The following is a 144,179-nucleotide window of genomic DNA, read 5'->3' on the forward strand; positions in this document are numbered from 1 at the left end:
TTAACCATCTGAGCCACCCAGGCACCCTCACTGAAGTACTTCTATTCCTACTTTAATGTCACTTGGGGATAAGATCAGGGATGGAAATGTGACAAAGGAAAAAACAACAGTGGGAAACATACAGAGAAACATTTCATGAAAAACCTACCCACAAAGGCAAAATAAAGAATTCATCTCCAAATCCCCATAGAATTTTGGAACAGTCAGAACTGGCCATACCCTAGAGCCAGAGGCAGCTTAGCTTGCAAGTCCGAAACATCTAATGCCCCACTGACCCCTTTTTCTTTGCCTACCCAAGACAATCCAGTGAATCTTGTAAAGCAATATTTTCCCAACAGGGGGATGCTAGAAGAGTCCTAAGAGATGCAGACCCCAGTTACCTAGACTTCCTAGTTTCTTTGGCTTCAAATCCAACTCATAGAGTTTATTGACCAACTACTATGTGCCAGATTGTGACAGCATATCAGGTGAAGTTAGGAATTTAGACGTTTCTAATATTTCCTTTAAGTGAGGAATACCTGCCACCTTCTGCCCCCCAGATCTTCACTTGGCCGGTGGTCCCTTCTTTTCATTTAGTTGTCAGATCTTTTCTGAGAATGTCATCTTTTCTAAGGCCTCTGACCATCCAACCTAGAACTGCCCCCGGCCCCCTGCACCTGTCACTCTTCATTGCATTATTTCATTTTGTTTTTATTTTCTTTGAGCATTTATGACCACTTAAAATTATCTTGTATACTCGTGTGTTTTACTTTTTGGGTATATTGGCTATCTCCCCAACTAAAATACAAGCCACATAAGAGCTGGGCCTTTTCTGACCTGTCCACGTACTCACCAGGGGCCTGACACTAGTAGGAAAATGAGGGCAAAAGCAGAGTGCATACCTACTAAGGCAGTATCATTCAAGCGATGCCACTCGGACAAGGTGGTCCCCAGTGTCTTCCCTTTGCTCCTTCTGAGGCCGAAACTATGATTGAGGTTTGGGAAGTGCATGGACTAATTCTGGTGAGACACTGAGTTTCAGAGGATGAGCAGGAGTTAGCTGGGTGACGACAGGGGAAAGATATACCAAAGGAAGAGCTCACACAAGGGTGAGGACCCCTGAAAGAACTTTACAGATTCTCAGATTTACAAGTTTTTGGTGTTTTTTTTTTTTTAAGATTTTTATTTATTCATTTCAGACACAGAGACACAGAGAGAGAGAGAGAGAGAGCATGAGCAGGGGGAGAGGCAGAGAGAGAAGGAGAAGCGGGCTCCAGGCTGAGCCAGGAGCCTGATGTGGGGCTCTATCCCAGGACCCCGGGACCATGACCCAAGCCGAAGGCAGACGCTTAACCTACTGAGCCACCCAGGCGCCCCAGATTTACAAGTTTTTTGTGCAACCGTAACAGGCATTGAAGGGTGAAGACAAGTAAAAAATTAATGGGGGGAAAGTGAGGAAAATCAAGAAAGCAGAGGCCAGACATGGAGAGAGACAAGCGAGGGGATTTGGGATGTGATTGAAACATTTTTAAGCAAGGAAGCAAAAAATATAGTGGCAAAGACTAATCAGAGGCTCCTGAGTGAGTCAAACCTGGGTCCAAGCCCCAGTTGCACTGCTTACAGGCCATGTGACCTACTTACTGTCTGTGCCATCTCTAACTCGGAATAAGACTAGAACCCACCTCACACACCTGCTTTGAAGGTTAATGCATGCAAAGTTACTTTGCCTTGTGATAGGCATGTAAAAGTGTGCAATCACTTTATGCTTGGATGATGATTACTGGGGACAACAAAATTGTTTGTACATTTTAGAAAGAGCCCTCTGGAATCAGTGCAGACTAGATGTGATAAGCTTTCAGATCTCATGACCTGAAAAACAGTTCATTTGTTTGTTTCTTTAAAACTTTATTGAAGTATAGTTGGTGCACAACAAATTGCACATTTTAAGTATATTATTTGACAAAACATTTTAAGAGTATTTGGAGACCAAATAAGAAAGTTAATTTATAAAAAAAAATATGTAACGATGATGACCTACTTTTGACCATTTCAAAAGAAATTGTTTTAACGCCAAAGAAAAGTTAGTAGAACATTCTCTACAAACAAAGGGCAAATGTTTAAACTGGAATATATTACTTTATGGAAAAACTTACTGCATTATTTTCAACAGTTTCCCACAGATCAATGAAAACTTTATCCTGCATTGGTGTTTTCAACCTCTGACATTCAGACTTTATTAGAGGGTGTGAGCCTGGATGCAGGAAGGCAATCTGGGGGGCAATTGGTCCCAGGAAGAACTTGTGAAGAAATGGACCAAGGTTATGGGAATGGGCATGGAGACGGGGGTGACAGATTCGAGAAATACTTAGAGGACAGAATCAGTAGGAGTTGGATATTGGAGGTGAATGATAGAAAAAGTCAAGGATGGACTATGGGAAGGAGGTGCAACTCAGGAGGAGGAGGAGGTTTGGTGGAGAAGCATGTGATGCTTTTTGGTTTGTAACATGTTAACTTGTGAGTTTCTGTGGGCTATCCTAGTAGCCAGGTCTAGCAGGCAGTTGGGATGCATGGATCTGGAGCCCAGGAGAGCAGTCTATACTTGAGAAACAAAATTGGATGCCATCAGGTTCAGGGAGGTCTTTGAAACCACTGGAGTGAGGGTGTGCAGAAGGGGGAGGGAAGAGCAGGGTAAGAAGAACCAGTGGTATTTTCTTAAGCTCCCCTGACCCAGGGAATTTTAATAAGCAGTCAGGAGAGAAAAGCACCATAAAAAGAAGCAGGTGAGATATTAAACTTTGATAGGAACACCTCATATTTGTAGAGGGATTTAAAGTTTATAAAATTCTTCTGCATATATTGTCCTATTGAAATTTGCAATCATACTCTGAGGTGAGAAGTACACCACTCAGGTAAGGAAACAAAGACCAAAATCAATATTTAAGGATCAGATATGGCAGAGAAATTGGGCAAGAAGATGGAGAAGGAGCAAAGTAGTAGTCGGAAAACCCGGGAAGGGTGGTCTTGTTGCAAACTGCGTGTCAATTTTTAAAAGATAATGATAGTGAACGTTTCTAGAGTGACTTTTTATCTCTCAGACATTGTGCTAAGTGCTTCACAAATGATTTTGTTTGGCCCCGAGAACAACCCTCTGAAGAAGATACCATTATTAACCGTATTTTACAGTTGAAATGCTCACATTTGGCTCAGATTAAGTAAACTTGTTCACAATTCTATGAGGGGTAGAGTTGGAATCCAGTTCCGCCAGGTCTGGCGCCAGACCCATCCAAGAGCGAGGGAGCGGCCAGTTATGTTAAGGACTCAGAGAACTGGTCAAGGATGACCAGGCCTGAAATGTGTCCAAGGTATTTGGCAGTTCAATATCTTAGCTCCAGAGTCTGGGGGAAGTGGGAAGGAAAGCAAAAAGGACAAATGCCACACTGATGTGGATAGGGTTGCCATATGTGGTCTTGAAAAATGTGTGTCACCTCCATTACAAGAAGCGTCACTCCTCTGGGGTTGTGACAGCCCCTTGCAGCAGCCCTGAGTGAGGGTTAGACGGAGTACACGAGACATACTCCTGTATACTTTAGAGAAGCTGATGTTAAGGGAGAAACAAGAGAGGGTAGGAGTTAGAAAGAGTACTGAGCCTCTTTTTCGTTTTTTAAGATGGGAGAGATGTAAGCATATTACCATGGTAAAGAAGAGTTGCCTGGGATAGTCCCAGCCTCCCCGTAAAATTGTCAACCATGCCCCCTTTCCTCTAGCTTTTCCTGGTTAGGACAACATATTATATGGTCATCCTAGGTAGCAGAACCTTGAGAGGGAGAAGCAGAAGAGAGAAGGGTTGTTTGTTGGAACGAGGTTCTGGAGACAGAGGGAGTGGCTCTGGGCAAGTAGGAGGCCATAGGAAGGAGGGCCATAGGGGCCCCCCGCCCTCCCCCAGCAGCAGGAGAGCGATGAGGTAAGAGTAAGTGTGGATGCTAATGGGTCAGGGGCTGGATATAAATTTGTGAGATTTCTTGCTTGCCTTTTTTCTCTGTGAAGTGAGCGGCCAAGGGGTCACAGTTTAGTGTTCACATTCATGTTCAATTTGCTTTTCAGCCTGTTCGCTGTGAGGCCAATCTTTTCCCATAGGTATTTCCAATGGTCTCCATAACAAAAGGCAGACAGTGTGGATATATCCGAGCTGAGCATGAACCACTAGCTGAAAACACGTGCCCTAAGAGAAGGCGATTTAGTCGTGCTACTATGGCCCATGAAAATGTTAGCACAGCAGCATAATACCGTGAGACAAATCTACACCATGAATGCTTAAAAGCGTCTATCCTATTTCATTGTCATTACAACAGCAGCTTATTATTGAGAGCTTATTGTGTGCTAGGAAGAGTTCTATTTTAAATCTATATTTTCATGTAATATTATAAATGTATGCACTTTCCTATTTTTTATGATTCCCCCATTTTTTAATTGATGAGAAAATCCAGTAACTCACCCAAGTTCACTCACCTAGTCAATGGCAGAACCAATATTTAAATTCAGGGCTCACACTCATAATATGTTACCTTCCCCCTGCTCTCTCTCATTATAATCTGTTGATTTAAGTTCATTTCAGGTCTTCTCCTTTCTCTGTGGCATTAACCAAAGGTTGGCATTATGATACAAATGACCACTGACTCCCCCCAAAAGAGGTGAAACAGTAATCTGACATGAAGCCTGCTGGCACGCGGGACTAGATCCCCTGTTAAAGAGGGAATCCGTTCCTTGATGGTTGCTAGCCCTTTGAGACGGTCAGGCCCTGGCTACTCTGCCAAGTCTGATCGGCATGCTGGAAGAAGCGTACGCTAACTGGATTATTCAGTTTAGGAAACACGGTCGTGAAATCCAGCCATGTGGGCAGTTGCCCAATAAGGCCTGACTTAAAAACTGAATCAGCGATGTCAGAGGCCACACTCTGGCTCCAGTTGTTCTCCAACTGTGGTGAGCTCCCTGTCAATGTGACGTGCACTGGAAGCGTTCGAGAGCAAACATGAGGTTTTGGAGAAATGTCTTTGATTCGTTATTCTGCTCTCTTAAATATTAATATAATATGCAACATATTTGTTAATAGACAGTGTCACTGTCTCCCTTGGTGAATAGGAAAACAATTTGAACAGTGTGGGATAATTACGGATCAATCACTCAAAAAAACTAGTGTCAAAAATAACTAACGGTAGAGGTTACCGGGGTAAAAAAGAAATTGAATTTACAGTTCATGCCACAAGATTAGTGGTAAGGAGAGTTCTCTTGCCTACACTGATGGGAATATAATGTTGATTTAAGATTTTAGTTTTTTTTTCTTTTAACATTTTATTTATTTATTTGAGGGAGAGCACGAGAGGGAGAGAGAGAGGGAGAAGCCAACTCCTCACTGAACAGGGACTCCAATACTGGATTCCATCCCAGGACCCTGGGATCATGACCCTAGTCAAAGGCAGATGCTTAATGGACTGAGCCACCCAGGCACCCTAGGATTTTTTTTAACTGGATAGAGTTTTACTACTTTTGTCATTAAAAAAATTTTTTTCGTTGAATAACCCTATGATGGTGGGCTGATTTGTATGACAATGAAAACGAAGAATAATGTTGTGCTTTTTGATACCAATTCAGTAATACATCTTATACTTATTTGGTGTGTTTGTCATAACCTAACTCAAAATTATAAAATAATTCAACAATTACATAATGTCACTAGGAACCATTTCATCTCTTTGTTTCTTGGAACATCTTGGAGGAAACTCATTCTTATGCATATTTGAAAATTATAGAGAAAATGTGGCTGCTTCTCAAGAGGGTTCTATTTCTTCATTTGTTAAAAAAGATGGAGATGATATCATCTCTAGGTCCCTTTCAGCTTTAGCACTGGATGCCTCAATCATGTGAGCAAAAGTAGGGTCAGGTCAAGAAGGAAGGCACTGTGGGACATCAGCAGGAGGCAAAACACAAGCACTACTTTTCTGGTGGCTTATGAATTCTTAGACTGCCCAATTCATATTGTTGTATGTTAGCAAGCAAGCAAGCAAGCAAGAGCTAGAAACATGTTACTGTTAGAAAATACAACTTTTGTTTTTTGTCAGAAGTGAACTCCAGCCTTCACACAGAAATTGTCTTCTTTTCTGTTGGCATATACTCTTAGTCATGGACAGCAACTGAGCTAAGCCTTGAGTATCATTTCTGTGTGAATGAGACACACTTCCAGGTCTGAAGATAATATGATAAGGTCATCCCTCATTTAACAGAAATCACAGAGTAGGAAAAGAATTCTAAAAATTCACCTCTTCAGTGTAAGCACGGACAAGTTTTTTGGGGTGCTATAACTCACTGTTAGGCTCTGGGGGATACAAAGGTGAGTACAACCCAGCTCTGGCCCTTCAGAAGTTGGTAGCTGGAGTAGATAGAGACCCATGGCACACACAGATGGAAAGGTGGATGGAGCCTATGAGATAAATACCAAAGCTGCCGATCTGTAGCAAAACTTGGTGCCACCTCCTCCATCCCTGCTGCGGTGGCCCAGAGGCTGGGTTATGTCAGTACATTTTTGTAAATAAGAACATAACTTCAGAATTTTATCAATTGGTATTTGTTCTAAAATGACCCCTCAGGGTTGAGACAGTGAGTCTACAGTCCAGAAGCAAACTCCCAAATGAGTGGTCTTCTGGGGAACTAACAGGTGAACCGGAAGTCCTGCCGCTGTCCTTGTGCTGCATCCCGCATCTCTCTCCCAGGTCCTGCGGGATGGAGAGGGTACCCATCGCATCCCACACCGGGGGCGGGTGCGTGGACTGTGAGGCAGGCCTTCCGGGCTTAGTCCCACACCCACCGCAGACATCACTGCATTTGCTGCACTGTTTCTGCTTTCTTAAGGTCAGTCCCTCAAAAATGTTTATTTCTTAGGCACAAAAAAAAAGATCGAAATCCTCAAAATGCAAAATGAACAACCACAAAGCACAGGGTTTTTTGGGGTTTTTTTAATTGTTGTTTGTGTGTGTGTGTGTGTGTGTATGTGTGTGTGCGTGTGTATTTTAGCTTAATAAACTAGCATACATAGGCAGGGCCAGCTCCCCAATGTCTAAATATGATGGGTTTTCTATCTGGTTGGAGTGGGTGTGGGTGTGTGTGTGTGAAACTGTGTTTGCTATGCAATTTATAGTGTATTTTTGCTTTATTTGGAGCGTATCTTTTTTACTTGGAGTGTATCTTTCCTTGGAGTGGGGAGGAACTGATGAGATTATCCAAGAGGGGCTCACAACTCTCCCTGCTACCATTGTGCACTGCGGCTGTGTCAAGGGAATATGTATGTATCAGAAACACGTAGATACAGCTATAGATACACGTAAGGGCTGGAGGTGCTAACATGGTCAGTATTCTCATTCATAGGTAGCTTTCTAAGCAGGAAAAGAACTTGGCTCTGTAGTTCAAGAACCAGAGGAACGCTCACAGACTTTGACTCAGTGATAACAGTTTCTGGACTCTCGCCTGAACAAGTAATTCAAAATGTGGAAAGATTTATATGCACAGAAACCAAACAATTGGGAGCAAATCTTTAAGTCCTCCAAAAAGAAAATGATTTCCTAAACTGTAGCACACTGATGCAACAGAATACCATGGAGTATTTAAAAGTGAGGAATAGGAAGGTTAGGTAGCCATTTGTAAACATGCACATTTTTTTTATGTTTAAGAAATGAATTTTCATTTAATATTTACAAGAAAAATTTATGTTTACATAAATATATGAAGTCACATACACAAAAAAAACCTGGAAGGAAATACATAAAAAGTGAAAATAGTGGGGGGTCTGGGTGGCTCAGTCATTGAGCATCTGCCTTTGGTTCAGGTCATGGTCCCAGGGTCCTGGGATCAAGCCCCGCATTGGGCTCCTTGCTCGGCAGGAAGCCTGCTTCTCCCTCTCCCACTCCCCATGCTTGTGTTCTCTCTCTTGCTGTGTCTCTCTCTGTCAAATAAATAAAATCTTTTTAAAAAAATGTGAAAATAGTTTTTCTAATTTCCTGTATTTCTATAATATTGATATTACTTTTTATTTTAGAAATAGTAGACAACCTGATGGTTTATGTAGAAAGTCATAAGGAATTAAAACAAATAAACAAACATGACTAGAACTAAAACGTAAGTTTAGCAAGGTCTCAGAATACAAGGTCAACATATAAAACACTAATTGTATTTCTACATATGGGCAGCAAATAATTGGGAAAATTTTTAATTCATTTCCAATAGTGTCTATAATAAATAAAATTCTCAAGAATAACTTTCATAAAAGACATGTAGAGTGTCTATGTTGAGAACTATCAAACATGACTGAGAGGAATTAAAGAAGACCTAAACAAATGGAGAGGAATATCACATTCATGGAGCAGAAACTCAATAACGTTAAGATGTAACTTCTTCCCAAATTGACTTATAGAACCCATGGAACCTCAACACCAGCAGGCTGCTTTTTAAAAATAGAAATTGATAAGTCTACTCTGAAATTTATATGGAAATGCTAGGCATCTAAAATGCCAAAACAATCTTAGACGAGAAGAACAGATCTAGAGGACATACACTACCTGACTTCAAGACTTGGATAGACAAAGAGATCAATGGATAGACCAATGCAGCCGAGTCCAGGAATGGACCTATTCTCATAGTCTGCTGATTTTAAGAAAAGATGCCACATAAATTCAATGGAAAAAGAAAAGTCAATTCACCAAATGGTGCTGGAACAACTATAAAAATATATAATAATATAAATATAAGAGCCGAAACAAAGTAGAAAACAAGATAATTTCATGACCTAGAGGTAAGCAGGGAGACAGAATATCATTGAAGAAAAATACTGGTAACTAAGACTTCATCAAACTGAAACAATTATGCTTATCAAAAGATATTGTTAAGAAAATGAGAAGGCAACCTACAAACTGGGGAATATATTTGCAAAGCATTTAGTTCTAAAATACCTACAATGGAATAAAAGAAAGTGTCAAGAGGAAGACAAATACTGTATGATCTCACATATATGGAATCTTTAAAAAAAAAAAAAAAGGCAGAGAGAAAATACATCCTGGACTGAAAGAATTTGTTTTTGTGGAACTTTGTTGGCAGGACAGGGAGTAGTCGAATAAGCACTGTTTAAGGAGTTGGTTCTGGTCTCCCATGAAACTAGTGCCTTCCTGATCTGTGAAATGAAAAGCTGGGGGTTGGACAAGCTCCAAGAGCCCTTAAGAGTTTTTAAATTATGTGGATCCAAGTGGACACACAACAGGACAGTAACCCAAAACATACAGACAAAAGGCACCATTAGACTTTTTTCTCTATCTCTTACTGGACTCTGAGCAAAGGAGAGAAATGTCTTGGGAGAGAGTGACTTGGGCTATATCAGAGGTGAGGTCAATGCTCTGGTTGCTAAATGAGTACAATGGGGTGGGCGTGGGGGGTGGGAGAGAGAAGTGTGAAAGATTATTCCTTAAACCACTATGGCTGTGGCCAAAGGCCACCTGGACAAATCACCATATCTTCAGGTTATCAGTCCTATAAAGGAAACTTGATGGGGGAAAAGGAGGGAAGCTGGACTTGAAGGTATTTAGCTTACATAGTGTCTCTACCGTGGTTGTACATGAGAATTACGTGGGGGAGCTTTGAAAAATACCAGGTCCAGGTCCAGCCCTGGAAAGTCTGTCTTAGTTGTGCTGGGGTAGGGCTCAGGCATCTGTCTTTTTAAATGGCTCCTTGTGACTCTTAAGAGGACCATATTAAGAATCTCTGGTTAGGGAAGTGTAGTGTTAAAAGGGCAGGCCATATTTGCAGTGTGTGTGTGTTGGGAGGGGCGCTCCTGGGAGTAAAATTAAGTCAGCCAGAGTGTCCCATCTATTTCCTTGATTTACACAATTTAATTCTGTTCTTCAGATCCCAAACTCCTTCAGATCACAATTCTTAAACCAGAGGAACACATATATTCATTCTGCTCCGGAAAGAGTAAAGACTAAAGGGGGGAAAGCCCATTACTAAATCAGTAAGCAAATTATCTCTACTTTGGGAGAAAAGACCTTGACCAGTTGTGGCAGGGAATTAACATTTCTTGAGACCCCTTCTATGTTGGGGGTCTTTATTTGGGTATTAGGGGGCTTCCTGTAGATTTTCTCAAGAGAAAGAAATGTCTAATCTTACAAAATTAACCTTTGAAATGATTCTTCCACTGGAACTAAAGAGGACCAGGCCAGCCTTGGGCAAAGTTGGACAGAGGTCGCAAAGGTTGTCTTCAATGCTCTTGCTTCCACTTTCGGCAATGCTGTTGGATCTGTACACCCTTGCCCCCAACCCCTTTCCCCCAGGCATTGTTGCAGACCTTTCTCTGCCTCTTGTGGCATTTTCCTAGTCCCAGATCTTTAATAACTGAGACTGGATGGAATAATGAGATAATCAACCCAAGTAATACTTGATTAAAGGTTACTGGTCTCACAGAAAGTAATACTTCTGTCTAGTTAAAATTCATGAGTTTCCTTGAGAAGGCCCTTAAGGGATGATCCTTAGATAGAAATCATTTCAGACCCCTTACATGGCAGATGGGGGAGATATAGTTTTAACGGCTTCATTGAGATACAATTTACATATCATAAAATTCACCCATTTTGCAAATAGCGGAGAGGCGGAAGAGACTCACATGTCCATCAATGGATGGATGGAAAAACAAAATGTGGTAATACATACAATGGAATATTTATTCAGTTTTGAAAAGGAAGGAAATTCTGACACATGCTATAACATGGATGAACCTTGAAGACGTTATGTTAAACGAAATAAACCATTCGTGAAAGGACAATTACTGTATGATTCTGCTTATATGAGGTACCAAGAGGAGCCAAATTAATAGAGACAAGAAGTAGAGTGGCTGGAGGGAGGAGGAAGTGGGGAGTTGCTCAGTGGGGATGGAGCTTCAATTTTGCAAGATGAAGAGTTCTGTGCATGGATAGTGGTGATGGCCGTACCACAGAGGAAATGTATAGAGTGCCACTTAATTGTGTACCTAAAAAAGGTTAAGATGGTCAATATTATGTGTCTTTTACCATAATTATAAAATAAAAAAAATAAACTCACCAATTTAAAGTGTACAATTTAATGGTTTTCAGTATACACACAGAGTTGTGCAACCATCACAATAATCTAATTTTAAAACATTTTCATCACCTGCCCCTCCTCCCCCCAAAACCTTCCACATACCCATGAGCAATCACTTGGGGAAGATATTTTTAACACGCCATAGGTGTCACTCAACACTCATAGACTCTTAGAAGACTCTTAGAACCTGAGAGATTTAGTCCTACCTCCTCAGATGAAAAAGTTGAGGGTTAGATAGGCAAAGTGTCTTGGCAAAGGTCACATGACAATTCATGACAGAGCCAGGTCTTTTGGTTTCCTGGGAAGTTCTTTGTCCTGCTACAAAAATGCTGTCCCTCCCTTTCTTCAAATTGGTGCTTACGGTAGATGAATAGTATCAGGAGATATTACTGTTCCCCGCTGAGGACAACTGGGCTCTTTCCTCAGCCTCCCTTTGCATCTGCCCAAGTTAGAAAGCAGAGAGTAAAAACAGTATAGTGGAAAAACTCGAAACTGTGTTCAATAATGCTCCCTAAGGCTTTAATTCTGTTAGGGAAGAGTTATAACGAGTTTTATGAGAATCATGTCTCAGCCTCTCTTAGAAGAATGATTGGAAACACAGGTAGGTGCAGTGATTTTACTTTTGAAGGATGTGCCTTTTGTAGTGGTGGCAGGGGTAACTGGCAACAAATAGCAATGTCATGTGTCAGCAATGCCAAGGTCCTGGGCTGGCCGTGGCGGTCACGACGCCCCTTGCTGTCTGGCTGTTGGGAGAGTTGCAGAGGAAGTGGGAGCTGGAGTTTCTCTAAGTCCTGTCCTCTTCTGCTTCCAGTAGCATGTAGACCCAGCACAGGCTTGGCCAGGGCAGTCATTGGATAAAAGTTGGGGTTAGGGGAGTGGTAGATAACTAACTTTGTCAGTGAAAGCCTTCCAAATGTGTTCCAATATTCCTTCTGAACTCATTGGTCAATTCAAGCATTTTCAACTGCCCTTATTTCCAGGAGGGCTGGTGGGGAGGGCTCTATGGATGCTAACGATGGAGAATGAGCACCCAAGTACCAGAGGCCATGGAAAATCATGTTGTTGTAGATTTGGAAATTTCTAGACCAAGTCCTGAGCCTAATTGTGAGATATGGGCCTTTCTCTCTCTCTCTCTCTCTCTCTTTTCTTCTGTCCTCTTGTTTCTCTGTAAATTTGAGCTATCCTCCTCCTTCCTGGTTATCACCCTAACTCACTACAGGCTGATGTAGATCACTAGGAGTGCTTGGAATGTCTTCATCCAGGCTACTCAAGAGGCAAATACTCTAAACGTCCTGTGAGTTTCCATCCTAATGAGATAAACCTGACTGGAGAGACTGCTCCGGGGAATGACATAGGTTTCTAGACAATGAGTTCCCTGAGGACAGTGTCTGGATTATTCATTTTTAAGCTCCTGGTGCCTAGCAGAGTGCCTGGATCATGTGTCTGCTGAATGAATGAGTAGTAACATTTCCTATCAGGTGATGCATTATTATTTACAAAGTGATTTATTTCCCATGCATTAACTCATCCTTGCAACTGCTCCTACCTTACCCCTGGAAGGGAGGCAAGACTGTTTTACAGATGAGGTCACAAAGCTGTAGGTTGGTCTTCAGACTCTAAATCCGTTGGCATTCTCATACAGGTGTCTTATTGAGACTGCCCTAGCTAAAATATTCTGCCAAAGCCCTGAGAGATCTGAATATGGATTCAGATAGACATTGGTGGTTTCTGAATTTTGCTCCTAAATTTGGAATAGACATATTCTTCATCTAAGTCTAGTCTCACCCATAGTATGATTTTGTGCTATTTGCTAATCACTGTGGGTGTGTAGGTATTTTATTACATTTTGAGTTAAATAGAATTTAGGGGCTAGCCTGGTAAACTGGTGAATCCCAATGTAGTTTGTAGCAGCTATTTCCTGATATAGATTTGGCATGATATACTATTGTACCTAATACAGTTTTTGGTAATTTCAATTAACTAGATTGTAGCTTTATGGCCCTAGGTCTTCAAGAAACACATGTTCAAACATTCTCCCTGCTTAATGAGATCCTTGTTTCTGTTGAACTTCTACAACCTTATTGGAAATCAATGATTGCTTCTGATCTTCCAAATGTAATGTTGAAAAGACCTAGATGAAATCACTATATAAAGTGCTTTGAGATTGCAGGATGTGGAGAGCGTGCTGTCATTGAAATGAATGATTCTGCTTGGAGGTAAACCGTATTTTCAGTTTGTATGTGTATTGTGCATGAGGGAATTTCTCTGTCCAGAATTATTTTCTCCAAATAATTCGCACGCTCACAGCACTCCTGGTAGCGGGTATCACCTAACTCCTGGGCGGCAGCTTGGCTAAAGCGAGCAGTTCTTTCCTAGCAACTGTTGCTAAGAGGGGCGTGGCTAGGGAGTCCAGCGAGGACGCGTTAGGCCGCCCCCCCCCACGGCGTAGACTACACTTCCCATGATGCTCGAGGGTGGTCTCCGTAGTGACGCACCGGGTGTCCGCGGAGGGGGGAGGGGAGGCGGAGAGGCGGGGGCGGTGGCGGCGGCTGTGAGGAGGGGCAGTGTTCTCCCCGTGTCCCCGACTTGCGCTCAGGAAGCAGCCGCCGCCGCCGCCATGTTGGCTTGAGAGGCGATGACAGGAGTCGGCTGCGGCGTTTGGGACTGAAAAGTGGAGGAGGAGGAGAGACAAAGCTCCGAGAGGAAACCATTCCCTGGCTGAGGAGAGGGAGGACCCGGCCTCTTCCGGGGACCAGCCAGAGTCGGCGTCGAAGGGGAGGGGAAGGTGGCGACGCGGGGAGGCGGAGGCAGGAGAGGAGCGCCGAGAAGCCGGAGACGATGCGCCCCGAGACCCGCCGCTGCCCGGAGGCGCCCGCGGCCTGAGCCCCGAGGGGCCGTGGGGTCTCCCGCCCGGCCCGAGCGCCCCGCGCCCCCCGCCCCGGCCTTTCGCTTCGGCTCCCAACTAGTTAAATGCCCTTGAGCGCGGGTTTCCGCGGCCCGGCCGCCAGCCCCGGCAGCGCGAGTTGAGCCGTTTGCCCCGCGCCGTCCGCCGGCGCCGGCCCCGTCGCGGCCGCCACTCACTGCTCACGCGTCCATGTGTAGCCACATAGTTATCTATGTACATCCACGCCGGGGCATTTTCCTCCTGCTTAATGAGGACTTGACTCGAGAGCAAGTGTGAATCACTGCCGGGCTGGGAAAGGAGGAAGGCGATTTAACCCCCTCCCACCCCGCTCCATGTCCGTGTGTCACTCGGCTCGGTCTACCTGGCGCGGCCGGTCCTGAGGCTGCTGCTGCCGCCGCTGCCGCTGACGACGACGGGGGCTGCTGCTGCTGCCATCCCGGGAGTTCTCTCCGGCTCCGGCCACCCAGCTCCTGGGGATTGTTCTCTTCGCTCGGAACCTCGGCCAGCTCGGCACTTTGGCTCTGAAATAACTTATTTTTTGGAAAGCACATCACGAACCAGTCAAGATCGTTAAGGCTGATTGCTGTACCTTGAAAACTTCTGCTCTTTTTTGTTTGTTGTATTTTTTTTCCCCGGTAAATATCTGGGTGTGTATCAAACGGCAAGATGTCCAGTAATGTTCCGGCAGATATGGTAAGTGAAGGATAAGTTACGACATTCTTTGATTTAATTGTGGTTTCCAATCTTATTTAATCAGGTTGCAGGCGTGGGGTGACGGTTTGCAGGGGACTGTTGAAAAGCCACGGTGCTGGGAGATTTGGAGAAGTTGGAGGTTCTGGTTCCCCCTCTTAGGAAGTACCGCTTTTAATATGGCTTTTCTCATTTGGTTGTGTTTTCTAAATCATTAAAGACAGTGGAGAAGTAGGGGAAATGTGGCAGTGTAGCTCCAAGTGGAGAAAATATCTCCCTCTTTGCCAGAAACCTTTGAACATTTGTATCTTAAAGCTTCTGAAAACGTCAATGACAGTAGGCAGAGCTGAGGACGGGTGTCCCTACTACATACAGAGGTAGACGGGGAAACCGGAATCTTGTTCTTTGATACTGACGAGATCATTAATGCAGTAGATACAAACTTGGTATTTTCAAGAGAAGGGACGTGTATGTCTTCAAGAAAAAGTCTACTAGAATTTGCCGTGAGCTTTTTGAAATGTCTGGGTGAACAACTATGGCAACAGAAATATTAAGATGTTTTGGAATTTTCACAAATCTAGACTGACCGTATATTGGTACTACTTATGAATTTCCAGGACTTTTTGTATCAGATATTTAGTAGTACTACATCATTGGACTTTTAAAAGCTAATAAAACACAGTATTGAGCCTTGATCTTTGAATGTTGAGAACTTGAAACAAAAAGTACTCTTGTTTATTGATGCTTTTCTTTCTGTTTCTAAAGGTTAATGTTTGTTAATATGAGTCTGTTGACTAACAGGAATCCTGTAGGCTTACAGTGCCGGGAGGTGGTGGGTTTGTGTGAGTTGAAATTACACTTTGCAGTCCTAGGGACAAACATAATGCAATTAACAGGAAGATTAAAGATCTTGTTTATGAAAGAATTGAAGTTAACATAACATTAGGATTTGAGTGTTCGTGTATTCCAGTGAAAAAACAAAATTGAACTTTGCTGATTAAATTTTAAAATGTCAGATGTTTCTGTAGGAGCAAACCTCACTTACAGACTTAAAGACAAACCGAAATAGCTGCAAATGGCATATTTTGACCTTGGTTTAAAGCCATTTTGCTTATGTTTGATTTGCCATTTGATGTACTATTTTAATGTATAGGAACCACAATGTTCAGTCTGTTGTGTGGCCACACAGCAGCTTACACTCTCCTTCCTGAGTCTTAAAACTCTTGCATTGTCCCTTTAGTTTTCCTTTCCCTCCTGGTGTGCACACGGGAGAATGGTCTCCTGCCCGTTTAAGGATAAGCTGGACATGGTTTCCTCTACCCTGCTCTTGAAGTTGCCTGGAAGGGTGTCTGGACTGAGTTGGAAAATGCTATTTCCCCTGTCTGATGAGTATTTTTTTGGGCTCATCGCTTCCAGCAAAGATTTGTTCTCTAAAGTCTCCCTTTTTTATCGTCATGCACGGTGCAAGATATGTTCACTCTATTCTGTCATAGAAATTGTAATGAAATAGATTTGTGTCATTAAAACAGTGCCACTACTTTCTTTAGGCCCAGTGTTAAAGAAAAGCTGGAATGTGCGTAGCACCAGTTACAAATTGAAATGATTTGGGGAATACCATTTCCAAGTCAAAAGAAGGTTCGGCAGCTAATGTTCGGATCGGGGAAACGGGAAGTAGTGGCAAGGTTTTATTAAGAGGTGCAATTATAAAATATAACTATTTCTGTTTTAGACTGTATTTTAAGGCCTTGATTTGGTGGTGCTTTGAGATCCCTTGATTAAAGGTGATATGCAAGGGCAAAGCAGTATTATGTAATAAACATATAATGCCCTGATGATGCTGTTTCAGAGTATGTCTAATCTACAGCTCAGATTAGATTGTTCTCAGTATTTTTTATGTCTCATTTTCTAACTGCTCAACTTCTTGGTAGTCTTGAGGTTTTTTCCCCAATGTCACAACCTCTTAAACCTTCATTTGCTATTACTTATATTGCATTTTTGCTTAAAAAGTGCCTTTATTTGATAAGTGCCTACAATTCTTAACATGATAAATATGGTTAGAAGTTGATTAAATGCTTTGTATTTGTTAAACTCTTCATATCAATAATTGACAGTTTGCATTTACATTCATGACTTAAAGTGAGAACAGTTTCACCACTTTGAATCTTGAACAACCTTAGCTTCCCTACCCCCCATCTCCTTCCACAAGCTGACATTTCTTTTGCAACATAACTCCTAATTGATTAGGATATGTACTCTCCGAATATGAATACATACATTTTTGCAAGGTGTAGTAAAATGTTTAAGTTTCTTAGTGGTGTCAGCTAGTCTGTGCTATGTAGAAACAAATGTTACCCTCGTTTACATGTTAATGGTGCTTGTCCTTGTATAGGAAAATCATAGTTGGGAGATAAGGTGGGGCAGTGAAATTATAACCTCTGTCATTTTTTCATTAGAGATAATTCATTGTTGAGCTACAGTAATTGCTAGATCAGTTGATGTTTTTGGTAAAGTCTTCATATGGCAATGATTGTGACTGACTTTAAAACCGATTTTTTAGCATCTTTTTTTGTTTTGTAAATATAACTCACATTTCAAATTTATTTCTAAACATTCAGTGAATTTCTGTGTTTACCATAAGGAGTCTCTTTTTTATAATCTGAATTTAGCAAGTTGATCTGTTTGGAGGGGGAGTGGCACCCCTAGTGAATGGATTTGCTGTACTCTTTAAAAAAATTTACAGTTGGTACTTTAGCAATTAACATTCTGTAAATATGTCCTATATATAAGTGTATTTACATAAAATATTGGTTTTCTTTTGCTAAAAGTGATTGAGTTTGAACTAAGAGATATACTGACATTCCAGTGTAATAACTTACTTGTGAAAAAAAACCTAAAAATATCTGAACAGAATATCATTGTAGTACATTGTATTTAAATGATTCATTTCCTTTTTTTTTTTTCCCCAGCCCAAATCATAATTCATGATGGGGCAGTATTCATTGTTAATAATTGTAGGATGAATTATGTTAATGACTGTAGGTTTTCTGAAAGAAAATGTTTACTCTTTCTGTTAATCGTAAGGCCTAAGGCTGGATAGATAAGGTGGTAATTTTGTTTTCTGGACTGGGAAAATTATCAAGAAATAAATTATTTATATGAGTATTATAGAAAACATTTGAGCTACTATTTAGAGCTTTGGACTAAAATTATATTTTATGATATCTATAAAATTGAAAGCCCTACCTAGGAAAGAAATTGACAGTGTGAGAAAAATAGCAAAGCAATTTTGGTATTTGAAACATTTTATCTTTTTAAGCTATTAATGTAGAAATTGTAATAGATATAATAATTTTTAGTCTGGGGTTAAAGAAGATAATGATAATTTGAGTTTTTTCAGTGCTTAATGATTATTTTTATTGTAATGTTAGATCTCTTTTATTTGTGGAGAAATATGGGAGCCCTCTGGTGGACAGGAAATTACTAAAACGAATTTCCTTTCAAAGTGAACTTTTACCACTTTTCCAAGTTAAAGTAAAATGACGGATGTAACGTATACCAGGGGAAGATGTCATGCTAGAAAAAGGTACAGACAAAAGAAAATTTTTAGCTCTGAAGAAAGAGTTTATTAAGATCTAGTGCCCCAAATGCTCTGTTTACTTACAGCTTCTTTTAATTTTTCTTTATTTTTCTGGAGCTCTTATTTCAAGTATAAGTGGGGAAGTTTTATGAAGCTAAAGGGTAGATAAGTACGTTTACATATGTAAGTACGTGACAATGAACAGTTTAATAAATAATATATCTCAAATGGCATGTTCTTTTAAATTGTTTTTACTTGAATATGTCTTACATTTGGTATTCTGAATTAGACATTTTTCATTAAGAAGCAAAAGACGGGGGCGCCTGGGTGGCTCAGTCGTTCAGCGTCTGCCTTCGGCTCAGGTCATGATTCCAGGGTCCTGGGATCGAGCCCCACATCAGGCTCCCTGCTCAGAGGGAAGCCTGCTTCTCCCTCTCCCCCTGCTGCTCCCCTTGTTTGTGCTCTCTATGTCAAATAAATAAATAAAATCTTAAAAAAACATTTAAAATTAAAACAAACAAACAAACAAAAAAAACAAAAGACAATTTACCTCAGCTTTGAATGCCTTTTCCTATCTGGCTCTGAATCCTGCTCCAGCTCATGTCCCTCTCCTGTGAAAACCGCTTTTAGTTCATTTCTAGCCCTCAAGTGTGAACCATTTTCTGTCAGTGTGTTTGAGATTCTTCTTATACAGTGTCAAATTTATATGGATATGTGTCTTATATTACATCTCCCATGATTTTTAAAACACATTTAAAAGCCAATGAGTGATTTTCTTGACTCATAGAGCACTATTCTATTACTTATAGAAAAGTAAATATTGTTCCATACTACTACTACTGATTAGGGTGTTAAATATGAAGTATATGATGTCTGCTTCTGTTACTACTTTGAATATGAAAAATGTATTTTTAATATTAAGGCTTGAAATTCTTTTAAATTGGTGATTGGTTAATGATGGCTCTTAATTTTCTTAATATGGAACAGTAAATATATTGTAGGAAACTGAAGTATATGCTTCTTAACTCTGTTCTTTAAGAATTCCTCTCATTCTGGGTGAAAAACCTGAAAGTGACTGTAGAATTCATGGTAACTGGGATCCCTGAGGAATATCATTCTGAAACAGTAAATTTTCTGAATACATGAAGTTATTTTGGAAATACCCCAATCTAACAAGTTGGACTGCTGTCGTATTGAGTGTGATATACTGCACATAATTTAACTTCTTTTTGATGACCTAGAGCCATAATTTGAATAAGATTGATTCAGTTCAGTGTATGTTCTTCCTTGAGTACTTCTCTGCGTAAGCATGTCATTATTCTATAAGCTACAACTTCAAACCCTGAGCACCTAATATAGATTGTGAAGCTTTATGCCCCTTCACTAGGTCAGTAATTTACAAAGTGACATGAGGCAAGTCAGTTGAGATGTGAGAATGAAAATATTAGAATTTCTATTTATTTATTTTATGCTCCAAAAAGTGGGAGCTTTTGTATTAATATATGGATTGGCTCTGAGGCTTTTCTAGGTCCACATTCAGATGGTTACAATGAGTGTGGTTTGCTGAGGGAACTTGTGGGCGTTCTGTAATGTGGAGGCCAACAACAGCACCTTGACTTTCTCAAAGTTTTTGTAGTTTTTCTGTTACAGTATATTATATAGTTACTTAAAAAAATGCTTTTTAAAAGAATCTATGATACTTTGAATTGAGAAGGGGAGCAGAGGTTCACTGTCAGTATTTAAAAGAGTTGTTAAAAAAAAAAGGAGTTGTAGAACTCAAAGCTGAATAACACATTTTTATTTCTCAAAAGAGGAATATTATAGGTGCTGATATTTTCCATGATGACAAGAAGTTATCAATATTATGCTACCTAGCAGATATTTTTGAGAAAACAAACACTAAGTTGTCTCTACAAGGCAAAATTGACATTTTAATCAATAAGTGAGAAAGTATCTGCTTTTCAGAAGAAACTAATGTTATGGAGAGAACATTTTGAAAACATGTTTAGACATTTCCAGTCTGTTGAAAAATCTTACAGAGAATTTCAGTGGACTTTGGACCCATTTGTTAGAAACCTAAAAACAACACATTCTACTGAGCTTGCAAAAATATCTGACTGACATCAGGAAAAATAAAATTTTCATAACACTGACATCTGGTAACTGACTTTTAACTAGTGCAAAGTTGGTGATAGAATAGAAAAGTGATATGATTTAGTAAACCAGTAAGTGACATAGGCTTCTATAAAGATCTGTGCATCTTTGTGAACTAAGTTTTTCAGTTATGACTTAACAACAGTTCTTAAAATGTCAAAATACATTGAACTTCACAAATTAGGAAAGCAAGATTTTAAAAAATAGACATATTGAATAACAGTGCTGTCACTTAAAATGTTAATAGTAATAGCATTTTTAGTGATTGCAAGATTAAAACAAATTAATATTTAACATAGTTAATAGTTAAAATTAAAACAATATTGTAATCTTTTAATTTGTGTTTTAGTATTTGTTTTACAATACACGTAAAATATGATTTACAAATGAATATGCATATATTGGAGGTATATGCTCAAGTGTTTTATAGTTGGGATGTTCAGTCAAAAAAATTTAGGAGTGTTTGGGTGGCTCAATCAGTTAAGTGTCCCACTCTTGATTTCAGCTCAGGTCATGATCTCAGGGTCCTCAGATCAAAACCGTGTGGAGCTCTCCACTCAGCCAGGTGTCTGCTTGAGAGTCTCTCTTTCCCTCTCACTCTCCCTCTGCTCTCCCACCCCCGCATGTGTGCTTCTCTCTCTCTAAAATAAACAATTAAATCTTTAAAAAAATAATAAAAAAAATTTAAAAGTCACTGTATAAGACGACTTCAGATTTCTGAGCATTTTAAGTTCTTGTGCTTGATGCGTAGTTTTAATGTTTCCTGCTTTGTTGAGCAGTTATATTTTTCTGTGGTCAGTATGCCTACCTATCCCTCTCTAGCAATTTACAGTTGCTAATTCTAATTTGCTGTGGGTGTGGAAACCAGATTTTTAAAATTTATTGAAGTATGTTAAAAATATCAAATGGTGTCCAAATAGGATTTTCAGGAGTTGCCCTATAGTAAAGTGCATAATCTTTGTTTCATGGACTTCATCATGTCTGTTTTGGCTGCTTAGAGTTCTCTTTACTTGAAGGGCTTATTTTCTGGCTCTTAAGTGTGTTTTGCACAGATGGAGATTTTTGATAGTGAAGAACTAGGTAGATGATTTAAAAAATAAAATTACGTGTATAGCTTTATTTTGAGTGCATAGGAGAGAGAAGGTAATATTTGTTGTGCACTTGTTATACCAAGCAGCTGCTTGGCATTTTACATGGTAATACTTTATTTAATCCTCACAGTGACCCTGAATAAATATAGTTGGTATATAGGTAAAGAAGCTGCTACTACCTACCAGGAGGAGACCACCAGGAATGCATCTGTAGTGCAACAAATTAGGTCATTGACTTGCTCTAGCAAGGAAGAGCAAATGCCTGAGGAACCATGCTTAGCCTCAGAAACAGGAAATGCGAGAAGTTTGGGGTAGGGTTTGGGTTGTGCTGAATGATTCTAATGAGAAACCAGAAGTGAAGACTAGCTCTGGATTGTATACTACGGGCCATGAAGTGGAGGTGGGTTTAGTAATTGGATCTGTCAGTAGTCTTTGTTTAGGAGGCAGGAGAAATGAAGGGGACTGGGGCAGATGTTAATCATTTTGGAACTCTGGTGTGGCTGTGGGAGAAATTTTGTTGCCTGTTGGTCTTCTGTTGGCCTTGTCTGCGTCTTAGAGACATCACAGTGTGATTATCAGCACAGCTGAGTTTTACTTTCTCACAGTCTAGGTTCAGAGAGGATAAGGAGGTCGTAGAGCTAGTAAAAGGTAGAGCCAGGATAGGAATTTGGTAGTGATAAACATGCTAAGCCCTTTCCCCCTACCATACCTGAGCAAACATTGCTAAATCCCTGAGGCAGAATACCTTAGATTCCTTACCAACCCCTTGCTCCAGGCATTCACCACTGATTGGTCTGAGCTAGCATGGCAGAGATGACACCTGTTTTATATATCTTTGCAAAATACTATGTAACCTCTGGGTTGGAATGATTTTAATTAGCATGGATTATCTTATTAATTGCTAGAATTAAAGGGAGTTTTCTTTAAACTTGTTGGAACTTTGAGTCTTCTTATGTATATACAATATAATACAGTACAATAGAATTTTTCCTATAAACTTATCACTTGAATGTAGAAACTATTATTGCTTTATATATATAACACGGATTTTTAATGGATTCAGTGCTTTCAGAGTATTTTGTTTTTGTTTTTATACTCTAGCTACTTATGTATGGTGCAGATTTTCTATTGATTGATTCAAATCCAGTAGCATTTTTTTATGGTCTAAATAAAATATATATGTGGGCAACTTTCTATGACTAGATTTTGAGAAGAAAATGTTCTTTCTGCTGATGAAAATTTTCTAAGTTAGGCATTATATCTTTTGTTTATGAACTTAAATTAAGATGGCAATTCATTGTGTCTAGACAAAATGTTCTCATGATATATGAGAATTTTTTACTTTTTCTTTACTTTCATATAATTTTCGTTACTTTCAATTTTCTTTACTTTCATATAAAATTGGTGTCTTTGCCTTAGAAATATTCCTGCTTTTGTATGCTCCTTTTTTCATTTAGTTGTATATCATGAACAGCTATCCATACAAATAAGTATAGAACCATATTATAATTTTGAACTGATTCTGATAGATGTACATAAATTGTTTAGCTAATTCCATACCCATGGGCATTTAAAAGCTATTATAAGCAATGACATAATGAATATTTAAAAACATATTTCTTTTTTTTTTTTTTTTTTTAAAGATTTTATTTATTTATGTGACAGAGAAAGACACAGTGAGAGAGGAACACAAGCAGGGGGAGTGGAAGAGGGAGAAGCAGGCTTCCCGCCGAGCAGAGAGCCCGATGCGGGGCTCGATCCCAGGACGCTGGGATCATGACCTGAGCCGAAGGCAGGCGCTTAACGACTGAGCCACCCAGGCGCCCCTAAAAACATATTTCTATGCTTTGCCTGATTTTTTTTTTTTTTTTAAGATTTATTTATTTATTTGAGAGGAAGAGAGGGAGAGCGTTTGAGCTTGTGCCCAGCTGCGGGGGGAGGGGCAGAGGGAGAGGGAGAGAATCCCAAGCAGACTCCCCACTGAGCATGGAGCCGGAGGAGCGGGCAGTTCTGGCAGTTCCGCTGGATCTTGCAACCCTGAGATCATGACCTGAGCAAAAATCAAGAGTCCGACACTTAACCGACTGAGCCACCCAGGCACCCCTGTCTGATTATTTTCTTAGGATAAAATTCTTAGGAATGTAGTTGCTCGGTGTTGGATATGTGTTAAAATTTGGGGATGATGTCATATCAACTAAGTTTAAAGCATCCTTGAATTTCTGGATAACCTTAACTTGTTTTTTATGCGTTATCCTGTTAATATGCTATATTATATTTCATTTACAATGTTTGCATTTTTGTTCATGAAAAAGATTGACTAGTAAAGATTTAGTTATCAAGCTTATGATGTCTTCATAAAATGGGCTGGGAAATGTTTTTTATTCTTTGGAATAAAAGATTGTGAAGATTAATTTTATTTCATCCATAAATGTTTGGAAGAATTCACTGGTGAAGCCATTTGAAGTTTTCTTGTGGGGATTGCTGAAACTATTTCTTACATACATATATATAGGACTATTCACATTTTCTATTTTGTGTCAATTTTGACAGGTTTTGCTTTTCAAGAGATTTGTCCATTTTATCTAAATTTTCCAATTTGGTTTATAATTTTACACGCTATCTTTTTTATTCATTTATTTTGATGTTCATAGTATCTAGTGATACCTGCTTTTTAAATCTGCTTACTGGTAATTTGTGCTTCCTCTTTATCTTGATCAGTTTTCAGAGAGCCAATTTTCAGATTAAAAATATTCTTTATTTTCTAATTGGTTCTGCTTTTAGCTGTCTTTCTTTCCTTCTAGTTCTTTTTTTAAATTTAATTTGCTGTTCTTTTTCAAGTTTCTTGAGACGGATACTCAAATCATTAACTATCAGTCTTCTTTTTTTAATGTATGCATTTAAGTCTATGAAATTTCCCTGTAAATGCAACTTTAGCTGGATCTCACAAGTTTGGTATGTCATATTTTTATTTATCACTCAGTTCAAAATATTTTAGAATTTCCTTTGTGGTTTCTTCTTTGATCCATGGATTATCTAGAAATATATTACATAATATCTAAACATTTGGGGATTTTCTAGCTATATTTTTGTTGTTGATACCCAGTTTAATACAACTGTGGTCTAGGATTATTCTGTGATTTTATTTGTGGGCAATTCATTGACACTTGCTTTATGGTCAAGTTTTAGAAAATTTGAGTGTGCTGTGCTTAATGTCACTTAAGTCAAACTTATTAATAATGTTCAAATCCGCTATATTGCTACTGACTTTTTTCTTTCTTTCATTCAATTGAGAGAAGTGTATTAAAATCTCCAAATGTGTTCTTTTAGTTCTCTCGAATTTTGCCTTATATATTTTGAGGCTAAGTTATGGACTGCAAATAAATGTACAATTATATCTTCCTGTTGGATTGATCCTTTTATTGTCATTCTCTAGTAATCTTTGTTTTAAAGCTTATTTTTTTGGATGTAGTATACTTTTCTTTTGGCTTCTTTTTCCATCTTTTTTTCTTAAAACCTTTGTTTGTCCTTAGAGATGAAGATGAATCTCTTCAAGTATCATATAGTTGGGTTTTGTTTTTTACTAAAATTGATACTCTGTGTTGTTTTACATTTAATTGCTTTAGTACATTTTTGGGGTTTAGATTGACCATTTTACAATTTGTTTTCTACTTGTACTGTCATTCCTTTATAACATCCCCCCTCATTTCTTGCTTTCTTTTGGATTAATCAAACTTTTTTCCCCCTCATATTTCCCCTCTTAGCTTATTTGTTGTAAATTCTTTTATTATCTCCTTACGGGTAACCTTAAGATTACAATATACATCTTTGACTTAAGTCTGCCATAAGTTACTTCCTTTACCGCTTCCAGGAAAATGGAAAGGCCTTAAATACTTGAATCCCAATTCTCTCTTCCATGTTTTGTTTTATTTTAAACCTCCAAAGACATCATTATTGTTGCTCTTGAGATAATAATAACAGTAGTAGTAGTAATAATAATAATGTTGTTATTAAAATCGCCATTATTCATTTCGCTTTATCCTTACACTTACCCTTTCTGGAAGCCTTCATTTCTTACTCTTTCACTGCATTTACCTCTGGGTCATTTTCCTTTGATATAAGGAACTCCCTTTAGTATTACTTTTAGTGCAGGTCTTCTGGTCATAAATTCTGTCTTCATATGCCCTAAAAATGTATTTGTTTTACCTTCATATTTAAGGGGTCTCTTCTTTCCGCACCTTCAAGTTATTTTATGACTTCTGGCTCCCACTGTTTCTGTTAAGTCAGCTTTTGGTTTTACTGTTGCTTCTTTGAAGTTAATGTGTTTTCCTTTGATGGTGTTTAAGATTTTATCTTTGTCTTCGGTTTTCAGCAATTTTACTGCTGTGTGCTTATATATGACTTTTATTGTAATTATTCTTTGTAAAGTTTGTAGAGCATCTTGAGTCTATGGCTTGTTATCTTTTGTTTCTTTGGGAATTTTCTTAGCTGATATTCTTTAAGTACTGCTTCTATCCAGTTCTCTCCTTTCCTTCTGAGACTACAGTTATATGTATGTTCGGTCATTTCATAGTTTCTACTCCCACCCCACTGTGTATTAGTTTGGATATTTTTTTTACTGATTTCAAGTTCACTTATCATATCTTCTCTGTCCAGCGTCCAGTTATACCCAATTTTTGAGTTGTAAATTTCAGTTTTGTATTTTGTATTTCAAGCCCCAAATTTACAAAGGTTCAAGTTCTCACAACGTTTTCATCAATTTTCTTGAGTATCTTAATCATTGTAGTGTTCCTGTTTGATAACTCTGATACCTAGATTACCTGTGAGCCTATTTCTGTTGCCTGGTTTTCGATCATTTGATCCTTTTTTCTAGGACAACTGGTAGTGTTTTATTAAGATTGTGATGAAAAATTATAGAGGATCTGAATGTTGTTATCTTTCTCCAGGTAGGCTTTAATATTCTCTGGCAGGCAGTTAGAAAAACATTGGTCACTTTGATTCATCAGTGACTGATATGACATGAGGCTGAATTCTGGGCTATCAGGAAATTCAAATAGCCTCACTCCTAGTGCATAGCCCTTCTATGGTCTCATTTGAAAGTTTGGAGTAATTACCAAGATGCTTCTTTTTTGGCAAGCCTTGGCAGTTTTAAGTACAGTTGACCCTTGAACAATACAGGTTTGAGCTGCACAGGTCCACATACACATTTTTACAGTACAGTACTGTAAATACATTTTTTTCTTCCTTGTGATTTTCTTAATAACATTTTCTTTTTTCTAGCTCACTTTATTGTTAGAATACATATATAATACAAATAACTTACAAATTATTGGTAAGGCTTCTGGTCAACAGTAGGCTATTAGTAAAGTTTTTGGGGAGTCAAAAGTTATATACAGATTTTTGACTGTACAGGGATCAGCACCCCTAAACCCCATGTTGTTCAAGGGTCACCTGTATTGTGAGGCTGATGAAAGCCCTGTTGGCTTTTTAGTCTCTTTGCAACATCTTTTTGCTGAGTTTTCCTGCATTTCAGTCCATGTTGTTTATGATTCAGCACATTTCTGGAGGGCAAAAACTGAGCAGAATGTTGGGCTCATTCTTTGAAATTCCTTTTTATCTGAGATCCTCAATTCCTGGCTACTTGGTAGTACAGAATTTCAATTTTTGTCTTCCCAGTCCAGTGAGACTGATACAAACTCCAGGATGCTGCTTTCTGCTTGGCCTTTATGCCCTGTACTGGTAGTTGGCAAATAACTCAAGGGGAAAAAGTGGCGATATCAATGTGTTTTCCTTCTCTGTGGGCTCTTGGCTCCTAACGTCCTGGCTCTCTTGGTTGCTCTCTCTATGCCTTCAAATAGCTGGGTTTGTTTGTTTGTTTTGTATTTTACTCACTTTTATAGTTTTCAGTGGGAAATATGGTTGATACTGCTGTTCCCGCATAGCTTGAGTAATTGCTCTTTTTTTTTTTTTTTTGTAATTTTGGCTATACACTCACCACTTCTCTCTTTTATTCTAAAAGTAGCTAAGAATAGCTACAATTAATTAAATACTTAAGTATGTTACTTACCATGCCACCATCAGCCAAGCAATTGCTTAAGTCAGACATCTAGGAATCATCTTTGAATCCTCCCTTCCCCTCACCCCCAGATCTAGTCCGTTACAAAATATATCTGGAATCCATCAACTCCTCTTCATCTCCATACCGCCACTCTGGTGCTGCAAGCATCATCTCTCTCTCCTACTGCATTAGTCTTAAGAGTTCATTTTTCCACTTCCATTCACATTCCCCTAAATACTTTTCCAAAAATAGCTTGAGTGATGTTTATAAGACATAAATTGCATTATCTTTCCCTCTGCAAAACAGAAAACTTAAAGCAGCTTTCCATTGAAGAATAAATTCCCATAGAATAAAGTCACGAAACCTTGCCATGGTCGTTCAGAGTCATCATCTGGCTCCTGCCTGTCCCTGAGATCGTCTCTCATTTGACTTATGAGGCTTCAGTAATACTGGGTTCCTCTCAGAAGCCATAAGCTCTTTTCCACAGGTAGGCTGAGTCTTTGCACATTTAAGTCCCTGTGCTTAAAACAGTGCCCTCTGTATATGGCTAATGCCTTCTTATTTTTTCTGTCCCCAGAGATACTTCCTGACCATATCTAAAGTTGAATTCCCTTGCTCTCTTGGTTTATGCCTCTGGACTCATAGCTTCCTCCATAGAACTTTTCACACTTGTATTCATTTGTCTGTCTTTCCCAGTTTTCCCAGTAGACCATAGATAGAGTCTCTGAGTAGTAGATATATATCTTTCATTTGTCACTATAGCTAGTATCTAGTATGGTGCCTTTTGTATAGTCAGTTCTTTGTGAATAGTTGTGGATTAAAGGAATAAATGACTGTTACAGGCACTGTACCAAGCTTATCACTCGAGAGATTTAATCTTCCAAGAAAACTCTCAGAACAAGCCTGTCAGGTAGGTAGGTTCTAGTTTTAGCTGTATTTAATTCATAAGGAAAGTGAGATTTAAGATGTTTGGTAATTTTCCTGAAGTACCAGCTAGGTGGGCTTTTTTGTGTTCTTGGATCGTTTTTTACTTCTCTCACTTTTGGACCATTATTACCTTGCTTATAGCATATCCTCTTCACTATGTCTTAAAGCTAATTGCTGTGATTATACAAATATTCAGGTATTTTTAACTTAAGCTTTTTGCCTTTGCTTAACATTTAATAATCGCCAAAATTAGAAAAGAAATTAGTAATTTATAATGGAAGTTGAGAAAATGTTAATAGGACTTAAATACTTGAAGTGGTAGATTTTCAGTGTGGCTATCAAGTATGGTGAGTGATTTTTCAAGCTATAAAATCTCTCACTTTATGATTGTAAATAGAAAGACTGTTACAATTAATTACATATATTTGAATATATTATATATTAAATACAACTTTAAAGAAAATATTTTGTCTTTTATACTTAAAGGACTATTCAGTTATACAGATTTTTTTAATACTCAAAATAATAATAAAATTTCCCTGTTAGATATCATTCTATATCTATACTTATTAGTCTGATATAATAACCCTGCTCTTTTTATTTCCTTGCATTATTCATTCAGTTAATCAACAAGTATTTGTTGAGCATATGCTGTATGCCAGGCACTGTTTTAGGCTTTGGTGTACAGTGTGAATGAAACAAAGTTCCTCCCCTAATGGAACTTACATTTAGGTAGTAGGGAGACAGACATTAAACAAGTAAGTAATAAAAAGTAGAGTATAGAGTATAGTAGGTGTTGGTAAGTACTACAGAGAAAAATAAAGCAGGAAAGAGGGTTAGAGAACGCTAAGAGAGTATGCTTGTGTTGGTCGGCTTTAAATATTGTGTTCAGGGAGAGGTCACTAGAATAATGACATTTTTATATGGATCTGCAGGAGATGGGGAACAAGCCATCCAGATATCTTAAGGAATCACATTCCAGGCTGTGGGAATACTGCCTCATTTTATTTCTTTGTTATTTTTTTGTTTGTCTCACTATTTCTTCTGCCAGTCCTTACCTTAAATTTTTGTTTCTCATGATTTTTGTTTTCTTTCCTTCTGTGTGAACTAAGTGATTATTACCTTCCTCGCAATTTTTTTTGCAACAAACATTTATTGGACTCCATTGTGCCAGATAGATTCTGTCAGTAGTTAGAACCAATCAGTTTTCTCTAGTGTCTCTCAAGTCAATTTCCTCTTCTTTATCTTCCGTTACCTTCAACTAGGTCTTCATCCAGACATTGGTCTCCTTTATCCACTGCTATCCACCTTTCACCCAGGTTTGTCTTTTGAAAATACAGATCTCATCCTTTGACTATTCTTCTTAATAGTCTATCACTTAGATGGCTATCACTGACAGGCCAATCCAGGCCAAGCTCCCTAGATGGTGGCATTAAGGCTCTTAGCAGTTGGCTTCGATCCATCCTCATGAATTGTGATGAACCCCCTGCTTGCCACACATCTTTCTGTTAACTTTTATGCTTCTCTCTTTTAACCTTGCGTGGGCTTCTCTTTCTGTATAGAATGCACTGTTCCTCTCCCTTCTTGCTCCGTTTGTACCTGAGACTTGTTCTCAATTGCAGTGCTGATTCTTTGGTAATATCTTATAACTTTGTCAGGCACTCAGTCACCATAAGTATAGCACATGCTGGAGGCTCCAAACCAAGTGACAGTTGAGGCAAAGCTGCCTTCTAGGAGGGACTAGGGAAGATAGCCAGAGTGGCAGGATGGATTTTTTCCGTCAAGGGTTGGCAGCAGTGTAAAGTGCCAAGTCCAGAGAGATGGGGCTTAAATCCTTTTTAGGGCTTAGCATTTCTGGTTCTGAGTCCAGAGATTTCTAGGTCGTGGTGAGTCTCAGCATTTCTTGCTGTACCATCATTACACCAGATGAACAAGGCCAAGTCTATAGAAAAGCTAAGTAAAAGGATTGGAATCCTAGTTAATTGGGCTGGAATAAATCTTATTACCTCTACTCTAGTACTTATAAATATTTTTATCTGTTTCCTCCACTAGACAAGACAATCTGCTTTTTGAGGGCAGAGAGGAGCCTTATCTTACTCATCTTTCTATACTCCTCTACCTAGCACAGTGCCTATTATATAGAGAATACTCAGTGAATGTTGAATTAGCACTGCAGCTTTGTCCAATAGAACTTTCTGCATTGATCAAAATGTTCTTATCTGTGCTGTCCAGTAAGGTAGCCACTGGCTGCATGCATGTGGCTTTTGAGCACTTGCAAAGTGGCTAGTGTGACTGAAGAACTAAATTTTAAATTTTTATTTTAATTAACTTAAATGTAAATAGCTATGTGTGGCTAATGGGTACTGTATTGGGCAGTGCAGTTATATCCAGTTTACATAATTAATTCAGTGGGTTCAAAAGATCTCTGGGTTTTTTTTCCTTTTTGTTTTTTTTTCTTTTTTTTTGGCTTGTCTTCCAAATGGTCCCAAATTACTGAGCATTTGGTTTTACTATTTGTGATTTTTCTCTTCTCTCAGTGTCAGCATTCATTTTTTGCTATTACCATTATGCATACTGTCATCAGCCTTTCTTTTAGTTTTTTGGATTTTAGTCTAAGTGGCATAGAAAGACATGTAATCAAGCTTATAGCATTCTTTAAAAAGAGCAAATAGTGTAGGAACCTAGGAGTCATCTTTGACCTCTCTTTAACCCCAGTAAGAATGTGAAATTAGCCCCTAGGAAAGAAGAGAGGGCTAAAAATATAAATTAGTGTGCACATTCAATTGAAGGAAAAAATCCTATCAATATGACATACATGAATTCACCAAGGGGGAGGTGGGACAGCCCCAAAATACAATGCCTCTATTTAGAGATAGGAGAATTTAAAAAGTGAGAACAGGAACAGAGTTAAAGGAAATTTTGTTTAAGTTTGATTATTATGAAAGCCATGCAAGGAGAAACTCAGAGAGGAACAGTGGTGGGCAATAGCAGGTATTGCAGGGAGGTGAAGAATAAGGACTAATTAAAGTCCATTTGGGGAAATGTATTGAAGGTTAAATGGATCTTAACTCATTGTCAAGTATTTCAATGTGGTTAAAACAGTATTTTCCTTGTAAGTCTTCCATATTGAAGTGCTAGGGATGGAAGGATTCAAAATGGTCACTCTTTTTGAAGTCATTACTATTTTTTAGTTTCTGTGTCCACATCTACCTTTTCTCAACCCTTTCTATCTGTCAAAATGTTTTGCTTTGCTACTATATAATCTGGACAGGCATTAATAGTACTTTTTGCTCTAAAATTGATTCTTTCCTAATCCTGTACAGGTGAATTTCTCTATTACCTAATAGTAGGGCTGTTGTTTCAGTAGTGATCATTCAGTTCATGCTTTGACGCAGGGTTTACTAATAGATATTGTTTCTTGTTAAATTCTCCATACCCAGAGAAAGACAGTTTTGCTAAAAATTGGGGCATCTTGCCTCTTAGAGGTGCTGTCGGATTCCAGCTGGCGTAGGAAGCAAGCAAATGGCTCTTTCATTTCCCAGAGTTTTGTCTACCTTACTCTTTTGTGACTTAGGACAGGCAACCAAGGGAAAAACAATGGGGAAAATATTTTTCCTAAATATCTTTATTCTGAAGTAGAGATGGATTCATTCTTAGGTTGTGCATAGTGCAGATGTAAGCTTATTGTATTTTTATTTTCAAATTATGCCAACACATGAGTAATTTTTGAAATCTTTGTTTCTCAATTAGAACCACTACCTATACAGCTGAAGTCTTCCTAGAATAGTTCAAGTAGCCTTCCCTGTTGGACGCAAAGGAGAGCAGTCTGTCCTGAAATTGTAAAACCTTTTTGTTTCCCAAGTGACTTGAATAACTTATGTACGTTACAGTTACCTGAGAAATGCACCAGAGATAATTACAAGTACAAAAGGGAGATGTCTGAGAACAGGTACATCAGATAGTAAAATGGCAAGAAGAGTAGTGCCTACCACTTCCATTCTGTTTGAAAACAGCACATATATTAATTTTAGCTAAAGAATAACTTTCCTAATTTGACCACCCTTGTTTTGTTAGTTTTAGCATCTATTTTTTTAAATAAACTATTTAGAAGGAAAGGTAATCATAATTATGCATTATCAAGTAGGTTAATGAGCTTGTCCCTCAGCAATAAATGAATATAACATCTTACATAGTAAAATGAAATGGTATTTATCCTTTCTGTGATGTCTTTTTTTAGAAGATTTATTTATTTATTTTAGAGAGAGAAAGTGTGTGCATGCGCACATGGAGCAGAAGTAGAGGGACAGGTCTGGGGGGGGAGGGGGGAGAGAGAATCCCAAGCAGACTCCCTGCTGAGGGCACAGAGCACAACTCAGAGACCAGTGCGGAGCTCAATCCCAGGACCCTGAGAATGTGACCTGAGCCGAAATCAAGAGTCTGACACTTAACTGAGCCACTCAGGCGCCCCCTTTCTGTGATCTCTTGATTTACCTGACCAGTGGTTTCTAGGTGTTATTTGGTTTGTCTTATTTTGCCATTTTTTGGACATAATCTATTTATTTTATGTATTTGCATTTATAAATCTGAATTTCATTGTTTTATTCTAATTTTATACCTGATTAGAAAAGCAGTAAAATTATCGTAAAAACTTGTAAAATAGAAAACATTTTAAACATTAACAAACATGTTAATTCTTTAACAAACAAACAAAATGTTAAAGAAAATAATGCATTTATAAACCATTATTTAGTACAGATGCTTAATGTTTTTGCTTTCTACCCTCTAGACTTTTTGTGTGTGGGGTGTGTGTGTGTGCGTGTATACAGTTGATGATTCATTTTAGAATGTTCTGATTTGGGGAGGTCTTAAAGATCAAATTTAACTATGTGTAGGCAGTTTACATTGACTCGTAAGAAAACCTTTAAGTCTTTGAGTTTGTCCAAAGAATAAGGTAAGCTTTTTAACACATCATATCTGTACCATTACTTTTTTTTTAAGATGCAGTCTTTCTGGGCATTCTATAGAGTCTAGTATAAATGTGCCCAGAAACATTTTGCTAATTTTAATTCAGTAATTTCCCTGAAGTCAAATCAAAGCAAAAATTCACCTAAACCAAAGTACTTTATTTTAGTAGAATCAAAAGGAGGAGGAGTTCGAGTTTATTTATATTTGAGATTTGCAGAAATGCTTTTGTAAGGCTTTCTGATCTCACCAAGGGACAAAGGGACTCGCCTTTTTTTTTTTTAAAGCTTTTACCCCCTCCAGTTAGTACTTTGCTTTATCCTATTTTTTTTTTTTAAGATTTTATTTATTTATTTGACAGAGAGAGACACAGCGGGAGAGGGAACACAAACGGGGAGTGGGAGAAGGAGAAGCGGGCTTCCTGTGGAGCAGGGAGCCTGATGCGATGCGGGGCTCTATCCCAGGACCCTGGGATCATGACCTGAGCCGAAGGCAGACACTTAACGACTGAGCCACCCAGGCTCCCGCTTTATCCTATTTCTAGTTTGGAAATACATATACGGTATATGATGAGATCTATATACATCTTTATAGTACACAAGATTTTTTTTTTTTAAAACAATCTTATACTTTGAATTTTGTTATAGTTTATTTACTCCCCACTTGTCAAAAATAAAGTGAAAACAAATTTCTAAAGGTATGATTTACAAAATTTATACATTGTGTTTACTTTTTAGAAATCAATTTGCATAAAGGTCATTGACTTACCGAGTTTAGTTCCTGCCAGTATATGAACTACTTTGCTTGCCAGATATATTCATCCAAAGCAGTCTATTCCAGTGGTGGTATTGTTAATTATAGCAAAATCAATAACATCAGAACTGTTTCTCAATAGTCCTGAAGTGAGAGATTTCTACATCTTTTAATTGAAGTAACTTAACAAACGGCTTTAAAAAGACCAGTTGCAGTCACCTGGTGACTACTTATAAAATACTTTTGGTTACATCTAAATTCCTTAGCATGTTTGTTAATGATTCTGTTTTGGAAATTTATGTGCAATCAGATAATCCAGATTATGTATTTCTTTATCACGTCAGTACAATACCATTAACCAAAAGCAAGTTTAAAGAAAGTTCAAGTTTTTATATGGCCTTGTACTAAAGAAATATTAAGCAAGTAAAATTGGCATAGTAAACCTTGCTATCTGTGGAATATATATTCAGTAAATAAAGGATACATTCAATAATTAAAGAATGAACAAGGGGGCGCCTGGGTGGCTCAGTTGGTTAAGCGACTGCCTTCGGCTCAGGTCATGATCCTGGAGTCTGGGGATCGAGTCCCGCATCGGGCTCCCTGCTCGGCAGGGAGTCTGCTTCTCCCTCTGAACCTCCCCCTCTCATGCTCTCTCTCTCTCTCTCATTCTCTCTCTCAAATAAATAAAATCTTTAAAAAAAAAAAAAAAAAGAATGAACAAGGAAGATGGTAGAGGGGCGCCTGGGTGGCTCAGTCGTTAAGCGTCTGCCTTCGGCTCTGGTCATGATCCCAGGGTCATGGGATCGAGCCCCGCATCGGGCTCCCTGCTCAGCGGGAAGCCTGCTTCTCCCTCTCCCACTCCTCCTGCTTGTGTTCCCTCTCTCGCTGTCTCTCTATCTGTCAGATAAATAAATAAAATCTTTAAAAAAAAAACTTAAAAAAAAAAAAAAAAAGGAAGATGGTAGAAAATTCAGCCAAAGAAGTTAGCATGTTCTTTTGAAAAGGACAGGGTCTTCAAGTTCCAGGTGAAATTTAAGATCTGTAAAGTAGTAGTAGCACAATATTTATTTGAAAGGTTTTAAAGTTAGGCCTATCAATAAACTTTTGCAGAATGGCTTTCTAAGCAATTTGATTAGTTACCCAAAACCTGATTACTATGAAATGGCATAGTAGAGCTGTAAAGAGTAAACATAAACTCAGTCCTGAATATGTGTACAGCTTTGCTATGTCACAAGGAAAGTATTTTCTTTTTCTCTGTGATGAGTTTAGTGTAATAAATCAGACATGTAATCTACAAATAATAGGTTTAAAAAGCACACAAGCCTCAGATATATTGAAACATTGCTCAGATTTCAGTCTTTTGGAGGCTAAGTCAGTCAATAAGCCTTCTTGTCTGGTTTGTATTATTTTCAATATGTAAGTACAATTTATTTATTTATTTATTTTAAAGATTTTATTTATTTATTTGACAGAGAGATAGAGAGCACAAGTAGGCAGAGAAGCAGGCAGATGGAGAGGGAGAAGCAGGCTCCCCGCAGAGCAGGGAGCCCGATGCGGGACTCGATCCCAGGACCCTGGGATCATGACCTGAGCCGAAGGCAGCCGCTTAACCGACTGAGCCACCCAGGCGCCCATGTAAGTACAATTTAGATTAGCATGTATTGAGTGGCCAGGTGGGCACTGTTCTAAGTGCATCACATGTTAATTCAACAAAATTTCCCTAACAGTGCCATGAGCTAGGTATTGCTGTTATCCTCATTTTAAAGATAAGGAAACTGAAACATGGAGAAATTAAGCAGTTTGCTTGTATCTGGTGGAGTCAGGATTCAAACCCAGTCCTTCTTTTTCTAGAGCCTATTATGTGACAGTGTAACATCTCTGGATTTCTGGGAAGTTGTGCTGTATTATTAAATACTACATATATTAGAAATGAAGCAGTTCATTTTATGTATGCACGTGGTAATATTACAGAACAATATGGCAGCATTGATTCAACAAATAATAACAAAAAAGCTAAAGGGTTGACTTTAATATTTTTAGTATACAATTAAATTTACAAAGCTAAAGGGCTAACTTTATTATCTTTAGCATGCAGTTTACTGTTTAGATCATGGTTGTAACCTAACATGTTGATTTGAGCAATGTCCATAGTTGATTTTTTAGATTGGAAGAACAAAAGTAGGGTGGAAGATAACTCAAGGGGAAAAAAAAAAACCCTTTAATATAATGTTTTAAAATGTCTAATACCATTTCAAATATAGGAACCATGAATGTAAAATAAACTCCAGGATTGCAAGGAATCTGGGAGTAGCCTAAATCTAGAATTCATTTTATGTTACTCTAAAAGTCTGAGGACCTCTCAGTGAGATGCAACTCATCTCTGGTACCTCTTTTTTGCAGAGTCCCTATACTAACATTAGGGTCTTCATTAGGAAGCTTCTTTCCAGAAATAAATAAAATGCCATGTGTTAGAAGTATTATAAGTTAAGAGACATTGTTAGGCTTATCCAAACACCATAAATCATTCTATTAAGTTTAGTCGTCAAATCTTTTATATTTCCAAAGCGGTTGATATTTCATTCTTGCAGTTGTCTATAGAAAAATCTAGGGGGAGGGGGGAGGGGAAAGGGATCATTGTCCTTCCCTGTAATGGAAGTCTCTGGTCTTTTAATTAGCCTTTGACATTAATGAATGTTACTCATTCTTTTGAGGGGTTTGTATTCTTTCTAAATTGTTTCTCTCTAAATTGCTAATACAATTCTCTTTTAACTCTCTTTTTCCTTTTTTTTTTAAAATGGTGTCTGTTCTGGTGGGAAGAAGAGCACATTTTACTTTAGAAAACTGCTCATAAAAAAAGAAATCTAGTTAATTTGCAGTGCCCTAGTATTTTAATTTATTATTATAAGTAAGCGGTATTATCCAGGATTGGTTATCGAAAATGTAACTGCTTTATTATATCAGGTCTTCTAATTCTATGAATAGGTGGGTTAATTTTTTCCAAATTTGTAGTCCTATTAAAAACATCTCCTTAGTTTATGGACTTGGCAGAATCTTGTGTTCCCAGGTGGCTGTATTTCTTTTGAACTCTATAACCATGTTTCTTTATTCCAGGACTTCTGGAATGGATACATACTGCAACAAAATAGTTGGCCTTGCTTGGCCTTTCTCTTCAATTTTACAGTGACTGCACATTTTCTGTCCCAAAGCTAAGTGATCAGCCATATGGTTTGACCCAACTCTTTAAGACTGTAACATTGAGAGAAATGTAGAGAGTAGTATGATAAAACCACATGTATCCATGTCCCGGCTTCAACAGTTAGCAACTCATGGTCAATAATGTATTATCTGTAAACCTGCTAATCCCAAATATTATGTGGGATATTTGATATATATATATATATATATATGAGATATAGGATAATGACTCTTTAAAAACTACCACAATACTCATCACAGCTTCAGAATTAGCAATAATTACCTAATATTACCAAACATTACAGATATAAAACATATAAAGACAAATTTTAATGCTACCTTTTAGCAATTTGAACTGAAAGCACTGAAAAATTAACATTTCAAAATGTGTTTAGCATTAAAGTGGTTTGTGTCTTATGAACACTGAGAAATAGAAAATACATAGGAAAATTCTTTTTTAATCCCACTTTAAACAATATTCTTAGAGTTCTCAGTTTTTCTATCTTACGTCAGAAAGAAGTAAAAAAAAGTATTTTAGACTTTGCTATCAGAATATATACATTGGCCACTAATGTTACGCACATACAAACTTGTGACATACGTGTTTTGTAAAGTAGGATTTTTTTTTTTAAGTAACAAACTTTTTGAAAGGCTAAAAAAATTGCCTCAATATTTAGAAATAGTTCTTGAACAGAGAAATTTCTTTCTGATGATTGATTGGCTTTAATTTGGGAAATCATTAGGTTGCTGTCTTCCTTTTTTATTGAGGAGGAAAAGGAAGAAAATAAATAGTATTTTTACCTCTGGTCAAGTGACCTAAAAGTTTGTTCTCTTTTTCCTTTGCTCTCTAACAGATTAGTATTTATTTAAATAATTGATGTTAAGTGTCCCTGAATTCCTGTGGTTTGAAGGCTTTCCAGATACTGTTAACTTTCTCTTCCTGACTGAAGAGGATGTGCATGATAGTATCTTTTTTACTTTTAGTCAGTCTAAATTTAGACTTCTTGATCATGAATTAAAAAGCCTGTGAATGTATGTGAAGTAGAGGTAAAATATGTCTGTATTCTTATTTCTTTGCTTTTTCTGCTTCTTAACTTCCTTTTTTCACTCCTTGATGCAGTTAAGGGTGAATGGAGAGCTAAATATAAACGTTTGCAAACAGCTCAAGTTAGAAGTTGTTTTTTGTATAACTTTAAACTGAATAAAAGCAAGTGTTTAAAAAATTCTCTGAATCAAATTTAATTTGCAATTCTTGGCTTATAGAGAAAGCAGTTCTTTATGTCTGGTTGCCATTTACCAGGCTCCTGCTTTCCCATCTCTCAAAACCTTGACCCATTTCTGGACTGGAGTAGGGATTGGCCGCATATACATGTGAATTTAACAAAATTGATCTTCCATTGACTAGAGATAATTTTTTTCTATGATTACTTTCTGCTTTTAGAGTTGAATCACTGATTGACATTTACAAAATTAAAAACCTTTAGAAACCTTGTCCTAATACATTTGAACTATTTTGTTTATGGCTTGCTCCTTCTTGTGCCTCCCTTCACCCTGTTCTCTCATTCCCATCACTGCTACTAGCCTTTTCATCATAACCCTGTATCTTCCACCCCCAAAAGTGGGCAAGGGACTAAAGCAATGACTAAAATATGAGAACAAGCCTAAAATGGCTTAAATCATATTTTTAAAAAGTCAGGGTTTCTCTTGCCTCTACATGCTGCCACACAGGAGGCAAAGTAAACAGGGACACTAAAATTTAATTATTACAATTTATATTTTCATTCTAAGCATTTAGTATACTACTGTAGTAACCAGTAGTCTTTCCTCATATTGACTTTCAAAATCTAAACTAGAAAATACTTTTGTTCCTTTATTCCAGAATGCATGCAGTATAGCAGACAGATTAAATTTATATTTTCACCTTCTACTCATGATTTTAAAGATGGAAATGGTTTAGCATTTGGCACTGTAGCTTGGAATTGAACAGTCCTCAGCACAAAATGTCCAGGGATAAAGAGGACACAGCATAGCAGCATTACCACAGGCTTTGTCTTGCTCTTGAGGATGTTGCATGCCGTCTAGATAACTTGTGTTCCATATCTTGAATCAAGAAATGATGCAACATAGGATAGATGATCCCTAATTTGCCTAGTGGTTATCTCTATAGCAATCTCTGCTACCTACAGCTTAGTCAAGACCAAGAAAAGAGCAGCAAAGGTCTCCAAATAGCAAAAAAATCACACCAATTCTTGTAACCAAGTTGATAAAGTTTATTACTGGAAGATTTCAGAGTTCCACATTAATGGCATAGTTGCTCTCATTTTAGACACAGTTTAAAACTGATTATCTCAGCCCATAGCAAGAGATACGCTCTCTAGGGAAGACAGGAATGCTGCACAACAGGCATCTTCTGTGAAAACACTCCTTACTATTATTCATTGGTTCCAAAAGTAAATTCCCTAAATTCTGTGATTATATTCCATAATCTAGTCAGTTTCTTCAGTACCACATTGCTTTAGCTGAGGGGAAGAAGGGACCTTATACAAAATAACATAGTAACAGTAACATTAATACTATTAAGTAATACCAATAAAATTGTAGTATATTTACAGAGTGTTTTACAATTTACAAAATGCTTTCATTCATATTGTCTTATTTAAAAATAGATTATTTCTTCTAAGTCTGACTGAAAAAAGAAATCCGAGAAAGTGGCAGAATTCCTAGCATAGCATCACTGCAAGTTTAGGAAAAATATCCCTGAACACCTACCTAAAGGCATCATTGTATGGTAAATATTTACAATGGCTATGCAGACTGATTATTTGATGGATATTGAAGGATGCTAAGCTTATCTGCATTAGAAATGTATAGATTATGCAACTGTTCACAACTTGAGTTGACTTCAGAAGATAAAGCTGATACAGGAATGTATGGGTTCTTTTCTTCATTGCATTAAAGGATTTCTTCAGACATCTTCCACTGAGTGCTTTTCTGTTTGGATTGGAATCCATTTGATCAACCTGTGAATGATAAGGTCAGTTGTTTGCCCATGCATCGAACTCATCTTGTAACTTAGAGATAGATCTCAGTGTGGTTCGGGAAGCACAACTGAGAATTTCCACAATATCCCAGTAACGTTGCCTGAAATCTTTTTTTTCTTTTTTTTTTGAGAGTGTGCATGCACACAAGGGGGTGGGAAGGGGCAGAGGGAGAGAGAGAATCTTAAGCAGACTCCACACCCAGCACGGAGCCCAAGATCTCAAGACCCTGAGCTCCTGACTTGAGCCAAAATGAAGAATTGGACATTTAACCAACTGAGCCACCCAGGTGCCCTGACCGGAATTTTTGTTTTATGGTTCTGGGTTGAGAAGATAGTTCATATTTGGGGCATTCAGAAGACTGAAAATAAAATGAGGATGTTTTTAGTTTTGCTATGGGTTATATATATATTCCTAGGCTTCTGGCCCTCTCATGTTTATTTGTTCAGGAAATTTCTAACTTGGTGATGTAATTTTAATGTTAATATCTTTTGATCCCTTTGATCCATGGCAGATTGATAATTCATGGCAATTTTGTGAGGTATGTGTATTTATAATTTTATAGCATTTCACACTTAGGATTTCAGAAGTTTGAGGCAGGTTTATTTGAAGAGGTATCCCATCCCATCTCTCCCCCTCTCTCCACCCCAATCCACTTCCCACTTGACTAACTCCTATTGGAGGTCTCAGTTTAGGAGTCTCTTTCTTTGGGGTACTGTTCTAGACCCTTTTAAGCCTGTGTTGGTGCTTTTTCTGTGTGCCTGATGACACAAGATTTCTGTTGTAGTGTTGAGTCACATTTTAATTGCTACTTTTCCTGCCCAGAGTTAGGCCAACTTATGTGGATTGGGAACTAATAATATTCTTTAAATATTTGCTCAACATATATTTAATGGAAAAGGGTAAACTTTTTGTAACGTTTTTATATAGGAACAAATACCTTATTCATTTCTACTGGCTGAAGCAAGGTCAATTTTATAAAAATACTTAGATAAAACATTTCCCAAATTTTGGTAGTTTTAATTTATGATTTTTCTGAACCAGACAGCTTTCTAAAGGGCATTTAAAATTTGGAAAAATTCTCTATACTGTCCAGTTGTGGAACTTGAGCTGATGCAGCCAAATATGGCCAGTGTATCCCAGTGGTGCTTTAGTGTCCCCTACAGATCAGAATTCCCAGACAACAGCCTACCTGGGCCATGCTTTCATCAGACTCTGGCCTCTCCAGTGAGAGCATGGGACACATGTATATTAGAAAAGAGTGGGTGTTCAGTAAATATTTGATGAATTGTTGAAAGAGTATTAGTTTTTCTTGCCATTACCCTGTGTAAATTTTGGCTTGGAATTTCAGAAATAAAATTTTTATCATTGTTTCTTATTACATATTAGTGTATCTCTGTATATTAAATGATCTATTCATGTGAAGAATAGAAAACTTTGAGCAGACTCTCAGGTTTTTATCAAGAGTTTCTTTTCTAAGATTAAGTTTTCTTTTTTGGTAGAATAGAAATTTTCTTTTTTTTTTTTTAAGATTTTATTTGAGAGAGAGTGAGAGAGAGCACAAGTAGGAGGGAGGAGCAGGCTCCCCGCTGAGCAGGGAGCCCAATGCGGGACTCCATGCCCCAGGACGCTAGGATCATGACTTAAGCCTAAGGCAGACGCTAACCGGACTGAGCCACCCACGTGCCACAGAAATTTGTTTTTTTTGTAAGACAGGTGGGCTCAGTTTTAGCTAAGGACTGAAGAGTAAAATATGTGAATATGTAAAGATTTTGTTGCTACATAATGACATTTGAAGTAATTAAATCAGTCTATTTTTATTCATATTGGCTGTAAAATAAGTAATTTCACAAAACCTGTATCCAAATAACAATACATAATTTTTTTCCCCTAAAGCTTCTAAGTTAGACCCAAAACTCCTGTTTCCTCTTAGGTTGGATGAATTCCCATGAATAAATTTGAGGAGCCTGATTTGGATTCTTTCTTTTGTTACCGTAAACATGACTTCATTAGATAGGCACAACAGTGTCACTAATATTCACTGATGACACCTTTTCCTCTAAGGATTTTCATCTTATTTCAAAAAGTGATTTTGGTTTTCCTTCTCCAAAATATATGAGAGTATTGTGGTCTGTTGATTAAAGTTGCTTTATTTTCACTGAAGTGAATGAACTATGCATAGGGAATTAGAAAATGAGAAATAGCATTTTGAGGCATTGAATACAATTTTTTAATATTTTCCTTAACTGAGTTTGGCTTTGCCTTGAATTGTTTTTAGTGTTTATCCAGGCTTTGATTCTTATTCAAGGTTACTTCTTAGCTCATTACAACAAAAAAAGATGTGTGTCTTTCAAAAAGAAAAATAAAATCTGAGCAAAGAAAAAGTGAGGGAGAATACTAAGTAAGGCTAGGTAGAGTCATGTTCCTGTAGATTCTTTACAATTATTAAAGTTTGGCTGTTATTTGGCTCTGAGCTTTCTATGGGCAAAGCAAAAGTAGATACCTCATTTATAGTAAGATTAACGTTGTAAAGCAAAACTTTACCAGTTGCTTAGGAAAGGAAATTGTTTTTCCTGGCACTAAGTGTGAAATTTCTTACATAGGCCTTTATAAAAGAGACATTAAGTAATATGGTAAGTAGCTCTCTCCAAGTAAAATATAATAGGGAGTTTTGAATGTCATAAATCCTATTCACAATTTGGTTTAAAAATGATTATTTAAAGAGCAGCACTGTCAGTAAAAATACAATGCAACCAAATATATATAATTTTAAATTTTCTAATAGCCACATTTAAAAAGTACATGGGTGAAAATAATTTTAATAATGTTTTTAACCCAATATATAAAAATATTATCATTTCAACAGATAATTAAAATTATTAAAGGTACTTTACATTTTCTTCATACCAAGTCTTTGAAGTCTATTTATAGCATATCTCAATTTAGATGTTAAATTTTCATCAGAAATAGCTCAGTCTGTATTTAGATTTCATAAAATTTACATTGATAATTGTAACTGAGGTAATATAATATGGGATGTATTAAATATTATTGAGAAATACAGCTCCACAGTAGGAAAAAAAAGGTAGAGGTTATTACTGTAAAGCCTAAAACTGCTTCAGTGACAAAGAAGCTACTTTAAAAAGTATTGAAAAACACTTTCTTCATTCTAAAATTTGCTTCTGTGTATAACATGGCCATTGCCTGAAAAGATATATTGTCCTTGGCTTTGTCATCTTTCCTGACCCAGTGATGCATGTGCATACTCATAATTCATTTTTTTTGTTTTGTGATCGGTAATGCTTTATTCAGTAACTGTATTAAAGCTAAAGAACTCCTCACTTAGTATTTATAATGAAGTAAATATTTTGGTACAATTAAAAAAGGCATTAGACTGAGATCAGTAAATATATGGCACCCTTGCATTTTAGCTTTGTCCACCCCTGTGGTCCCCCAGCCCTACCCTTTGTCTATGACAGATGTGGGGTAATCAGTCACAACTCATGTTCCACTGAGCCCAGAGATGGCTTCAGAATCCTTCTTAATGGAGCAGTTTTGGCATCTGCTATAAATCAGTAGGAATTGGCAAGAGTTATAAACCCCATTTTCCAGCCTGGCGTTAGATATTTTCTGGTTATTTTCTTTTCTAAAGTAGACTAATGTAAAGATTAGTATGTCAATCAATAACCATGAAAGAGGAAATAACTACCCACTGAGCAAAAGACTTTTTTCCCTTCATGACACAGTTTTACCTGATTGAATGACTTCCATGTAATTTACTAACATAGGATGCAAGATGCTACTTAAGATGCCCACCAGTTTGTTCTAGAAGGGGATTTCTAATGTCCCTAGTTTTTTGTAAACCCTTAATAGTTTTAAAAAGTAGAATTGCTTGTTAGGAATTTATTTTTAAATCGAGCCTGTGTATAATTTAATGTTCGATTAATTGCATGAAAATGGTATACAATGAGTATTTAAAACCATGCTCTATCATTTCAACTTCAACCATTCATACAATGCAAACTATGGCAGGACAAATATCTGGAAGTATAAGAGCAATGGAATTCATAATATTTCTTTCAGTTGTACTGAAGGAGTGATTTTCTTTCTGAAATTAAAAGAGACTAATTTTTATGAAAAGATGTAAAGAATATGTAGTCATGTTTCTCAAAAAGAAGGCAGTATTTAAGGGCCTTTTTCAAAGTAGAAATGGCCAGGATTTCATCCAAGAGGACACATGAGAATTTCTCAAGAGGGGGTCCAGCCTATAAATATAATTTTAAAAAGCTCCCCAGATGATTTTAAATCTCTACAGCCTGAGGGACTCCTGAGATTTGGGAACTTTAAAAATCTAGCTGGAAAATTAAAATTTGAGTTTGTTTTTCAGGTAGAATTTTAAGGTGAGAATTACTGTGGAAAGCTGCTGGGCTTTTGTTGTCATGAAATAGCAGATATATGCTTAGTTTGACATATATGTTTTACATAAATATTAGTGTTTCTGAGATTTTAAATATCTTTTAATCATTTGGTTGTTTTTTTTTTTAATTGTTTAGCTTAATGAAATGGTCCCGTGCTTCTGAATCAGATGACAGTTTTTAATTCTGATGCTTGCAATACGAGATTATATGTAACCAAGTTGTTACGTGTATACATACATATATTTGTGAGGCCAGATACATTTTGTATGTCAGGTCAATGCAATGTAGAATGATTGAATATATCATAAACTCTGTTTCCATAATCTTTGTTGTTTATAAAGGTATATCCATGCTCATTGTAGAAGTTTGGGAAAATGCAGAAAAGGATAAAGTAAAAATTCAAAATCACTCATTATCTTATCACAGATATCTGTAGTACGCAGGTATTCATAGTATCCCAGAAATATGAGCTATTACTATTTTACGTGTTTCCTTATTTGTCTCTTTGTCATGCTGTAAATACAGTTCCATGTTTTGCTTTTTAAAATTAGCATTTTGGAACGTTCATTTTTTTCAGGATACTAATATTCTTAAAAACACAATTATTGATCCTTATTTTCATAGGAAATATATATATAATGTCTAGCATAGTGTTTGACACATTAACAAACATCAAGCAAATATAAGTTCCCTTAGGGTTGGAAAGGTCTTACAGGTTATCTAGAGTCTGGTTCAGTATTCTAGCTAGTACATCAAACAAGTAGTTATTATATGGCCCTCTGCAAGCATACTTATCAGGAAGGGAAACTCATTTCTTCATAAGCTAGCCTGCTTCTTTTATTTCTGGCTCTGATGATTTGCTTTCCTATAATCCCCTCCCATTGGTCCCAGGAATGCCCTGAGAACTACCAAGAATTAATCCATATACATTCCTCGGTGACAGACGTTCAAGTCTGTATGAAGGTAGCTTTCATGTCTGCTTTCCCCTATTTTTGCATCTGTTTTCCCATCTTCTAACTTTTATTTTACTTATAAACATAATTTTTTTAAAATCAGAATAAAGTCAGTTAACCCAGTCTCCCTTTTTCCACAACAGATCTTTTCTTTTGTAGGTTTTAGTTATTCTTAGATAATTTTAATCATAGCTTAATATTCTACTTGATCCCAATTCTGTTAAGTTGTGGGGTTCCCCTTCTATTTTACTCTTCTTTCTTTGCAGAATACATATTTTTAAAAATCATAATTAACTTTTACTTTAAAAGATCTAAGTGCTTAATTATAGCTGTTTATTAGTTTTTACTTTTAAAGAATTAATTAAAACATACCAGAATTCAATTTTTAATACAAATTTTGCAAGTTCAGCATTTTCCTTTCTAGTACCAGATGAATCTGAAACAGTTCTAGCCTTTTCATTCATGGAAAGTTAAAAAAAGTGTTTTTAACTCTGTTTTTTCCTCCTATATGGTAGTAACTCATAATAATAAACTAGTCACTGAATTTTTACATTCAAATTTTTAAAATAGTGCCGCCTAAACATATACAATGTAACCATCCAGTTCAGGCGGCATTTGGTCACAGGTTTAGGTTGATTTCTGACTGCTCATCTGTTATAATTTCTTTTTTTTTTTTTTAAAGATTTTATTTATTTATTTGATAGACACAGCGAGAGAGGGAACACAAGCAGGGCGAGTGGGACAGGGAGAAGCAGGCTTCCCGTGGAGCAGGAAGCCTGATGTGGGGCTCGATCCCAGAACCCCAGGATCATGACCTGAGCTGAAGGCAGATGCTTAACGACTGAGCCACCCAGGCGCCCCATCATCTGTTATAATTTCTAACACATGCTCCTTACCCAGATAGCTAAATGCCAGTTAACTGTGGTCATAAGCTAAAGCAAAAAACTAAAAAGAAACTTAGTTTTATAACTAAAATATATCATAAAACATAAAATATATCATATAAAATATATGATAATATTTTTTTGGTAGTGGTTCTTTGGTGTCTGCCGAGAGATTGGTGTGTGTGAGCTTTTTTCCCTCAGCCTGTCAGTGTGCTAATTGAAAGAACATTATTTATTTGATTGAATGTGTGTCTGAAGGGCATTGTTGCTTCAGTAATTTGACAGACTGGCATGTATTATCATACCAAAAGATTGGCTTGACTTTTTCCATCCATATTTTCCTATATTTTATAAATCTTTATGGCTGTATAATATTCCATCAGTTTGGTCTACCATATTCTTATCTTTTTCTTTCTTTCTTTCTTTTTTTTTTTTTTGGATGTATTAAACCCAGACTTTCCTTTTCATTTTTAAGGTTTTTTAGAGATAAAGATTTTTATGTCATATCTTTGTTTCTTCTGCTTCTTTTGTTTTTTAATGCCTTATATCAAATGCATTTTATAGGAGTGGAATCGATGAGTAAAAGAGGAGGAACATTTTTTACAGATTAAGATATTAATCACCAAATGACTTTCCAGAAGGGTTTACACTGTCTGAACTCCTCTTTCTCCTAAAATTTTTCCAACCATCGGCCATCAGAGCTCATTCATTCATTCGTCTAGGGTCAGAAGTGGAAATAAGCTGAAATTTAAACCTCTTCTCATTCATTCAATTAGGGTCAGAAGGGGAAATAAGAAGCTGAAATTTAAACCTGTCAGTCGTATTACTTTTTTGGTATCTCTTGTCATATATAGAGTAGAGGAAGATGTCAAAACTAGTATTTCAAAAGACATTTTAAAATTGTTTGTGAAATTCAGTGATTTATCTATTTGAATTGGCTGTAGGGTATTTGGAGAAGTAAAACCCTCATATGATCATAAATATAAACATGACAAGGAATGACTACTCAGCAGTTGGATTTTGAAATAAACTCTTGAAACCTTTGGATATTAGTATAGTCATTCCTTCCCCTTCCCCCTCATCCCAGAATCATTTTAGGAAGTTTTATCCTCAATCCATTTATTCTGCCATTGCATTAAATACTTTTACTCTTTGGACTTTTTCTTTCAGTATCCATAGTTGTGGCAAACCTTGTCCTTTAAGATTTGGGCTTATTTTGAAAGCAAGCAAAAGTCATTCAAAACAAAGTCTGAAATAAAATGATGATAAACTGTATAATATTTCTCTAGGCTAAAAGAAAAAGCCAAACATGATAGGTAAAATAATAGGGCAAAATTTGTATATGTATATGGAAAGGAGGTGATAAAGAACAAAAAAGAAGAGTAGTCCTTAACTGGGTCTGAAGATACTTCCAACATTTTGATTCTCCGCGCGCCCCCCCCCCCCCCGCCAATGGCAGCAATTGTGTATATTCAATCTAAAGGGCGACTTGACACTCATCTGCATCTAAAAAGTTCTTTTTTGTTGTTTGTTACTCATAATTTTATGGTCTTTGTATATGGAAGCAGAGAAAATAGTGTAATTTATTGAGTTCAAATACCATTAAAACATTTTTACTTAACCATAGAATATCTTCAGTTAGTTTTTTTTTTTCGGTTGGTCTTATTTCAGATGATTTGAAATAGACTTTTTTGCTGTGTAGTTTAAACATGAAGTTATTCCATTGCCCTGGATTTCTCCAAGAATGTGGTCTTGATGATTCAACAAGTTAAAGTGGTTAGTCAAGTGTTCCTTAACCAAAGTGATACTGCCCCCCCAGGAGACATTTGGCAATGTCTGGGGACTTTTTTTGTATTGCCATTACTTCTGGGAAGGCGAGGTACCACTGGCATCCAGTAGGGAGAGACTAGTGGTGATACTACACAGCCTTCAGTGCCCAAAACAGCCCCTCACAACCAAGAATCGTCCATTCTAAAATGCCATTCATGCTGAGCTTAAGAAATCCTGGCTTAGCCTAACGTCTTGGGCTCAGAGGTAGTCAGAGCTGTGTTCAGTCTTCCACTTCACCTTGGCAAGGTGTTTAACCTCAGTTAAGCCTCAGTTTTCTCATCTGGAAAATAAAAATAATATCTGTTTCATGTAATTGTAATTAGCATGGTTTCTGACATATAGTAAGCAGTCAGTAAATCTTGTAATTGTTATTATGAGCACCACCAACAGTAATATCAGGCATGTCAAAAATTACTAAAATGGTAAAGTTTGATGAGTATTTAATGAGGATCGTATAGTTCAATTTCTTTGCTGAATTCCCTCATTTGAAAAGTAATTCATTTATATATTCTCTGTGTAATCTGTGCTATATACTTAACAGTTTTTGTTTTCCATGTATTTTCTTATTATATGTGCTTCAGGCTGCCCTATTCAGATTTCAATTATCAGAATAATCATGGTTTAAAGACTGAAAAATTTATAGAATGATTGTAGATGTTCAGAGGACCCTAGTCTTTGGAGTAAGGATTGTTAGTAAGCATATGGACTGTAGCTGCTTCATTTTAGAGCTACCTCTTCAGTGGTTGCAATAGAGACTGCACTGGTGATCATGGTAATCGTGATATTTTTCTCTTCCTCCCTAATGGCCCCCTGATGATTTTATTGACGCACATTGGGGAAGATAATCAGCTGGTTCAGTAGTTGTACCATGCCTTCATTAAGGATATTTAATAGTGCTACCACAAATACCCACTCTGAAACACTGGCTCATGGTAAGAGGGAGTAGAATGAAGACAAAAGCAACAGATGGTATTGTGATTCTTGCCCTTGAGGAGTTTATAATCTAATTGAGGAGATACAACTTATTTACATGTTTAATTAATATTCAAAGGATTTATAGGCCTTAAATGTATGTCAGACCTCACATATAAGGTAGGAAATAACTGAGCAAGGTTAGGAAAAGGATAAATCGAGGACTGCCATTTTATTTGATCGAAGCTGATTATTTCTTTTATATAAATATGAGACTAATAGCACTTTAAGGTCTTAGAATTTACAGTAAATGTTCATACTTATTTGATCTTTGCAATAGCCATAAAAGGTAAAGTAACAGTTCTTAAAGTGCTTCCCTAAAGCATGTAGGTAATGTATGTAATGTGAATTAAATTGTAGATTTGAACATATATTGGGGAATGTCTGTATGGTATTAGAAGAGTAATAGTTTGTCTCCAGCACTGCCCTGGCCAGTGGACATAAATGTGTCAGTAGACCTTAAAGAAGATTAGCAATGTTCACCAGATAACTCTACCTTTTTTTTTTTTAAGATTTATTTATTTGAGAGAGAGCGCGTGCGTGAGCGTTAGTGTGCGAGTGGGGGGAGGGGCAGAAGGAGAGGGAGAGAATCTCAAGCAGACTACCTGCTGAACACAGAGCCCAAAGTGGGGCTCAATCCCATGACTCTGAGATCATAACCTGAGCCAAAGCCAAGAGTCAAATACTTAACCGACTGATTGATTTCAAAAACCAAAACTGAAGTAAAGTTTAAAAAGAATTTTCTGTGTACAAAAACTACCCCTGCCACAGAAGCGACCTCTGAGGGTTCTAAAAGCAACTCAAATCTTTAGCCTTTTAGTACATGGCTTAATTTTTATCATCTAATTATTTCTATTAGGCCAGCTCTAACATGCCTCTTCCTTTGCAGTGGATTTTTTTTAAGCTTTATGTTCTGTTTTCTTTTCTGTTTTTTTCTATCATAAGAATTGAACAGCAGAACTAAGTTATTTTTGGTGTCATTGAAAATAAAGACTTTAAAAACAAAACAAAACCCAAACACCTATCACTGCTACCACACTTTGAAAAAATGGTCCTCAGTATTAATTTTATAGCTAAATGGAAGCTTTGACTTGGTAGAGAGCTTGGAATTTTAGTTTAACTCGTCATTGACCCAATTATTTAGCTTGGGGCAATATTCGATAAGTTACAGTTGACCCTTGAACAACACAGGTTTGAACTGCATGAGTCCACTTATATGCAGATTTTTAAAAAGTAAATACATTGAGGGGTGCCTGGGTGGCTCAGTTGGTTAAATGTCTGCCTTTGGCTCAGGTCATGATTTCAGGGTCCTGGGATCAAGCTCTGCATGGGTCCAGGCTCCCTGCTCAGTGGCGAGTTTGCTTCTCCCTCTCCCTCTGCCCCTCCCCCCTGCTTGCATGCTCTCTATCTCTAAAAATAAATAAATAAAATCTTTTTTAGAAAAGTAAATATATCAGAAATCTTTTTGGAGATTTGTGACAGTTTGAAAAAAAACTTGCAGATGAACTGCACAGCCTAGAAATATAAAAAAAAAAGAAAAAAAAATTACCTTTGCCATGAATACATAGAATATATATAGATACTATTCTGTTTTATCACTTACTATCAGAAAATATACAAAAATCTATTATAAAGTTAAAATTTATCAAAACTTATGCATATAAACACAGACCATATGTGGTGCCATTCACAGTTAAGAGAAATGTAAACAAACATAAAGATGCAGTATTAAATCATAACTGCATTAAATTAGCTATAGTACATACTATGCTACTGTAATCATTTTGTAGCTACCTCCTGTTTCACATTATCTTTCCATTTTTGATATCTAGTGTTAGTAATACATATAACATCTACAGTGTTTTGTATCATGTTAAGATAGTAGTGATGTAGGTACTGACAGATGGTTCATCTTATAAATAGATGACATAAACTTACAGTATTGATAAATATAATACAATACTGTAAATGTATTTTTTTCTTAATGATTTCCTTAATATTTTCTTTTCTATAACTTTATTGTAAGAATACAGTAATACATATAATATACAAAATATGTGTTAATTAACTGTTTATGTTATTGGTAAGGCTCCTGGTCAACAGCAGGCTATTAGTAAAGTTTTGGCGGGAGTCAAAAGTTATATGTGGATTTTTGACCATGTTGGGGTGAGGGGATTGGTGCCCATAACCCTTGTGTTGTTCAAGGATCACAACTGTATTTACTTAAAAGAAGTGCAATTTCAAGAGTACCAGTATGATTCCCAAGGAATTACATACTGTTTTTTAGATAGATTTGATTACTCTGAAATCAAGTCCCATGGCAAGGGAGAAAGAGGCATTGTTCCTAATTTGAGGCTTCATATAGTGTGATCAGTCATGTGTCCACTGCTGTTCCACCTGGAGGGAAATTTCCCACTGGTCTGTTCACTTTCACTTGGGTTTAGAACAAGATTTTTATTTCACACTTGGGTCTCCACACAAGGTAGCCCAGGTATCCAGGATTGTTGACCTCAATTGTCCATGAGTTATGAGATCAACAAATACTCCATACTACACCCCTGATCTTTGAGTCAGCGATTTCTTTTCCCTCTCATTTGGGGACTCTGTGTCTTCATTTCTTTCTCTCTAGTTTGAATCCTCACTGAGCTTTCTCTACATTTTCCAGCCCTTCACCCCTGCCCCAGTCTTCTTGTCTTCATGGAAAAACTAGTCCAAAACAATCCCATATGCATAGCAATAAATCTTTCTGATTTGAACCTATGTTAATAATTTGTTTGAATCTCTGTTTCTTGGGCTGAGGAGATGATGCTACCAAGATTTGTATCACCAAGAGCAGTCAGTGGTGGAGGGAGATTTACAGAAAATGAACAAATGAAAATATCAAGCTATAACCCTGCCTCCAGTAAATATAACATACAAGACAACACTAAGAATTGGAATCAAAAGTTAATTCGGTATATTTCTAGAGTGATTTATAGAAGTTGTGGCAATATTTGCCCTTACAGTTAACTTCCTAACAGATTTTTTTGTTTTTTGTTTTTAAAGCCAGAACAAGTCAGATTTATTTATTTAGGAAGCATATGTTTTGGAGGTGAATGGGGCAGTCCAAGAGCTTCAGCTTACCCAGAGGCTTTGACTATATAGTGATACTGAAGTAAATTCTTATATATGTATGTATGTGAGCAGTTCAGTAAATAAATAACAATGAGGGAAGTAATAAAACCATTCAACTTCAGAAGAACCTGAAATATCAGATGAGTCATATGAAGTAAAACCATGTTGTACTCTAAAAAATTTGAATGCTCTGCAGGTTAAACTAGCTAAAACTTTTTAATAGTTATAGGCAATTTAACATAGTGGCTAAAAGCAGGGTTGGATTGAAACCCAGTTCTGGTACTTCTTAGCTGTTGGACCTTGGGCAGGTTCTTGAGTCTCTGCTTCAGTTTCCTCCTCTGTAAAACATGGGCATAATGATAGTAACTTTCCTATAGGGTTGCTATGAAGAGTAAACGGTAGAAATAGGTAAAACACCTAAAAGAGGAGCTTGCACATAGTAAGTTATGTGTGGTTGTGACTATTAGAAGTGTTACTACTTTTCACTGCATATTAGGTATATCTTAGTCATATTATTATATAAAATAGACTCTTAGGAATTCTCTGGGAAACTGACAAGCCATATATAGACTTTTTTCTATAGAAATGTAATCTAGGTTACAAACAGTGGATTTACAAATGAAACCTTGGGACATAAAAGTTTATAAGTTAGAATTGGTTAGGATCCAAATTATTTAGAATTTGCTAAATTAAAGCCGTTAATAGTAGTTGTTCTCCCCGAAGGCATGAGGTCCTGTATACATAAAAGCTTATGTATATGTGATCAAAATCACTAACTCCATTCACGAGCGAATAGCCTGAATACTTGAATGTGAAATGAATGTTTGCTGTGTTCAAAGTTTAAGAGTGCCAAGAAAAAATATTGGCTTCAATAGGTAGGTAAGAACTGTAACAGTAACTTTGGGTAGAATTGTACCTTTGTTATTTTGTAGGCCTGATGCATTTAGTTCTTCCCCAAAACTGCTGTCAGAAAACATAATCACGTGCATAAGGCAATTTCATGATCTTAGAAGCACATACTAAAGTGTGCCTGCTAATTTCTCTTGCTTTTGTAGGTCTTGAATATTTGTGGATTCACATGGTAGGCCTATGATAAGTGCCCAGTAAATATTTGTTGCATGGATGAGTTATCATACACAGGATTAAGCAGGGAGAAGGAGGCACAGAATACCCAGGAAGACCAGTTAGTAGATAACTAGTGATAATGGTCTAAACTAGAATGTTGACAGAGGGAATGGGGTTGAGGGGTGGAGAAAGAATAGATGCAATAAACACTGCGGAAGAAAAATTAATAAAACCTTGTAACGAGCAGCTATGGAAAAAATAATTGTGACCAAAATAACATTTAAAATCATATCCACTAGCAGCCTCCCTTGTTGAGGCATCCATGTTCTTCATATCTTCTTCTAACTTTCAGATTCATTATCATATTCTCTACATTAACCTTTACCTGAATACTTACTTTTCACCTAACAAACAGAACTAAGCTAGGCCAGAAAAGGTCAACATACAAGTGGGCATGTGTGTGTGTGTGTGAGAGAGAGAGAGAGATGGGGGAGTTGGGGGGAGGGGGTGTTAATAGGGAGTGCCTCTTAGCATTGTTGAATTGCTTCTGCAGAAAATTGGGAAAAATTATTTTATTATATTACCTAAGATAGCAACTTTTATGCCATAGTCATACTTTATAAAACTTTGAAGATAAAGTAAGAACAGTACCTTAGGGATTGGTAATTATTCAAACATTAACATCATCAATATTCTGAAAATAAAAGAAAATCTAATTTAGGAAATGAAAGTGATAGGAACACTGTCATTAGTTCTTATAATAAGAGGTTCAGAGACTCATTAAATATCTTTCCCAGACTTTTATATCTGTTTTATGGTGTTAGTTACTCTGTGTTATTGTTGATATAAGTTAGCAACTTCTGAAATTTCTCACATATTCTTGCAGATGGTGTTTAATAGACACGAACATAAGCTATTTCACTGGTTTAAAAAAAACCCAAAAACATTGCTCAGCATATAGTCCAAGTCCGAGGGTTGTCATACTTAACTGAATTGCATCAATTGAAGATTTCTATCTTCTGGTTTCTTCATAACCTTACACGAATCTTCTTTATCTCTCTCTGGACCTAAGTTTCTAAATTTGCAAAAAGTATAATGTGGTATTTTCAGCTCAGTGCCGGGGTCCTTTAGTTCTTGAATTATTTCTCTGGCAACAATACGTCTGCTGTTTTCTTGTCCATGTATTCAGATAATTATCTAATCTGCTCGTAACAGTTTTTCCTGTTTATAAATATTTCTTCTTTTGCTGTTAGTCATTTACTTTTCCCCAGTTCACCTGACCTTTTCCTAAACTATTTCTTTGTGAACATTTCCCTTTTAGTTGTAATTTGTACTGCAGTTCTCTATTTCCCCTCTTTGAAACCATCTGCTGTCATTTGTTTTGCTTTCTGTATTGTAATACTAGATGTTTTGATGTTGCTGGCTTTATATTCTGTAACAACTTTTTATGAACATTCAGGGTTTTGTGTGTGTGTGTGTGTTTTATGAATAGTATAATGCATTCACCTCCAATGACTAGCACTCAATGATTGTGTTAATTAACATTCTTAGATAGTATATCCTGCATAGATCTTATGCTATATTTTACTAATAATTGTATTTAATGTTATCTGCCTGTGTGGATGCGTTTATCACAGTTGCTTGTTTCATTCCCTGTTTGTTATGTAGAGCTCTGCTGCTGAATAATTCGTCAGCCTAATCCTAAGTAAACTGATACATTATTTGAGTTTCAAAATTTAATAAATAATAATTAAAGCACACTTATATTCAAGTAAGAATCCCTGAGTATTCCAGAGACATTAATTTATAAATGAGAACCTCCATATTAAGAGCACATGAGGTCATGGCTATCTGGGGCACCACTAAGTGACAGTATCACTAGTCACAGGTTGATGCAAATTGTCTGTGCAAGCTGAATAGGACTGCAAAGCACAGGCAGCCTGGAACAATTGTTTTCTTCATGGACAGACAAAATGTATTCTTCTTAAATAGGAGAGCTTGCTATCACTTTTGAATAATGAGTTGACTGACAAACATATTGTAAAGAATAGAATGATTTTTTAAATGTCTTTCTTTCTTTCCTTTTCAGGGCAATGGTTTTTCATTATCACTGTGGTCTGTTTCAGGGCTTATATTCCATAATAGTTGTGTATGGAAAATAGTGAGTCTATTATCACCTAACTGTAACAGTAAAAAATACTAAAATAAATTTTTTCTTGGTGATTATTGGTAGATCTGCTTCCTGGTTATAGTGTTACATGTACATTATCGAAATATTTTAAGAATATTGTCTGTAGTCTGCCATATTCTGGTACATTATTCATTCATCTTCCAGCATATTAAGTACCTACTATTTTTCAGGCACAGTAAATCATATGAGGTTAACTATATGAATTAATTTAATATGCATTTTTTCTTCTTTTGATCTAAAATGAAGATTAAATTAGGAAACAAAAAACAGCCAAAGGCACCTCATCTCCACAACTGTTCCTGTTGATATAAGTTAGCAACTTCTGAAGGAAGAGAACTATTAAGAAGTCCTAAGATTGATTTACCACCCTCAAAGACCATGATTTAATTTGGGAGTTAAGACATAAATATAATGTATCTTGCTACAATAAATGATATGATATATGTAGGATGACCTTATAATTTATTATGTAGGTGGAGATACTTTTGAGAATAAAAGGGAGCACTGTTCATTAGAATAGTAATACCACAAATGTAAATCAGAATTGTCCCAGGCAAACATGGATATATAGGACTGCTTCAGCACATGCCCATGATTGGATAGAAACTCTGAGTGAGGAAGGGGCAGTGGAGGCTAGAGTGGTCACATAGGCTTCAAAGGAGGCATTAGAACTGAATGAACAGAAGCAGGAATTCATTCTTGTGATTCTTGGCAGGATAGGATTTATAATGAATTTATCAATTTGGTTGGAATAGAAATTTAGGTAGGGAAATAGTAGTAATTGGATTGGACTGAGAAGTTTGGACTATGAACTATGCGATCTTAAGTTACTTAACCTCAGCATCCCTACTACAACACAGAGGTGATAGTACCTAGCCCGTAGGGTTGTGTAACAATTAACTGTATACTTCATGCAAAGTACTGTATACTATTTGTAAATGACAGTAAATGTTAGCTACCTGTAGCACAATGACAAAATTTTAAACTGTCGAAATTGTCTGGCAATGTGCAAGATGGTTTGGGGGTGAGAGAGGCAGCAAAGAGAATTTTAAAGAATTTAGTAACCTAGTAAAGGGGAAGAAAAGAGCAGAGTAAATGACGATGCTGAGCCTTCAGGCCTGAGTAACTGGGAGACCAGGAGAATTTAGCAGAAATAAATCAGTCAGGAGGGATACCTCTTATTTAGGAAGAGAGAAGTTTAAACAGATCGATTTTGAAGAGACAGCAGGCTATCCAATTAGAAATGGTCAGCTGGCAGTTGGAGAAATGAAATTCGTGCCTCATGGAGAATTAGTTTGGGAATGTCCCACATAGGTGGCAATTGAAGCCTCAGGGGTAGATGAGATCTCTGATAGAGTGTTGGGGAAAGAAAAGATTGATGAGGGAACCTTGGAAAGCCCATATTTGGAGTACAAGAGGCAAAAGAACAACTAAAAGAGAGGGTCAAAAGCAGGAATAGTAGTAGTATTCCCCAAAGTATGTTTTACCAAAAACTAGATCTGTGGGTTGGGTAACAGGTAATAATGGGAAAGAAAAATTGGTTCTGTGGTTAAATACTGCAACTGTGTTAAAGTTAGATGAATTTGTTCACTAAAAGAATTCTCTGGGTTTTTAATATGTTAACATACATGGCAGATTTCCAAGACAGGAATATATGAAGCAGTGTTTTGCAAATTCACCTGACCGCTGAACTGTTTTCTCTCCCAGAATACTTCATGGAAGCTAGTGTTTCAGAAAATACATTTGGGGAATTACAGAAACCTAATGAGGAAAGACTTTCAAGAAGGAAGGAATAAACTGTGTCGGATGTTTACAGAGGGATTAAGGAAGATGAGAAATGAGAAGAAGCTATTTGATGTTTTTTATTAGATGGTCATAAGTGACCTTCAAGAGTATGGTTCAGTAGTGTGGCTTCAGTAGGCAGATTTATAGGGAATTAAAGATCAGAGTTAGCGATGAGGAAGTGAAGGCACTGGGTTTGCATCATTCCACCTCTGTTAATTCAAATAAAAAGTGACTGATTGGAATAACTTGGTCATTACTGAATGCTTACATATCCTATGCATATTTTTTATCATACATAATAAAATTGTTATATTTCAAATAACATGCCCTTTTTGTATTATTAGAGCTGGAGGGGACTTTTAACAGTCATCTAGGACAGTCCCTCAGAGAACCATTAGTTTCACTTATAGGGCAAAGGCACACATTAAAATTATTTTGTTTTCTAGCCACAGCCATGGCATCAAGTCTAAGCCATTTTCCTCATTAAAAAAAAAAAAAAAAAGTTTATGGAAAAATAAGCCTTTTCAAATATGTGTTTTTAAGATGCCCATCTTAATGTGAGTTTTAGTCTAACATTAAAGACCATCTCTGGGAATATCTTATCCTTTCATACAGCAGTGATGCAAATATTTAATTCACAGTTATAGTGCAAAAAAATTAAGTCACTTTGACGTCCTCTAACAATAGATATAAATAGGTTATTTTAATTACAACCATTTCAACGTTTTTTATGGTAAAATGTTATGCCATAAGACTGATTACTGATTTTTCATTACATGCAAATGAGGTTCCACATCAACATATTATGCCCAATAAATTTGAAATTCAGTAAATAAACTTCTTCAGTGGCCTGCCTTTATTAGCCCCACTGCCTCCTGAGGCGGTTGAATGCTTTATAGCAAATTATAAGTACTGATTGATTATGTTTTGATCATCTTTGTATCTCCTACAGCATCTAGCCTAGTACCTTGTTTACCAGACTTTTGTGTGTTCAGTCGTTTGAAGTGTCATCTGAAAGTAGACTCACAGGTCCCTCTTCCCCTTAAAGATTGACAAAGTCATTTTGGCATATGAAAGATTCTGAGAACTTTTGCAGTGAAGAAACTTTGAATTTTTTTGTAAATATTTTTTGGCTTTTAGATTGTAGTAAAATATACATCATATTTACCATTTTCACCATTTTTATACTTTGTATAAAATGAAATACTTTATTATATCAGAATTACCAAGATGAGATTACTCTCCAACTGTTTTATTACACTTCAATACTTTAAAACATCAGAGGATCAAGATTAATTATTAATGGGAAGTTATTTTTTTAACAAACCATCTTTGTTGGTTTGTAACAAACTAAGATCTTTGTGATCTTAACCGTTTTTAAATGTACAGTATACATTCATAATGCACAACCATCACCACCATCCCATTTCCAGAACTCTTTTCATTTGGCAAAACTAAAAATCTGTAATCATTAAACATTAACTCTCCATTTCCCTTCCTCCCGGCTCTTGGCAGACATCTTGTTTGAATTTTTTAACCTGGCATTTCCAAATTTATTTTACAGTATATAGGAACGCTTTTTTTTTTTTTTTTTTTCTTCTTAACATTTATATTCCCTAGAAGTTCTGTCACTCAGAGAAATAGAATTAGTTTTCAGGTAGCATATAGCAGATTAAGGAGTATTTTGTCTCAAAAGTTGTGTGAATCCTAAGAGAAAAGCAAGCCCTTCTGGAGTGGCTATTTGAATAAAACGTAAGTCCAGTATTTAGAAGGATGTAGGGAGAGGTTGGGAGAGTGTTTGGGGAGACACTGAAGTGTGCTAGAACAAACCCTGACTTCAGAGAGAAAACCTGGGCAGTGCTATTCTGCTTCGCCACTAACTAGCTAGCCACCCGGGGCCGCTTTTCCCTTGTCTATACCCTGTCTGTGAACTGGATGAATTCTGAGACTCCCCCCAAGTCTTAAAGTCTTAAAAGTTGAATGAGGAAAATTGTAAAAGACATGAGATTTAAAGTAGTACCGAGAATTTGATAATAGCATAGAAGAAGTAGGAGGGAAAGAATCTGGGAATTGATACCCCCAGCAAAAGGGCAAGCACTCACCTCAAGGGGAATATGGTGCAAGGCTCAAATAATGGCAAGCCAAGACAAATATAAGAGATACAGACATCTAAAAGATTCATCCTGTGTTCTACCCATTTTATCGGAGTAGCTAGGTGATTAGAGACAAGAAAAAGAACTATATAGTAGATACTAAAATAAGATGTGTGCTAAAACTACTCCAATGAGATACTATATGTAAGGAAAACTTCTGGTGCATAGTTGATATTCAATAAATATTAATTTCCTTCCCCATGATTTCAGGCTTTTAGCCAAAAAACGTACACCATCCTATTTCTACTAACGGGAGATGGGCAGAGAAAAGAAAATTGTCATCCTCCTGAAATATGTGAACATAATATTATGAATATAGGAAAGGCTACTCTCTCCCTTCCCCAATGTTCTCTTTATTGCTTTGCCTTTGCCAGTTCCCTTTCTCCTATCTATAATTTAATATCTTCAGTGCTTGGTTGACAAACAGTTGTACTGAACTGTTGTTCTTAATTAAGTGAGTCATAAGACCTGAAAGTCTTTCTCAAAACAAAGGTTTCCCTAGATACAGATCCAGTGTCCCAGAGAGACTACTTTGGTTTCATTCAAATTCGCTATTTAGTTGATAGTACGTATAGGAAATTAGACTACTACACTTGCATATTTGAAATCTGGTTAAAGCAGCTGGTTTGTATCTTACAGTCAAGTTTTAAAGTGATATAGAACTGTAATTCAATTTCAGAACCAACATGTTTTCTAAGTTTATAGGATTTGGAACTTGAAAAATTATAATTTTAAGAATAATTTGCAAGGTTTCTCAAGAAAATATATTGTTCAGTCTTCACATGGAATTTTAATTTTACAAAAGTCTCCCAAACTTATTTTAAACTATATGTGTGTTATAAAGTATTTAAAGAGAGAGCATTATATAGTTAATATAAATGTGATCTACTAAACTAATGATGGTTATGATGATGACGATGATAGATAATTTGTGATAATAGCTAATTAGGCACTGACTGTGTGCCAGGCACCAAAGCCTTATAAATTTTGAGCTACATTATTTGATTCTGAACTGTATTTATAAGAACCCAATGGTTTGTTTCTTCACTGATGAGGAAAAAAAATCCATCTATATTTTCTAGAAAGCAAGTAGGCTAATTTAATATTGTTGTTAATTCATTTGTATAACTCAGCAGTTTCTTGTTTGTGTTCAGTGATCAAAAAATAATTTAATGAATAAATAGTTGACAGGTTCATATAATTTAAAAAGCATTAAATGTTGCTTTGGAATGTCATTCTCGATCTACATTTTAAGGTGAGTTAAATGTTCTGGAAATCCACATTCCAACTAAAATGAGATGTCATAAAAGCTTTACTTGGGAACTTAAACTGGAGAACTGTCTAGCTTCCCCTTTGCCTATCGTTCAGGGTAGGTAAGTGTTTTTACAAATAAAAAGGAATTCCACTGAGTTTTTACCTATAAAGATTTTATATTTCATGTATATTAGAATTAACATCATGCTGAGTACTAAAAAGAAAATAGAAAAAGATCCTGTAGTTTCAGTCCATTTAGCAAATCTCAGTGTACTTTGGTTTATGACTCCATAATACAAGTAAATTCATAGACAAGAATTCAGGTATATTTTCTTAGAAGTTAAAAATCTGTTTCCATGGATGCCTCATATAACTTCTTCATAAATAGGATTGCTGCTTCATTCCAGTGGGGAATAGGAATGCTTTCTTGGCTTCTCTAATTCTATTTTGAAATTCTTTTTCTACTGTTTCTTCAAAAATTTAGTTTCATTATTTCATCCAGGAGGATGAGGCTAAGGAGGATTTATTTATGCCATCCCATCTCAAATACATGTAAGCCAGAGTGTGTGTGGATTGGGGTGGGGAGTGTGGGGCACCAAGCATTCCACACACAAGAAACAACCTGTGTAAAGGCCTTAAGGCAAGTAAGAACTTGGCACTTTTGAGGAACTGAGAAAAGGTACCTGTGGTTGGACCATAGTGAGGGCAAGAGTGGTTGAGATGGTGATGGAGAACAATATGAAGACCATGGTAAGGAATTTGCTGGGACCACCCGGTTCACTTGACCTGAGTGGTGAACATCAGATACTGTGTTGTTAGCACACCCAGGTTCAAATCTCAGCTTACGCACTTACTAAAGTCTCTAAATTCATTCCTACACCTCTAAAATAGGGGAGTAATACCTGCTTCAGAAATGGGCTAGGTGAGTAGTAACTAAGAGCAATACCGGAGATACAGTAAAGCCACACAATAAATGGCAGGTGTTAGCATTTCTCCTTCTTTATTCACTGTGCCATATAGACCCTACTCTGGAATGTCAGACTCACAGGTTTTCCTTTTGTTGTTTTAAAAACTCATTCAGCTAATATTTATGAGCACTTAAAATTTTATATCCTAGCTACCCCCTCCCCCATAATTATGTTTTTATGTCTCATAGCTTCAAGGTTACAAAATCCTCAAGGGATTTCATATTAAATCTTTTGTAATCCAGGCACCAAGCACAGTGTCTGTTTCAGAAAATGTTTGAATAAATGAACAACTAAAAGAAAGTTTATGAAATATATGATTACCATATTTTAGCACTGCAATTGTTAGAATAATTTGTTTTAAATCAGTCCTATGTAAAAAAATGAGCACATTTCTCCCTCATTCCATTTTTCTGTAATGTTTAGCAAAAATTGAAAATATGCCATTTAAAATCTGTAACTCTAGGAACAAGAAAACATGCTTATCGATTTTAAAATACACATATTGTCTTAAAATAAGTCACTGATAGACTTACATACTTTTTTCTAGATCAAACCTCTATTTTCATACGTTATTTTTTAAAAAGCATTATTCATCTTCAAATGCAAATAAGAATAAGACAGACATATAATACCATATAAATTTTTAGCAAGTTGAGTGCTAGTTTTTTAAAATATCTTATTTGGAGAAATTTATAGATTCACATGCACTTGTTATAAGAAATAATAACAGAGAGGGGCGCTTGGGTAGCTCAGATGGTTAAACGTCTGCCTTCGGCTCAGGTCATGATCCCAGGGACCTGGGATCGAGTCCCACATCGGGCTCCCTGCTCCTTGGGAGCCTGCTTCTCCCTCTGCCTCTCTCTCTCTCTCTGTCTCTCATGAATAAATAAATAAAATCTTAAAAAAAAAAAAAAAAAGAAAAATAATACAGAGAAATCCCGTATACCCTTCACCTGGGTTTCCTATTGGTGACGTCATCTTATATAACTGTAGTACAGTCTCACAGCAGGAAATTGACAGTGATAAAATCCACAGACTTCATTCAGGTTTCTCCAGTTTTTCATGCACTTGTTTGTGTGTGTATGCATTTAGTTCTGTGCCTTTTTATCACATATGCAGATTCATGTGACCATTCACCCCAGTAAGAGAACAGTTCCATCACAAGCATCCCTTGTGCTTCCCTTTTATAGATACAGCCACCCCTTCCCTTCCCCTCTTCCTAAAACCTGGCTACCACTAACCTGTTCTCCATTCCATAGTTTTGTCATTTCAAGAATATTATATATTTGGAATCATATAGTATGTAACCTTTTGGGGTTGGCTTTATTTACTCTGTATGATCCCCTTGAGATAAATTGAGAGCTCTTAAAAAGTGACTTGCAAAGAAAGTCTAACATCTTTCCACTGGCCACTTGAGCTTGCCCTTTAGCAAAAAAGGCAGGAATGAGCACTACAAAGGCAGAAAGATTCTTCACTTGAATGTCACTTGTTTTAATCTTAGGAGACTGAGAGGAGAAGTTGGGAATTCCTTTCCTTCCTTCCCCCCCCTTCTTTCCTTCCTTCCTTCCTTCCTCTCTCTTTCTCTTTTTTTAAGATTTTATTTATTTATTTGATAGAACACAAAAGCAGGGAGGGAGCAGAATTTCTTTTCTGACCAACCTGTTGATCTCTTGGTAAAAAACAGCCATATTTCTTTTAAAGGGCATGGTCCATCTCCATACTTGTCTGTTTTATTTCCAAAGACCATTCCAGTTAATTCCATCTTCCAGTCTCCCTTTTTACTTCCTCTTTTTTCACCCTGACGAGTTGAAAACAAATTGTTGTGTGAATTAAGTTCTAGATGAGATTTCTCCAAATTGTTATAATCTGACAAATAGAGATAACTTGAAATTACATGCATAGAAGAGTTCTTGTCATTTGCATTGGTCATACAGGAAATGATTAAGGTTGCTACCTCACTAAGAGTCTTGTTTGGATTTGTTTTGCCTCAAAAGTAACTATGAAATGTATCATTCATTTGGATAATCTGAACATCCCTTGGGAATTTTATTCATAATAGGAGGTCCGTCTCATATCGAGTCATTTGGAGTCTTGATTAACAGTTTTATTTTTAGACAAGTATGTACCTGTAGTATATCACCTTTTAAGCTGTAAATAAGAGTTGTTTTTAATCCATTGTCAGTGTGTCAAGAATTCTAGTACCCCACAAGCAAGAGTTCTTTTAAGGTATTTTCTAGATTGACTTAGCATGGCTTCAAAGAAGTAAAAAGATCTTTCATTAATAAATATTTAAATAAATGGAACATAATCTTTTAAAGGAAACTAGCTCACATTTATAGGAATTGCCATACAATTACTGAGAGGAGGTATAATTGACATTATTTATCTGAATAAGCTTGAGAAAGTTCTTACTATGACATAGGAGTAATTAACTACTGACCAACCTGTGTATCCAGTTGTTTATCTGGGTGATTGCTTTCAAAATTTTTTCTAAAGAAAGCATGGAAATTTAGTGTTTTCCTCCATTGGTGTTACAGCCCTAAGATACACTTGCCTATATATTGGGGCAGATGTATACTTCTAGTCTAGGAGCAAGGTTGTCACACAGAGATAAACATAGGAACAAGTCCAGACTCATCCATTAATCTTCCATATCAATAACCCAGTCTTTAGCTTCATTTGAAAATTAAGTACAATCAGAATTAATTTTACCTTTGAAAATGCCTTACTAAATTATAGTATTTATATAAACTGTGGCATGTTACTGACAATGAAGATCCAGAGCCTGACAAATTAAGCACTGAGGTGTTTACATGTTGGAACTATCCACATGTCCATACAACTACCAAAAAGGACCATTCCCATTCTTTTTTTTTTTTAAGATTTATTTTATTTATTATTTTTAGGCAGGGGGAGAGGGAGAGAGAGAATCTCAAGTAGGGTCCCCACTGAGCATGGAGCCTGATGCAGAGCTCGATCTCACCACCCTGAAATCATGACCTGAGCTGAAATCGAGAGTCAGACCCTTAACCGACTGAGCCACCCAGGCGCCCCCGCATTCCCATTCTACATACCGCACTGGCCATTTGATAAAATGCCCAGAATGCTGAAGCCTTTATTTGAATCTTCGTGCTGACCTTTCCAGTCTGCATTTCCACTTGCATACTGAAACTAAAGAAACTGAAATATTAGTCAACAAATATTGAACACCTACTATATGCTAGCCATTGTACCAGGCACCAGAAGTGTTTCAGGCAATGTGTTACTTTACACAGCAATTTAAGTTTGTGGGTTTATTGCTGTTATTTTTAATTTGGGACATAAACTTTCTTCCTGAAGTAGTCTTTAAATGTTATTGTCAGTTTTAGATAGTTTTAAATGTAATATTTGATGGTTTCTTAGATTTATGTATTTATAGACTTAGAGTTTTCATATTTTCTTTTTTCCCTACCCGGAGGGGTGATTAGGTTCTCAATAGATTTTGAAATCTTACCTTGCATCTTGTTCTGATTTTGTAGCCCAAAGCTCTACCATGAGTTATAAACTTTAATGTTTTCTGGGGCCAGGCAAGTATGATAATAAGTGTATGAAGCAGGCCAGTGTGAATAAGTAGGGCTCAGTAGGGTCTGTGTCAAACTAAAAAGTTTATGTCCCCCTGTAAACATTAAAAAAAAAAAAATGTTTTTAAACCTGTCAAACACAGCTAGAGGCCAAAAGTTTCCAACATTCTGAAAATTGAGATGCACATACATTCTTTAGACCATTGATTTTGAAATACAAAGGTGAACTATCAGTTTACTGGTGACAGTGGTATATATTAGTTTTAAAATAAATTCTGGGAACTTTGCTGCATGAACCCATTTATGGTATGGGGAGTATATATTATTTAGTTTAATATATTGTGGACACCTTTGCATGTCAGATCATATAGATCTATACCTCATGTTGTTTAGTAACTACAGATTTCCTTAGTAAGGATATACCGTCACATATTTTTCCATTTCCATATTGATGGATAATAGGGAAAGTCTGAAGTATGCTTTGGCATTGTCTTTGCAGATTCTAAGAATTAAGTCTTTTTTTCCCCTTTTTCTTTGTTATTTTTAAATATTATAATTTGAATAAAAGCCCAATAGAAATTAGTTTTAAACTTTATTTTTTTTTTTTTTTTAAAGATTTTATTTATTTATTTGAGAGAGAGAGAATGAGAGACAGAGAGCACGAGAGGGAAGAGGGTCAGAGGGAGAAGCAGACCTCCCGCTGAGCAGGGAGGCCGACGTGGGACTCGATCCCAGGACTCCAGGATCATGACCTGAGCCGAAGGCAGTTGCTTAACCAACTGAGCCACCCAGGCGCCCCAGTTTTAAACTTTAAAGATGATTCTGGAAAAAAGTAGATTCATATAATTTACATAACTCTTAGGAAGCTTGAATTTAATTATATTTTTTTCTCGTTGAACACATGTGGCTGAACCATTATGAGGGGCATAATTTCTTGGGCATTAATGACTGAAGGACCCTTATACAATAGTATGAAGCCATTAAAAGATTCCATATAAATTCAAAGTATATAGTATATATTTATCAGTATTCACATATAAAGAGACAGCTGTAAATAGTGTATCTCTGAGAACTAAAATTCATATTGTAGAGATATTGCATTCCTTGCTTTAAGAATCACTCATTACTTATTTGTTATATGAAATAAATAAGTGGTGCTTTCTTAAAATTTAATCATTCTTATAAACTATTACTTGAATTTTGTTCAGATGGAACTTAAAAAGTTTCTGGATTGTATTACTTATTTACAGCAGTATGATTTTATCAGATCTCTTCCTGTATTACTTACGCTCTTTGGTCTAATTTCAAATTTCATTCTGGTTAAAAAAGGCAGCAAGAAATTCTTACTGGACATATAGAAAGAGCTTTTCACCTGGAATATAGATTTCTTTTTCTTTTATCTTCTAAAAAATTTTTATGGAAATAAAATGCACATACTGTTAGAATTTAATTTCTAGTATGGTATCTAGTTCTACTCCATCTAATATGGGATCCGGTCACATCCCAGTAAATGAGGAATTCTTTGTGCTTAGCATTTTTGTAGAGGAGATATTTTATAACTTTGAGTACATTTTCAAAGTCCTGAGGCACTGGGAATGGCGTTGGCCATGTTGGTGGTAGATAGTAAATCAGTGACCTGGTCTCTAAATGGTGCTGTGGTAGGCACCAATCTATTCATTGTAGACTTGGCCATCTTAAAGATGTTCTGGTATTTTTTTTTTAGAAGAAAAAAGTATTGGTAGCTGAAGAAGAGAGCTTGGCTAACCTGGGACCAGGCACAAGTCAAACTGGTACAATGATATTCTCTGTTCTTTATATATAAAGAAGCTAGGTTAGTCCCAGGACTCAGCTCTGGACTAGACCCAACTTTTGGGAAGGTCTTATTTGCTCTCTTTAACAGAGGCCTAGAAGTATAGAAAATCCCCCTTGCATTTCTGTAACTAATAGGGAAATGAGTGATGTCATGGTTTTTAAAAATAACATCAAGTTAATTATGGATAGAGAAAAAATTAAAAAGTGAACACTTAGAAATGTTTTACAAAAGGTATAAATAAACATATTTACTTGAAATGTAAATTCATTGGACCTCAAAAATGTTAATTCCATTATTTACCTTAGGTTATCCACTGAGGATGAATCTATGTCCTTTGTCACACACAGCTTCTCCTCTACCCTCCCAAAATAAATGATCCTGCATTTGGGTTTAACATAACAACTATTATTGATTCCCCCTTTAACCATTGTAAAGTTCTTTATTGTTTCTGGTTAATTTGTTTAGGTTTGAATAATTTTGTAGGATAAAGAGTTATATATAACTCAATGTTTTCCCTTTATTTTTTCTAAGTAGATTATCAACTAAATTTTTCTTCTGTTTAGTGGTGTGACCTGCAGCGTCACCTCTTTTGTTAGTTTTTCAGTGGAAAAAATGTATACTAAAGTAATAGTGATAACCTATAAAAAGTCCAACTCTGAACATTGTTGAAGTAGTTAAATACAAAAGCATAATGAATTTTGGTTTCCCTTTATTTATTAAGGCAAACATATCTGCCCCCCCATATATGTTAAATAATGGAAATGAAATCATATGCCAAATTCTCATTCTTTAAAAAAAAAGTCTTTACAGAATTTAAATAAATAAACAGAAAATAGCATTAGTAATAATTTAGAATGTGATTGAAATGAAAAGCCTAGGAGTAATTTTTTTACTTTCAAAATTTCAAGATTTATATTAAAAGAATCCTTGTCTTCTTTCAGATAAATTTGCGCCTCATCTTGGTAAGCGGGAAAACAAAAGAGTTCCTGTTTTCTCCTAATGATTCTGCTTCTGACATTGCAAAGCATGTGTATGACAATTGGCCAATGGGTGAGTGGTGTTTTTCTCTTGAGAATGAATAATGTTAATTCTTTATACCCTACCTTGTTTCACAAACATTTTGAAAATGTTATAAAGATTTAAGAGAAAAACAAATAATTGAGAGATTAGTCTTCAGAGTTAAAGGGGAAGGAACACTATATCTGTCCCTGGATTTTGTTCTTCAGCTACCTCATTGCAAAATAGGGAAGGAGCCAGTATGCAAAATCTGTTTTTGCCTTAGAACCGTTTTAATGTAAATGAAAATTATTTTTTAAAAGAAAAACACAAAGTAGCTAACACATGCACACAACTTTCCTATTAGTAAATCTGTTTATAACAAACACAAAGTAAAAGGAAAGAAAAACTATTTTTAACAAATTAAAATACATTCTCATTAGTCTCTCCTATCTATAACCTATTTAAAATTGAGTTTGACACAAAGTTAATTTCTAATTCATGTCACTTCATGTGTCCTCTGAACTACAAGAGCAAGAAGGTATAAAACCCATTTATGCATTGCATTTTCAAGCCAGTATACATGACAAACAAAATTTGAGGGAGTGGGGGAGTGGTATTCCTTCCTTTGTCTGATTCTTTTCCATGTAGTAAGACTTTGTCTTGCCATCCTAAAGTGAGTCTTTGGCTTGTGTTTTTCCTTTGAACTTTCTTTTTAGGGCATGTATTATAGTAATATGAATGTTTCAGCTGATTTAACATAATTTTACTAGCCAAATCAATTTGGACTTTTAAAGGACAAGACTCATTTCACCAAAGAACACAGTGTATTCAAAATGAATCAATCAGATCAGTGTTTCTCAGCCTTAAGTAATATATGGAACTCCTTTAGAGGAAGAAAATTCTTGTAGATTCCCTAGTGCTGACTTAAATTATTTTTATTACAATGTTTTTTTTTTTAAAGATAGAAACATGAAACCCAACTAAGATGCTTTATCCTTATTAACTCATACACAACCATAAAACAGATCTAAAAAGAAAATGGAAATATAACTCTAAAACCAGTAATGTTCTAATTAACAACATTAATGTGCCAGATGATACATTTTTGCTTAAACCAACTCACTGCTTGCACCATGAATGTAGTACTGTTGAGTTTGGCATGCCTGTGCTCCTGCTTGCTATATGAGGACCCAGTTATCTGCAGATTCACCACAAAACCTTCATTCACACAGTGTACCCAATTGTCATTTAGCCTTCACTTAGCAAGAATGCATTGTTTATGTATTTAGTCAACCACTGTTCTTTTCTTATTAGCCTCTTGACAATTAAAGAAGTACTGCTTGGTGCCAGTACAATCATAAACTGCATATGTGGGCAATAAATCCCAAGACTGTACTTGGTTATAAGGTGATTATTTGAATTATCTAGATAATCTCTTCCAGATTATCATTAAAATGAAAATATGATTTAAAAATTCTTGAGGAGGACTTTCAGAACCTAAGAACATGGCTCTGTTGTTTATGAGCTCAGGATTCATAGACATGCATTTAAGAAACACTGATTTGGACAAATACTTTCAAATGACTGGATCTTTCTTCCATTGATAATTAAGGGACTAGTCAATGTTAGTTCCTAAATCAGGGAGGGACTAAAGCGAAAGGTTGGAGGTAAGAAGGAATTTCAGAAAATTCCTTCAGAAAAAGCTAAAATAGACTAAACTTGGGGCTCTTAGAATATGGGATTATCCTCATAAGCCAGGCATGACAGTACCCATCAGTAGGAAAAGCATTTTTTAAATACTTAATAGTGATGTTGTACTAAATACGATCTAGAAAATTACTTTTGTGATTTGGGGAGGAGAGGGTAAAGATCAGTTTTGACATGTATGGTATTGTAGAAAAGATTACACAACACAAAAAAGGGCAGTTCCTCTCAAAAATTTATTTTTGGGGGGCAGCATTATAACTTGTAAAAAAGGAAAAACTTTTACCTTCATAATTGTTTGATTTAGATATGAAAATTACTTTTAATTCCTTAAAAATCCTGATAAATAGTAACCGAAGGTAGGACTCGAGTGCAGGTGTTGGCCATACTGGTGTCCCAAATGAAGGAACCAGCCCTCTACCAGCACTGGAAATTGACTGTATCTATCCCACGTTACTTATTTTCACACATAAATTTTTGAGCCCAGCCTTTCCTAAGTTTGCCACTTCTACCCAGCAATTTTAGACAATGCAGGGAATAAAAATAAATTTTTCATTTTATCTAAAATATTTAAATTAACAATCTACATTTTATCTCATAATAGGTCAGCAAATGTAAATATTTGTTGGTGCTAATAATGAAAGTATAGTAAATATTAAATCGGTAGAAGAAAACACTTGGTGCAGTATATTTTTGGAAAGAGTTTTTCTTGGTCTACTCTTAGGCAGTTTAGTGGAATATATAGTTAATAGGTGGAATAGCTCTTACCAGCTCAGAGGTCCAAAAAAATATCCACTAAATATATGTTACTAGTTGCTGAAATTCCTCCTTAAAGCATTATTCTTCTATAGGTCTCTCTAAATTTCAGATCCTCTTGAGAGTTTGGAAAGGTAGATAGCATATTAAACCCAATGAAGGACATGGAAATCACAATACTCTGTATAAAATAATGAAGTATGTAGCTTCAAGTTTTTGCATCTCAAAACAATACTTAAAGATTTTTAGAATATTTTTTTTTCCAGTGAATTAGACACTGTCATTTGTCTTTATATGTATGGACACTTCCATCTTGACCAGAAATAGTCTATTAACCAGTAATTTTGGACCTTGAGAGCTTGTTTGGAGGTTCTAGCAGGGGAGCGCAGCTACTCGTATACCCTTGACCGAAGAACGGTCCTCCTCTATCGGGGAAGGTCGTCCTCTTCGACGGAGCGCACAGCTTCGGGAGGGACGCACATGGAGCGGTGAAGGAGGAAGGGGACACCCGCCTAGCCAGCCAGGTCAGCCGAATCAACCCTGGCGATCAATGGGGTGACAGATGTCGCAGCGATCACAAACTGAGGGTTCTAGAGGGGAGGGGGGTGGGGGGATGGGTTAGCCTGGTGATGGGTATTAAAGAGGGCACGTTCTGCATGGAGCACTGGGTGTTATGCACAAACAGTGAATCATGGAACACTACATCAAAACTAATGATGTAATATATGGGGATTAACATAACAATAAAAAATTTAAAAAACAGTAATTTTGGGAGCAATGAATTCATAGTAATCCATACTAAAGTGTTAGAGGTTTAGTTGATCTTTTTTCTAGAAGAAGAGGGACCTGGGAGCACTAGTGTCAGAAGGCAACAGAGGCGCACGCAAGTGGGGGAGGAAGGACCCGCAGAAAAAGCACCAGGGGGCTAGAGAAGAGAGGACTCCGTTTCATTTCTCTTGTCCCATTTCTCTTGTGCTGAGTCAGTGGGAGGCACGCTTTTATCAAATTCATATTCATCATTTTGAACACTCAGAAGGAAAAGTGCTCTACTTACCTCTTTTCTGTCACTTCTCTTTAGGATATTTTAAACTCATCCTTGTATTGACAGTTAGCTCCTGATAATAGGAGCTTCTTTAGGAAATAAACATATCATACAAGAATTCTTGAGAAAGATGATAATGGAATTCTTTTTTTTTTTTTTTTTTTAAGATTTTATTTATTTATTTGACAGAGAGAGACACAGTGAGAGAGGGAACACAAGCAGGGGGAGTGGGAGAGGGGGAAGCAGGCTTCCCACGGAGCAGGGAGCCCGATGCAGGGCTCCATCCCAGGACCCTGGGACCATGACCTGAGCGAAGGCAGACACTTAACGACTGAGCCACCCAGGCGCCCCGATAATGGAATTCTTAAATCTTTGTCACAATCAGAGCTTAAATGATTGTATCTACCAGCTAGTGAAATCACTAACCCTGTACCCTATCACATTATCAGTGTCCTTAAATCATTATTTTAACAGAATAGTATTCCATATTTCACTATAACATAAGTTGTACACAAAATGAAATATTCTGCTACCCATCCTACTCACCAGTTTTTTTATTTTCTTTATGTACTTTCCTATCACATTTGTGTAGTACCTTCTAATATATGTTATTTTCAAGTTTCTTCTTCTGAATATTTTGGGTAAAGTGAACTTAAAGTTGTGTCTTCTATAATGTTTATCATTTGGCTTCAGAAGACAAAGTATAAATCAGTGTTATCCAAAAGTAAACATTGTTAATTTTTTTGTTATTTTTAAAATTTGTGTTCTCCAGTTTTATTGAGGTATAATTTTTTTGTTATTCTCTGTATCAGTATATCAAAATCTTTGTTAAACTTATTGTCTCTAGCTTCAAATATATATTTTAGCAGGTACAAATATTGGAACATTATAATATTCTCTGTTAATTGCTGGTAATAGTAATTAATTTTCAAATGACATTTTTCTTTACCTAGTAGATTTTTCCCAACTCATTCATCTTAATCTTTAAACTTCAGGACTATAAACAATGCAGTAATACCTTAATTCTGTCTTGAAATACACCTAACAAGTTCACTGCTTCTTTTCAGACTGGGAAGAAGAGCAGGTCAGCAGTCCAAATATTCTACGACTTATTTATCAAGGGCGATTTCTGCATGGAAATGTCACATTAGGAGGTAATAGTCACCTTTGTAATGGGATTTAATGTCTGTCTCATGGCAGCGGCATTCATTTGTTTGTTTCAATGCTGTTGGCTGATTTTACAAAAATTATTTCAAACTCATGAATTCTGCCTGTTTTGGTAACTCAACTTCTTTACATTTTGCATTCTGTTAAATTTCATTTTAGCACTGTGATAAGTGTTTACTCCCTTATGAAATAAACTCTATCTCATTAGATGTAGGAATCCATACCTATTATTTTGTAAATGTAATTTTATTGTACTTCTGGATAATATAAATTCGATGTAATATTTTTAAGTTAAAGCCAGACACACAGAGTAGGCGAAGTTTATGATAATTGGTTTTCAGTTTGACTCTTATAATTGCCCGTCGTGCAAGAACGAAGGTAAATGTTATGTTAGAGAGACCTTGTAGTGTGAGGATTAAAAGAGCAGATTTAGAACCCAGTTATCCTAGTTGTATCCTGGCTCCGCTGCTTCCTGCTGTGTAATCTTGGGGAAGTTACTTAATTTTCCTCTGTGATAAAATGGGCTAACAATAGTGCCTACCTCCTAGATTAAGAGGGTTAAATTATATATTCACAGCACTTAGAACAAACACTTCTTTGGTATCACTGCTCTTTATATGTGATTGGAGAAATGTAGCTCAATAGTGCCCCCTTATGGGGTACCTTCTCTGCCATCAGCAGGGTTTGTTTTGTTTTTAGTACCTGCATTTCAAATATATTCTGATAATTAGATATTTGTAGGCTTAAAATTAAGTGATCTACTTTAATATTTTTGTTTAAATATAGTCTTTTTTCTCTAAACCTAACAACAAAATTGATCAATATATCTGGGTGTTTGATAAAGGTTGAATAACATTCAACTATGTGGTTTTTTGGTCACAATTTTTCTTTAGTTTCCCTGTGTTCTTGAATGTGAATAATAAAGGAGACAGTACACAGGGTCATGGTAGACTATCTTCAAATACTTGAATGGCTAGTATGGAGAAAGGCGCAGGCTAGCTTTGCATGGCTTGGGACTTGCTCTGTATAACCTTGAATTAGACTTAGGACCAACAGCTGGGAATTAAAAGCAGACAGATTACTATTCAATACAAGAAAGAATTTATTTGAGCATGTGAAGCTGCCTAAAGAAAGAATAGACCACTGAGGAAAAAGAGTGAAATCCTTTTTATTGGTTACATACAAGCAGTAGGTACAGCCATGGGTGGGGTTCAGTCATTTTGTGGATGTTTAGTTAAACCAGGAGACCTGGGCATTCTTTGCCACTCTTACGATTTTGTGGTTCCAGTTAAGTTTCAGGTTTAATTTTTTTGTTACCAAGTTTCTTAAAACGTAGCCCTGAATCCCCTTTTTTTGAGATCTAACTTTTTAGTTCCATAGAATTTCAGTCTACTAAAGAACAGGTGTGGTAACAGTCTTACTAAGGATAAAGAAGATCAGTTACAAGTTTGACACTCAATACATTGCAGTTCATTCTTTCCCAAAATGTGGTGGAGACTGGCATTCAATCAGGAATCAACTGGGGTACTTATTTTGAAATGCAGATTTCTGCGTGCTGGCTAGTTGGAGGAGAGCTTTCACTGTCTCCCTCCCTCCCTCTCTCCCTCCTTCTGTTTCTTCCTCCCTCCCTCCCCTTCCCCTTTTCTTTTCCCCTCCCTTTTTCCCCATCTCCCCGTCTAATACTGAATTGAAATCCTGGGTGATTTTTATGTGAGGTTGAAAACTCCTGTTCTGGGGGCGCCTGGGTGGCTCAGTCGGTAAAGCATCTGCCTTCTGCTCAGGTCATGATCCCAGGGTTCTGGGATCCAGCCCAGCGTAGGGGTCCCTGCTCAGCAGGAAGTCTGCTTCTCCCCTTCTCCCTCTGCCCCTCCCCCCCAACTCCTACTCTCTCTTGCTGTTTCTCTCTCTCTCTCAAATGAATAAATAAAATCTTTAAAAGAAAACTGTTCTAGATATTGTACAGAGTCATCATAGAAAGCAGAAGCCTCCACAGTGAAGGAAAGAGAAAGCCTTTTAAATTCTTGTATCCTTCTTCTTTTCCCTTCTTTGATACTGTTAGCATCCATATCTCCTATTTCCAGTTAAAATTCAAATGGAGAAAGAAAATAATAATCCCTAGCTTCAAATGGTAAGCCACTCAGCAGCTTTCCAGGCCTGTCCACACTTCTCTAAATGTACAGCTCCATTCACTTACCTGTTTTCTGAGATCTATCTTCCTTGCTTTCTCAAAATGATGGTGATGGTGATGAGGGTAATATTTACTGCATGTTTTCTTTGTGCCAAGCCCTGGACTAAGCACTTTCCTTGGATTGTTTCATTTAGTCAATACAGCTGTAAAGGGCAGGTGATAGAATTCCTGTCTCTATTTGGGTAGAGGAAACTGAGGCCGGGGGAGCAGGTAAATGACTCGCTCATGCCTCATCTCATATTGGCAAGTAGTGGAGATGTGATTTTCAACCCGGATCCGGCTTACTGGAGTCCAGGAGATGATAGGAGAGTGATATGCAACCTTAAGTTCAGTCAGTCTTTCCCAGTACATTTAATGAAAAATTTTATAATACAAAGTTTTATTTGCATTTTAATGTTAAATCAGCCCTAGGAGATTATCCAGAAAAAGCCCTCTTATTTCATCAGAGCATGTATTTACGGGCCATCATACTTCATTTGAACTTGAGAAGTTAAGAGAATAGAACAAATAATGGCTGGCCAACTTTAAGTAAGATGGAAACTCACCTTGATTACATGAAATATGAATAATATTGAAGATATTTAGGACTACATGTTAACCATCATCCTATGGGGCAAGATTTAAAAAGCAGGTAGCAGGAGGATCATACTTGCTAAGTAATGATCTTAAGCCTGCCTTAAGTTTGTAGTTAGTGAAGAGAAAGTAGTTCTGGATGTCGGAACTAAACCTCAGCTATGGAAATAACTTTATAAGTTAGATATACTGGCTGCTTCTAATTTTATACACAGAATAACAGATTTACCATGAAACTTAATGTCTATATTTGCTTAAGTGATTCATGGATACATGGTGTGTGTTGTATGATTCTACGTCTGAAATATTTCATAATAAAATTTTTTATTATGAATGAGAAAAGCCTTTTAAATTAAGACCTGATTAGAAAACAGTAATTATTAATAATGCCAAGATAGTGATTCTCTTAAAGTAACCTTTTAAAGAAAATTATTTTTTCATTGAATAATATAGGGTTGAGAATAAATATTTAAAATTAAGTTTGTTGTTTGTTCTTTTTCTACATTATAGTGGCCTGTTCAATGCAGTAATTTTATTAGGTGACTGCATATTAGACTGATAATTAGATTCAGAAACAAATATCTCTTAATCTAAACTTTTCCCTAATCTAGAAAAGGTATTCTCAAAAACTTTTTTTAGTTCCTTTTCTCCTCTGAAGGTTATCTCCAATGTTAATTAATTATCTATTTTCTCTTGTCCCCTTCCTTCAACAGTATGGTTATTGGTGTCAGACTAAGGGCCATAGCTGGGCAGAATAATTTCCTGACTTGTTTCTGTGATAATATTAACCTAATTTCATTTTGTAAGAGATGCTCTAACTGGTCAGAAATTCAGTCTTTTGAGGAGGTCCTACAAAAAGCAATCAATTCTTTAAATGGTTTCAATTCTGATTAGTGATTTCAGTAGGTCAGTATATATTTAACAGACTATCTTCTGCTTTTCCCATAGCATTAAAACTTCCTTTTGGCAAAACAACGGTGATGCATTTGGTGGCCAGAGAGACATTGCCAGAGCCCAATTCTCAAGGTAAGCCACAGCCTGCAGAGGCTTCTCACTCAAGCCACGGAGACAGGCACTCAAAAACGGTTCTGTGTTTTTGGACCTTCTGAGGGAAAGGAAGTTTTCATTGTTTATGAACAGAGCTTGTTAAGCAAATAACCAGACATCCTGGAAACGGGCTGTGATTAAAACAGGCTATAATTATAATTATAGCTTTTTAATTAAAAAAATTGCAAACATTAAAAAAAAATTCTTGTAATGTTTGGATGCCACCCCCCCCATTTGAGGATTTTTATAAACCAGGCTTTTCTGCATTTTCTCCAGGTCAGAGGAATCGCGAAAAGACTGGAGAGAGTAATTGTTGTGTAATCCTGTAAACACTGTCTGCCAGGTGTGCTGTGATGTGGTCTTTGTCTTTCATGCTGCTGGGACAGAAGAGACCCAGCATTGCTTCAGAAACCCTTAGGAAGAGCCTGCCTGTAAATCCACGGAACTGAATAATCTCATGAACACTGTCATCTTCTCGCATCAGAGTAAAAAGAACCAAGAACATTTTTCACTACGATTTTTTTATTTCTAGTGTCTTTAAGTTGAGCAGTTTTAAAATATATTGGTTTTTGAATGCTGTCAATCTCCGGGGGCAGAGTTAAGTTCTCTTTCCTAGCGGAAGCCATTCTGCTACCACAGAAATATTCATCACCAGAACTAACAAATCAAATGTTCCAAATATAGTTTGCACTAAAAAAGATTGACATTATTTTCTTCATCAGCAGAATTTACAGCATGGTTTATGGCACTAGAAATGCTCAGAAATACAATATTCCACACTGGAAAACACCCAGCAATTAATGAAGTTAATTAGTGGGCCAACTGGAGAGGGAAAAATGGAAAAGAAACTGAAATGTTGGGTGAATTCTATCAGAGTCAGCCATGGGGGCTGCCCTGGCACAGAATACAAAACCGAGTGTGACTATTTTCGCTGCAACAAACGAGAAAACAAAATGTGCCTGTTGTTTAAAGCACTCAGCGGAGAGCTGATGAAACAAATTTCTTTTCCTTTCACACACGCACCCCTCAGTCACGCGGTCACCGAGTGCTTGTCCACACAGCACAACAGGGGTGCGGGCGCGCTTCCTAGCCTTAACGTGGGAGGGTCAACTCCATACTCGTAGACTTGCATTGCCGTGCAGAGATAATAGAAAACCTCATTTACTCATCAGTTTTATGTATTTGAAGATCAGCAAATTGAATTTTTCCATAATTATTGCTCATCTGTAACTGTGTCCAGTGTCACACTCATTCATTAGAGTTCAGATGAATTCTTAAAATTTAAATAATTCTCCATTTAAATTTTAAATCCATTCTCTTTGTTTCTTTATGTAGTTTGCATTTGGTATTAGTGCTTGCAATTGTATTAAAATCAAAAGTTGACTTTTAAGGCATACTACATGAATAAGGATGCCATTCTTTTGTTTTGTACCAATAATTTAAAAATTGATATGCTAAAATAATTTGCACAGCACTAAAGCATGAGCTAGTTTCATCTAAACCTGTAAAAATATTAAAGATTTTATATTTTTTCACTGGGAAGAAATTCTTCCTGGATGAAATTACAAATATGTGTAGAATATATTTAATAAAAAACTTATAAAATACCTAACTATAGAACTTAAATATAGATTGGCGTGTAGTATATAGAACAGTATTCCATATAAATAACTTTAGCCTTTATAAAAATGAAGTTGCAGGCTGACATTATGTTCTGTACTTAAATAGTAAGTGTCCGTGGCCCTTAAAAACATTCAGTGTAAATGGTTTCAGATGGTCAGCTTTGTCTAAAGGTAATCAGGTTATTTTGTTCATTGTCAATGCTTTGATGAAGAGGCTTTATATGCAGTAGATCTACGAAAATATTGTTCATACTGATCAGAATTAAATTTGTATAGAGCAGAGTTTTAAACCGAATGTAAATAGCACTAAAGATTTTCTTTCTGCAACCTGTACTTATTCTTTCTGTAAACTAAAAAATATCATAGTGCATTTCAGTGGTAATTTTAAAGGTCTTGATTAAGTCGATTATTGTTTAAGCACCGTCTCATCCATGTTAAAATTTGTTTTCTACTTTTGTTTCTGAATCTTTAAGAAATTTGTTTAATATTCTATTGTTGGTTTCAGAGTATTCACCGTGTATCTTTGATATTTAACCTGGTTAATTAGTGCCCAGAGCAACACTGGACAGCATTATGCAGTCTCTGTCATCACTAAAATGTTGTATTCAGATGCTAAATATTTATATGCTTTGTTGACTAGCTCAAATGTGAATTCCTAGTGTTGACTAAAGAGGAATCTGATAGTTACTTAATTGGGCAATTAAGCCATTTATGGCTCTGTTCTTCTTTTGTAAAACAAACTACTGGTAATTATTTTTAATACCTATTTTAATTCTAATTACTCTTCTGTCTTTCCAAAGTTAGACTATCAGTTAATTATGATTGAATTTTTATGATTGTTTAAAAAATAATTCTCTGTTGGTTTTCAATATATTTTTCTGTGTGTTCCCATGTTATAAATTTCCTAAACTTTTACAAGACCTCAATTTTAAGTTTGCAAAATGGATAAACCGGTTCATTAGTAGAGAAGGAATTGTGTCACTTAATTCCTGATAACATTGTTGTGCAAAGTGGAAAAAAAAAAGCAGTAAAATTATATACTGAAAACACCAAAAATTGAGATGCCTTAATAGTATATCCATGAAAATACTCAACTATCCCTTTGAAAATAGTTCCTTGGACTGCCTGAGGTTAAAATATGATTAGTCATATCCAAGGCTACTATTGAAGATCCCTCTGCCAAAAATAACAGCTCACTTACCGAGAGGTAAAGGCTGCATAGATCCGGTAATGTAAATAAAGCCTGACTTGTGGGCCTGTGATCCTGCCCAGCGCTTGGTGTCTGATTCACCTCTTTTACCTAAATTATCCTAGACTTTGTTAAGTGTTCTGGACAAGGCAAAGCTTTTCTTCTTTATTAAAATCTCAGCATGTCTCCTTGATCTGAATTATTTGCTTTCTGTTCAAGATAGGTTGTATCTTAAATCCTGTCATGAAAAATAGGGTATCTAACATCGCCAGTCACATTAAATGAGGTTTTCTCATAACAAACATTTATCCTTAGTTTTATGTCATCTTGACCAATGTTGCAGTAATTTCTGTTAGCTGATTGTGGTAAACAATGTTTAATGTGAAAAGAAATTAAAACTTTCTTCATCTGCTGTAGGATATTTTCTTCTTTTAAATGACTTCTATTTGTAATTTTGGTGTATTTCCCTGTTCTTTGTCTCTACTGCTTTTCTCTTTTATTCCCTTTAATTTATTTTATTACATTTTCCAGTAAAATCACACTGCATCAGCCTTTATTCTTTCATTTTAACAAAATCAAAGAGAAATGATCAATCACAATTTAGCATGCCTTCACACCATCCTTACTGGTCATTGTCACGGGCATGTCTTCAGGTTTTTTCCATTACCATTTTGTAATACAGTCGCTTGTTAGCTGAACACTAAGTGGGTGGGAGGAGGGCTTGAGAGAAGAGTACATAACCTAGAATTATGGCTGGAAGAGAACTGCAGGCCTCTGGCTGCTGTCTAAGCATGGTCTCCCTGGCCTGGGGGCAGTGGGCTTCTTGGCTATGGCAGCAGGTGACCACTGTGCCCCCTCTCCCCCAGCCTTCTGGTGCGCTTTCTTCCCAAGACTGTAACACCCATGAAGCTCATTTACAGACTTGGGGGGGGGGCATGGCTTCCGGAAGAGCTCACCAGCAAAATTAAGTGAGAAACATGTAATCCTTGGAGAGTCAAGTTTAAACCAGCACTAGAACATGAAAAACTTTCACTTATTTGGTGGTCTTTGACAATGATGTCAAATGTTCATCCTTTAATATTATTTTGTATGTTCGGCCTCTTTTTCAAAATCACAACTTTAAAGAAATACAGAATAGGGGCGCCTGGGTGGCTCAGTCAGTTGGGTGTCTGCCTTCGGCTCAGGGCATGGTCCCGGGGTCCTGGGATCGAGCACCACGTTGGGTTCCCTGCTCAGCCAGGAGCCTGCGTCTCCCTCTCCCCCTCCCCCACTCGTGCTCTCTCTCTCTCTCTCTCTCTCTGTCTGAAATAAAATCTTTAAAAAAAAAAAAAAGAATACAGTGCAGACCTAGGCAATCAACAACGGAGCAAAGGGAGTGTCAGTCTCTCCTATGATGCAGCCAGTGAGAGGTAAACACACACACGTTTCTTAAAGTAGCTTTGAAGTGATTTGTTTTCGAGTCGTGAGAATCTACCTGGGTGTAAAGTATGGTTATTGCGTGTTCAAACATTATTCATTATCTCATTTTTATTTTTTACATTTCTTGAGTCATATTTTGGTGTGAGAGAAGTCTACAGTGTATTAAGAGAAACTTTATTCAAATAACACAAGGAGGGGACAGAATCTGGAGGGGAGGAGTGACTGACCCTGAGTGGTCCTGGAACCTTAAGGTTCCAACTGGTGCTGCTTTTAGACTGTCCAGACATTCCATATAACAATACAGTGTGGAGCGGGGGTGGTTATTCAGTTCTCAGTTGTCTGATAATTTTCCCAGCAATCTGGAGCCTGGCTGTCTCAGCCCCCACCCCCACCGCCCCCCCTCCCCGCATCTCAGTGTCCTCTGGGGACATCGCTTAATGACTGCCACTAATTTGCCACTTTCCCCTCACATTTCTCGGAGGCACCTTTTAAACTCTGATCATTTTAACAGTCCATTTGACGGATATTCAGTCCTCAGATTTCAGAATACCATGAGAATATCTGGACTTTGGAGTCCGGCCTGGCTTCAAGCTGGTTACTTTGAACAAGTTATTTAATCTGTGGGCTTCAATTTTTTCATATATAGAATAAGAATCATACCTATTTTGCAGGCTCATAAGCATTATTTTAAAATATTTAGAGCACTGTTTTGTCCCAAAACTTCTATGACAAACTGGCAAAACTGTTAAAAGTCTTTGTCAAAAATTAAGTGCTAGGCATCAACATGTACTCTAAACTTTACAAAAATAGCTTACAAAAATGTCAGAAAAGACATGGACGATTCTATGTTCAGAGACTTCTAAAACGACAAGAAGTGGGGAGATCTTAAAAATAAGCCTTACATTAGAGGAAATGTAGAGGACCCAGTAATTCACCGATGAGACATGGCTTCAGCTAGGGATGCCAGGTTCCAGAGCTTGGACAGTAAGCACAGGACTGGACATACTAACACAAGGACATAACTCTGTCAAAATTTGCAATGGGATTTGTTGACCCAGAGGTAAAAGTACACATAGACATTGTCCAAAAGAGGTAGGTCTAGTAAGGTGGGAAGCAGCACTATGTCAAGAAGACACATACGTGGAACTTCACAGACGTGAGCGGTGAAGGGGGTGAGGAGTGTCTGATGATGGGGGGCAGAGACAAAAATAAGGGCCAATACTTCAGATTCGGGCAACTGATTTCTGATTCTGCCTCGAACCACCGAGGCCAGCTGGCTACTGTGCCCATGGAGCAGGACCTCCCTGGAGTTCTTACTCGCTAAGACACTCTGTTGGCTCTTGCCTTGCCGGTAATGCCATCGCATAGCCGTGCCCTCGTAGATTTCTGTGATGACCAAAGTAGGGAAGGCAGGCAGTGCAGTGCTTCTCCAGCACACTCCCCTCTTGCTGGGCTCGGATGTTGTTACGCTATTTGCCCCTCCCCTCCACCCCCTCCCCCGCAGTGTGGCTCAGGCAAGTGTGCCTTTCGCCCATTACCAGGGCTTAAAAAGCCCCATTCCCTTTGGTGTGATGGGTTCGGGAGCGGGCATGGGACCAATCCCGGCAAATGAAACTTAACGGGAACTCTGCTGATGGAGTTTCTGGGGAAAGTTCTCACGCTCAAGGTGACCTTACAAGAGACTTTTGCCTCTGGACATCATTCTGTCTGGATGTCCTGACTAAAGCCACTGTGGCCTGGAGGGCAAAGCCGGCACCCTGAGGTCGCAGAGCAGAAAGAGAGAAAAACACCGGGCCCTTGAGGACATGGCAGAGCTGCGGGGTTTGCCCAGTGTGGAGCCCACGCTCTAGACTTGAGAGGCCATCTCATACATTTATTGGGGTTTTGCCCCACTTCCACTCAAAGACATCCCTGATGATACATAGAAGGGAATGCTACAACCCATACTCCAACTTTATGAAATTAGCTTGCAAAAAGATGAGAAAGAAACTTGATGATTCTGTGTTCACATCTCTCAGAAATAAATCTCTGACTAGTCGCAAATTATCCTGATGGTGAAGGAAAACCGGGACCTCTAAAAACACCATCATGGCCCCAGGCCAGCTCCCCAATCGTAATTTTTTAAAAGGCACAAGCAGAAAATGAGAGTTTGGACATATAAATCAAAGATGGGGATAGTAAGTGTCCCAACACCCCTGCACATCGTGTCAGAAAGGCCTGGAATGAGCTGGAGTTGACAGAAAATAAAAAGTACGTGTTTGCTGTGTTCGAGAAAAAAAAAAAGAACAAAGCAGGGATACACCACTGGTTGTCAACCCTGGCTGCACCTTAGAATCACCGAGGGAATTTTTTATATATATGTATTTTTAATATCGATGCCTGGGCCTCTCACGTCAGCCAAATCAAGGCTGCACACTTGTGGCTTGGAGGAGTCGCCTCAATTTCTGCCGGTGACCCAAAACAGGACCACTTAAATAGCAAGAATACAAGGGAGCGCAGTGGAGGGCTGGGAGTAAGTACAGTTCGAGTGGGATTGGAAGCCCAGTGAGCTGGTGGAGGCAGGAATCAGGTGCCAGCTCCCGTGGGCTCAAGCCCCCAGAACCCAGACCACTCACGTTTCCCGATTCTAGGGAACACAGGCTCGGCCGCTCCTGTCCTGTTGTCAGGAGTGGAGGGGGGCCCCAGACCCCCTCCCTCCTGCTGACCCTCGCACATGCTCACCCCCACAAGGAGGCCCAGACAGCCCTCTCGGTGTCCTCACCGCAATCCCCAATCCCCGTGTGCCCTATTTCCTCTCCTCATTCCAGAAACCCTGTCAGGATCCAGCAGAAATCTGCCATATTGCTACAACCTGGAAGTTCTCTTTCATTTTCGAACCTTCCCTTGAGGGTACTACCTCCCCTGCAGTCCTAGAAGTACTGTGTTTTTGAAAGTGGCCATTGACTGAGTGCTCGCTTGGTGACAAGCACCATTCTAGGGTCCTGATGTGGGCTCATGTGACAGGTGACAGAGCAGGCCCAGAGAAGTGTAGTTTATTTTTTGAACATCGAGGTTCACTTTCTGAAGCAGAGACTATTCTTGAAAATATTCTTTGTTGTTCTCTTTTGTTTCTAAAATTAGTATTTGCTCATTGTAGAACATCTCATGACTACAGAAAAGTATGAGGAAAAAGAAACCAATCCAATCATCCAGAGCCAACTACTAGAGTATCTTGGTGAATTTCTTCTAGTCCTCCTTAGTATGTACAGTTTATTAAAATAAAAACAACAGACTATGTACCAAGTTTATATATTATTTTTCTTCTTTAACATAAGTATATCCCCAGAATATTAAATCTTCTTTGAAAACACATTTGTTGGTAGCTATGTAATAATACTCCATTTTATAGGCATATCATTTTCATGTATGCATTTAATGTATAATGTTAAAATTACAATGGAATAGCACTACACCCTCACCAGAATGGCTAAAATTAAAAGGAATGACAGTACCAAGTGTTGGCAAGGTTTTGAAGCAATGCTCATATATTCTTGGTGAGAATGTAATTTAGAACAACTGTTGTACAAAACTGTTTTGTAGTAGCTACCAAAGCTAAAAATATGACCATCTTGTGACCTAGAAATTCTACCCCTGGATAAATACCCAACAGAAAAGAATGTGTTTGTCCATAAAATACATGTACAAGAATCTTTATAGCCACTTTATTCATAAACAAGAAGCAACCCAAGTGTCCATCAACAGTAGAATGGATTTTCAAATTACGGAATATTCCTACAAGGGAATATCACTAAGCAGCATAAAACAACAAACCACTGTTATGCTGCATGCAACATTATTAAAGGAAGAAGCCAGACATGAAGGAATACATACTGTATGAGCTCATTTAAATAAAGTTCATAAACAGGCAAAGCTAGTCTATGGTGACAGAGCCCGAATAATGTCACCCTTTGCTGGGAAGGGGTGCTATTAACTAGGAGAGAGAATGAGGGGGTCTTCAGCGGTGCTGAAAACGTTCTGTATCTTGAAATGGTTACAAGGGCACGCATACACAGGTAAAAATTAATCACGCTATTCACTTAAGGTTTATGTACTTGACTGTATGTAATTTCCGGATATAAGTTAGACCTCCATAAAAACTAAGAAATATTTAACACACACGGACCTCGCACCAGGAAACACACACACAGGGCACTAGGGATGTAGAGGCCACCTCTGAGCTTCCTGCACCTCACCCAGTCACCTAATTATGGACATGTAGGCAATTTCAAACATTTCGACACATAAACCAATACAAGAAATTCCTAAGAGGGGGCACCTGGGTGGCTCAGTCGGTTAAGCGTCCAACTCTTGATTTCAGCTCAGGTTATGATCTTGGGGTTCTGGGGTTGAGCCCCTCGTCAGGCTCCATGCTGTGCTTGGAGTCTGCTTGAGATTCTCTCTCTCTCCCTCTCCTTCTGCCCCTCTCTCTCTCAAAAAATACATAAATAGATAAAAATAAAGAATAAAGAAATTAGTAAGAAAATGTCAAATGCTTGACTATATGAAGAATGCAAATTTCAAAAATTTCCCCAATTTGGTATTTGAAAAATTCCAAACCTACAGAAAAGTTGCAAAAACGGTCAGTGAAAACCCATATATCCTTCGTCAACATAACCATCATTTGTTACCGTTTTGCCACATGGGCTTTCTCTCTATATAACCATAGAGAGAAATAGGTACATGGAATACAAAGAAACAAAGATTTGGGGGTGAGTCCTGAGTCCTTTGGAAGTGCAGATCTCGTGTCTCTTTACCCCGAAATCCTGTAGCACCTATTTTCTAAGAAATATTCAGGAAATTCCTTTCATATTCAGGAAATTTAACTGATTTAAAGTATATTACTTATAATACAGCCAATATTGAAATTTCCACAATTGTCCCAATAACACCCTTTAAGCTGCCCCCCGCCCCAATCTAGGGTCCACTCGAGTATCACATATCTCATTTGTCACATCACTTTAGTCTTCTTTCTCGCAGGGGAATCCCCTGTGGTTTTTGTCTTTCAGGACATTGATATTATTAAAGGGTCCAGGCTACTTGTGCAGCCTCTCGAGAGACTTTGGAGTCTTTTTACTCCCGTCTCCCTGTCCCCCTTGCCCCTGAGGGGCCATTCTCCCACCCCAGCTGTGAATCTCGTGCCATCAGGCAAGAGTATCTGCTCGTCTTTTCCTTGTAGTCCTCAACCTCACTGCAGGGAAAGACCTCTGCCCTCTGGAGGTGGAGAGAGCTGCTCAGAGGTCCTCAGTCTGCGCTCGGGGCTGTGTAGTCAGGTCACCCATCACACTTAGGGGCCGGGACCCATGAGCACAGCTGCCTAGGAAAGCATATCTAAAAATAGGAAACAAATGGCCCTGAGTGCTATTATTGCCTTGAAATCTTATTTTGAGAACATCATATTCTAAAATTGAGTTAAGCAAAACTGGAGAAAAGTGAGAGGAAAGGAAAGCCATGGAACGTAAGGAGCCGAGCCTCCTGTACAGAGCCTGGTTCATACGTGTTTTCTTTCCAGATCATTTCCCCATCGCTAGCTCCTGGCAGCAGGACGCAGAGCATCTGTGTTGTACGAACATACTGCAATTAAAAATCCATTCTACTGTTGGTGCACATTTGGGTTGCTTCTTGTTTACGAATAACGAGGCCGTGAAGATTCTTGTATGTGTGTTTAAAGGACAAACACATTCTTCTAATGTTATTTCCCTGTCTCACCCCCATGTTGGATCAGAAAATTGGGCACGTGTATGACTTGGGAAGCTGTGTATGATGGCTAATTTTATGTGTCGACTTGACTGGACTATGCGGTAACCAGATGTTATGCTGGGTATTTCTGTGAGGATGGTTTTGGATAAGATTAACATTTAGATCAGTAGACTGAGTCAAACAGATTGCTGTCTGTGATATGGGTGAGCCTGATCCAATCAGTTGAAGGCCCGAATAGAACAAAAAGCTCCCCAGAGTGAGAGAGAATTCTTCCTGCCTGATGGCCTTCAAACTAGGACATGAGCTGTTTTCCTGCCTTCAGACTACAACTGAAACAGTACTTTCTGGGTTTCGAATCTGCTGGCTTTTGGACTGGAACTATACCATCAGCTTCTCTGGGTCTCCAGCTTGCCAACTGCAGATCTTAGGACTTGCCAGCCTCCCTAATTGCATGAATCAGTTCCTTATAATAAATCCCTGTTTCTACATGTACATACATCCTATAGGTTGTGTCTCTGGAGAACTCCAACATACTATGCAACTGATAATTCTTAAAAATGTTGAAGACTCAGCAATGTGGGTGTGGGGCTGCTACCATAATAGCTCCCAGGGATATGACATCTTCAGAGATTCCTATCTCACTGTTTCTTTTATGTTTAGTTTTTTATTTTTGTTTTCCCCTTTCTCTAGCAGTTCTGAACTCTGATAGGTCTGCATATTCGAAAGTCTGGGATTCTTATGTTCTCTGACATCAGTGGTCCAGCTGTGTTCCTAGTACATGCTGCAACCCTGGCCAATAAATCCCTTTTCTATATATAACTGAGTGTTGCCTGTGTCCTAAGCATTAGGTGAGCCACCAGGGATCCTGAGTGAAATGGAATGATTCCTGCTCTAAAGAAGCCAATAGTCTAGTGGAGGAAGATGACAAGCAGAACTTATATGTCCGCAATTATGGTACAACCTGAGAGGTATGAGGGTATATGCACAAGATATCACAAGAACACAATGGTAAATTCCCTATTTACCATTCCCAAATAGGGAAATCAGGGATGACTTCTGGGAGAAGATAATGTCCAAGTAGAATCATTAAATGAGTAGGATTTGTACATCAGAGTTCAGTGTTCAGCATTATTCACAGTACCCCAAAGGTGGAAACTATCCGGATGTCCATCAACAGATGAACGGAAAAGCAAAAGGTGGTATTTCCATTCAATGGAATACTATTCAGCCTTGAAAAGGAAGGACATTCTGACATCCGTGCTACAGCATGGATGAGCCTAGAAGGCTCCATTCCCAGTGAAGTAAGCAGACACAGAAGGACAAATACTGCATGATTCCACTTACACGAAGGACCTTGAATAGGCAAATACGTGGAGATAAAAAGTAGAATAAAGGTTGCCAGGGGTTGAGTGGAGGGAGGAACGGGGAGTTAGTGCTTGGTGGGGACAGAAATTCAATTTGGGGAGATGAAAAGAGTCCTGGCAAGTGAAGGTGGTGATGGTGGCACAATGGTGTGAATGCCCCTTAATATCACACTTAAAAATAGTTAAAAAGAAAAATTTGATGTTCATGTATATTTTACCACAATAAAAAATAGTAACAAAGGATTTTCAAAAAGAGGAGTAAGCATAATCTAGGAAAAGGAGCATGGTGGAGCGTCCGAGAGGGAGGGCAGAAGGGGGCCGCAAGCAGAGCAAACAAAAATGAAGAGGCCACGAGAGTGGGCCACCTGGCCGGGAAATGATGAGTGGCTCAATATGCCTCGAGCAGGGAATGCATGACTCTGATGGAGGAATGAAGAAAGTGGAGGGTGCAAAGGTCTGCAGGGAGTGTGACATGAGGGACCTGGGAAGCCCTCCCAAGGACTTTGGGCTTTTCATGAAGATGGTTGCACAATTAAGGATCATCCACATTCACATCACCCAGAATGAACTCCAGTCATCATCTTGGCCTAACTCCCGCCAGCCTTTCTATTGTAATAAATTATAAATTATTGTTTTTGTTTTTAAAAAAATGCTTAATATCAGATCTCAGACCCATAAATACAGAGAACAAACCGATGGTTGCCAGAGGGGAGGAGGGATGGGCAAAATGGGTGAAGGGGAGTGGGAGGTAGAGGCTTCCAGTTATGGAGTGAATCAGTCCCGGGGACGAAAGGCACTGCACAGTGCATGCAGTCACGGGCGTTACAACAGCGTTGTCTGGTGGCAGATGGGAGCCCCGCTTGTGGGGAGCACGGCAGAATGCACAGACTTGTCCAGTCACTATGTTTACACCCGAAAGTACCGTTATATGTCAACTACACTCAAATTTAAAGATTTTAAAAACAAACAAAAATGCTTTATTATGAAGAATTCAAACAGTCCTAATGCAGAGATGACCTCAAGCCCATCACTCATAAATAAGAACATGATCTGAGTATTTTATATTTATATAGTTGGTGGAGACGGTTAATGAGCAAAATCACTTTTACACACTTGGGATCGTATCATAGAAGCTGTCTTTAATTTTTAAGGTACTTAATTTTAGTTGCATTTGACAAAATAAACTGAAGTGAAGCTGGAAGAATTACTAAGGTCACATAAAAGTTTTTCAGCACAAGAGGGCTATTTCCCAAAGATCCCTGTAGGATTAAAGAAAGCAATTAGGGAGGAGAAAGAAAGAAGAGGCTGCATTATTGTTTATTTCTGTAACTTTATGTATCAGTTTCAGAGAATCACTGATCGACTCCTTTCTCTAATAGATGAAAATGTTCATACTTCTTCCATTCAACCCCCTCTGAATTCTGTCGGTTGTGTGATAATTTCAGTATTTTCCAGATTCCTAAGACATACACTGTACTCTATAATTACGTGTTCCCATAATTATTTAGTTTTGATAAAGGACTTGTTAGTCCTTTATCAGAGCTTCCTTACCCCTGATGGGTTTTGTTTGTTTTGAAACCATGATTTATGTATCAGTTGGTAAGGTCTTAATGTAAATTTTTTAAAAGAAGACTCATAATACTGTCTAAAGATGTCTGTTGCATTTACATTTGAATGGCATCTGGACAGGTTATAATGATCTTAGGTCACACTTTCTTTCAGAGCTTGGCAGACACTAATCCATCGTATGAGGCCTTGACAGCTGTGAAGCATTCAGAGGTCAGTCGCATCCGTTTCTGTTATAGTTGATGGCGTTCTTCTGGACGCCTGGAGATTTCTTCATGTATGCCTACAGTTCAACAGCTTCTCCAGGGTGCACCTCGGAACAAAGCCTATAGTGTGAAAATCTCCAGGGACATGGAGTTTGCTTTTAATCTGCAGGATCAGTTCTGTCTGGGAAGTTTTTTTGTAACTTTGAGTACATCTTCTGCTTCATTTGTCAATCCTGTATTTCAGGGACACCAATTATTCTTATGTTGGATTATCTTCATGTCTGCGCCACGTCTCTTATCTTCCCTGTTTGCTTTAACATTGTGTCTTCTCCATCTGCATTTGCTGAGATTACCGCAAGTCTTCCTTCTGTGTCAGCATTTCGATTTACAGCTATGTCTGGTCCTTTGGTTTTTAAATGTAGACCTTAGTTCTCTAATTGTGATGCTCTGGAGTTTGGGGAAGGGGGCAGGAAGCGGGGGTTGGGGGTAGGGGATCAAGGAAAGAAAGCTCAGCTGCAGCGGCGTGCAGTCCCTGTGGAGAAGCTCCACCCTGCCCTCTCTGCCGGCGAGTCGCTGAGTGTCTAGAGTCACGGTTCCTCCACCTGGCTGGGGGCGCTGTACAATCCCACGTGGGGCTACCCTCAGGGTTCAGGCTGCTCTCTCAATTTAGATGTAGTCCTAGAATTCTCATTTCTGCTGCAGAATCAGCTCCACTGGTTACTTTCTCCTCTTTCTCTATCCTTCAAGCTCCTCAGTCTCCCCCTTGACTCTTTATAAAGTGCTCATTCTATTTGCTTCTCAGGCTACTGGTTACAAAGAGGGGATAAGAGCAGCACTGCCTGACTCATTGTTTTAAGTAGTTATTTGCTCACCTGCCTTTTGACAATCACTCACCATCTTTGACTTACCCTTCTCGTTCACTCATTAATCATATATTGGGCACCTACTACAAGCCAGGCGTTGGGGGAGACACTGAGAGTTCAAGGACAGGTGATATAGTCTCTGTGCACAGTTTAGGATTCATTTTGTTACCCATCTTGTCAGTCATCACATATTCTCAACTTGCTGTTAGTTACTATTCTCCTCCTCTCTACCCCCATTGCCCCCACTCTATGTCCTCAATATCTTTGACTTTAGAATATTACAGCAATGATCTCCTGCACAGTCCTTTTTACCTAAGACTTCTTGGAGACAAATCTAGTCTGGAGAATGTTTTTATTTTTTATTTTTTTATTTTTTTATTTTATTTAAGATTTTATTTATTTATTTGACAGAGAGAGACACAGCGAAAGAGGGAACACAAGCAGGGGGAGTGGGAGAGGGAGAAGCAGGCTTCCCGCTGAGCAGGGACCCTGATGCGGGGCTCGATCCCAGGACCCTGAGATCACGACCTGAGCTGAAGGCAGACGCTCAACGACTGAGCCACCCAGGCACCCCTGGAGAATGTTTTTAGATAAGTCTTTTCAAAATCACTGGCTTCCTAAAATACAGATTTGAAAGGACACATGCATCCCAATGTTTGTAGCAGCATTAGCTACAATAGCCAAACCATGGAAAGAGTCCAACTGTCCATCGATAAAGAAATCCATGGATAAAGAAGATGGGGGTGTATAGACACACACATACACACACACACACACACACGCACACACACTGGGATATTACTCGGCCATCAAAAAGAATGAAATCTTGCCATTTGTAAAAACGTGGATAAAACTAGAGGGTATTATGCTAAGTGAAATAAGTCAGTCAGAGGAAGACAAATACCATACGATCTCATTTATATTGTGGAATTTAAGAAAGAAAACAGATGAACATATGGGAACGGGGGAAACAAAAAAAGGAGAGAGGGAAACAAACCATAAGAGACTCTTAACGATAGAAAATAATCTGAGGGTTGATGGAGTTGGTGGGGGATGGGCTAGATGGGTGGTGGATATTTAAGAGGGCACTTGTTGTGATGAGCACTGGGTGTTCTAAGTAAGTGATGAATCACTGAATTCTACTCCAGAAACCAATATTGCACTATATGTTCAGTAACTAAAATTTAAATAAATAAAAAATAATAAAATTTTTAAAAAAATCACTGTCTTCCTGACTCCCCTTTGGCCAAGCACTCATCAGCGACTGCTTACTTGTGACCACATAAACCCAAGCTCCCAGGCACGGCTCTCTGTCCTGGGGCTCCAGGCCCTCCATTTGGAGTGAACACTGTGGCCTGGCTTGTCCAACATCCATCCCAAACCCCCTAGCGTTCCTCCATCAGCTGCACGAGTGAAGGCTAAAACCACATTTTCCTGACTCCTGCACAGCTGGGTTCCAACTTTGATTTAGGTCCCCCTGTCGGAGGCACCCGGTGCATTTCCATGCAGAAGTGAGGTACGTGGAAAGAGAAGCAGGGCCCGGAACATCCACCGTGTTGGCACGGATTGCGGCTGGGGGGGTGGGAGGGGGGCTCTGGTTTGGAAGCAGTGACTGCCTGGTGTGTGGGCAGCGTCTTATTTGGCAGCTTTCTGATCCTGACAGAGGCCTCAGGTCTCCTGGAGCCGAGGGTCACAGCGAGGCTGAGGGAGTCCTTCTCGGAGGCTCGGCTTGGAAGCAACGTGCTTCTCCTTTCCACTCGGAGTAATGCGTGCTCCTGCGTGCCCTCCGCTTACCCAGCTAGCCTGGGCGTCGGGTTCTGCAGTCACCACCTCTGAGCAATACCACTCAGCTCGACTTCTCCCTTCGCCCCAGGCTGGCCTCCCCTCTGGCCCCAGGAGCACCCTATTTGCCCCTGCCCTGTGCCTGGGGGCTAACCGTCTCCCTGGGGCCTCCAATTCCAGATCCAGAGCTAGCCAGGTCTCCCCTGAAGCTTTTGCCCCCCTCCCCCTGCCACGCCGTGGTCCCCACTGGTCCTCTTCACTGGACAGGGGAGCACCGCAGCGACAGAGCAGGTCGCGGTCTCGGCTCTTCTGTTCCAGTTGTGATCCCAGAAAAACTAGCCCTCACTTTCCTCTGCCAGAGGCCAGACCGAGTGAGCAGAGCCCAAAGTTGTTAAGACTCTAAACCTCGCAGAAAAGCCACTTCCCAAGTCAAGAGAGCCAAGCTGCTCTTAAACACATTTCATTTCAAATTCTGTGGCATCTTGATTTCCTGACACCTTTCCTCCAAGGCCGGCTGTGCACATGTGGGATTGTTTACTTGAATTGCTGGGAGGAAACCCCCGCTGCTGGCAGAGCCAGGCACCGAGTGATGAGGAGCAGACCTCTTTCTTAACAAGGCCATCTCTCCTCGGGGCGGTCACTGTGTTCTGGACAAAGTGAGCAGCGCGCATGTGTCCGATTACTCAGCTTGTCCGCCCAGCTCCGAAGACCACAGGCCAGGCCTGGCCGGTGAGGGTCCTGGACAAGCTCTCAGCACGTGCTCCACAGGAGACGGCCGACCAGGCCCAGACGACAGGGCTCTGGCCCCCGTGGTTCTGTGAAGGTCAGTGCTGAGGAGCGTCCCGGAGTGGGCGGGGGGTGACTGACCTGGAGAGCCACGAGGCCAGTATGACACCATCAACGGCCCTGCTGCTCTGATTCCCGGGCCACCGCAGAGGCTCTGTGGTCACCGGAAGGACGGGCTCCCACAGAGGACTAACCTGGGAGCCGGGGGCACGCATGTTCAGCAGGCCGTCCACGGGCACGGGAACCCCGCAAATGCGTAGCTGCTTTTATACCCATTTGCCCCAGCTATCCTTCGACGGTTCTGCATCCAAGGGTGGCATCCCATGACTCGAGCCCCCCACAGGAATGGCTTCCTAGAACTAGACTGGTGCAACGTGATGTAAACAGTGGCCAGTTGGAAAATGTTTATGACTGTTTATTTATACATCTTTATACGTGTACCCCAAAGCGGCTGCTTAAAATAAACAAAACACATAAGCAGATTGCCTATGGGTCAGGGATGTATCCAGATTTGCCCCGTTTTCATCTGCTTTGACCTTCCCAAGCACTGGTTCCTTCGTTTGCACGTTTGCGCGTGCACGCACACACACACACATTCTGACTCTGGCCTGGCATCTCCGTGGCACCCTGCTTCCAGTGCTTGCCACCCACCTCCCCGCACTGCCCCTACTCCCTGGTCACCTCCCACACCTGCACCCACTCCGTCTTGGCCCCCACTATCCAAGGGACGGAGATCAGACAGTTTCTGAGCGGTGGGAGAGGTCGGACATAATTATATCGCTGCCATAATTACAAAAGATCGTTGAGTGAATTTCTCAGAAAGTCTCTTTTTTCTTGATGAATTGCTTTGACCTATTTATCAGATGAGAGCCCAGCAATCTGTTGGTTGGTTGCCTGGAAACTCTCAGCTCTGTTTTATACCCATTTACAGCAACGATCTCTAGCCTGCTTTTCTACTGCGTGTCTGCACGGCCGCCCGGCCTTGACATAACCGTGTCGCTAATGTGGACCAGGCGCAGGCCCTGCCGTCGGACAGATGTGGCTTTTGAATCCCCGGCCTACCACAAACGAGTCAAATGAATGTGGGCACGCAATTTAACTTCTCTAAACATCAGTTTCTTCATGTGAAAATAGAGATATAATACCTAGTCTCCAAGTGGGTTTTATCTTTGTCGAGGTTCAATGAGCTAATATCTGCACAGAAACCCATACCTGGTACGTGCTCAAAAGATGTGAATTCCCTTTCTTTTCTCCTTTTTAAATGAACCCATCCTAGCTGTGTTTTGCTTACGGGTGCATTCGCAGCTACTGGCAAGGCATCCGTCGTGAACCAAAAAACCACCCCTAAATTTGGGACTTCGTGGTGCTTGACCCATAGCTGCTGGGACGCCGACTTCTAAGCAATAGAACATTCAGAACCTAGCTCTCAGGCGGACGGGGTGAGTGCCTGAGCCACGAATGCAAATTGGGTCTCTATCTCAGTTCCCCAAAACTGCTACGGGGAAAAGTAAGAAATGTAGCAGCGGCTACAAAGCGTCGAGAATGCCTCTGAGCTGATAAACAAGCGTGAGAGCCAGAAGGCCCCAGAGCCTTCTGAACACACGCTGTGCTCTTTGAAAATCTGTGCCTGCAAAGAAATTTGTGCTGCTCAGTTTGAGGTATAAAGCTCGTGTCTCACCCGAAGCCTTCTTTGGGGGAGGCATGACTCGAAGCGAATGACAACTTCAACAGCACTCAGACGCAGACGTTTGATTCACCGGAGGTAGAACGAGGCGCTCTGGGCGGCGCCAGACACGGGCCTTCTTCCTGTCACGCACGGGCCCATGCCATCTTGTCGGGAGGAGAGACAGCCACCAGGGGACAAGCCACTGAAGAGAATCACATTCCACAGATACTTAGAGGACGGAAAACCGCGTGTCCCAGGGACGCCTGCTGCCTGAGGACACTTTCCGTAGGGCTCTTTTTTCACTCTATTTATTGATAATACACTGTATCAGTTTCCCAGAGCTGCCAGAAAGTACCACAGACTGGGTGCCTTACACACGCAAGCTGATTGTCTCCCAGTTCTAGGGCCACAAGTCCAAGATCAAGGCATGGCTGGGCTGACTCCTTCTGAGGCGATGAGGGAGGATTTATTCCAAGCCTCCCTCCCAGCTTCTGGCCTTCGCTGCCCATCTTTGACGCTCCGGGGCTTGTAGAAGCATCACCCCCAGGGCGGTCTTCACGGTCACGTGGGGCTCCCCCTGTCTGCACGTCTGGGTCCAAATCTTCCCTTTTTATAAGGACACTGGTCATTCTGATCTAGGGGCCCCCTAAGTTGCATGTTAGTGAAGCTGAGGGGGACTGGAGTATCTGAGATTTTGTTTAGCAGGACATTTTTATTAAATTTTTTTATTTTTAAAGATTTTATTTATTTATTTGACACAGAGAGAGAGAGAAAGAGAGATCACAAGTAGGCAGACAGGCAGGCAGGCAGAGGGAGAGGGAGAAGCAGGGAGCTGAGCAAGGAGCCCGAAGCGGGGCTCGATCCCAGGACTCTGGGGTCATGACCTGAGCCGAAGGCAGACGCTTAAGGACTGAGCCACCCAGGTGCCCCACCGGACACATTTTTAAAGTCCTCTTTGGCGTATCTTTTGGCCTCTCTATAGTGTAAAACTACGTTGTCGTCGTCAAAGCCGATAGGCTGTGGAACACAGTCTGGTCTGGGATTTAAAATGAAAATACTGGAAGTTTCAAATAATCAGTCACGGTAAGAGTACAGTTTTGATTTAAATTGTTTAGGAAAAGTCTTGAAGTAAGGCTGTAATTAGCGTTCAAATGTTCATGAGGAATTGCTGTCCTCGTGGGGTTTATTAAAATTGTGTGGCGTTTGATAGAAGCAGCCTGAATTCCCATAAAATAAATAAAATAAAATGAACATTCTGTGGTACGGGCTGAATGGTGTCCCCCCCCAAATTCGTCCGTTGAAGTCCTCACCCCTCGGACTCCAGGACGTGACTGCAGACAGATAGGACCTTCAGAAAGGGGACTCAAGCGACGAGGCAGCCTGTAGGGCGGGCCCTGGTCCCACAGGACTGGTGTTCTCATAAGAGGAGATTAGCACAAACAGGGGGAGCCCCGGGGATGAGCACCCACACAGAGAAAAGGCCACGGCAAGACAAAGGGAAGAAATGCCGCCAAGGAGAGAGGCCTCAGGAGAAACCAAGCCTCCTGCAAGCCCGGCCTCCAGAACTGTGAGAAACCAAATCTCTGTTGTTCAAGCTTCGGGCTGTGCCATTTTGTTGGGGCAGCAGAAGCGAACTACCACAGCTGTCACTAGTTTAGGATCCTCAGGGTTCTTGTTTGCTTGTGTGTTTGCACTTGGTTTTGCTTGCTTCTTAACATCTGACTTCAAAATAATACACGAATCCCTCCCCTTGGTGCCCCACCGCCATTTCCTCTACCCGTGGAGCCCTTGTTACAGTTTGGAGTCTGTGAATATATGCATCTAGAAGATTCTTTTTTATAAATCTTAGGGTATTATATATATTATTCTGCACATTTTTTTTTTTTACTTAATTATATGTCTCTGAGATATTTTGTATTTTAACATTTTTCCTTATTGATATATTTTTACGTTGTTTCCAGTGTTTGCTAGGAAAGCCTTCATTTTAAAAAAGTAGCTCTTTGGGTCTAGTTGGTAGTTTATATAGTCCAGTTTCTTTAAACTCGTAAGGGAACAGGAACAGTTTTATCAGCTCGAATAAACTGTCATGCCTTTGACAAATGCAAAAATAACCAAAGTCCTCCGTTTAAGAATTCAGCAGAGCCATATTCCTTAATGTCATGGTTTCAATGATAAAAAACAAAAAACCAAAACTCCCATAGAGCAATGCTACTTTTTTTTCAACACGTACAATTTACACACAAACCCAAATTGATTTCAGGTTTATTGGTGCTTAATTCCCTAAAATGTCGATTGAGTGTTGCCAGGAAGGCCTGTGGGACTCTACTTCTTTAGTCTTTAGTTACAATCTTGGAAAGGTACAAGGCCTGATGACCATTTGCATTTTATTGTAACTTGGTGTGGAGCCAAATTGTTTTGCATTAAAATCAACTCCTAGGTTAAGAAAGGCTGGTATCATTTATTTCAGACATTGAGTGACAGCCCCTCTGATCTACCATTACCTTGAAGAGATTGAACTGTGTTTTACAACACTTTCAGTGCATACTATTGTTTTATTCTATTTCCAAAGGGTTTTTACTTTAACGAGTCATGAATGTTTTGTCAATTATTATTTGCACATTCTACCCATTCAATTGAGCAGCGACTAGCTTTTATTGGAAGCCTACAACAAAAGCCAACACAGGAATCTGAAAGAATGGGTGCCGATTCAAACACATCTATGAGTTTTATTTAAAAATCAATTTGAGGCAAGCCGTGTACAGCATGTCCTAGAGCAAGTCGGTAGTAAGTTCCTACTAGGTTGTAGTTAGAATACACAACTTTAACTAAATACAGTGATCATTTAGATTTAATTATTTTAAATATTTAGAGTACCAATGAAAAGGTGACTTCTGTGGTGCTGAGCGCTGTAAGCAATGAAAGCTTTCATTTTCACTTGTCATGCACGCTCCCATATCAGAGATCTCTCCAAAGCACCACCATGTTCTCAGCAGATCGTGAATCTACCACAAAGCTGCAGTCAAAGACCGTTGAGTCAGGCATCTGAAAACCTTCACCAGTGGCAGCAGTGACAGTAGTACTGTTATGGGTAAGAGCAGGAGGACTTACGACCCAAATTAATAACGGGAACATCTGCCATTAAAATTTTACGGGAATTTGAACTTGAGGAAAGCCTCCGTGGATGTTCCCATAGATGAGGTTCTCCTCCCTCCACCCAGTGGGTTAACCATCCTTGGAGGCAAGCGTGAGAAAGAGCAGAGCCTTCTCCATTTTATACTGGGCTAAGAGCAAGCTGCAGATGGGAGGGTGCCTCCTAACGGTAGCAGTTCCATTGTTGCGATCACTCTTCACCCTCAGCAGCCCCGGACTTGGCTCTGAAGTTCCATCACGGTTCTAGCACAACACCAAACCATTTTGACCCTTATTCCTTTTCTCTTAGAAAGGCTGGGGCTGTGTTTTTGCAAAAGCACAATTTTTGGTGGTTCCTGCCATGAGCTAGGGAGGCAGAGCCGAAAAGGCTTTGGTGTCAGACTAGCAGGGGTTCAGCTCCTGGTTCCTACACTCAGTAGCTGGGGGATCTTGGGGGAAACTACTTAACCTCTCTAAGCCCTAGCAGAGTCCCAATGCCACCACACTATGGGGTAATGCAGTGATTGAGACACCTGCCACATGTTGCATGATGGTCTAGCCTCTTCCTCTGAATGAAAAGCCACATGACCTCAGTTTGGATCAGACATACACCCCGGTCAAGATCAGAGCAGGTGAGCTATGAACACCTTCATCAACTAACCTGATCAAGGTCAAACTTTCCAATCAGCGTGAAGCATCATTAAATAAACAGGGTGCCCGGTGGCTGGCCACTCTCCTCCTCTCACTTCTGTTGGGTGCTGGGGCCAGGCAAGAATAGTGATCGCAGAACTGAAACAAAACAATAATGTGGGCAACATTGTCAATATCGCTTTAGATTTATAATCAAGTATTGGCATTAACACTGATAATTTTTAAAAGATTTTATTTATTTGAGAGAGAGAGAGAGAGAGCAAGCGAGTGCACAAGCAGGGGGAGAGGCAAAGGCAGAGGGAGAAACAGACTCCCCGCTGAGCAGAGAGCCTTACACAGGGCTCAATCCCAGAACCCCAAGGTCATGACCTGAGCTGAAGAGAGATGCTTAACCAACTGAGCCACCCAGGCACCCCGGCATTAACACTGCTATTTTTATGAGTGCAAAATTGATTAAATAAAAAAATCAGTGAAAACAAATATTTTATATCATACACATCAGAGAAATTATAAACATATTACAAGTAGCAAGAAAAGCACTTATAATTGTTGTTTTATTATTCAAACATTAAATTATTAGGCAACCTCAATGAACATTGAAGTGTTTGGAAAATAAGCAAAAACTGCGTAAAAGGAAGAACTTTTAATCATCAATAATTGATCTTTCTTTTCAGATCTGAATCTTAAGAAACAAAATGGTCTAATGATGTCACTGTTGAATGGTGAACATATTTTTGTTGAAATTTTTGTAGCTACTGGGAAAGCTCATTTTCAACTTACACTAGTCTAAGAAATTGTCAGAAGATAACTATGAACCAGATTCCATCTTCAAATAATCTTGTTCCCTGTTTGATAACTCCAAGGATTCTTTTGAAAATAACTTTTTGGGCTTTGGGGGGAGGATAGCAGTCAGCAACTGAAAGGTTTTGCTGACAGCAAAGTCATACTTTTATTCCCCCAAAGAGGATCTCAGTTTTATCTTTACCCTTATCCCTTTGTTTCCTGTAGAGAATCTAATTCAGTTTCCATATTAATTTCAAAGGTATTCCACATATATCCTACTTACTAGAAACTTTTGTAATTGGAGTAAGAGTCTTCCCATAGAAGAGGCGTCTGCTCTACTGTCTTCTACAGAAATGTAGATTTGTTCTACTTGAAAATTAATCCAGCATGGAATTCTCTGGGTTTGACTTAAGAGACAACGCATGATCTTAAGACAACGCATGATCCCAATTCCAAATTATTTAAATATTTTCCAAAAAGCTCCACCAGCAAAAGTATCTATAGTTCAGTAGTCAAAACTAGAGCCCTCAGTGACATACTGTTAGTTATCATTGATGTAATTTTTATGCACTCATGCAAAAACCATTCCTTGAGCACATATGATCTGCCTGGTGTTCCACTAGGCATTAAGGATAAGTGACAGATGTTATTATTCCTGTCTTTGTGATGCTTATGGTCTAATGTGAGCTGCAATAAACAATTAAATGAACAAATAATTGCAAATGGTGATTTGTACGTGAAGGGAAACAACTCAGTGCTAGAGCAGAGAATAGGGTGATCAGCAAAAGTCTTTCTGAGGAGGTAACATTTTGGCTGAGTCACAACTCAAAGATGACAATGAACAGGCAATAGAGGAAAGTGGTCCAGGCAGAGGGAAAAGTGAGTGCAAAGGCCCTGGGGCAGGAAAGAGCTTTGTGCATTCTAAGAATTTAGGGACGGCCTGTGTGCTGAGACAGAGTGAGAGAGCAAGAAACAGGCATGGATGAGGTCATAAACTTAAGAGGAGATAAAAGAGGCAGCACCTGGGGATTTTGGAGATGATATTGACCTTTATCTTCGGGGTAATGGACCATTACTGAAGGATTTTAAGTAGCGAAGTGACATAATTTGCCTTTCAAAGAATACTCCATGGAAAACTGGTTGAAAGAGGCTAAAGAGGAAGTAGTGAGACCAGTTAGGAGGCCACGTGATTAACCACAACAAACATGACAGTAGCTTTGACCCAGATGGTTGTGGTGGAGACCAGAGGGAGACAGGCTCATAGCAGATCTGTTTGAAGGGCAGCCAACAGGACTTGCTATTAGGTTGGATAGAGAAGAACGGAAATGCGAGGGGTCAAGGATGGTCCCCAGTAACTCGGGGGGCATTAGTAATCAGGTGGATGATGGCAGATGCTTCATACTGAGGAGTGGGAGAGAGCCAGATGTGGACTGAGGGGGGTGCATCAAGGGTTCTGTAGGCCTGTCTTATCTATTAAGTTTGAGATTCCAAGGAGCCATCTACGTGGATATGTCGGTAAATGAAATTACTTAAAGAGAAAGCCCAGGGAGAGACTGGAAGGGGATCCAGAACAAGCCTTGACAGAGTCCAACATCGAGGGAAAAAAAGGAGGAGAGAAGCCAGCAGGAGAGAATGACAGATGGGTCAGTGCTGCAGGAGCAGAACAAGGATGGTGGGGTGTCCTCGATGCCAAGGGAATGGTGCTTCAAGAAGGAAAAGGTGGTCAAGTGTGTCTGATAGAGCAACATAAAGACCAGAGTCCATTAGACTGGGCAACATGGAGGTTGTCAGTAACCGAGCCACACAGTTTCCGAGTAAAGGCAGGTATGAGGAGTGGCTGGAAACTCTCAGGCAGTGGGCTGGTGAGGAAGCAGGTACAGCCTGTGTAAACGGCTCTTGCGAAAGCTTGTCCTTTTTGCCAAGCAGGGGGGTCCAAGACAGGGCCCCATACCACTGGGCAAGAGGACATTTTCCCAGTTAACCACTCTCAAGCCCTCAGCCCAGACACCTCTCCCAAACAGCAAGAACCTCTTTCTCCAGCTTCATCACCATCATCCTCATAACTGCACTGGTGAGGGTGGGCATGAGAAGGAACCACTCACTTTTGACCTCTAAGGCAGGCATCTCTTGTTTTTTGGCCCAGAAGTCTTCTCACCTCCTTTGGCTAAAATGCCCCAACCCTCCTTCCACACCATTTTCGCTTGGGCAAGCTCAAGTTGTGTTACTATCACTCACAACCAGGAGACCCTGACTAACCCAGCCTTTCTTCCTACATGGCTCGGGGCCAGCTTTTCTTGGCTTTCTCACTCAGCCAGCGATGAGGTAGGACATGAAAAAGCCTACGAAACATCAGAGGGCAGGAAAATGAAGGAGAACTTGGAAGGATGCAGTTGTTCTCACATTTTTCTTTTTCAAATTGTATTTGGTTAAACTAACCACATTATCAGAAATTGCCAATGGAGGAATATTGATCTTTCAGAGCAACGCAGCGCCTTAGGAAGAGATCACATGGCTGTTACCACAATGGCAGGATGGCTTTACTTTGCCCGTGCCCTCCGTGATGGCCTGGGGGAAAGGATGTGTACTGCAATTAAGAAAAGGGGTAGAAGGAATTTCATTAAGGGTACGATGCTAGAACATGAAGATTCCAGCTCTTACAGAACTGAAGAAAGGTAGAAATTGCATTTCAGGAACAAAAGGAAATAAATGAGATAAGATGAGGCAGTTTTTTTTTTTAAAGATTTTATTCATTTGACAGAGAGAGAGACAGCGAGAGAGGGAACACAAGCAGGGGAGTCGGAGAGGGAGAAGCAGGCTTCCCGCCAAGCAGGGAGCCCGATGCGGGGCTCGATTCCAGGACCCTGGGATCACGTCCCGAGCCGAAGGCAGATGCCCAATGATTGAGCCACCCAGGCACCCCAAGATGCCACAAATTTAACTGATGCTCATCACCAGCCAGTTAAACCCTCTTTGGCCGATCAGGCATCTTTTCTCTATTTGCAGCAAAGCTTCAAAGCTGCAGGCTGGCATCAGGCCACGAGAGTCACTCAAACCACAATGATGACATTTCCTGGAGTTCAGCATCCAACCCTCGTCCCTCTCTCCCCTCATCGTCCCCTGTCCTGTCACCAAAACGAAGAAAGAGGGGCAAGGAGAATGTTTCGTCCTTTCCCCTTCAAAGCTCCCTGAGCCTCCCAGGAATGCAATATATCCCCCAACTTTCCCCAGATCTCCATGTCCCAACACTTATAAGCCATGGGAGTCCAGGCAGACCCAGAACAACATATGTCTTTTGCTCTAAAAGCCCTTGTGGAAAGTCCCCCCTATTCTGTGGGGGAGGAACAGTGTCTGCTTTGTTCATTGTCTGTTTCCAATGCCTAGTACAGTGCCCGCTCCAGGATCGGCAATAGTGTTTCCTTAATGAATAAACAGACGAATGAGTGAAGCTTTCCAAGTGGATATATTCAAATGCTAAACACTTGGTCTCTATGTCCATGTTCTTCCATTGACCCCTAAAGAAGTTTCCCTATTTGTTTTTGTATCTTTATTCCTGGGGAGCAAGAAAATCAAAACAGCGAAATGACTTTTTGCCGGATCATGAAGCATGAAAGTAAAAGCGTCAGAGCTTGGCAGGTCTGTGAGGCTGATGACAGCTTTGATGGGTTGACTTCTCTTCCAGGGTCTGGTGTGCAATCTCCGCATCCCTCCCCACCTCTCCATTTCTTTGACTCCCCCCTGCCCTGCACTCCTCCTGATCTCTGGGGCTCAGCTGTGAATTCAGCTGCCTAACGTATAGTTCATGAAGACTGAGCTCTTTTAGGATTATGTGAATTTTGGTAGAAGATTCTTGAACTCAAAGAATAACTTCCAAAGGGTGGGAGCAGGTGATTTAGAAGGACTTAATTGTCCCACCTCAAATTATTCCAAATAGGCCTCTATATATTCTGGCCATTCATAAGGCCAGGTCTGCTCATTGTTCACTGTGATGGACCAAATTGGATTAGGATCCAGAGTTGCAAGATCATTTTTTTTTAAGATTTATTCATTTATTTTAAAGAGAGAGGAGAGAGAACATACATGAGCAGGAGGGGCAGAGGGGGAGAAAGAGAATCTCAAGCAGACTCCATGCTAAGCACAGAGTCCAATGTGGGGCTTGATTCCAGAACCCTGAGATCATGACCTGAATCGAAACCAAGGCTGGACTCCCAGCTGACCGTGCCACCCAGGCACCCTGCAAGATCATCTTTAACAAGTAACTACCATCCCTGCGTCCATCCATTCATCGATCTATCTCATTCATTCATTCTTCATTCATTCACTGAAGACCAGTGGTGAGAAAGATAAGGCCATATCAGTTCTCTGGCAACTTACAGACTCAGGGAAAGAGATAGTAACCAAATAATCCAGCAACTGAAAGAAGCACCTCAGATAAAAGGAGGTTACACAGAAGAACCACAGAGGCTGGGTGGGTCTAGAGGTGCTTCCCAGAGGAAGGCCCTTGGGTGGATGGAAGGAAGGCCCAATGGGAGAGGGAGCTCCTTGAAGGTAGAGAAAGCAGTCTGGAGTGATTGCCATTCAATCCTCCAGGTGGACAATTAGCTGGAAAGGAAGGCAAAAGCCAGATCATTTAGGCTCTTTGGGACCATATTTAAGACTGTATTCTTTATCTTAAGTTCAATAAGAAGCTGTTGAAGAGTTTTAAGTGGGAGAAGAGCAGGGGCGTTATCCTGCCTTGAGACATTTTCAAATATATTCATGTATTGCTATGCTTTTCTTCTTTTGCATTTCTAAATCAGCACATCTGTTCCTGGGGAGAATTAAGACTGTGCTTTCCTGGATAGCAAAGACCAAGACAGTGTCAAGGTTCAGCCACTGACTTTCACTTCAGAGATAATAGTTATAAAAGTCAAAGCTTTGATTTGTAAGAGCAGAACTTTTAGTGAAGAGATTGGGGGAATAAAGTTCACTTAAACGAGTAGATAATAAACTGGACTCTCGGGGGGAGGAGGGAAGTGATGAGAAGCAGGAGTGCTGAGGCCAGAGGGCCTTCCTGGCCGGCAGAAACCACACGGAGGGAAGCGTCAGCATGGAGACATTGCCCCACGTCTGCCCCAGCAAGCATCAGAGAGCCAGGGGGGAACCTAGCAACAGCTGCAGGCTGTCTGTACCTGTCGGAGAGAGAGCGTGCTGTCTGAGGGTGGCCGGGGCTGAGGAGCTGTTTTTCTCAACGCCTGCACTTCACCCATCTTTGGCCCCGCAGGAGTGATAATCACCTTTCAACTCACACAAACTATCCCCCCCCACCCTGGCTCAATGGCTCATGACACACGTCAGTCCCCTCCCCTGAGAGAGAACAATAAAACAGTGACCTAGATATAGTCAAATGGGGTACAGTGAAGCTGTGGTTGGGAAAGCCCCCTCATTATCTGTCCCGGGGTGAGAATAACAGAATCACTCAGATGGAGATAGTGGTGAAGCCCAGCCCTGTCATAAATGAGATTGGCCATTTTCAAAGGTTAACCTGGCTGCTAGGTGGAGAGCTGAATTCCAAGAGGCCAGAGCTGAATGCCTGTGTGACCAGACCGGAGCTTATTGCCGTGGCCCACGCAAAAAGTGGCCATAGCGTGGGCTAAGATGGTTGCACTGGGGCTGGAGTGAAGTGACTGGATTCCAGAGATGTACCTGAAATAAAGAGACAGGACTTGAAGCAGCAGATAAGGAAGTACAAGGTAACTGCATTTATTAGGTTCCTGCCACAATGGAACAACAGTTACGATGGTTTCCACTGGGATGTTGAATAACAAACAGCCCCCATTCTCAGTGGCTTACAGTAATCCTTAATTTTTCTTGTTAGAGGGCTGTAGATTGGTTGAGCATTTCTGCTTCAGGTCACAGTTGGTCCGTGTGTCTCTTATTCTAGGACCTACAGTTACCTGGGGGTAAGTTTTTCCATGGCAGATGGCAGAAGGGCAAGAGGCCAAGCGAAGAAAACACACAAGTATATTCCAAGCCTCTAGCTGGACAAGGCCTAGAAAGTGTCTACTCATATACCAAGAGCCAAGTGACAAAGCGCAGAGACAGTGGGGCAGGGAATTAAACTGCCCCAGAGAAGCCATGGCAAGGATGAATTGTGAACAAACAATGCTATCCACCTTAAGAATCAAGGAAGGCTCCTAGATTTCTGGCTTGCCCGGCTAGGTATGGTGTGGTGCCCTTTCCTGAGAAAGGAAACACAAGAAATGAAAAAGGCTTGGGAGAGACTATGTGCTCAGTCTTGGATATTTGGTTTGAGGTGTCTTTGGATACCAAAGTGGCAAGAGCTACGGAGAAGCCTGACCTGGAAGGATGCGTTTGGGAGACGATAGCAAAGACTGCCATCTACTTACCCCTTCTTCTTCAGTATTAGAACATCTAATTTTTAGCTCGCCACCATACATTTCCAAACCTCCCTGGAGCTGGGGTAGTAGCCTGGCTAAATTTTAACCAATGAAATATAGGAAATGTCAAGTATGACTTTCATAAAGTATCCTAACAAGATAGGGTGTGTCCTTCCTCCTGCTTTATTTCTCGCTGCTGGCAGAAATGTGGTTGTGGTGGCTTAAACTCAAGACGCCATCTTGGAGCATGAGGTTAAAGTCCAATGTTGAGAATGGCAGGGCAACAAGACAGAAGGAGACTAGTTCCCTGAAAAGAAATGCACTTTAATAGTATTTTGAGTTACTGTCACCTCTAGTCAAACCCCATCCTAACAGTCACAAGAGTCATGGGAGCAAGGAAGTGCTGGAAACCACTGAATTTAATATCAAGTTTCCAAGAAGAGAGTATGGAATGAGAAGTGAGGAGAGCCTAGGACAGAGCTTCCGGTAGCTCCAACATGTCACCGCCAGGTAGAGGAGGGAACCACCCATGACAGAGGCAGAAAGATGCAGGCTGAGAGACAGAAGGAAAGTGAGACTGGGTTGTCGTGGGCATGAAAGGATGAGAGTGTTTCGAGGAGGAAGTAGTCAAAAGTGGGAATCCAGCAGTAAGTCAATAGCAGAGGGTATGAACAAAGTTCAGAATATGACAAGGACACGAGGGCATCATGGTCTTTGATCTGCAAGAGTATCCTCTGAAAGACTTAGGAATAAAATAAGACTCTATTTGGGCTATTAAAACATAATTCTAAAAAAAAAAAAAACCAACACATAATTTTAAATATTCTTAAACCACTAACTGCCCAGAGTACTATTCAGGCTATGTTAAGCTATCTTCCCATAGAAGATAAGCAGAAGTGATGGAAAAAACAAACGAGCCTCAACATGACTTTTTGTCCTGACACATCAGGTTTTCCTCTTCACTCCCCTCCTTTGCCCCGGCCTCTGCCTTCTGCAGGGCTTCTAACAAGCCTCCACCTGGCCTATCCCTTGTCCTGGGCCCACACTACTTCTCATTTTATTCTCTTATGAAAGATATGAGAACTTCACTTTCTTGTTCAAAATCCTTCCAGGACTCTCCACTGACTATGTTGTAAAGTTTAAATTCCTTCATCAGGCACATTAGTCTTTCAAGATTCAACCCTGACTTTTCGCTCTCACCTCTCTTACACATGCTGCCTCGGCCACATCAGAATATGAGCTCTAGTCAACATCTAACTGCAGTCACATGGGAAAACCCCCAGGGAGCACCACTCATCTGTGACCAGTCAGAATGAGAAAACCTAAAACATTGCTGCTTTAAGACACTAAGTTTTTGGATGGTTTGCTCCACAGAAGTAGATAACCAGAACAGAAACGGGTACCAGGAGGGGGATGTTGACATTAAAAACTTGAACCAGATGACATTGGCTTTAGAAGAGGCCATGGCCTCCAGAGTCTCAGGAAGATGGTTATTGGGGCCCATAAGAACAGTGAGAAAATTACTGACAGTGAGAAAATCATTATTGGAAGCTAGAGAAAAGACCCAAGAGGTGTGGTGGGTAGAAAGTCATCAAGGCTGTCACCTGCAGTAATGTGGAAAATAAAATTTATAACTAATGGATAGTGAAACTGGCTAAGGAGATTTCAGGCAGGCTGTTGAAAGTGTCAACTGAATCCTCTTAGCCATGGGTGATAAGGGGCAGATAGAAATGAGCAAAAAGAGGAAATTGGTAGGTTTCAGATATAATTTAGAGAAAATGAAGAGAATCCAGGACTTTCTAGGTTCAAAATTAAACTGCTTGACATTCCCATCCTCCCCAGAGAGCAAGTTAGTCACAAAGTAGGACGACCGACGATTCTCTCAAGGATATGGCTCTATTTTAAGACTTCAGAAATACTTAAGGGTGTGCCTCCTAGACCTCTCAGCTAGTCAAAAGATTTGTTACAATGTTAACAGTGCCACACAGAATCCTAACTTTAAGCCCAAACCAGACAGGGTCCTATCTCAAAAATATCTGTGAGTGTGGCTTTTGTAAACTCCACACGATTCCTAGGAAACCCACAATGTGTTTGTGAGTTCGAGCTGATGACTGCACCATCAGCCTGAACTAAAAGGGGCAGAGATGATTCAAAAATGAAAAAAGGCCTCTAGACCTTCACACTTATATGGGCAGGAAGCAGGCTAAGGAAGCTATTCGGTGGTGAACATGAGCCGCTTCTTGTAGCAAAGAGAGGGTGATTCAGAGGACAGAACCATGGGAAGTAACGCCCCGAGGGCAGGACCGTGACCCAAGGTAGAAGAACAGGAGGCGTATATCTAGCTGGGTTTCCGAATTGCTACAGACCAGTGACTACTATATGCCTCCCATTCCCCTCTGCCTTTTTTGAGCAAGAGTGTCTCCTACAGGTATCTTGAACACCCCATGGTTGATCGGTGGGGGGGGGGGGGTGTTTAGGGGGCAGAGAGCCTGTCTTTAGTTCACAGGTATTCCTGTTGACAGGAAACTATTTGAGGAGCCCCAGCTGAGGAGAGAGCCATTTGTGCCCGCACTGTATTTAGATGACAAGATCCCAACCTTCGCATCTGATCCTCGTGAGCTTTGGGAGCATTGCCAAAGGGTGTGAGTATTTTTGCATGTGGGAAGGATGTGAACTATTGTGTCCAGAGGGCAGATGGGATTTTCCAAAGACAGCCACAACAGTATCTCCATCCCACAAATTCTTCTGCATTGGGAACTCGCCACTCCCTCATCAAGAGGCGAAGATTATTTCTCTCTGCCTGCTTCTACTAGGAAGGCCCTGTGTCAGCTTGACCGATAGAACATGGCAGAAATGGTGCTGTGCCTATTCTGGAAACGGTGCTTAACTGGCTTGGCAGCTTACACTTCCTCCTGCCCTTTAGAACACTCCCTCTTGAGATTTCCTGTCTGAACGCAGCCTCCAGGCCATGAGGGGCCCAAGCTACACGGAGGGGCCACAGCCAACAACCCGCATCAACTGTCAGCCACATGAATGCGCCACCTTGGATGTCCAGCTCTAGCCGACCCCTCCAATGACTGCAGCCCCCGCCGACATCTGACTGAAACCATGTAAGGGACTCCAAGTGAGAGCTACTCACTGAGCCCAGTCAACCCCCGGAGCCAGGAGAGATAATAATAAATTGTTATTTTTACAGTACTAGATTTTGAAGTGGTTTGTTAGGTCCTTGATACTTGTTCATCGAATTTGCAACACAATTCACTGCAGCTCAGAATTTTTGAAGCAAGTAATAAAATCGAGAACAAAGACAAATATTTATACCACATGCCGACTTGCAAGCTTATCAGTTTTTTGGCTTCAGGTGAGAGATGACCCACCTGTAAATGGCTTAAATTAGGGGTTGGCAAACATTTTTGTAACGGGCTAGAGAGAAACTATTTTAGGCTTTGCCTCTGTCGCTACCAACTCTGCCATTGCAACAAAGGCGGCTGTAGTCGGTAAGTGAACGAAGAAGCATGGCCGCTGTCCAATAAGATTTTACTTATAAAAACAGGCAACAGATGATTTGGCCCATGGGCCATAGTTCGCTGACTCCTGCCTTTAAAAATAGGGATGCATTATTTCGTAACAAGAATCGAGAGTGGTTAATTCAAATGGGTCGACAATATAAGCATGAAAGTGGGTTCTCTCCACCTTTCTGCTCTGTCATCCTCAATTTTGTGGGTTTAGTTCTCAGGCTGGTCCCCTTACGAGCTCGTAAGGTGGCTGCTACGAGTCCAGGCATCACATCTGAACACCCTCGTCCCCAGTGGGAAGAGAAGATGGTCTCTCGGCGTCCAGTTTAAGAACTACGAGAACTTTCCCAGAGATCCTCCAGCACACTTCCATACCTCATTGGCCAGAAGTGCATTTCACATCCATTGGTAAACCAGGAGCTACCATGGGCTTAACCTTAGACGACTCAGGCTTCATCCCATCGGAAGCTTTGCCCAATACGGGAACAAGGCGGGGTTCCCTTAGCAAGGAGTCTAGCTACTGGGTGGGTGAGCAACAGTGGCTGCCAGCCAGTCAGCAGGGGAGGTAGGGAAGGAAGAGAACGAGGAGAGACAGCAGTTTGGGGCAGAACAGGATTAGAAGTCATATCAGGTTTCGGATAGAACAGAGGACGGAAGATGTAAGTACAGTAAGCCTCGGCCACACTGGAAAAGAAAAAATGAAGCAAAATAAAAAGATTCACTGCTTGGCATGCATCCAAAAAGGAAACCTGGAGTTTCCTGGGGTAGGCTGTAGCTGGGTGGAGTGAAGGACTTCGCCCATACGCAGCCCCCCTTCCTTGGCTAGGGAATGGTCACATTGAGCCTCAGGATGGACGAAGCCGGGGAAACACGCAGCGAACACAGAATACCACGTCTCCTGCTGCGTGCGGCCCAGCCAGCAGCCTGTGTGTCAGTAAAACATACGTCACACCACCCTGTGACTCTGGATGGGCCCGGCGGTGTCCCCGGGAGGCCCACGGCCCAGCAGCCTGGGCTCGCCCTGGGGACCTTCGTCCACTGTGGAAGGCCACACGGGGCTGGAACATCAGGCGCTAGCTGTCTGAGAAGGGACAGTCTCTGCTGAGCCTGGAGAAAAGTTTCCTTGTTTACTGAAGGGCAGGGAGGGGTGTGGGGTGTTTAATGCAAATGCCACCAAGCGGGAGCCTACAGATTGCAGGAGGCAAGAGGCACGTGGTTCTCCGTGAACTTCGGGCAGCCGGGCCCAGCCAAGGCCACGTAAACAAAGAGCTTCAGCCCTTCGGTGGGGGCCGACGGTGCAGTGCAGACTGCCTGAGGTACACTCAGATCTCCATGGACATTCTCCTGGGCCCTCCCTCAGGGGACACCGCCCGCTCCCTCCTTTGGTCCTGGCACCCTCACCCCTGGGTCCCACACATCGCCTTGGGCCCCTGCTTGTCTATGTCCCCCCGAACCTGGGACTTCCTTATTTGGACATCACCCAGAGATGCTGCCACCCCTGGCCCACAGAAGGCTGTCATCCATGTGTGTCCACCAGTGATGGCGGGTGGCCGAGCAGTCAGCTCTCCCAACGCCCTGGGTCCTTAACGCTGCCGACGTTGTCTCTACCCTGCTCCTCTTTGCTGAGCTGTGGCCTCAGGCTTGCAGAAGAACGAGGAGACTGTCAAGCTGAGAAATCCACGATGCTTGTTTTCCCTTTAGTTCTGGCCAGGTAGGAGCCTTGTGGACAGTGGTGGGCAAGAAACTTTTGGTAAAGTGGTGCCGTGGGCTTAACTCTTCACTTTTCCCGAGTTCCTTCACACAGGCCCTCTGCCCTGCAGGGTGGCTTTCTAGTGGAATGTCACGCGTCCTCAGCCTTGGCCTGGGGTTCCTGGGACGGCACCTGTCACAAGGCTGTGTGTGTTTGGTCTGTCTCTCCCACACCATGAGCAGCTTTGTGAGGATAGATGTGCATTCAGGATCATTTCTGAACCCAGAGCCCGGTAAGCACATAATAGATGTTTGATGAACAGATCAATGTCAGTGATGTTTCTGTTTAACACACACACACACCTTTCTTTTTTTTTTTTTTTTTAAGATTTTATTAATGTATTTGAGAGAGAGAACGAGCAGGGGGGAGAGGCAGAGACAGAGGAAGAAGCAGGCTCCCCGCTGAGCAAGGAGCCCGATGCGGGACTCGATCCCAGGACCCCGGGATCATGATCTGAGCCAAAGGCAGATGCTTAACTGACTGAGCCACCCAGGTATCCCCCCCACACACTTTTCAACCCCAGAATCAGGTGTGTTAGAGGATGCTGGTGCCTTTCTTCTTTAACCTAGCTAACTTCCAAGCTCCTCTGCATAAAGCCAGGGAGCTGCCACCACCCCAGGAAAGCTTTGCACCAAGAGTCCTTGCCGGTGATTGCCTGATGATCTACCTCACTGCCTCTGGGTCCGCTGCAGCTGCAGCCAGGGCTCACGTGGCCAGGACCACGCTGATGTGTGCTGTCCTGGAGCCGTGGTGTGACTTGAGGGAGATGCCAACACAGAACCGCCCCCTCCCCACTCTGGCATGGCCGCCCTCCTCCTACAGCATCCAGCAACTCAGGCAGAACCCGGGCCCCGGCAACCTGCAATTCACAGGAACCCTGGAACAGACCAAGTAGAGGTGGGAAGAGGAGGCAGGTGTGGTAGCTTGTCCTGAAGGAGAAAAGAGAGCTATTTGCGTATCATAATCCCTAGGCACTGCGGGGCACAGAGCTTGCCTTGTTGAGCTTAATACACCAGCTGTGATGTCAGAATTTCACCCAGGTCATATTCCCACTTGACAGGGGGAAAGTTGAGTCTGGGGGAAGTGAAGTAACTTGTCAAAAGTCACACAGAGAAGAAGCGGGGTGGTCCAGGTCAGAGCCAGGCCAGCTTGCCCCGAAGTCCAATTTCCTAATCATTGGAGCACACTGCTTGCAAAGAGTCAATCATCAACCGTTTTTGAACACTTCCCTCTGTGGACACAGTCTGGTGGAGGTAATGCCTCTCTCAGAAGGGGGCTGGAAACGTGTCCAAGATGGAGCAGGGATATCACTCAGGTTGGGGAGCCAGTACGGTGGACAGTGGGGCTCAGGCAGAAGGTTCCAGCCCTTTGAGCCTCAGAACGCCTTGCTCTGCGCTGCTCAGACCTCACCCTCCCGGAAGGGGCTGGGCTCCCTGGCAGTGTGAACCCGGGCCTTGTGATCCCCCCTCCCCCCTTCCCTTACTCTGTCATTGACGAGGGCAGCTGCGGGGCCACTTCATCTGGAAATGGTCCAGGCCAGTCACCGGGCTGTTGTTCTGGCCACATTCTTGTCCACCTGGAAGGACGGTGCTTGAGATGTCACGCAGTTCACGGAGGCCAGCCCGGGCGTGGGGCGGTCTCAGGGGCCTGATCTTTGCCACGCCCCAGGTCATGAGGAAGGGGATGCCCAAGGCCATGGGCAGGCCCCTGCCCACATCTTTATGTCCCCTGGTGCCCTTCTTTGGGAGGAGAGTCTGACGGGAAATACAACCAGATGAGCCTCCCCTCCTGCATGCACCTCGTCCTCCTCAACCTCACATCCAGCCGGGTCTGAGACTCGCACCCCTGTGGCCTCCGTGGCCCAGCTGGGTGACTCAGTACCCATCCCTTTATGGCCCCAGCGTCACACACAGTGCACACCTGGACCAGCCAAGCACCCGCGGCTTCCACACTCGCTTCTTCATCTTTCCCGGGGTGTCTGTGACATAAACAGATCACAGGTGCTCAAAACGGTGCAGCTCTACGCCTCACGTCGAAGTAGCCGTGGCCAAGTTCCCTAAGCATCTGCCGGCCTCCGTGTCTTCCTCTGAAAAACGGGAACGAAAACAGCAGCTTCTCTTCATAAGACTGTGGCAAAGACCAAATGACAGGGTGGAAGGCACTCTTCCCGCTGCCTGGCACCGGGGGACTGCCTGTCAGGGTCCCTACCGTGGAAGCATGCTCAGGGTGGTGTGTGCGAGAAACAGCGGGGCTCCTCTCCTCGGCTGGCCTAGCATCTTGCTTAGAGTCTCTGTCCTCAGTGTTTCAGTCCGGGTGTCCCTGGCAAGGGTGACTCTCCTCCCTCCTTCTGCAGAGGCCGCCTTAGGAAAGTGGTATTTCTCAGAGTCTCTGCACACAGGGCTCTTCTCATCTTTGTGACTTGAATAGTCACAGAAATTCGACTTCTGGTCCCAACCCGCATCTGTCCCCAGCCCGTGACCTTCAGGCTTAAGCAGAAAAGTTCAGCAGAGCCTTTCTACACAACAGTGCACACCCACCACGGCCTTTAACTGTGCCAACATCTGTCTGCGCCTCCCCATGCCCACCGCGTACAGGGACTGTGCTAGGCTGCCCGAAACGCGTAGTCAAACACAGCTTCCCTGTCTCCCACCTTGAACATTATAGTAATTATCTTTCGGTGTGATGTGTGTTATTGGAATTTCTGACTCCGCACCCTACCATAAGTTCCGTAAGGACGGCATCTCATCATCTTTCTGTCCCCAGAGCTTAGGTACTCTGGAAATTATTGAATGAATGAGTTTGTAAGAGGAAGCAGAATGATATGGGGAAAGAGCACAAGCTATTTACTCAGATGATCTGAGCATCGGCTCGGCTGTGAACAACCTACGTGACATTGGGCAAGCCCGTTGGCTCAACTATAAAATGAGACTATGGTGCGTGTCAGTCTCCCAAAGCTATTGTGTGGAACAGATGAGATCCATGAAAGAGTTTTTCCTAAACTGTGAAGTCTGCAAAAATGTGCGTTATAGTCATGGTAAAAATCCAGAAACGACTCAGGTGTCCAGTGAGTGAATGGTCGCACGTCCCTACCCCAGGCACTACTCTGCGAGGAAAGGAGACAAACGCTTGATCCACACCACCTGGGTGAATCCCAGGGGAATTGTGTTGCGTAAAAAAAGTCAATCCCGAAAGGCAACGACCTCGTGATTGCATTGATTTAACACTACTGACATGAGCAAACGAAGTAGAGCCGTGGTTGGCAGGGGTTAAGGAGTGAGCGAGGGCTGTGGAAAGACGACACGGGGGACCCCTGTGGGGGTGAAGTGTTCTGTGTCTTGATGGCATCAGCGTCAATATTCTGGTTGTGATTTGGTTTTTTAGAATATCACTGGGGAAAACTGAGTCATCTCTCTGAATTATTTCTTGCAGCTGCATGTGAATCCATAATTATCTAAAAATTAAAACTTTAATTTAAAAATACGCATGATGGTTATCTAGTTGGATCCAAAGTTTATAAAATAGCAGCCGTGTTTGTTGATTGCTTGCATCTGTTTATCTGTTTAGCTCATTTACTCGTGCAATGCACCTATTGGCCTATTTTACAGAAAATGAAACTGGGTACTGGAAATATTAAGGCCATAAAATAGTACATCACATTGCTGTGGTTTGGAGACCTGAGTCACTGCACCCTGGGCCCCTCTGATAAGGACATATGGCACATTCAGGATTTGAACCAAGCGGGGCTTAATCCTCAAACCAATTCTAGGTATACTTAGTTAAGGGCAAGGATCACCAGCAATGAGAAGACTAATTCAAAGGTTATTATTCAGGATTCCTTTGGAGGATGATGACAATGTTCTGGATTAGACAGTGGTTATGGTTGTACATATCTGAGAATGTATTAAAAACCATACACAGAATTGCACACATTAAAAAAGTAAATTTCGGGCGCCTGGGTGGCTCAGTTGGTTAAGCGACTGCCTTCGGCTCAGGTCATGATCCTGGAGTCCCTGGATCGAGTCCCGCATCGGGCTCCCTGCTCGGCAGGGAGCCTGCTTCTCCCTATGACCCTCACCCCTCTCATGTGCTCTCTCTCTCTCATTCTCTCTGTCTCAAATAAATAAATAAAATCTTTAAAAAAAAAAAAAAAAAAAAAAAAATAAATTTCATGGTATGTGAATTGTCTCTCAATTTTTAACATCTACACCCCCAACAAAAAAAGTTCTTATGGTCTGGAGGTAAAAAAGGTGACTTTGGTGGTAGTGGCGATGGTAAGAAAATCTCCAAGAAAGAATTAACTTATTAATTAAAGTGGGGACTATGACAAAGACATAGAAGGCGTCTGAGGTCCTGCCTCTGGTGACAAGAAGAAAGGAGAAGGGGGGTACAAGAGGTCACAGAAGTGTGTTGACCTTGAGATGACAGCAGGGGATTTCTAGTAGACCATTAGGAGCCACATTTGGAAGAGAAGGCACAGAGGTTTGGGACCCAAAAGTAGATGAGATATCTCAAGAAGACAGGATCAAGATGGCAGAACATAGGAGGAGACAGGGTGGAAGGCATTAATCTCCAACAGAAAAATAGAGCTCAGCCCGCAAAATCTGCCATCTCTAACCACAATTGTTCTTTCCTCCTACAAAAGGCTAAACCAGATCCAGTGAGAGAACATGACTCAGAAGAGCAGAGCAAGAAAATCATGTTCCCTGGGGAAGGACATTGCCTGGTTGCCCTCATCTACCTTTGTCATTGGAAGGTTTCGGTTGTCCCCAGAGGAGACTCCAAGCACAGAGAAGGTGGCTTTGGTGTGGAAAGTTAATATTCCATTTTTATAAGGTAACATATTCTAAAACCCAGGTTTTTTCAAGCTTTCAAGTTAAACTTAACAAATCTTATTATTTTACTTATAAATCTATTTAAAGTCACATAACTGTTTACAAGAAGACTTCAGAACACAGTTAATTAAATTCTCTTGACCATTTTGGAGTACTTTTATAGTCTACATATGTTTAATTTTCTTTTAAAACACATCAGCTGTCCAATAAAACTTTCCCAAATATTTAAATAATGCTTGCAAAATGAATAAGTCAACCCTTATACATATGGTGAGAGTTAGCTTCTCTTAAACAGGGGCCACTGGCTGCCTTGCATGACCCCACAGAGCCTAGCAGCCTGGAGCAGCCTGTCATGAGCCACTTTTAGGAGAGGGTTAGGCCCAGAAAGGCAGCTGTTCCTCACAAAAAGCAGGAGAACTGACCTGGGGGACTGAGGATGTGGTACAAACCTGCCCACGGGAAAACTCTAAAGTTGTCTCTATAGTTGGTCCTATCTTAGGCCACACCTTGCATCAGGAGGACTGAGCAGAACGACCTTCTCGTACCTGATTCACATGTCAGATTTAGAGCATCATCCATCTCCTGCCCTCTGCCCACCATCCAGGACATAGTCAAGACTTCGGTCCTTGACTACCCAGGTCTCCAGGAATGGCCCCATCTCTGAGCTTTGGTTTGCATACTCTCTCTCTTTCTCTCTCTCTCTCTCACTCTTTTTAAATATTCCAGATGTAAATATCCTGTCAACGAATTCACAAAGTTCTTAAAGTAATTCTTACCATTTTTTAAAGCCCCATAGTGCTTATCCACATGGAAGAAGCAGTACTCAACACACACTCATCAACTGATGGACACCATAATAACCCTCTGGTAGGGTATCTGTAATTCACTTTAAAACAGTTCAGTATAAACTGTATGACATCATGCAGTTGTTGGTTAGTTAGTTCAAGCTTCAGTTCTAGAGAAGTCAGTTGCCATTTTTGGGAATTCACACTCCAGAAATATTGGATTGATACCCAAAGCTCCGATACCCAAATCTTGAGCAATAGCTAAGGCTTTATTAATATGTAGAGCAAATGTCTGAAAAGCATATTGATTAGCAAAATTAGTCACTAACAAATTAATATAATGAATATTAGAATGGACCTCATTGATACAAATAGAGGTGTTCAGAAATATGAGTTGGCAACAATATTTGAAGGACACACCCCCACCCTGAACAGAGGGTGTAAGTCTAGTGGTATCTGTGGCCTGCACTGTTCAGGACAACATTCAAGCCTTGATCTGTGAACAGCCCTGTGTCCAGCCATGGCTTTAGGAGCATTCCTGGGCCTAATGCTGACCATGAAAGTGACAGAGCCTGCATGAGAATGCTGGTGAGGGGGGGGAGGGTGGGGGGGGTGGTCAGATGGGACGGGGGGTCAGAACTCCTAAAAATGGGGACGTGGGACACCTGCAAATTTAAAAAATATATTGGATGTACTATTTTATACCTTCTTGTTAATAAATGTGTGTGTGTTTTTTTTTAAATGAATGTGACTTCTTTTAATTACAAGCTGGGAGGAAGGCTGTGGGGAGTTCTCTCTCCCATCAACATCTACCAAAAATGACCCTAAGAGCTGGGCCTGTGCATGGCCAACAGGCTGCCCTCTCTTGTTTCCAGGACCCCATTGGTGGGAGGGTCAGACCAATGAAGCGGGTTCTGTGTTCAGAAAAAAAGCTTGGTGGGAAAGAATTCCTATTGTTCCTCTTGAGTTTCCACAAGTGTCCTGACATATCTCTGAGGGAGCTGAGGTTCGGCCTTGCATTACGATCCCCTGTAAATCCAGTGGAACTCCACATGAACACAAATGCCTTTTGGGTCAAATTGCCTTCAAATGGCACTCATTACAGTGCTCCAGGAAACCAATTCTTGGGCACGGACTTCACAATGGATTTTCCTTTTTCCACATTCGAATCAGTAGTAAATAGCAAGAGTCCAGATCCTAGGAACATTTACCAAATACCTAATGTGCATAAGGCAATTGCATTTATGGTTTCTCATTTGTCCCTCAAAGAAGTCTTATGAGAGACTTTGTATTGTCACCAGTTTGCATCCGAGGAAAGAGAGGACTGAACAAAGAAATCTTCTTTGCCGCAATTTCTGAGTCTGATGCCCATTTGTCAACAAGCTTCCTCCCTCCCTGTCACCTCTGAGCAATGACATAGAATATGGATTTGTCTAGCAACCAGAGGAAACCCATACGGAATTCCTTCAAACGTATAAATTTGGTCGGAGCCATGGGAGAGTGTTGGAAATCCAGTCCAGAGCGTTCTGTATTCTTTGGGAGAACAGCTGGGAGGTCAGGAGGATGCCACCAGTGTGCACAGATGGTTAAGGCACAATGGCAGCCCCTCCGAGGCCAACATGGAACCTCTCCCCCCGCCAGCTCGCTACTTGCACTTCAACCAATTACTCACACTTAATTTGATTGCTAGTCAGGGAGGTGATAAAAACTCTCGCACGCTTTATTCTGGATGAAATGTTGGACCAGAAGTCTGGGAGACTGTCCTCATGTCGCAGCTCGGCTGATGGCTCCATCCTGGGTGCTCATCCCAGGCCAGCCTTGAATGCCCCAGCGGAGCAGCAAACATTCCGAGCGGTGCCCGTAGCTGGGTCCCTGAGCATTCCTGCTGTCTCTGGCCCTCCTCACAGACAAGGCACCACCCGTAGTGTCAGCAAATGCAGGCCTTATGGTTCTAGGGCTGGGCATTTGGGATAGCCCCAAGACTGCATTAGGAAGCAATGGCCATGACTATGGGTCTAGTCCAGGTAGTAATGTGGATCAGGGAGTAGCTGAGGTCTTAAAGCCATTTTATGAACATGGACCCAAGCTGAGTATTAAGCGTGAGAGGGTGAACAGTGTGTGCATGATTTTTAAAGCCTTCCCTTGAGGAGTCAGGGTGGCTTGGCTAACAGGACGCGTGGGCAATCCCTTCTGATTTGTTGCGAGAGTCAGCGTCCACTTGCAATAGCTGCCCTTTTCCGTTGGAGCACAGGGATGCATGGTCAGCTCTGCCTGCAGAAATCACTTATTTGGAAGCTATTTATTAATAGGAATCTGCCCTTGTATGGCTGAAGCACATGTATTTGTTAAGACAAAAACCATAAAGTCATTACTAATGGTGAGATGCGGGCAAGTTATTTACCTCTTTGGAGCCTCTGTGAATCCTTGCTTGCAGGGGCTTGATTGGAGCAGAACAGTGCCTCTCAATTTTTAATGCGCTTACAAATCACCTGGAGAGCTGGTTAAAGTGCAGATTCTGTTCCAGGAGGTCTGGGGGGCCCAAGAGCCTGCATTTCTAACACACTCCCAGGTGATGCTGTCGCTGCTTCCTGTCTGTGGAGCGCACATTGAGAGCCCGCGACCAGAGCACTGTCCTATGCAGGGTCCTCACAAATGCCGCTCCCTCCCACAGGAAGGATCCCCACCTGCGGCACGGAGTAAATGTTCATTAAATAAAACAAATGGATTATATATATATACACACATATATGAACTATAATGTAGTTTATGGTAATGCTGACCATTGATAAATGAGAGCTAGTTTTATTTAACCGATAGCATTGGGACAGGTGCTGGTGATATTTGATTCTTCTCTTTTCCTTAGACCCTTGGGCCAGTGGCACTTCTGGTGACTAGGGTCAGGGTGAGACTGTGTTTCTCTGCCTTCAGACTTGACCAGGGGCTTTTCAGGCAGCCTGTATGCTGCATACAAAGTGCTCCATCTGGCTCCCAGGTACAATGACTCCTCCCTGTGCTCCAATCCCCTGGACTCTCTGGATCCGTCATACCTGGGTGCCAGGTGGAGCATTCTGCATACAACCCGTGGGGTGGCATGAAGAGCACTTGTTCGAAGCTAAGAATTCTGGGAGATAACGCGAAGCCATGCACTCTGCAGTCGATGACTCCCTGCACCAAATTCACCTAGATGCTCATTTAAAATGCCAATTCCTGGGCCTCACCTCAGACCCACCTAAATGAGGTTCCTGGGAGTAGACTGGAGTCCTTTGCATGCTGGATTTTGAGACTTGCTTCTCTGCCAGCAGCCGGGCCCGGGGCGGGGGTGCAGGGAGCATTTGTGTGAGTGTGAGAGCTGTGGCTGGCTCTCCTTGGAGCAAGGAATTCTGGAGCATCTTTATGGTTTCCCCAGGGACGTGAACACCTACTCTGCAAGCACTCCACTGAGCCCAGCTAAGGAATCGGTTTCCTTCCCTGGTGATATGGTGATAAAACCTTTTTCTCCTTGGAATGCCATACCCATTTCATGGGAACCCCCTTCCTGGAGCTTTACGATGAAGCTAGAGAGGTTGGTGTTATCTTACACATGCAACACACCTTGAGAATATGGAGGAATCTGGACAAAGAGCACCCAAATAAGCAACAAAGTGGGGAACCTCGTGCTGACAAGAAAACCCCAGCTTGCCAGGCTTGAGGGATCAGGTGGACAAATGCTAAGAGACCCCTCCACAGCGGCTTGCCTTTCCTAGAAGGTGTGTGGCCTGGCTGGTGAGGAATATCACACCAGGAAAGAAGTATTCCGCTTGGTCTAGGCCAGATCTGCTGGCCATGTGAGAGCCTGCGTGCTCTGAACAAACATTTAAGATGTTTTCCACACTCATACGAAATCGATGCCTTTTTTTTCCCCTGAAGAATGAATTTGGAGATTGTGCCAGAATCAGAAAAGTTTCTGTGGATTTTGCCTAGAATTTCAAGGGTCTGTAAATCCTACAGCTGGCTGGGAGCCTACTTTGATTATTTTTAATGCAGAAGAGGATGTATTTGAGCATCTGGCCCAGAAATCGACTAAATCTGTCTATAGCATAATTGGTTCGGAAAGAGCTGAAAGACAAATTGAGGCTGGTGGATGTAAATAGGAGAACAGGTGGCAGAAGGGGAGCCAGATGGGTGAGCTCAGACGTAAAACACATACAAACAAAAGCTGCCCGAGAGACCAGAGGAGCATATTTGCATCTGGGCTCCAGAACCGGACTGGCATGAGGGACCTCCCTGGCTCAGAAGCGTCCAGACCCAATGTCTGGCACCCAGGACAGAGCCTGCACCTGAAGAGCAGCCCTCAAAGTCAGCTTCCGCCTGGGGCCACCCTGACCACACGGGGACAGGTGGTCCCACATTGGCCTTGTTGCTGAATTCAGAACACAAACAAATCACAGACAATCATCCGGTTCCTTAGAAAAGTTAGGCTCAAGGCTGAGGCAGGGGTATGATCAGAGCCAATGATGAGGGGAGATGACTTTTTAGTGACTTTATGTAATTGTCCCTTTTACGTGGTGACATTCAGAGGCAGCATGTGGCAGAGCGTCTTGTACGTGATGGGCCATCAATGCATATTCAAAGGCAGAGATACTTCTGTTCAGCGATAAAGAGATGTCCTCATTTGATAAAGCCTTGTTGCAGCAGGGAGGGAATCGATAGTTAGAAACATCTATTGCCAAACTGTATCCCCTGCTCATTTGTCAGGAGCGACAGTGAGAGCGTATCGTCCAACAGGCACAACTTCTAGCTCTACCCAACAGAGACGTATAATTAAAAAATAAGACCTTTTTCATTTGCTTACAAACCCTGAAAACCCTTTCCAAGGATCAGGAAGAGCCTGGGAGGGAGGGTGGAAGTGAGAGGTGACGCTGAGCCAGGCGCACGGTTAATGGCACCATAAATAATGGCGCTGCCCCTTTCAGAGCCGTGACCGTGACCCACCCCTCGAGGTCCCGCCAGCGCCCTTCTGATGGCCCACAGTTCACGACAGCCCCTTCATACTTGTCATAACACCATTGTTTTCTATAGCTGCCCCTTTTGCAGTTTCCACCCCATGCAGGCAAGTTTTCATGCTTCCAAAATGAAAAATAAAACTGCCAGTTCTCATCTCTTTAGGGGAAATTAGTCTTATTTCTCCCATAAATCATAAGCATGCTTCAGCTGTAAACAGCATTAGCAACTCTAAAGGTACATTAACTTCGGTTCCCGGGGAGATCCGAGGTTCTGGATGGATCTGTAGTTTCGATTTAGGGAAGGGATGAAGGGGGGTTATTTCCCCACTCTCCGCTGAAGGCCGGGTGCCACACCTCTGCGGGGGACGGGGAGATTAGTGGTGGTCGGGGGCTGGGGGTGCTGGGGGGAAACGGATGTGACTGCTAATGGGTAAGGGATTTCTTTTTGGGTTGAGGAAAATGTTCTCAAGCCCATCATGGTGATGGTTGTGAGGCTCTGGGAACATACTAAAAACCACTGGATGGTACACTTTAAATGGGTGAATTGTATCATATACGAATTATATAGCTCAGTAAAGCTGCCATACTAAATGGAAAGTTAATAAAGAGTTAACCCACAGAAATGCTAGAAGCGAAGAACAAAGAAGCTTGTGCTCTTTCTGCCAGGGAGCACTCCTCCTTAAAGGGCCTGTGCCTCCATGAGAGAGGCCAGTACTCATTCATTCTGAGAGGATGTGGTAACTCCTGTTGGCCTCTGGAGGGCCCCTTGCACACAACTCCTGCATTTTTATGAGGCTCCTAGGAACCAGAAAAGGAGTGCGAGGTTGCTGAGCATCAAGGTGTGTGGGTTGGCCTTTAAATGGTGGAAGGTGTCAGTGGGGTCAGGGTCCTGAAGGCAGAGATGAGCAGGTACCTTAAGAGCCTAGTAACAATGGGTGGCTGGAGGGAAGGTGGCAGAAGATTCTGACTTGCCCTTCTTCAGTCATGCCCCTTACCAGTGGGCTCCCATTGAGGAAGGGGGAGGGAAGAGTTACAGGTGATGGTGGAGGTAGGTATAGGGATAGGAGTTTTTCTCCCCAGAGGAATTAAGCCCATTATTTCCCATGTGGCACAGGGCCAGATTGGGATAGGTCTGTCCACTTAGGTCAGGAACTCTAGGAAGCAAAAGACAACAAAGAAGAATCCACTTGACAGGAGGACCCCTCAGCCCCAGGTCCTTTGAAAGAGATTATGGGATCTAGAATACACCCCATTCCCAATCCATCTACCAGAATTGGGATCCTCATTCAAGGGAAGGGAGTTGCACTTGAAACCTATAAGACGACTGAAATTTTACCTTGTACACTTTTATATCCTCAACCCCTGGAACAGAGCCTGGCACTTAGCAGCGGCTGTTTGGAGGGATGGGTGGACGACGCACAAAAGGTTCGCATGAACAAGGCTGCCGATGCAACCTGGTGTCCGTCTAAGGCCAGGGTGCTGGGTCTAGGCCTCCAACAGAGGGTGCTATATGCCTGAAAGAGCAAACCTGGGTCCAGCGCCAGAAGCCTGGTTGGCATGGACGGGTGATGGAGCTCTTGGCTCAGTGCAGACCTGAGGCAGAGATGCGGCATTGAGCACGGCAGCCAGTGAACTCAATGACCACACATGCGGGGCAGGGAGGAGACAGACCTGTTCTCCTGCCTGGGCTTCTCCTCAGCAGTAGGGAAGGAAAACCAACCCCTTGGGCGGAGGATAGGATCCACGTAGGTTTTGTTCATCAGTCAATCCTCAAGCGTCCAGCGCGATGCCTGGTACAGAGAAGGAACACAGTACATATTTCTCAAGTGGACTGAATGAACACATGAGTCTGGGGAAACGGATCCCTGCTGGACCATATTATTCTCAGACTGGATCTAAATGCATACGCTCTTAGGCTACACCTCTAGCCTTGGCCTCGCCTGTCTCAGAAACCAGAGTTACACAAAAATTCCCCAAAGCCACCAGTGGGGTCCGTACCTGGGCTGGTTCTTCCCACTGGATAGAGCTGAGTGCTGACAAGACCACTGGTGAACCTAATTAGCTTTGCAAGGAAGGAAATTTCTGGGAGATCAATCCCTACTCGCCCACCCTCCCCACTCCTCAAACCATGGGCAAAAACACAGGGTGGCCAGACCAAGAAGGAACAGCACAGAAACTAGAGCAAAGCCCTCCCGCTGGGGCCACAACATCTTCAGGTGAGGGTGTCCATCTGACGTTTGCGAGTCTGAGATGTAGCTGTTGCGCCCAGAGGTGAATCCAGGAACGACCGAGGTGGGGCTGAATATGTCAGCTAGGGAGCACCTCAGCATGTTATTCCTGTTAGTTTCCTAGGGATGCCTTCACAAATTGACACAAACTTGGTGGCTTAAAACAATGGAAATGTATCCTCTTACACTTCTGGAGGCCAAGTGTCCAAAATAAAGGTGTCAGCAGGGCCAACACACCCTCTGAAGGCTCTCGAGGAAAATCCTTGTTCTCTTCTTCCAGCTTCTGGTGGCTGCCTGGCTCGTGGCTGCACCACTCCATCTCTGCATCTATCTTCATGTGGTCTCCTCCCCTGTGTCTGTGTCTTGAACCTTCCTCCGCTTTTCTTTTCTAAGGACATCTGTCATTGGATTTATGACCCACCTGAAATTCAAGGTGATTTCATCTCAAGATCCTAACACCTAATTACATCAGCAAAGACACTTTTTCCAAATAAGGTCACACTGACAGGTTCTGGGAGTAAGGATCTGGGCAGATCTTTTGGGGTGCACAGTCAAACCAGCACCACACCAGTGCACACCAGGGCCCTGGGCCTGTCATGCAGTGCCAGCCTCTGAAGGGTGCAGACTTTCTCAGGGAGAGCCAACCCATGGGACTGTCTGGGGGTGAACTGCTTTCAGTGAGGGGTCCCTCACTGTTGCATCTTGCCCTGACGTTAAACTGATGTTGCCACTGGATCCAAAAAAGCCCCTGTGAGGGCCTGGCTTGGCCCAGGATCTCTCCTTGGACTAAATGTTCAGCCTTGAGGATCATATCACCTAAGACACAGGACCTACTTTAACAAAAGGTGTGGGGAATTCTTTCCTCTGCAGTTAATTTCTCAGCAACTACTTAGAAAGAAGCTTCTAGAGAAAGCTGGGCGTGGAGTCCACAAGAAGCCAGGTTAAATTCGTTCATAAAACACACAATTTCCTCATCTTTTCCCCTAAGGGGGTCATAAAGAGAATTTGGCCTGGCTCTGCCAATCCTAGATTGTCCTTCTGCTTTGGCTCTCGGCCCTGACAGTGCAGCCCAGCACCTCAGGGATGACGGTTCCTGCTTAGACAGGCCCCAGCTTGGGAGTAGCGGCCAGACACAGGGAGCAGCCCTGAGCGGACACGTGCTGGCTCTGAGGGCCTGGGACAGACACTGAAGGGGCACAGCCTTTACTTACAGGCCGTGGCTAAGTCCCTGGACTCCAGAATCAATCTGTTTTTGAATCCTAGATCTGCCACTGATCAACAACTCTGTGATCCCAGGCCAATTCCTCAGCACCCCCAAGCTTCATCTGGAGAATGGGGAATTGAGAACGTTGTTAATTTTCCAGGTAGACTGCTCAATGTGTGCCTGGCTTTCAGTGTGTGTGCTCAGTAAGTGCCTGTTGTTATGGTTATTATTACTCAGAGGAAGGAAACTGGTCACACCCCTTTATCTGACCCCCCAAAGCTCAGGGCTAATGGATTGGAAACAGAACCAGGAACCAGTGCCCTCCACCCCACGAATTCCTCCATTTTCTAGCCTAATTGTCATTACAAATGTTTTTTTCAAACACTCAGAGACACTGAGACGTTCTCTTCATGATCTAATTTATGTAAAACGCAAGGTTGGTTCTAGACACAGGGAGCCAGAGGGAAGGAAGTTAGAAAATGCTCTGCCTTGTCTCCCGACCATTTGTCCTGGATATCTGGAAGAATTTCTATTGCCTTCTCAATCTGCAGCTCTCTCACTGTGCTCTCTGAACAGGAACTAATTTCTCTCCAACAAAAGAGCCCAGCGTGGCATGTGGAACATTTGACAGAAGGCCTGGCAAGTAGAACTCAGCTCTAGATTCTGTGAAAGAAAGGACCAAATGCCTCCCACATGCAGGGTCCCGACCACATAGCATGACAGGGCCCAAGACACACAGCATTTGGTCCTATGCCTGCTCCCTAAGTGAGAAGAAATCAGGATGAAACCTGCCTCTCCTCACTTCCTCACTTCCCACACAATCGTGAAGGAATTGACCTGGCCCACTCACCCCTCACTCAACACCTCCTAGTCATGCTGCTTTTCTTTCTTTTCCTCAAATGCCGAAGTTGTTCTCATCTCGGGGCCTTTGTATTGGTTGTGCCTCCTGCCAAATATATTCTTCCTGGGATCTTTGCAAGGCTGGCCCCACCACGTCATTTAGGTCTCAACTCAGATGTCAGGTGATGCCATCTAAACACCTCCCACCCCTCATTTGTAAGTCAAGTAGATTGTTTTATTTTCTTCTGTTGGGGAGCAAGATTTTTCTGTCCCTTTGAAGGTCCCTCCAGCAAGATTAAGTATCAAATTGACATGAGACAGATTAACAGGAGAAAGTTGAATTTAATTTTGTACCTACAGGGAATCCCCACAGACATGGGAATTCCAAAGTGAGGTATATATGTCATCCTGAACAAAGGAGAAGGGGGTAGGGCAGTTCAAAGGGAAGGAATGCAATTCACAGGGAGATGAAAAAAGAACAAATGTTTGGTCAACAAATGTTTGCTGGGCCACCTAGAAACAATGGCACAAAAAGGACTTTGATCAAACAGGCCTTTCTAGGTTCCTCCCTGTCCACCATACCTAGTTCACGTACAGTGTAGTTACCTGTGGAGCTAGCTCTCTCCCCGGAGCAAGTCCTCTGTCTAAATTCTTTTTAGGTACTTGCTGGGGAGGGCCCTGAATCTGCTGGGTTTTGATTGCTTTTTAACCCAACATAATCTTCACGATAAAGTTGTCCATCTTAGGGCACCCTGCCCTTGGCCCCTACACTTCACAGTGCTCTGTATTTTACACTGTCTTTTTTTATATTTGCAAGTTGATTTTCTCCTCCTCCATGGAGGGCAAGGATATACATCCTGGCAAGTGGTACGTACTATAAAGTTTCCTGAGTGCTGAGGGTAAAGAAGAGGGGGAATACGGGGATGATTTCATGGGTGTGGTAGTTTCTGAACAGTGAATATTGTCTGGAGAGCTGAAGAAGAACAGAATAGCTTTCCAAGTGAGGGCACCAGCAGAAACGAAGGCTCTGAGTCCAGGATGACGGTGAAAGTTTTGTAAGCACAGTGGGTTCACACTGAGGTTTAGCGAATGATATCCACTACTATTGTTCTAGCAACATCAAGTCTCCCCAGGGCCTGGATTGGAAGAATGAAAAGGAATGCACCCAGGAGGGTTTTGGTGGAGCCCCGGAAGCCAGGGGAGAGGCCAGGGAACAGTAGTAGCTGAGAGGCAGAGCACGAGACACAGGCCCCTGGGGTCCTCGCTGTGTGCTGAAGCAAGCCTGGGAGCAGGAAGTGAGTCATCAGAGGCCCCCAGGGCAAGGACAAGAGGCACCTCTGAAGTGAGAGCCCACAGTCAAGCTACAAGCCCTGACTCTCACTGAGAGGGAGGCGTTCTTTAATAGCTATCTGCTGAGTGAATGGCGGGTGAGTCAATCAGAAAGGGTGGGAGAGGCGAAATCTTGGAGTGCTGATCCCTGGCTCATCTCATGGAGTGCATCTGTCTGTCTGCCAGGAGCCAAGGTTGCTGCAGCTCAGCAACAAGCTGCCCGTGGTTCTCTTGCTCTTTGTGGGATTAGGCCGAATGGTTCACTCCCCACCTGTCTCTTAAGGAAACTGAGAGGATTATCTGGTTAATCTTTCCAAAGCTCTTTGTAGACCCTTTGTATAGAATGTACCAAAGATTTCCGGAATAGTGATACTGTATTTTGGATTCTTGTGGCTATTTTCTTTTGGAAACCTTGGACGGCCTTATTGGTGATGGAGTGGGTTTTCTTACAGTATGGTTCCATTTCTGTTTCTTCACATCCAGAGACATATAAGGTGAACTGTGTCTTCAGGATCTTAATCAGGATCACTTACTCACTTACTGGATTGTAAGCCTTTTTTATTATTGAGTTGTAACAGTTCTTGCTATGTTCTAAATATAAATCCTTTGTCAGATACAGGTATAGTAGAGATATATAGTATAGATACAGCAATTTTTTCCCCAAATCTACGATTTATCAATTTTCTCAATAGTGTTTTTTCATGGGCAGAACTTTTTAATATTATGAAGTCCAATTTATTCATGTTTTATGTTTAGTGTTCTCTATGTCTTAGCTAAGTCATTTTTGCCTCCTCTAAGCTTGCAAAGATAATCTCCTATGCATACTTCTAGGAGCTTTATAGTTTTGACTGTTACATTTAGGTTTATAATCTATCCAGAATTAATTTTGGGGTAGGGTGTAAGGTAGGGTCAAGATTGATTTTTTCCTATATGGACATCCAATTTTTCCAGTGCCATTTGTTGAAAAGATTTTCCTTTTCTCTATTGAATTGCTTTGGCAGTTGTATTAAATACAAACTGATGATTTAATTGTGGGTCTGTTTCTGGACTCCACTGATGTATAGATATATCCTTACACCAATACCATACTTTCTTGGTTAATGTACCTTTGTTGTAATCTTGAAATTTCATTTAAAATTATTATTCTATCATTTATAGTTATTTTAGGTAACTTTTGAATCTTGTTCAAAATTAAGTATTCTAAGGGGTGCCTGGGTGGCTCAGTCGTTAAGCATCTGACTTCAGCTCGGGTCATGATCCCAGGGTCCTGGGATTGAGCCCTGCATCGGGCTCCCTGCTCTGAGGGGGGCCTGCTTCTCCCTCTCCCACTCCCCCTGCTTGTGTTCCCTCTCTCACTGTGTCTCTCTCTGTCAAATAAATAAAATCTTAAAAAAAAAAAACAAAAAACAAAATTAAGTATTCTAAGTTCTTTGTACTTGTTTATAAATTTTAGAATCAGCTTGCAAATTTCTACAGTAAAAGCCTTCTTGGATTTGATTGGGATTGCACTGAATCCATTGATCAATATAGAGAAAAACAACATCATAATGATACTGCTTTCCAAACTATGGACATGGCATATCTTCCTATTTGTTTGGATCTTCTTTAATTTCTCTCAGAAGTGTATGTATTTTTCAATGTATAGGTCTTGAACATATTTGTTAGATTTATTCTCTAAATATTTTATGTTTTTGGTGCAGTTGTAGTGTTGCTGTATTAAATTTCATTTTCAACTGTTGTTAATATATAAAAATACATCTGATTTTTGTATATTAGCTTTGTATCTTGCAACCTTACTAAATTTGCTTATTATTCCTAACATTTTTTTGTGAGGTGGAGGGTAGATTCCTTGGGATTTTCTATGTATGTAACCATGTCAAATGTGAATAAAGACATTTTTATTTCTTTCTTTATATTCTTTATGTTTTCCTTTATTGCACTGTTTAGGCCCTTCAGTACTATGTTGTACTGAAGTGGTACTAGTGGAAATCCTTGCCTTATCCCCTATTTTAAGGGGAAACACTCAATTTTGCATCAATATGATATTAGTTGTAAGTTTTCACAAACGTATTTTCTTAAGTTGTTATTAGCTGGACAGTGTTCCCTCACCTCAATGTATATGTTGCAGTAAGGCCCTGTGCCTCAGATGGATAATGACAATGAGTCATTGGAGTGTACCCTAATTCAACAGGACTGGTGTCTCCAAAAAAAGAGGAAATTAGGACTCAGATGGACAGAGTGAAGACCATGTGAGGATATAGAGAGAAGACAGCTATTTACAAGCTAAAGAGAGAGGCCTCAGAAGAAACCAAACCTGATGACACCTTCATCTTGGACTTTTCTGGCCTCCAGAACTGTGAGAAAATAAGTCTCTATTGATGAGGCCACTCACTCTGTGGTACTTGGTTATGGCAGCTCAAGCAAACTAATACAGACAAGTGTTTCTTATTCTGAGTTCACTGAGAATTTGTGTTTTTTAAACTTATAAACAAGTGTTGGATTTTGTCAATGTTTGGCTTCAACTGAAATGAATTTTTAAAAATTTTTTATTAACATATAATGTATTATTTGTTTCGGGGGACAGGTCTGTGATTCATCAGTCTTACACAATTCACAGCACTCACCATAGCACATACCCTCCCCAATGTCTATTACCCAGCCACGCCATCCTTCCCACCCCCCCTCCACTCCAGCAACCCTCACTTTGTTTCCTGAGATTAAGAGTCTCTTATCGTTTGTCTCCCTCTCTGGTTTCATCTTCATTTTTCCCTCCCTTCCCATATGATCCTCTGTCTTGTTTCTCAAATTCCTCATGTCAGTGAGATCATATGATACTTGTCTTTCTCTGATTGACTTATTTTGCTTAGCATAATACCCTCTAGTTCCATCCACATCATTGCAAATGGCAAGATTTCATTTTTTTTGATGGCTACATAATATTCCACTGTATATATATATACCACATCTTCTTTATTTGTTCATCTGTTGATGGACATCTAGGCTCTTTCCATAGTTTGGCTATTGTGGACATTACTGCTATAAACACTGGGGTGCAGGTGCCCCTTCAGATCACTACATTTGCATCTTTGGGGTAAATACCCAGTAGTGCAATTGCTGGGTCATAGGGTAGCTCTATCAACTGAAATGATTTTTTTTTAAATTTTGTTAATGAGGCAAATTACATTAATTAAAATAGCGAATTTGCATTTCTGGGATAAATTCTAATTGATTATGGTATGTTGTCCTTTTATATATTGCTGAATTTGACTTGCTAATGTTTTGTCAAGGATTTTTGTGTCTATGCTTATGAGAAATATTGCTCTGTAATTTATTTATTTTTGGTAATACTGTTTTCTGGTTTTGATATCAGTATCATTCAAGGTTGAATCAGAGAAACAGAACCAGTAGGAGATGCATTAAGATTTATTGCGAGGAATATGTGATTGTGGGGACAGATGAGGCAAGTCTGAAATTCATAAGGCCATCAGGAAGGGAAGGCTAGGGCTCCCAGGCATGAACTGAAACTGTAGTCCACAGGTAGAATTTCTTCTTCCAGGAAACAAAAGCTCTGCTCTGAAGGCCTTTCAACTGATTAGATTAGGCTGCCCAGAGTATCTGGGATAATCTCCCTTGCTTAAAGTCAACTGATTATGGACTTTAATCACATCTACAAAATACCTTCTTAGAAAACTTAGTGTTTCATTGAATGAACTAGTCTAGTCAAGTTAGTGTGTCAAAAAGGCCATCATAGTGTTATGCTGGCCTCATTAAATGAGTTGAAAAGCATTTCCTCTTTCTATACCTTTTTTTTGAGACATAATTCATATACCATAAATTCACTATTTTAAAGTGTACAATTCTGTGGTTTACTAAAGATTTACAGAAGATTGTACAACGATCACCACCATCTAATTCCAGAGAAGAAACCTTGTGTTCATGAGCAGTCATTTTCCATTTACTCCTTCCCTCAGCCCCTGGCAACCACTAAGCTACTTTCTGTCTCTACTGGATATGCCTATTTGGGACAATTCATGTTAATGGAATCATATAAATAGGTGGTCTTTTGTGTTGGATTTCTTTCACTGAGCATAATGTTTTCCAGGTTCATTCGTGCTGCAGCAAGTATGAGTACTTCTTTCCTTTTTAAGGCTAAACAATATTCCATTGTATGAATGTACCGTTTTTTTTTTTTATTCATTCATCGGATGATGGACATATGTATTGTTTCCACTTTTTGACTATTAAAAATAATGCTATTTTAAATACTTGTGTACAAGTTTATGTGTGAATATGTATTTTCAGATCTCTTGGGTACATACTTAGGAGTGGAATTAATGGGTCATATGCTAACTCTATGTTTAACCTTTTGAAGAAAGGCCAAACTGTTTCCCATTCTGCATTCCCAACAGCAATGCTCCAATTCCTCCACATCCTCACCAACACTTCTTCTTTTCTTTTGTTTTTTACAATAGCCATCTTAGTGGGTGTGAATTCACATCTCATTCTGATTTTGATTTGCACTTCCCTAATGACTAGTGTTATTGAATATCTTTTCATGTGCTTGATGGTCACTTTTTTTTTTAGGATTTTATTTTTTATTTGACAGAGAGAGAGAGAGAGAGAGCACAAGCAGGGGGAGCAGCAGAGGGATCATGACTCTCCACTGAGCAAGGAGCTCGACGCAGGGCTTGATCCCAGGACTCTGGGATCATGACCTGAGCCAAAGGCAGATGCTTAACCAACTGAGCCACCCAGGCACCCTTTGATGGTCACCTTTATATCTACTTTGGAGCATGTCTACTAAAATCCTTGGCCCATTTTTTAAAAATGAGGTGTACTTTCTATTACTGTGTGTCTTTTATCCCTAGTTCTAGTAGAGACAAGATTTGCAAAATTTTTCTATTTTCTGTCCACTTCTCATTCTTCCTTGATAGCATATTTTGAAGCACAAAACATTAAATTTTGATGAAGTCTAATCTAGATAATTTTTCTTTTGTTACTTGTACTTCTGGTGTCATATCTAGGAAATTGCTGCCTAATCTAAGGTCACAAAGACTTATACCTAAGAGTTTTAAATTTAGGTCTTTGATCCAAATAAGTTCATTTCTGTATATGCTGTGAGGTAGGAGTCCAACTTACTCTTTTGCATGTAAATATCCAGTTGCCCCAGTGCCATTTGTTGAAAAAACTATTCTTTTCTCTGTTGATGGTGCTGACACTCTTGTCAATAATCAGTTGGCTGTATGTGTATGGGTTTATTTCTGGACATTCTATTCCATTGATTATTATGGACCACACTGTCTTGATTACTTTAGCTCTCTAATAAATTTTGAAAATGGTAAATGTGCATTTTCTGAATTTGATCTTCCTTTTTTAAATGCACATTATTTATTTATTTAAAGATTTTATTTTTTTCTTTGAGAGAGAGCACAAGTGGAGGGGAGGGGAGGGAGAGGGAGAAGCAGGCTCCCTGCTCAATGTGGGGCTCAATCCCAGGACCCTGAGATCATAACCTGAGCAGAAGGCAAACGCTTAACCAACTGAGCCACCCAGATGCCCCTAAAATGCAATTTGTTTAAACTAAAAACAGAAACAGTTCACTCATTTCTCCCACCCCTCCCCACCCCCATCTCTGGCAACCACCAATCTGTTCTCTGTATCTATGAGCTTCATTTCTTTGATTGTTTTTTAAGATTCCACATATAACAGAGATCATATGGTATTCGTCTTTCTCTGACTTATTTAACATAATGTCCTTGAGGTCCATCCATGTTGTCACAAATGGCAAGATTTCATTCTTGATCTTATATCACTTCAATTTTTTTTTTTTTTGCCTTTCCTGACTTATTGTGATTACCTCAGTATATATTAGTATTCAGTTTTTCTTCTTTTATTGTCATTTTAACTCTACCTCTTTGTCTCATTTTATTCACTTATTTGTAATATATTAATTGAATACTTGATTTCTTCATTGGGAATCTATTTCTCAAATCTCACACCAGCCATTAGATTCCCTGAGGTGGCATGAGCAAAATTACTACAGGTAAGGTCAAAGATCTAACTCTAGGGAACTCGACCACAATAAGATGAGAAGCTTAGAGGAGGAAGAAAAAGAGATTAGAAGGTGAGCAGAGGGAGGGAGGGAAGAACCAGAGGAAAATAGGGTGTTGGAAGTAAAGGCAGACAAGAGTTTCAAGAAAGAAGTGATGGAGGGGCGCCTGGGTGGCTCAGTCGGTTAAGCGGCTGCCTTTGGCTCAGGTCATGATCCCAGGGTCCTGGGATCGAGCCCCCCATTCGGATCCTTGCTCAGCAGGCAGCCTGCTTCTCCCTCTGCCTCTGCCTGCCGCTCCCCCTGCTTGTGCTCTCTCTCTCACTATCTCTCTCTCTGTGTCAAATAAAAATAAATAAAATCTTTAAAAAAAAAAAAAGAAAGAAGTGATGGTCAAGAGGTGACTTGAATAGACAATTCCCCCAAAAAGACATACAAATGGCAAGTACACGAACAGATGTTCAACAACATTGATTAGGGAAATACAAATCAAAATCACAATAAGATACCACCTCACACAAATTAGAATTGCTATTATCAAGCCATCCACCCCCCCCCAAAAAAAACCCAGAAAATATTGGCAAGAATGTGGAGAAACTGGAATCCTTGTGCATTTTTGGTGAGAATATAAAATGGCTCAACCACTAGGGAAGAGAGCATGGCTGTTCCCCCCAAATTAAACACAAAGTTACCCTATGATCCAACAACTCCACTCCCAGGTATGTACCCCAAAGAACTGAAAGCAGGGACTCAAACAGATATTTAAACACCGTTCATAGAAGCATTATTCACAATAGCCAAAAAGTAGAAACAACTCAAAAGGCCAGAAGACTGGATACACAAAATGTGGTAAATACACATACAAGGGAATATTATTCGGCCTTAAAAAGGAATGAAATTTGGCTACACGCCACAACACAGATGAACCTTGAAGACATGCTAAGTAAAATAAGCCAGACACAAAAGGACAAATCTTGTACCTAGAATAGTGCAATCCACAGAGACAGACTGTAGAACAGTGGTCGGCAGAAGCTAAGTGTAGGACAGAGTGAGGGGTTCATGTTGCACAGATGCAGAGTCTCAGTTTAGGATAATGAACAGGTTCTGGAGCTGGACGGTGGTGCTGGCGGCACAACAGTGTGAATGCACTTAATGTCACTGAACTGTATACCTCACAATGGTTAAAATGGTAACTTCTATGTCATGTATATTTTACCTCCATAAAAAAGAAGGAAAAGTGCCAGCAAGAGCACTGCATTCCTTATTTTCTAGATAAAGGAAACAAAGCAGAGACATAGAGGAACTTATTCAAAGTTGCACTAGGGAAGGGCAGAACTCGGATTTGCACACACAGAGGGAGTTCAAAGGCTGTGGTCCTGATAATTCGCTATATTGTTTCTTTCCAAGGTATTTACTATGGTGATGTTTATAATAGCAGGAATATGGAAACAACTTGAATGTCCAAAAATACAGCTCAATTGTGAACCATCTGTTTAGTATGAGTTTAAAAAGCCATTAAATTTATGTTTCAAAAGAATTTTCTAGTGACATGGATATTTATTTACACATTAAGTGAAGAAATGGCAGTACACCAAAATGAATTTATGTTATGAACCAAGTTATGTATTTTAAAACTACACACGTTTAGTTTAAGGATGTTTGAGCACAAAAAGGAGGAATCCTGTCCAAGTTATAAGGAAGTTATTTTAGCCTTGTAAGATTTGAAGTGATTTCTTTTTCATCCTTTTCCTAGTGTTTTCTGTATTGGTGATCCAACTGCCGTGTAACAAATTACCCCCAAACTTAGTAATTTAAATACACAATGAATACATACTTTCTCTCAGTTTCTATGGGTCAAGAATTTGGGAGCAACTTGACTGGGTAGTGTCGGCTTGCAATTTCTCATTAGGATCAGTCAAATGGCAGCAGAAGCTGCAGTCACTTGAAGCTTGACTGGGTTTGGAGGATCTGCTTCCACTGTGCCTCATTTCCATGGCTGACAAGCCGGTCCCTCTCCACAATTATCCTTGAGTATCTTCACAACTTAGCAGCTGACTTCCCCCGGAGTCAGTGCTGCCCTTGAGACCCAGGCGAAAAGTTGCAGCGCTTTTTATGACCTAGCCCCAGATGTCAGACACGGTTACTTCCACAATATTCTATCAGCCACACAGACTAATCCTGATTCCCGGAAGGGGACGACACAAGGCAATGAGTCCCAGAAGGTGAGCATCATTTTGGAGGCTGGCTCTCCCAGTTTCACACTTGGTAAATGACCAGATGGGGAGCTACTGGAGTTTCATGATTAGAGGTCAGGGTTCTGGAGCCACACTGGGCAGTGCACATCCTAGCTCACCCATGTAAAATGGTTGGATCAAGTATCAAAATGTATATAATCCTGCACAAGATACTTAACCCATATGTGTCTCCCTCTCTTCATCTGAAAAATGAGAATGAATACAGTTACCAGTTTATGGGACTGTTGTGAGGATTTAATGAGTTAATATATGTAAAGCCCTAGAATTCCACCTGGCCCATAGTAAGTGCTACGTAAGTATTAGCTATTATTATTATTTTTAAAGTTATCTATTTATTTGAGAGAGTGGGGGGGGGAAAGGGAGAGAGAGAGAATCCTGAATCAGACTCCCCACTGAGCGTGGAGCCCCAGGCAGGGCTCGATCCCAGGCCCCTGAGATCATGACTTAGCCAAAATCAAGAGCCGGCCACTTAACCAACTGAGCTACCCAGGCGCCTCCTGGCTATTATTATTTATTACTTTTAAAATCAGAAAACTGATTAATGGAACAATCATTTATAAGTTGTTTGTATAGTATGATTCCAATCGTGTAAAAAATCTACAGATGCTGGGTGGCTCAGTCGTTAAGCATCTGCCTTCGGCTCAGGTCATGATCCCAGGGTCCTGGGATCGAGCCCTGCATCAGGCTCTCTGCTCTGCGGGGAGCCTGCTTCTCCCTCTCCCACTCCCCCTGCTTGTGTTCCCTCTCTCTTTCTGTGTCTCTCTCTGTCAAATAAATAAATAAAACCTTAAAAAAAAAAATCTACAGATGCATAAAAGGAAGTTCACCATCATGTTAATATTCCTTGTTTCTGGGTTGTGGGATCATGAGGTATGACATATGTGGGATCTGTGTTTTCTACAGAGGGCATTATTAATCTTTAATGAGAAAAAAATTATTTTATAAACACTCATCGTATAACATTCAGTACTCATTCAATTTGTTTCATTTGTTTATATCAACAAACATGTGGAAATGCACTGGAAATGATCTAGTTAAAAATTACTAGTTTTCCTCAACCCGGACTTAAAATAAAGGCCCCAAAGCCAACATCAGCAAAAAAGAGCTGAGTTTCATATCCACTTTGGATGTTTTGGGGGTTTTTTCCCCATCAAAGGAAGTGGGCAACTCTGAACTGGGTTATAGTAACAGGAAGCCTAGCAACTATTTATATGTGCCAAGTACTGTGGTAGGAGCTTGAAGGGAATAGAATAGGTCTTCGTGTTTAATATTTATTAGAAGAAAGGGATCTGATGTGATGTGCGTGATTCTCTATGCCTCTAGATTTGCAGGCTCAACCCCAAAGAAGTTATTGCACTTCTCCCAAAGCTGATTTTACACCATAGCTAGCCATGTATCCTCTAACAAAGCCATGTAGACGAACCAAGTTTAAACAAGACGCTAGCTGAAAAGCTGGTAGGAAGCATGTGCCCAAGCGGTCAGGATCAGCCCCAGCCTGGAAGTGGGCCTTCAGATGCAGGTGCTTCTCCTCAGCACCCATGACTACCTTTAAGTTTTCGACTTTATTATTGTCAAAACAAGATTCTTCTTTATTGCTACAATAAATCGAATCAAATATTTACTTTCTTTTAAAATTTATTTTTTTAAATAAACTTTTTATTTTAGATTAATGATAGTTGCACAGAAAAATGACAAATACAGAGTTTCCAGAGAGCCTTCACGCACTTTCTACTAATGTTACATCTGTCATTAGCACAGTACATTTGTCAAAACTAAGAAATTAACATCAGTACAGTACCATCAGTGAAACTCCTAGAAACATCTGGATTTTATCCATTTTTTCAGTAATGTCCTTTTTCTGTTCCGAGCTCTCACCCAGAATCCTGCACTGCACTTAGCATGTCTCTTTAGGCTCTTTTGATCTTGACAGTTTCTCAGTCTTTCCTTGTTTATTCATGAACTTGACAGTTTCAAAGAACGCTGGCCAGATATTTTGTAAAATGCTGCTTCTTCCGTTTTTTTTTTTTTTTTTTTTTTTTAAGATTTACTTATTTGAGAAAAAGAGAGAGAAAGAGAGGGTGTGCGCATGAGCAGGGGGAGGGGCAGAGGGCGCGGAGCCTGACGCGGGGCTCCATCCCAGGACCCCGAGATCATGACCTGAGCCGGCCACTTAACCTACTGAGCCACCCAGGTGCCCCCGTAAAATGTTGCTTAATTTGGGTTTGAGTGATGTTTTCTCTTGATTAGACTAAGGTCACAGGTTTGAGGAAGAATACCCAGAGGTAAAGTGCCTGAGGGGGAATTTATTTTTTAAAGATTATTCAAACCTTTAACACTAATGGGATGTTATGTATCATGAACTCTCAAGAGGGAAAGCTATTTCTTAGAGAATAATTTCAAGGGAAAATATCAAAAGGCACCTTTCTCGTGTCTCCTTTGTCTTCCTATGTTTTCACCCCGCTCATATTTGCTAATCAGATGTCTGAGTTTGTCCTCAATATTTTAAAGCTGGCTCAGCAATAAGGGTCTTTCAGGGTCTTGTAGCTCTTTCCGTACTGAGTGCCTTCTGTTGGGGCAGCTGCAAGGGGAGGGCTGGAGTCAAAGATGACTAACATAGGTCCCTTCCCTCCAGCTCACCTTTAGTTGGAGAGACAAAGTGTTGCAAACCAATCTAAACCAATTTGGTTTCATGATCGTCGAGTCCCTTTTGGAGGATGACAGTAGCTTCCAATGATTAGGGTACAAGGAAGGATAGAGCTGTCCCTTGTCCCACCACCTCCCTACCGGGTGGTATGTTACAATGAGGGCACATTTTAGGCCACTTTCTGCAAGGTGAACCAACTTTTATTAGCAAGCAAGTAAAAAACCACCTCTCAACCTATTCTGTAATTGGTGAAGTCCTTGGTCTCTGTTCTTTCAGACTCTCCGACATCTGGCATGAAAGTTTCACTAGAGACAAATGCAACCATATCCTGACAATAGTTTAACTTAATCAAATCAGATGGCAGAAGCCTCCAGTAAGTGCAAGACCCAGAGTGAGTGGCGTTTAGACCTCGGGTTCTCTCTGTTCTGCCCACGAGAGGACAAGAGATGGTATACAGGTCCTTCTGGTCCACCGTATATCCTGGCCACCACCCATTCTATAAGCTAAAAATTATTTCCACATCCTGTACTCAAAGAGCACGTCCTCTGGTGCAGACTTAAATCAGAATATTTGAAGTTGGGCAACATACCACCCTTGATGTATGAGTTCTTGATTAGATACTTCAAATACTAACTAAAACACCAGGTTGGGGATTAAAATTAATTCACACACATATATTTTACTGTTAAAAAATATAACACAAAAGTTGAAACAAGTTTACCATAGTGTGTCAGGAAGAGATAAAGGTCTGTATAAAATGCTGGGAAAGTCCAAGCATGGAGCTGGGAGGGGTCCTGATGGGGTGAACAGTAGGGGTGCAGAAAGTCTACAGAGGGTTAGTCTTAAGCAGAGTGGCTTTTCATCAGGTGGCCCAGGAGAAAGGGATTCTGGGTAGAAGGAGACACCAAGAAAGGGCACAGAGGCAAGACAATGTTTGGTGTAGGCATGGCATGGGATCGCAGAGGGAGGGTGGTGGTAATGGACACTGGAAAGACAAGGTGGGTGCAAGTCTTTAAAGTACCCCCAGACTGAGGAATGTGGATTTTATCCAATGGGTAACAGGGAATCATTAGAAGATTTTAAGTAGTGTTTTTAAATATATAACCAGAGTGATATCTCTGGCAGCCACACTTCAGGACAGTGGGAGGGAGAAGAAACTGGAATTACAGCAACCGGTTAGAACTTAGGATAATGGTTCTGGCAAGAGACACAGACAACATAGATGGTGAGGGAGAAATCATAAAGCCACCTTACCGAATGAGCACTGACTCTGAGCGGGGTCTTATTCCAAGTCCTCCTCCATATATTACATCATTTCAACCTCAATACCTGATGAAGCTGGTACCATTCTCATCTCATTTTAGAAATAAAGGAAGTGAGGCCCAGATCATTTTGCCAGATAAAATACTGGATGCCCAATTATAATTGAATCTCAGATAAACAAGGAATACATCTTCAGGATAACTAGGTCCACGCACTATGGGGTTTGTTAAAGCTGGCGCCCCTGGGTCCAGAAAGATGAAGTAAGTTGCTCAAGGAGTCCCAGCCGCCAAGGGGCAGTGCCAGAGTTGGAAGGGGGGGGCAGGTGGGAGAGCATGCTGGGCTGTGCCCTCCTTACCCCCACTCCTCCCGCAGGTAGATGCAGCCCAGCCAGGCTGTTAGTCATCAGGCAGCCCTTCATTTGCCCTTTCAATCTTCCTCAGAGGGCCTATTTTCTTAGAACAGGTCTACAAAGTTCCCATAAGCCACCTTAATGCTTAGAGCAAAATCTATGCCCTGTGACTAAGTAACTAAAATCCCCTGGATCTCCAAAGCTCTCTCTGCCCTAAGGGTTCTGAAACTTTTTAAGGGTTTCCAGTTCCTCTCTCCAGTTAAGCACCATAATTAGGAACTTATTCAGACCAGATCTACACACAATATGCATTTACTGCTCTACCTACCTGTTGCTACTGGCCTGGGATATAAAACACAGAAATGTTTGAACAGATTTAATAAGGTTTCACCCGAGGTGCAATAGACAATTGTACTTTCAACACTGGAATATTTCAAGTATTCAGCAAGTGAATGCTAGGTGCTGGCAACGCAGTGAGGTCCGGGGCAGGATTACTACCCTTAAGACATTACTTTTCAGAGATTCATGAAAAAGATATAAAAAACAGACCCAGCACAATGCAATGGATATTGTAATAAGGGAATACAGAGGAGGCAGTGGAAATCCAGAGCCAGGAGTTTCAAACTTTGCCCAAGAAGAAGGTGGGAACTCGAGGGCCTGACTACTCATAGTGTGATCCTCAGACTATGGGAGCAGGGGCCCCACCCCAACCTACAGAATCAGAACTTGCATTTTAACAAGATCTAACTAAGTCTGACTCCCATGCACATTGAAGTTTGAGAAGCATTTCCTTGGAGAACACCAGAGATGGAGGAATACATGAAATTGATCTGGAAGAATAAGTAGTTTTCCAGGTGGGGTCTAGAAGGGAAGGCCTTAGAGGGAGGGAACAGCATAAACAAAAGCATGTAGCTGTGAAAAGGAATATATTCAGGAAACAACCAGAAAACTGTGGTCCCTCTAGAGCCCAGTAGTACATGGGAGTGATGGACAGGGAGACAGCCTCGGAGGGGGCAAGATCAGGGGTGGCTCTGTTGCCATGTGGAAGGGCTTGAGTTTTTAAATACAGTTTTCCAAGCATGTAAAGATGTGTAACTAAAAAGTATAAAATAAAATAATGAGTGTAAGGTCTAAAGAAGACATTACAGATAAAACCTGTGCATTCCCACCTTCCTTCATTCCATTCACCTCCCTCCTTCCTAGACTTAACTACTCTTCTGAGTTTGGTGCTTAGCATTTTCAGATACGCTTTCATAATTTTCATACATATGTTTGTATATGCAAAAAATACGTATTTTACTACAACTTGATTTTCTGCTTCAATGTTATGTTCATAGTTGAGATTTATTGGCGGTGATACACAAAGCTCTGGTTAATTCATTGTTAACTATATGGTACTTCCTTGGATGACTTTGTCACTATTTCTTTGTCCAGTCTCCTAATGATGGATATTTTGTTTCCACTATAAACAATGCTGGAACAAAAGCATTATGGGTCTCCTTGGGCACATGCCTGAGTTTCTACAGGAAACTTTTGCAGGAATGGAGTTGCAGGTCCTAGAGTATGCACCTCTCCAGCTTCACTAGATACCACCAAATTCTTCTCTAAAATGCTTGTACGAGTTTACACTCCTACCAGGAAGGGATGAAGGTACCTTTTTCTCTACATCCTCTCCAGCCCCTGATTTCGTCACATTTTAAAACTGTTGCCACCTTGATGACAGTGGGAGGGTATATCTCATTATCCTTTCATTTCCTCAATGACTAGTGAAGTAGAACATGTCCTTGTATGTTACTGGTTTCTCAGGCTTTCTCTTCGGTGAATTGCCAGTTAATATCCATTGCCTGCTTCCCTACTGGCTTGGTTGACTCATACCGATAAGTAGAATTATTGACATATTCTGGATGCTACTCCTTATTAGTTACCTGTACTTACAATTTTTCTCCCAGGCTTCATTTACTTTCTTATGTTGTTTATGTTGTCTTTGGCCGTACTCATGTTTTTAAATGTTGGCATAACTGAATGAATCTATGTTTTCCTTTTTGTTGTGTGTATAAAATCTTCGACTTTATTTCCTTCCTTGATGTTAAAAGATGATTCTACTATATATTTCTTCTAAAAGTTTCAAGTTTTGCTTTCCACATCTGAGCCCAATTTTTATGTTTTCTCCTATTGATAATCATTTGTCCCATGGCCATTTATTGAATAGTCCATCCTTTCTCTCTGATTGCAGTGTCCCTCTGGTATTGACCACAGTTACATGGGTGCATGATCTGCTGCTCTTCTGTCCGCCCCCCTGCCCCGTGTGTCTTTTCTTGCTCCTATCCCACACAGTCCTACTGACAGAGCCTAATAACAGGGGATGGCATCTGGTGGGGCAAAACTTCCAATAGCCCCAGTGATTCTTGACCCTTTGCTCTTACACACACACTTTAGAGTTACCTTGTTAAGTTCCACACACACGTGCATGGGCACAGATGCAAGCATGTGGACACACATATGCAATCACTGAAGTAAATTCTTAGTGCACTGAGCTCATAGAATAATTTGGCAGAGATGTGGCAACTTTAAGACAGTCATGCCATCCACAAACATGGAGTAGCTTTTCATTTATTAGGACTTCTTATGTCTTGCTATAATGTTTTATAATTTTCTATGTAAAGGTATTACTCATCTTTAAATTTTTTTAGATACCTTACTTTATATTTTCTCTTGCTCTTGTAAATGATTCAAATTATGCTTTCTAGTTTTTGTTAGATTTTTTTTGGATGGTTTGTGCTTTCAGAACAAGTGACTTATAAATATGAATTGATCATTATACTTATAAAATATAAGTGGATTATTACCAGGTCCTGTTGCTGACTTACCTGTCCAGTGTTCAACTATTGCTACAACCATCTTGTACAAACTCATTTGGTCGTCTGTCCAATTACAAATCATTCATCTCCCAGTCCCACTGTGTGGCTGGTGGCCTGTCTCATACTGGAGCAGTTTCTTCTTCCATTTCTAGAAAAATCAACATTATTTTCTTGGCTTTGTGAGTTCTAGATACATCCAAGAGTCATCTGTAAGAGCAATGGTAGCGCAGTTAACCTCTTCCAGCAGCTAGGACTGAAGAAACCTCCCAGGTGGCTCTTTCCACCTTCCAGATCAGCTCGCAGGTGGACAGCACCTTTTATTGAGCTGCCCTGAATCCCTAGAGTCATGTCGCTAAAACAAAGAGTTTTAAAACAGCTTTTTTTGCCCCTCTAAGTCTTCGACATTCTTTTTAACTCTCCTGCAAATGTAAAACACTAGAGGAAGGAAAATTGTGATCTGCCTTGTGGCCCTCCACCGTAAGAGATAACCTGGACCCCACATCTCTCAAAAGGAAGGGTCATCGTACTGGAATATCAAGTCCCCCCCCCCACCCCATCCATCCCCACACTGACACTGCCTCATTCTGGCTCTCCTTATCTGCTTCCATGTCCTAGTTTCCTCTTGCTCCTGGAATGAATCTCCACAAACTCTACAGCTTAAAACACCATACAGTTATCTCATGGTTCTGGAGGTCAGACGTCCTATGTATCTCATTGCGGAAAATGAAGGCATCAACAAGACTACATTCTTTGAAGCCCCCAGGGAAGAATCCTACTCCTTACCTTTCTACCTTGTAGAGGAATACATTGCTTGGCTCATGGTCCCCTTCCTGCCTCTTCAAAGCCAGCAATGGCCAGCTGTACCACCCCGATGTGGCTTCTATCAACATCCCTTTCTCCTCCCTTTTTCCCTCATAAGGACCCTTGTGATTACCGTGGGCCCACCTAGAAAATCCAGGATACCCTCCCATCTCAAAGTCCTCAATATAATTAATTCTGCTAAATCCCTCTTGTTATGTGAGACCACATATTCTCAAGCCCCAGGGATTAGGAAAAGAACATCTTTGGGGGCTATTATTCTACCTACATACTCTTAGGCCTCTGCTTTTTAAGCTAAAAGTTGTGACTCTTAATCCTTGTAGTGGTTTGGAAGCAGTCTTTTTTTTTTTTTTCCAGTTTCACTGAAAAATAATTGACATATATCACATAAAAGTTTAAGGCACACAGTAAGACAGTTTGATTTACATCTA

The 144,179-nt window shown here is 40.3% G+C and overlaps 1 protein-coding gene across 1 annotated transcript; it reads left to right on the forward strand.

Annotated features, from left to right (window-relative positions):
- Nucleotides 1-13,653: 13,653 nt before the first annotated feature.
- Nucleotides 13,654-80,134, forward strand: UBL3 (ubiquitin like 3). The gene is made up of 5 exons (XM_036080404.2): nucleotides 13,654-14,722; nucleotides 68,373-68,481; nucleotides 73,000-73,086; nucleotides 76,809-76,886; nucleotides 77,184-80,134. The coding sequence occupies exons 1-5, from the start codon at nucleotides 14,696-14,698 to the stop codon at nucleotides 77,234-77,236; spliced, it is 354 nt and encodes a 117-aa protein (XP_035936297.1). The 5' UTR covers nucleotides 13,654-14,695; the 3' UTR covers nucleotides 77,237-80,134.
- Nucleotides 80,135-144,179: the final 64,045 nt, after the last annotated feature.

Source organism: Halichoerus grypus, chromosome 4 (assembly GCF_964656455.1).
Source record: "Halichoerus grypus chromosome 4, mHalGry1.hap1.1, whole genome shotgun sequence".
In the NCBI taxonomy this organism is placed as follows: Eukaryota; Metazoa; Chordata; class Mammalia; order Carnivora; family Phocidae; genus Halichoerus; species Halichoerus grypus.

Bases quoted from the DNA above. Each gene is read 5' to 3' on its own strand.
- UBL3 (XM_036080404.2), top strand. From the start codon at position 14,696: ATGTCCAGTAATGTTCCGGCAGATATG. The intron at 68,482-72,999 runs GTGAGTGGTGTT...GCTTCTTTTCAG, and splicing joins GTATGACAATTGGCCAATGG to ACTGGGAAGAAGAGCAGGTC. The intron at 76,887-77,183 runs GTAAGCCACAGC...CATTTTCTCCAG, and splicing joins GCCAGAGCCCAATTCTCAAG to GTCAGAGGAATCGCGAAAAG.